Source organism: Eschrichtius robustus, chromosome 12, assembly GCF_028021215.1.
Source record: "Eschrichtius robustus isolate mEscRob2 chromosome 12, mEscRob2.pri, whole genome shotgun sequence".
In the NCBI taxonomy this organism is placed as follows: domain Eukaryota; kingdom Metazoa; phylum Chordata; class Mammalia; order Artiodactyla; family Eschrichtiidae; genus Eschrichtius; species Eschrichtius robustus.
In genome coordinates, this window is record NC_090835.1 from 6,788,918 (window position 1) to 6,908,179 (window position 119,262).

General features: G+C 53.1%; 1 protein-coding gene across 17 annotated transcripts; it reads left to right on the forward strand.

The window, feature by feature from the left end:
* Positions 1 to 3,103: 3,103 nt before the first annotated feature.
* On the forward strand, positions 3,104 to 113,583 carry ATP2B2 (ATPase plasma membrane Ca2+ transporting 2). Of its 17 annotated transcripts, XM_068558310.1 has the most exons (23): positions 3,104 to 3,351; positions 34,744 to 34,941; positions 41,847 to 42,104; positions 43,102 to 43,227; positions 54,802 to 54,927; positions 57,159 to 57,186; positions 57,655 to 57,722; positions 62,854 to 62,895; positions 63,712 to 63,870; positions 66,912 to 67,126; positions 70,980 to 71,222; positions 82,104 to 82,345; positions 83,282 to 83,516; positions 92,689 to 92,868; positions 93,066 to 93,153; positions 96,836 to 96,942; positions 97,438 to 97,629; positions 99,727 to 99,940; positions 101,578 to 101,789; positions 101,939 to 102,046; positions 103,781 to 103,963; positions 105,810 to 105,981; positions 112,895 to 112,920. In XM_068558310.1, the coding sequence occupies exons 1-23, from the start codon at positions 3,153 to 3,155 to the stop codon at positions 112,918 to 112,920; spliced, it is 3,621 nt and encodes a 1,206-aa protein (XP_068414411.1). In that variant the 5' UTR covers positions 3,104 to 3,152. The 17 variants fall into 17 exon arrangements, with proteins under 17 accessions (XP_068414411.1, XP_068414403.1, XP_068414402.1 ...); XM_068558302.1 differs by lacking the exons at positions 57,159 to 57,186; positions 105,810 to 105,981 and adding an exon at positions 56,519 to 56,551 and having other exon boundaries at positions 57,663 to 57,722; positions 112,895 to 113,583; XM_068558301.1 differs by lacking the exons at positions 57,159 to 57,186; positions 57,655 to 57,722 and having other exon boundaries at positions 54,802 to 54,960; positions 105,810 to 105,896; positions 112,895 to 113,583.
* Positions 113,584 to 119,262: the final 5,679 nt, after the last annotated feature.

Here is a 119,262-nt window from a genome sequence, read left to right on the forward strand (position 1 = left end):
CTCTCTTCCCCCTTGGCAGCACAAAGTAGGTGCACACAGCACAATTAATGAATGGTTGGTTGGAAGAATGGATGGATGAACATATGGGTAGATGGATGGATAGTTGGTTGAAGATCATTGTTCATCTTAACACAATAGTCATTAAAATCACCAGTAGCCCATTAACTCATCCCTACTGTTGTCATCACAGATATAATTACTGCTAACGGTTCTCATAGCTCGTGCTGTCAGAGGTGTAATTATCAGTGCCTGTAAGACACGCCGCAGGTAGCAGGAAGAGAGACAGAAAACAGCACCTCGGGGTTAGAGAGTCCCTTGTGGTTTTTGCAAAGCACTTTCATTCACATACGGCACTTCATTTAAGCATTGTAAGAACCCCATGAGGGAGATGCACCAGGGAAGGCAGCAAAGCATCCTGATGAAGAGTATGTCTCTAGGTCCAGACTGCCTGAGTTCAAATCCCAGCTCTGCCACTCGCTAACTCTGTGACCTTGGGCAAGTGACTTCACCTCTCTTGGCCTCAGTTTCCTCATATGTTCTAGGGAATAACAAGACTACCTGTCTCATAATGTGGTTGTATGGATTGGTAATAATCACAATACTTAGTGCTTACCACGCGCTTGGCTCAATTCTTAGTATTTTGCATGAAATAATTCACTTAAGCCTCATAATACCTATGAGGTAGATACTATTACTCCCCCTCCCTTTTTTTAAGATAATGAAACTAAAGTTAATTGGCCTCCCAGTCTGTTGAGAGGTGGCAGAACTTGAACCCAGAGGCTGTGTCTTCTAGAGCCCCTCCGGTTAACCTCCACCAGCATCTCTACACACAGGCCTGCTTGGTCCCTGCCTCACCTGCTCCTCTCGGGGATATACCGTTGGGGTCAAAACTCACGGGTTATGGTGGTGGTGCATGCCCGGATGGCCAAGGACCCCCGAGTGTTCCTGCAGGACTGCGGGTGGGAATCCCAAGCACACGCTTTCTTTGGTGTCTCGTGTCTCTACTTAAGGCATCAGGCCCATTTCAAGTTCTACTCCGTAAGATACCAGTTGGTCCCAGTGTGAAAATAAGGCTTCCTATTGCATCCTTGAGTGAAAGCGCCCTCCTGTGAGGTATGACAGGCTTCTCCTGTGGCTCCAGCACCCCCTGATCCAGGCTGGGAAGCCCTGTACCCCGGCTGGAAACTCACTGGATTTGAACATGGTTCACAATTAGTTCCCAGTAAACTGGGAAGTAGCAGGGGGACGGGGGAGAATGACTTATTTTGCAGATGAAGAAACTGAGCCTCGGAAAAGTGAAGGGACTTGCCCAGGATCCCACAGCCAGGATTCAGGAGAGCTCGGATTTGAACCCAGATTGCTGTGATTTAGGATCCTGTGTTGGTCTTCCGAGAAAGAGGAGGGAGCGCCCCCTAGTGGGAGGGGAAAGAGCAATGGGCTGGCGGTCAGGAGATCCCAGCCCATCTCTGGGCTCCGTCCACTCTTGCTCTGTGTGTCTCTGGACAAGTTCCTTTCCCTCTCTGAGCTTCAGGTTCCTCACTGGGAAAATGAGATTAACCCTAAATTACCTCCAGCTCTAAAACTCTGTGCAAGGGGAAAGGATTGTGAAGGAAAGAGATGGGGCAGGGGAGGGAGGCACGAGGGAGGAGCTGAGGCTGGGGTGGGGCTCAGTCCCACCTTCCTGCCCCCACCTCTTCCCCCTCACTGTTCTGGGCCTAGGACAGCCAGCTTTCCGCGGCTGCTGGGCGGGGCCAGTCCCTGTGCCAGACCCAGCCGAGCTCAGCAGAGGCCCTTTGTCACCCAACGCTTGCCGGGGCCTTGGCCACCGGTGTTGGGTATCTGGGTGGATTGGGTTCTCTCCTGGCAGCTCCACAGATGCCACACTCCGGCAAGGGTGGCCAGGCGGGCAGGGAGTAGCCGGTGCTCCCTCCTCCTCCTGGGCTCCCCAAGGGACGTGGCAGCCGCTGTCCGTGGTTCCGGACTCTGGGCCCCCAAGGTGAGGGTTCTGTGGACCCCGGCTCATTCTGGGGGCCACAGGGACATCCTGGTGAATATGCATGAGACGGACCCTCTGGCGAGGCTGAGGCACTTGATCAGTGTAGCTGTGGGTTGTGGGTGCAAGCGGGTTGCTTTCTCCCATCCCCACGCCCGTGAGACTCAAGTGGGGAGAGCAGTGCGTTTCGGCAGATATAGGAGGCGTGGACAGGGGAAGCATCCACGCTGGGGGGTCTGGGAGCTGTTACTTGGGGGCAGGGGGTTAGGCCCCTGATTGTGTGGGCATGGCATGTGCATACACAGGGTTGTGAACACTGGTATTTTTGAGGGGAGGAGGTGGGGATGTTAAGATGACGCCTGTAAATGTGACTACGTGTGACAGTGTGCATGGTGGGGAGGGGTGTCCGCCAGCATGTGTGTGAAGGGGGGCCCTGTGTTGGTGTGTGTGTATGGCAGTGGGTGGGCCCTAAAAGTAGGCAGGTGGGGTGTTGCACCCCGAGCGGCATGTCACAGGGTGTGTGTACACCGGGGTTCGTATCGCAAAGTCATTGTGTCCATAGTGGACAATTAGGGGGTTAGCATGTGTTATGAGGGTGCATCAGGCTATGCCGGGGTGGGTGGTATAGCATGGAGGGCCTAGTGGGTGTCGGTACGTTTGGATTTGCAGTGTGTGCCGGTGCGCGATGGGGTATTGTACGAACATCCATGTCCAGGTATGTGTATGTGCGGTGGGTGTTATTTGGGGTGGGGGGACGTGTGTGTAGCACCTGCAAGCCGGGCCTTCCTGGGTACCTGTCCCATGCGGCCTCCAGTGCCTGACCCCTGTCACCACCCTCTGCTTGCCCCTGCAGGAGCCACCGCCCCTGACCATGTAGATGCCAGCTCCAGGGAGCAGCATGGGCCCCGCTGAATGGAGACTCCTGGGTCTACAGCCCTGAGCCCCTCCGGCCCCTGGACCTTGCCCCACGCCCGGGGACGCCCCTCAGAGCCCACCGCCGCTGTCGCCAGCCCACCTCGGCTGCCCCCTGGGGTCAGCTGCCAGGAGCCACAGCCGTCCAGTGAGGTTGTGCTGCGGACAGCCACGCGGAGCCATCGCCTGGCCGCCTCCTGTCCAGCACTGACCCTCGGGCCCACCCCGAGCGGGGACTGCGGCAGACATGGGTGACATGACCAACAGTGACTTTTACTCCAAAAACCAAAGAAATGAGTCGAGCCATGGGGGCGAGTTTGGGTGCACGATGGAGGAGCTGCGCTCCCTCATGGAGCTGCGGGGCACCGAGGCCGTGGTCAAGATCAAGGAGACCTACGGGGACACTGACACCATCTGCCGGCGCCTCAAAACCTCACCTGTCGAAGGTAGGTGCACAAGGCTCAAACACGGGGTTTGAATTCGGGGCTCAGTCAGACCCTGGGCTCCCTTATCCAGGCCCCAGGAACCCCCTCGTCTGGGCTTGAGCATGGAACCAATGATTCAATTCCAGCTCCCCAGCCCCTGCTGCTGGGCTGGGTCATGTCCAACTCATCCAAATCCAGACTCTGACTGGGGATCCCTAGGTCTCTGGGGCAGCCGTGGAGCTGCTGGGAAGACAGGGCAGGCAGGAAGATGGGCTGTCACGGGAAAGGTGACAGATGCCCTTGTGTGTCTTGCCCTGGAGATGGGCATGGGGCTTTCTTACAACTGCCAAAATGAGCAGGCCTGCGATCTCCAGACAGGGAAGGTTTCAGCTTTCTGGAGGGGACCAAAGCCATGTCATCTGCCACAAGGCGGAGAGGAAAGGCACCAGCCCAGCTTGGGCACCAGAGCTCAGAGTTTGGGTTCCATCCCCACAGTTAGTTACCTTCCCCTCACCAGGAAGTAGAAAAGTTCCCTAAATAAACCCCAAAAGCACAGGTGTGAGGTACTCTGCCCTGGCACTCCCAGTCCTGCAACTTTGTGCAAAGAAGCTGCACTGAGCCTCAGTTTCTTCCTCTGGAAAATGGGGCCAGTACCTACCTCACAGTGCCTAGTGGAAGGCTGAGCATACAGTAGGTGCTCAATATGTGGCAGCCATTATTATTCTAAAGAGAGTGGATGACAATCCCTCCACCAGGTATAGACCACAACCTGGGAGGCAGGCAGCCTTTTGAAGTCTCATCCCCACTGACAGACAAGAAATCTTTGGCTAGAGGTCCCTCCTACTCCATCTCCTAACTCCAGCCCCCATGCCCTGGGCACTGCTGGGCACTAACCCTGAAATGCATTTCCTGCAGAGGCTGCCTGTGGACCTAGCTGCTCAGCCAGGGCCAGACAGTCCATTGCTGTGCCGGCACCCACTGTGCCCTGCGGCGCCAGGGGTCAGCGTCCCTCTTCGTCTGGGGCCCTCCTCTCTTGGGTCAGGAGGAAAAGCTAAGACTGGTCCTTCTTCCCACATTCGCTGCTGTCTCTGATGTTTTGCCCACCTTGCTGAGTCTGGGCAGAAGTTTAGAAACACCTTTTTCTTTTTTGATATTGTTTGGTTTTGTTTTGGCGGGGAGGGTGGAAATAGGGGAAGCGTCGTTTCTTCCCTGCGTGATTCTAGCTCAGGGCTTGAGAACAGCCACGTGTGGCCCTGAGATGGGAGTGGGCTCAGCCTGGGGGGCTCCTGGGCCCCGGCCTCATGTGAACACCAATCTGTGGCAGAATGGCCCATGCTCACCTCCACCACCAGTTTGGCACACCTGACCTGCTAGGAGGCAGGGTTGTCCCAATGGTCTTTGCCTTTTGAATGGGACCAGGAGATTCTCTTGAGTCAGGAATTCTTAAGTGTCTCTGGACCCCAGACTCTGTGGAGAACCTGATGGAAGCTATGGCCCCTCCCCGCAGAAGAATAGTCAACTGTGTGCAACAGTGTGGTCCACGCTACCAGCGTGTTTGCAGAGCCCCTCCAAGCCAGGCCCTGGACCCCAGGTTAAGAAATCCGCCCTCCCCTCCCACCTGACAGGCTCGGGGACCTGGGAAATCGAGTGGCTCACGGCCACGCTCCAGCGCTGGGGACAACAGGTGTGCACCTGAGGGCAGGAATCCTGTCCTGCTCCTCTCTGAACATCCAGCACCCAGCCTGGCGCCTGGCACAGAGGAGGGTGGATAACTGACCCATAAAACCCTGAGATGTGGCCACTGAGTCCCCAGCCCACAGAGAGCAGCTCTCAGACGGCTGAGCAGCCAGAACAGCAGATAATCCAGACCAAGTGCAGCAAGGACCCCAGGGATCGAGGAGAAATGAGATGGGTGGGCAGTGGAGGTTAGGGAAGGCTACCTGGAGGAGGAGGTGTTTGAACTTGGCTATGGAGGGAAGAGAAAGGAAAGCATGTGATGTGGCACAGAGCGACATTTCTTAGATAGAATTCCCCAGACTGCTGATGTGCTGCAAGAAGTTACATGAAAAGAAAAATAAAGGAGACTTTGTTTTCTCATCTGTAAATTGGAAACGATAATGACAGCTCTGACTGTTGCTCTGTTGCCTGTCAGCTGTGTGCCTTTGAGGCTTTTGTCTGACCTCTCTGGGCCTTGGTTTTCTAATATTTCATGAGCATCAAGTGAGATCTCTCATGGGAAAGGTCCCTGAGAAGGAAGAAAGCCCATAGTAGGATTAACCAGAGCCCCTGCTGCATTGATCCCCTGAAGGATTTCCCAGGGTGCAGATGGAGCTGAAAGAGGTTTGGGGAAGGACAGAGGAGCGTAATGCTACTCTTGGACTTGGACTTGGACAACTTGGGTTCAAATCCCAGCTGTGTCATTTAACAGCTGTGTGATTCTGGGCAAGTTACTCAGCCTCTCTGTGCCTTAGTTTCCTCATCCGAAAAATGGGATAATAATAGTGACTACCTCATAGGGTTGTGGTGAGGCTAAAGTGAAGTAGCTTAGTACCCCGCCTACCAGGCACACGAACAGCACTGTGTGTTAGGATTCGGCCCCAGAGACTAAACGCCTCCATTTCCCCATCAGTAACATGGGTTTTGAACATTGAGTGAGATCAGGCCAAGTTCCCGGCATAGAAGTCCTCAATCAACATCAGCTTTTGTTGTTTCCAATATGATTATCACTACTCTGGAAGAAGCAGTCACGTTCTCCGGAAACGGTGGAATCTGACTCTTCTGGGACACTGGCCAGTGTCCGAGCTGGTGCTACACGTTTTACTAGGCTGTTCTGCATCCTTATCACCCACATTCCTGGAAGCAGGTGGTGTTAACCCGTTTCACAGATGGGAAGCATGAGGGCTCAAGGTCACCACCATGGCTCACATCAGTGCAGACTTCAAACACAGCTGTGTCAGACACCACAGCCACGTGTGCCCTCAGCACCCAGCCACGCGCATGTACCTAGGAACAGTCCTGCGAAGGTGCCCTCTGTCTGCCAAGGGTCTGAGGAGGGTGGAACCACCAGGGCACTTTTCGTTTTCCCTCTCATGCTCAGCATTTGTCCTGCCCTGTTTAGCCCTCTTCTGACTCAGAGAAATGCTTGGCCTCCAGCCCCAGCCCCCAACTTCAAAGCCCTGTGGTCTGGAGGTGTCCCAGCTCCAACCTGTCCCAGGGTCCCAGGTTGGCCATTCCCGACACCCCCTGCCCTAGTCTGCTGACGTCAGCAGGGAGCAGCCTCTGAGTCACACTCCCGGAAACTGCTCCAGGCCACGCATAACTTAGCCTTCCTGTTCACATCCAGCTAATTTTAGGCAAAAAGATCTCTGCAAGTGATAGAGGGGATCTGAAGCCATAGAAATCAACTCCCACCCGGGGCACCATCTGCTGCCCGCACAGGCCATGAGCTCAGCGCCCATGGTCTGGCAGTGTTGGATATTTCACTGGGCCATTGAGTGCCATTGCTTTCCTCTCCCACTGCTGGTTCTCTTCCATCCTGGTAATGCCCCTCCCTTCGTGCCCTCCACTGCTCCCTTCTTTTCACACCTGTCCAGCCTAGGACAGTAGAGCCCCTGAGACCCAGGTTTGAATCCTGACTGGCTTACTCCTCAAGGGACACTGGGAGAGTTCAGTGAATCCTCTCTGAGCCTCAGTTGTCTTATCTGTAAAATGGGCATAATAACACTACCTACCTCACAGGATGATGTGAGAAATAAATCAGGTCATCCACATGAAGGGCTTAGCACTGTGTGGCAGTCCCTAGACACTTACAAAATGATGTTTGTTATCATTGTTATTATTATACCCAAGTATCTCTTTTTTAAAAAAAAATCATGCTCTGGCCCCATCCCTGTACAAAAATTAGGCAATTAAATAAGATGGTGCCCGACAAAGGGTCAATGTGCTATCAGAGGAGGCTTCCCAGAGGAGGTGGCTTCGCATTGTCTGGAAAGATGGGTAGTGGGTGTTGGGGTGGCCTGTGAGCCCTGAGGCAGGAGCTGATTGTCATTCTCCACTGTGTCCCAGCACCTGCTGCAGCGCCTGGGACTCAAAAAGCATCAGCAGAATGAAGGAAGGGAGGGAGAAAGAAGAGGTGCGGGTGCTCAGTGCCCCTCTCTGTGTAGTATGGAAGGCTGCAGCGTGGGGACAGGACACAGGATACCCTGCGTCACCCAGGGAACACTTAGCTTCGGTTCCCAGGAGCCCAGAGTGGCAGTGCCCCTGAGCCACTCACTCGGCATGCATGGCTCTCGTCCTTCACTCCTGACCCTGCACCACCGGCCGTCAACAGGGGCAGCTCAAGAGGCCCTGCTGGGCGCTCCCTGCATTGCATATTTCATGGTGGGGGAGAAAGGGGACAAAGAAGACAGGGCAGCCGCAGGGTGAGGTGGGAACCGGATACATCGGAGTGTTGTGAAATGGAACCTCCAGTTAATTTTGTATGAATCCTATGGCCTGCCCAAGTCGGGGAGAGAGAGGGGCTGAGGGAGGACAGGAGAGCAGATCGTGGGAGATGGTACCCCATGTGGCATGAACACGATGATGAACGAGACACCCCTCAGACCTGGCAGGGCCCACATTGCGCAGAGCCACCATTGCGCAGGCACGGGGCAGGGGGGAGGGGCACGAAGGCAGCGAAGGGGGTCTCCTGTTTGCCACTGTGACTCTCTATTTCCCCGTGTGCTCCGTCTCCCCAGGTATCTCTGGAGCCCTGAGAGGTCAACAGGGAAAGTGAGGCAGACACAGCTGTAGCAGTGTCCCGGGCAGGGTGGAGCCGGAGGGCCACTCAGACACAGGGTCCACGCAGGGAATTCATACCTGGCCAGAGATGAGGGAGGACGCCTCCCCCCACCAGCCCCTCCCCACCCCCGTCTTCATGTGAAGCAGCCCAGGACGATGTCAGGTGCGAGGCCTGGAGGAGCAAAGCTCCTCCAAGTATTTAAGAGGCTGAGGTAACCAACCACCTTCTCAAATACATGCAGGGGTGGAGGAGGGCCAGGCGTGAAGCCTGGGGAGGCTTTCCAGCCTTGCCTCTGTCACTAAGTAGGTTCATGACCTCAGGCAAGATATTTAGACTGATAACTTCAGCTTTCTCATCTGTAGAATGGGAATTGTGCTACTTCACTCTCTGCCGTTTGGAGATAGTGAGTTGAAAGTGCTTTCAAGGTTTTCTACCAAACAATCATCATCTTCCAGTATTTACTGAGTATTTCTATCTATTAGGATTCTACTTGATAGAAACCCATCTCAAACTGACTTATGCAAAAAGGGGAGTTTCTGGCTTGTGCAACTGAGAAGTCCAGGGATTGTTCTGGCCTCAGGCATGGCTGGATCCAGGGCCGCCAGTGCTGAGGAGAGCTTTGTCCATCCCTCTGCTGCTCTCTTCCACCTCCACCGTCCTCTGTATTGGCTTCATTCTCAGGCGGGCCTTCACCCCGTGAGGCCCCCAGCAGCCAAAGGCACCTCTTTCTCAGGGTTTCCCCCCTACTGGGTCACCTGGAGCCACTCTTGAACTAATCCCTGTGGCCAGAGGATGGAATAGGCTGATAGGCCAGACCAGGTCATGTGCTCACCCCAGAGGGGTGTGGTCCTACTATGTGCAGGGGAGGTATGGAGGAAGAGCAGGCATGCTGCATGCCCTTGAGGATGGGGAGAAAGGAGAGAATTGAGGAGGCAGGATTCAGGAGCACCAAATCTGGAGTGATTGTAATGACACTGTTAATAATTACACCAGGGAAGCAGGCAGAAGCTGGGTCCGTCCGGGTGGACGGGGGTCTACGACTAGTGTCCCACCAGTGAAGGGGCCAACTCTGTGTCATGGTCAAGTCCTGGCTCCATTCTTATCCAGCTGTGGAACATTGGGCCAGTTATCTAACCTCTCTGTGCCTCAGTTTCCTCATCTGTGCCATGAGATTACAACAGTACCTCTTTCACAGGGTCGCTGTGAGGATCAGAGTAACACGTGTCAAGTGCTGAGTGCATGGCACATGGCAGGTGCTGTCTCAGTGTCAGCTGGGGACTCTGGGTGACTTGAAGGGACAGGTTGGGTTTAAATTAGTGGAGAGGAAAGAGGCAGCTTATCAGGGCTGATAATGGGCTTAAGCAACACGTGTGAGTCTATGGGTTTCAAAAAATGAGCGCCGTATTTGATTTGCAATGCTTATATTCCCTCCCCAACCCCCAGCGCCACTGGGAAAAATAAATCCCTTAGAAGCACAGCTTTCTGTGAAAGTCCGATGAATCACGTGTAGATGCTTTCCAGAATGCCACCCGCACATCTTTCTGAATCATCAATAAAATAAACCCACGTGTTGATTGATACGTGCTCTCCATCTTCCCAGGCTGGGGCAGCGGCGTCTATGCTGGGCAAACGGTTCTGCAGGCCTGGGGAGAATGCAGAACAGTTAGAGAAAGGGCCTGACCTGCCACTGACAGGAGGCTCCTGGGGGGTTCCAGCAGGACCAGAGGGACTGCACCTTCCTTGACCGATGCTGCTTGGCTTGGCCAGTGCTTCATCATGAGGCACCCAGAGGGGGCGTGGAGGATATGGGGTGGGGGGAGCATTTCAGGTAGGCCTCTCACTAGGCGGACCCACCATCCAAAAAGCCTGCATCCCAAAGCCACCTAGTGGCTGTAATTGACTGTGAGCAAACTTATCAGGGCCAGGTCCTTCCTTACATGGGCCTCACAGCAGCCCTGTGTGCAGGAAACCAAGGCTTAGGGAGGAAGATGGCCCTGATTTTCACTCTGAAGGCACCTTTGCTTTACAGAATGAATATGCCCTAAATGCTAAGGGCCTACTGTGTGCTCAGAAAAGAGAAGGAGTGGGAAGAGCACTGACTTGAGTTCCAGCTTACCCTCAGGGCCCTTGAGCAAGCCACTCCATCCCTCTGAGCCTCAGTTTCCCCATCTGTAAATGGTATGATAAGAATGCCCACCTTCCAGAACCAATGGATACAGGTGTTCAAGATTGTCCCATTTTTCCCCTGTTTCTGTCGTACTGAGCGGAGATGTAAGCTGACGCACATTCACGCGTTGAACAAATGTGTGTTGTGCACCTGCTATGCACAGGCTTGGGCCACATTGTTCCTCTGGATTCCGTATGCTCCTCAGGCAGTATCTGTGTGACGTGGCTGAACATGGGACAGGTGGGAGGCCGGGACGGGGCAGCCTTCCAGGACATTCCCTCTTGGTCCAGGACGGAGGAGCCCCTTCCTGACCCCCTTCTGCTCCAGAGCTCCCTAAAGATTCCCTGGAAAGGGGGGTGCAGAGCTGGGTTGTAAATCCCCCTGCCCTGAAGACTCTTTCCAGTCTAGCTGTGCTAGGGCTGCCAGCTGTGACCCCAGTTCCAGCTGTGATTCCAGGTACAGCTGTGATACACGGTCCAGCTGTGACCCCAGTTCCAGCTGTGATACCAGGTACAGCTGTGATACACGGTTCAGCTGTGACCCCAGATCCAGCTGTGATTCCAGGTACAGCTGTGATACACGGTTCAGCTGTGACCCCAGTTCCAGCTGTGATTCCAGGTACAGCTGTGATACACGGTTCAGCTGTGACCCCAGCTGTGATTCCAGGTACAGCTGTGATACACGGTTCAGCTGTGACCCCAGTTCCAGCTGTGATACCAGGTACAGCTGTGATACACGGCTCAGCTGTGACCCCAGTTCCAGCTGTGATACCAGGTACAGCTGTGATACACGGTTCAGCTGTGACCCCAGTTCCAGCTGTGATTCCAGGTACAGCTGTGATACACGGTTCAGCTGTGACCCCAGCTTTGATACCAGGTACAGCTGTGATACACGGTTCAGCTGTGACCCCAGAGACTCATTAACACGTATTGAGTGCTCACAGAAGGCCAGCTCTTCTGCTGAGGCTTCACGGCATCACCTCATTTAATCCACACAAGCCCCTGTGAAACAGAAACTGTTTGTATCCCGGCTTTCCGATGAGGCAATCAGGGCTCAGGGCACCACCGCTAACAAGGGGCCCAGCCAGGACTGGTACCCAGACAGGACAGGCTGGCTGCCGAACGTGCCCTGAATCTACTGCCTCCTGTTGACAAGAGTAACTCTACAGCAAGGGGGAGTGAGCTTCCGGGCAAAGGAGGGAGCAGTCTCTGCCTGACTGGAGACAGAGTCAGGAGAGGCTTCCTCTGAGCCAGGTGTCAAAGGGCGGGGAGCAGTTGAGCACACAGCGATGGGGAAGAGAGCACGTTCTTAATGAGAGGAGCACCTGAGCAAAGGCCCTGGGGTTAGAGCCGGGACATGCATGGGGAGAAGTAAGGGATTCATCGTGCCTGGAGCCTAGGATGTATCTCAAAGGACAGAGGACTCCAGCCCACGGACTATGGATTGATTTTTGTAGGCTGGGTTTTAGCTGGTGTGTTCATGCAGTGTGTGCAGACTGTCAGCCTGGTGATTGTGTTTCTGTTTGTCTATGCTGTGCTGTCCGCGTGAGTGTGAAATGGGCCGTGAGCTCCATGAGGGCGAGGCGTGAGTACAGCTCTGCTTCAGGGGCTGAGGAGCCAAAGACCTCGCTGAAGGCAGAGAGACTGAGGTTTGGGTGAGGTGGTTCTGATACTAGGTTCCCTGGGGTTCCATGGAGGTGCCCCAGGGGACAGGGAGATGCTGAGTGGGGGGCTCTGGCCTTTCTGCCCCACCATGTAACAGAGCAGCTCCTTTTTTTTTGTTTTGTTTTGCATGGTAAAGCATCTGGTGAGATTTTTTTTTTTAAACAAAGAATTTTTTAAAAAGAAAAGAAAAAAATTTGAAAACCTCTGGTACTAGAGAAAGCTACTGAACTGTATAGTGTCTAAAAGCCTGGGTTGGAGCTCAGGTTCTATAAATTCTCAGTGCCTCGGTTTTTGCATCTGTAAAATGGAGTGGGTAATATCCAGCCCCCAGGGTCCATACTGGTCTCTGGATTAAATGAGAAAACACACTCAGAGAGCCTGGCCCACAGTGGGGCCACGGGAGGTTCATCTTGCAGCCACTCCACCCTAACCACGTTCTGGCCTCGTGCGTGGCCCACCCACCTGTGTTAGAGGACACACGGGGCTGGAAAGCCTCGAGTGGGGACCAACCTGACTCTGCCCCCTGTTGACTGAGACATCTCCAAGCCCCACCGCCAATGAAGAGGGCAGGTCTGGGAGTCTCGGGGGCTCCTCCAGGTCCTCAGGAACCACCGCCCCCCCAAGAGCAGTACAGACATCAGACTGGCCAAAGGGTGACTAACTCAGAGCCAGCCCCCAGATCCCTCTTCCCTTGAAAGACTATAACTTCATATCCTTGGGGTGTAGCTGAGGCCCCACCCCAGCCCTGGCCGGGGCAGTGCCCTCAGCCCCTTGCCCCAAGCCCCCGCCCAGCTTCCCTACCAGGCGGCTTCAGAGTCCTGCCCACACTGGCTTCCAAAGACCCATGGGGGGGTTCCCATGCAATAGGTCTGCCCTGGACACCAGTCTCTGGTTACTTCACCTCCCTGAGTCTCAGTTTCCTCATCTGTCAAATGGGCTGAGGGGGGAGAGAGGCTGCTCGGTAACCACAGGCTACACCGTGTCTGGCGTTAGGGCGACCTCAGTTGTCCACCCAGCCCGGGTCCCACAAAGCGCAAGAGAGGTGAGGCCGCCTGTCCCTGCAGGCCTGCCTGTCACACGAGAGGCCCCCACAGGGCAGGTGAGTTACTTATACAGGCCCCCCCGCCTCCCCACAGCGATTATCTTACTCCTCCTGGCACAATCCTGGCCCTGCTGTGGTTTCAGACGCACAGTTATTTATAGTCAGTGGAAATTAGGGCCTCTGCAGATGGTTCCCTCGTACCCACCTGCCAGTGTCAGCCTCCACCCCAAAGGGAGGCCCCCTAGAAATTTCTATGGCCCCAGCAAATGACCCCAGGGACCGTTTCTGAGCAGAGAAGACTCAGAGGCTCTTTCTACAGGATAACTTTGGAGAAGATGCCAGAGAGTTGAGAAGCAGAAGTGAGCCCTTCCCATGGGAGGATCTGGGAGGGCTGCATGGAGGAGGCCGTATTTGAGCAAGATGCTGAGAGATAGGCAGGGTTTGCAGTGGAGAAGGACACTCCACGTGGAGGGAAAAGTGTAGACAAAGGCACAGAGGCAAAGAAGGTTATGTAAAAGGAAGAGCCGATCATTCTGTTTGGTTATGGCTTGAAGGAGGGAACCACAGCAGTAGTGGTAATAATTAAGAGTAACTGAGCATTGTAGATGCTCCAGACACTGTTCTAAGAGTTTTACGCACATCATCACCTCATTTGATCCTCCTGACAACCCTATGGAGTAGGCACTAGTAGTATCCCCATTTTTACAAATAAAGAACCTGAGGCACAGAGAAATTAAATCACTTGCCCGTGGTCACACAGCTAATGAGTGGAATTCCAGAGTCCATACTAGGACTCCAAATGTTAAGGCACAAAGTTTGGGCTTAAATTAAGAGGCAGAAGGGAGGCCTTGAAGGTTCTCGAGCAGAGGAGCAGTGCGGCTAAGACGATTGGTCTGGCAACCGTGAGTATGGGTTGGATGGGGAGATACCCCAGGAAATAAAGCCAGTGAGGAGGGAAGGGCAGGCATCCAAAAGAGAGGGCTGGACCCAGCCGGGGATGGTGATGAAGAGGAGGGCACACCATACAGCAGGACATAGCCTGTGATAGACGGTCAAGGGCGAGAGTGTCATGCAGACTCGGTTTTCAAGACAGCAGCTGGCCGCTTGTGGTGGAGACGGGCCAGCAAGGAGAGGAGCAAGGCTGGGGTGAAATGAGAGGTCTCTGCTGGGCACTGTGCATCCTCAGGGCCCGGGGGATAGGAAGGCAGGCCCGGAGGCAGAACATCTAGATGACAAAGACACCTACAGAGAAGTCCTGTCTCTGCTAACAAGTCCCAAACCTGCATGGGGGGAGGGCAGAGATCTGGGCCTGTGCTGTTCACTGCTGTATACTAGTGCCTGGAACAGTGCCCGGCAGAGAGTACAGTAAATAAACGTGCAGGAATGAATTCACCTGGGGTGCTCATCAAGCACAGGTCCTTAGGGAACACCAGCTGCTAAGGGAGCAGGCAACCAGCAAAGCAGGAGAAGTCAGAGAGGTAGAAGGAGAGTCTCACCTGCAGGTAGGGTGTGATCAGGGTGTCTGACACTGGATAGGCAATCAGTTAGTAAGGGTTGCCAAGAGGGGTCCAAGGAGGATAATGAAGGAGTAATAGCCCCAGGGACAGGCTGCTGCATGAGATCTTGGGAAACCTCTGCTGGACAAAATACAGTAAGTCCCCTACATACGAACCTTCAAGTTGCGAACTTTCAAAGATGTGAACATGCCCCTGTATGCCAGCGGTTGTACTGTACTACTGTAATTTTCAAGGTACTGTACTGTAAGATTAAAAACTTTTTATTTTTTGTTTTTTATGTATTATTTGTGTGAAAAGTGTTATAAACCTATTACAGTACAGTACTATATAGCTAAGTGTGTTAGTTGGGTACCTAGGCTAACTTTGTCGGACTTACAAACAAATTGGGCTTACGAATGCACTCTCAGAATGGAACTTGTTCATATGTAGGGGACTTACTGTAGCAGAATAGAACATTCCCTGGGGCTGCCCCGACACTCAGCAGCTCAGTCGGGTCAAGGCAGATGGGACAATAGCGTGAGGGACTCGCAAACCCGTGGGACCACAGGTCTGGAGTGGCTCTCAGGGAACATCTCAGCCAGCAATCCCAGGGTGCACTGAGGCCCAGGAGGGAAGGGACCTGCCCAGGTGTACCGTGGGTGAGGTCCTGACCCAGGGCCGGGGCCCCCGAGTCGTCCCTGCACATGGTGAAGGGGGCAGACGTCCCTCTTCCCTGCCCCCATTGCAGCCTCCTCACCTCCCTGCAAAACCTCAGCTCTCATTCATCCCTGCCCTGCTGCTGTATACATTTCCAGGGGCCGCCATGACGAAGGACCACAAACTGAGTGGCTTAAACAACAGAAACGTATTGTCTCACCATTCTGAAGCCTGGAAGTCTGAGATCGAGGTGTCGGCAGGGTTGGTTCCTTCTGAGGGCTGTGAGGGAAGGGTCTGTCCCAGGCTTCTCTTCTTACCTTGTAGGTGATCGTCCTCTCCCTGTGTCTTCACATCGTCTTCCCTCTGTGTGTGTCTGTCTCTGACTGCAAATTTCCTCTACGTAAGGACACCAGTCATACTGGAGTAGGGCTCACCCTCAAGACCTCATCTTAACTTAGCAACTACTCACCTCTGCAGTGACTCTGTATGGTCACATTCCGAGGTTCTGCGGCTTAGGACTTCAGCATATGGACTGGGGCGGGGGGCATAATCCACCCAGAACATTCTCCCTTGAGACAATCACTTCTATGCTTGGAGCCACGGTTTCTCTCCTGTAAAGTGGGGATGTACAGGGGGACAGATGAGGACTGTGGTGAGGGCAGACGAGCTCCCTTCCATGTGAACACGTATGTCTCCGAGAGCCCATCACACGGTGGGCATTAGGAAGCAGCGATACAGCCTAAGCGTTCAGCAGCAGGCGTCCTGGGTCTGATCCCAGCTGTGCCGCCTACTTACCAGCTGTGTTGTGCGAAGCAAATGACTTGACCTCTCAGAACCTGTCTACTCATCTGTGAAACAGTACTTGCTTGTGATCCGTTGTAGGGAACAAATGAGCTGCTGTGAGTAAGAACACACAGTTCAGTGCAGGAAGCCTGCAGGGAACGGAAACTGCCATTATTGTTATTACTGTTATCACTATCATCGTCATTATTTACGTATTATAGGTTCAAGACGCTGAGGCCCAGAGAGGGAAAGATCTTGCCCAAGCTCAACAGCCGTCTGGCACAAAACCAAATGAGAACTCGGGTCTCCTGACCCGCAGTCCCAGCTTTTTTTAACCACATCCCTGTGTGATATTTTTTTAAAGTAATTCCTGAATGCCTAACATTAGGAAAGCAATTAAGCCGCCTTCAGCTTCTCCATGTGCCTGATGGAACAATGTGGGAAATTGTTGTCACAGAGAACAAGAAGCAGTGTGGATGAGGCTCGTGATATAGTGCAGTGTGAAAAAAGCAGGGTGTAGCATGGTACATGGCAACAACTCCATAGAAACAGATGCAGGGAAAAAAGGCTGAAAAGAAACATCCAGAAAGTGCCGGTGTTGTGGTTACGGGTGAGATTAGGGGTGATGGTTTTTCTCTCAGCTTCTCCTTCTGCACTGCTGGGGATGTTCTAAGGTGGGTCAGCTAAGGCATGCGGGTTGTAAGCAACAGAAGACATCTGGGCAGCATACTGCAGATCTGAGGGCAGAACAGGTCCCCCTGTGTCAGAGCAGAGGCTGGAAAACCGAGGGAAATTGGGACGTGCAGGGATGGGTGGCAGGACTGACAGAACAAATGCGTCCTTGGGGAATGTGGGCGGGGGTGGGGGGGGTTGGAATCTGCTCCAGCTGTCTTGGGTCCTTGTATCGCTCAAGATTCCAGGCAGCGCTGTGCTGGCAGACGTTTAACATGCAGCCCTCTGGGTTGGGAGGGTGTCCTCGTGTGTAGTGTGTGCTAATTTCCATGGTGGCTGCCCTGGGAGACAAGCATTTTCAGCCTCCCATCTCATAATAAAGAAACTGAGACTCAGAGAGGGCTCGCGTGGGGTCACACAGTGAGTGGGTGACAGTTGGGACTTGTCCTTGGGTCTCCTCACTTTCCCAGTCCTGTGCCCCTTGCCCCACCTCCTTCCTTGCTGGGATGTGTTTGGAGGAATCACAGTGTCAGAAAAAAAGCTCCCTAGTCTGTTAGAAGCTGGAGCTGGGAGCTGGGAGAGAGCCAAGTCCCAAGAAACCACTGAGTATTCATTGAGAAAAAGTGGTCACCAAACTGTTCCCATCCCAGAGAAGGAGGCATGTGGGGAAATCCTGGGCAAGCCCCACTGAAGGAAAAAAAAAAAAAAAATATATATATATATATATATATATATATATATATATATATATCCCTGCAGAGGCAAACTGTAGAGTGCAGAGGGTAGCTTTGTAAATTACCACATTTTGGCTCAACTCCTAAAGGGCCCAAGTGTTTTCCTTCCACTTGATAGAGGCAGCTATAGGATATCTGGTGAGTGGGCAGGCACCATCCTAGACTTTTGTATCTTAAGCTTCCTGAGGACAAGGGCAGTCTCATTTGCCTCTGAAACCTCAGCACCTAGCAGGGATTCTGCATAAATGAAAATATGAGTGATGGTGACATGTGTAAGCATGCTAAGGGCTCCCTAGTCCACCTGCCCCCAACCAGAACCCTCAGCCCAGCTCAGCTTGAGCATCACGGAGATACCAGAAAATCTAACCCTGGCCAAAGCTGCCAGCAATGTCTCCACCACCTCCCGGTACATGCACCAGGCCAGCTTCCCTGCATTCCCACTGTTTCCTTACCTGAAAAGGTATGTCCTTTTCATCCCCACCTAGAGGTCAGGTCCCGGGGGGAGGGTGCCAGCCGGGAGAGGCTGTGATCTAACAGAGATGCATGTCCTGCTGCCCCCTTGCCAGCCTCAAGGATGCATGAGCTGGCATGAAGCTGCCAGCATCCTCTTGAAGTCCTGGGAGATCTAATTACCCAGACAAGGGGAAAGTGTTGAGTGAGTGAACGCTGGGGTTTGGAATAATCCGTTTTCTGACTGCTGCAGTTAATGTGAGGCCAGGCTGCAAAAGTGTCCCTGTGATGTTCTGACAGTGGGCTTCCGGGACAGCTGGCTGTTTGATCTGGAACTGCCAGCTTTTCTGTCTCCCCCAAAGGTTTCCTAAATTGTCCTAACAATTACCATCTCGGGGAGCCAGCCGTGTTTCTGGCTTCGGCACAGTAACAAAGAAAGTGCAGCCACGATGTGGGAGGCTGATGGAGACCAGCCTTGGGGCTGCAGTGAGTTCCAGCCCCGAGGTTTCATTCCGAGCACTGGAGGATGGTGGGGATTGGGGAACGTGCCTTTTATGTATGGCATCTCTTTTCAATATTGTTACCATTTTAGAGATGAGGAAACTGAGGTACCGTGTGCCAAGGTCATTTGCCAACAGGTTGCAGAGGTGACATCCGAACCCAGGCCCACCTGGCCCAAGTCCCCACTCTTCAGTGTGTTCTAGACGCCCTCAGATCTTAGATGTTTTTTTCCTATCTGCGGGTATTGCAATTTCAGAGCCTCTTGGGACACGTCCTGCCAGCTCTGTCCTGAAGTTTTGTCCCTGAAAAGTGCCAGGGATGATGATTTCATGCTAGCGTGTTTCTCAGTTAATGGATATTTTTACCTTCTGCTGTAAATATCTAAGAAAGAATTGCCTCCAGTCGATGCTGGACCAAGTAGTACGGAGTTGGAAGGTGTCAGCAGAAAAACCTAGAGTGGAACAAAAGGCTAGAAGTTCCCAAGCACCTATTAAGCTCCAGGCATCAGAAAGCTCTTTCATTTGTTCATTCATTCATTCATTCATTCAGTAGATGTTTCTTGAACACTTACTATGTGCTGGACATAGTTCTAGTCCCTGGGGGTAGATACAGCAGCGAATGAACCCAAAAATGTTACTGGCCTTGTGGGGCTTGTGTTTGAGTGTGGGTGGCAAGAAAAAAAGCCAAGTAAATGGAAAAATAATTGAGATCATCCATTGTAATAAGGGCTCTGGAGGAAATAAGCAAGGGCCTGGGGAGTAATAACAGAGAGATGTCTGAGATCCTGGGATCGGGAGGCAGAGAGGACCTGGAGAACGAAAGGAAGGCTGCCCTGTGGAATGAGGGGAAGTGTGGACAGAGGCTTGGAGTGGGGGCCTGAGGGCAAGCCAGCGAGGGCTGGACAACCACAGGAGCTGCAGGAAGGCTGCGGGGTTTCCTCTCAAGTGGGGCAGCTGCCGGAGAGCTGAGAACAGGAGAGGGACATGATAACGTTATCTCGTTCATTCTCGCCGGGCCCTACAGAGCAGGTACCAAATCCGCACTCCAGAAGGTGAGGAGAGACCAAGGCACTGAGTGGATACGGCTCAGCCAGGGAGGAGGTGGTGACAGGGCCACTTTTTAAACCAGACCTGGGTGAGGGTCTCTGTATCGCCCAGCCAGCCAGGGGTCAGCATGGCCAGAAACCCAGCTCTGGTCTCCTAGCACAATGCCCCGTCCCCAAAGGTCTTGCTGCTTTGTTCTGTTCCTTTTGGTTTTGTTGCTGGGCCACGGGCTGAACAGAACTCAATGGAGTGTGATTTGAGGGTTCATCGGAAACATTTTGTTTCCCTGTATAATTACAAGCCGAGGCAGAGATGTGTGTTGCTGGTTGCTAGGCAACCAGGTGTGACCCAGTGAGTGGTGGGGGCGATGATTCTTCCCAGACGGCAGTGGCAGGTCCACCCACCCTCCCCTCTCCGTAACCCCTCAAGATCCAGACCCTCCCAGCCAGGCAGGGGAACCCCAGGGACTCATGATGAGGGGGACAAAATGCAAAGTAAGTGCTAAAAGGAGAGGGTGACAACTCCAAACAAACATGAAATGAGTTCAGGCCCACAGGAAAAATAAAGAGAAGGACCTATGTGTGGAAAGCCCTTTATGACCATAATAGTGGCCCACACTTACCTTGTGCCAAATACTGTTCTAAGCACATTAACAAACATTAACTCGTTGTATCTTCACAGCAAGCCTATGAGGCAGTTACTATCAAAATCCCCATTTTAAAGATGGGAAAACTGAAGCACCTGGGGGTTAACATTACCCATCCTGTAAGTGGCAGAGGCAGGCAGTCCGGCCCCAAGCCCAGTACCAAAGCAAATGGGTGGATGGCCTGTCTGAGAGATCAGATTGGGGGTCAACGAGGAGAAATAGAACACATGAGAGATTTACTCAAAAACTGAAGTTGAATCAGTTCAGCTCATATTGGGACCCTACTGTGTGCTGGATAGTTTGCCTTATACAGAAATGAGGTAAAGATCTGGAGCTGGTGGAAAGGGAGTGGTGGCAAATAGACCCAAGCAGGCCATCGGAATATTTATCAGGGTGTGGTGGGTACTATGAGAGAAGAGAAAGATGCTGGGAGAGGGTGGCGTTGAGGCAGACCCCAGAGGAAAGGAGACAGACCCAGGCCTGGAAAAGGAACCAAAGGTAGAAGGAGAGGCATTTCAGGTGGCACTTTATCACCTGGAATTAGAATGAATTTTTTAGGTGTCTGTCCCCACCCCAGACTGCGAGCTCCTCAAAGCAGGAATAACATGGGCATTAAGGGAACTAATAACCTGGGCGGGGTTGTGAATTTCACATACCTTGGACTGGACTTATCTACCACAGGAAAACAGGACTGCATCAGCACCTGCAGGATTTGAAGCTGCAGGGCAAGTATTTGTTTTTGTGTCCTTAGGAGACAATACATATATGACATTTTGGATGCAGCGATCATGGAATGTTTATTTAATAAATATGTGAACAAAGAAGAAAGGGGAATAAAAGAATGAATAATCCCACTACTGGGCATATACCCTGAGAAAACCATAATTCAGAAAGAGTCATGTACCACAATGTTCATTGCAGCTCAGTTTACAATAGCCAGGACATGGGAGCAACCTACGTGTCCATCGACAGATGAATGGATAAAGAAGATGTGGCACATATATACAATGGAATATTACTCAGCCATAAAAAAAACGAAATTGAGTTATTTGTAGTGAGGTGGATGGACCTAAAGACTGTCATACAGAGTGAAGTAAGTCGGAAAGAGAAAAACAAATACTGTATGCTAGTACATATATATGGAAACTAAAAAAAAAAAAAAAAAGGTTCTGAAGAACGTAGGGGCAGGACAGGAATAAAGACACAGATGTAGAGAATGGACTTGAGGACACGGGGAGGGGGAAGGGTAAGCTGAGACAAACTGAGAGAGTGGCATGGACATATATACACTACCAAATGTAAAATAGATAGCTAGTGGGAAGCAGCTGCATAGCACAGTGAAATCAGCTCGGTGCTCTGTGACCACCTAGAGGGGTGGGTTAGGGAGGGTGGGAGGGAGACGCAAGAGGGAGGGGATATGGGGATATATGTATACGTATAGCTGATTCACTTTGTTGTACAGCAGAAACTAACACACCATTGTAAAGCAATTATACTCCAATAAAGATGTTAAAAAAGAAGTGAATGAATGAATGAGAGAGAGAGATTAGGCTTAACTGTTCAACAGGGGATGTTAGACACTACTTGTTGAACATTTAGAGCCATTGCGACTTCCAGAGTGGGGAAATAAATGTCTAATGGACACTTAAGGGGGATCAGAGCAGCATTCTCTGTGGGTCAGAGGGTGGTGGTTCTGGGAGGGAGATCCACCAAGGAGCCATTGCAGAAAGGGCCAAATGAGGGACGCTAGGGTCCCGAACTCAGGTGATGACCTCAAGAGTGAACAAGAAAGGTCAAACCCAAGAAATCCCAGGGAGGCTGGTCCGTATGGTCTGAAGGAGGGATAGATTTGAAGGAAACGAAGAGCTTGGTCTTAGACCTCCTGAATTGGAGATGTAAATAAAACAACCAGGTGGGGCTACCTTGTGGGCCCCTTAACATCTTGGCCCAGGGATTGAAAGAGAAAGAGGACAGGATGAGAGACACCGTGAATACCTGAAACACAAGCCCCCACATCCTGAACCCACATCTGTGGCAGACATCACTAATCAATCCCCATGCTCAGACTCCTCAAATTCAACTCCAGGTAACCCCTGCTAATCAATCACAGTTGACTTGCAAGATGAAACTTATTTGTGGCCCCTGTCCTAGGGGTGGCAAGGGGAGCCTTCAGATTGGACCACTCTCTGAAAGCCAGAATAGAAGAAGAAAGGGGCTGATGAAGGAGCAGAGGTGGGAACAGGGAGGCCTCGAAGTTAAGGTCGGGTATAAACCACCTGAGGTCCAGATCAGAACCATGAATTTTCCGTCTGTAAGAAAGACTTTAAAGGCTTACAGAGTTTAAACACTTAAACTCCTTTTTTTTTTTAACATCTTTATTGGAGTATAATTGCTTTACAATGGTGTGTTAGTTTCTGCTGTATAACAAAGTGAATCAGCTATGTATATATACATATATCCCCATATCTCCTCCCTCTTGCATCTCCCTCCCACCCTCCCTATCCCACCCCTCTAGGTGGACACAAAGCACCGAGCTGATCTCCCTGTGCTATGCGGCTGCTTCCCACTAGCTATCTGTTTTACATTTGGTATTGTATATATGTCCATGCCACTCTCTCACTTTGTCCCAGCTTACCCTTCCCCCTCCCCATGTCCTCAAGTCCATTCTCTACATCTGTGTCTTTATTCCTGTCCTGCCCCTACGTTCTTCAGAACCTTTTTTTTTTTTTTTTTAGTTTCCATATATATGTGTTAGCCTACAGTATTTGTTTTTCTCTTTCCAACTTACTCCACTGTGTATGACAATCTTTAGGTCCATCCACCTCACTACAAATAACTCAATTTTGTTTTTTTTTATGGCTGAGTAATATTCCATTGTATATATGTGCCACATCTTCTTTATCCATTCACCTGTCGATGGACACGTAGGTTGCTTCCATGTCCTGGCTATTGTAAATTGAGCTGCATTGAACATTGTGGTACATGACTCTTTTTGAATTATGGTTTTCTCAGGGTATATGCCCAGTAGTGGGATTGCTGGGTCATATGGTAGTTCTATTTTTAGTTTTTTAAAGAACCTCCATACTGTTCTCCATAGTGGCTGTATCAATTTACATTCCCACCAACAGTGCAAGAGGGTTCCCTTTTCTCCACACCCTCTCCAGCATTTATTGTTGGTGGATTTTTTGATGATGACCATTCTGACTGGTGTGAGGTGATACCTCATTGTAGTTTTGATTTGCATTTCTCTAATAATTAGTGATGTTGAGCATCTTTTCATGTACTTCTTGGCCATCTGTATGTCTTCTTTGGAGAAATGTCTATTTAGGTCTTCCGCCCATTTTTAGATTGGGTTGTTTGTTTCTTTAATATTGAGCTGAATGAGCTGTTTATATATTTTGGAGATTAATCCTTTGTCCGTTGATTCGTTTGCAAATATTTTCTCCCATTCTGAGGGTTGTGTTTTCGTCTTGTTTATGGTTTAAGGAACCCTTTTTTAAGCAAAATCACTCAGCTATAATTATTCATTCATTCCAGTTAGTGAAAAAGCATCCATTCTTGTGAAGAATAATATTCTGAGAGTACAGTTTGATAACTTTCCTGAGAAGCCTAACTATTCTCAACTGACTTCAGTTTTATTGTTCGGTGAAGACTCTAGGGAGAGTGCTTTTCTCCTACTGTGGGCTCTGTGTCCTGCCCGCCATTCATGCCACGCCTGTTTCATGAGCACTTACTATGTGCTGGGCTCTATTCGAAGTAACAGGACAGTCTCCACCATGGAGCTTACAGCCTGGCAAACTAGGGCAAGAGCTGGCCTCAGAGCCATCTATGGCTTCACCGGTGACTGGCCCCGGCGACCCTTCCTCCTTCACAGCCAGCTTAACAGCTAGAAAAAAGAGAGAGTGTTCTGTCACCTTCCAGTTATCAAGAAAGCATGATAGTCGACCTGCCAGCATCCCTGCCCCCAACCTGGCAGGAGCAGGGGCATGGCTGGTCAGCAGAGTAACCGTCCCTCCACCCCCAGAGGAGGGTGGACTCACCTCCCAGCAGGACCAGCACCGCGGGGCGGGCCGGGGACCTGTGGGCCCTCAAGCCTCACAAGAACCAGGTTCCTAAAAGCAGGCACACAGAACTTCTCTAGCGCTCAGAGTTAGCAAAACTACAGAAACAGCTTGCTAAAGGAGGCGCACTGTCCCAAAGCAACGCACTTCTAAATAAAACACTTCAGAGAGAATGTGGCAGGTTTCTAGAGAGAGACATCACTGGGTTTTGCCGCTAATCAGGAGATGGATGTGGTGACGACCATGTCTGCTCCAGCTGGAGTCCCTGAGTGTGTTTTCCCGGCGGTCACCGTGCTCTTGGTATTAGCGTGAGCCTGGGTCAATGAAGCATCTTTATCAAGCCCACTGCTGCACCCGCCGCCATGCCAGGCCCCTGAGTGAGGGGACGGGAAGTGCCCTGCCCCTGAAATGAAAGCGGTGCTGACCCTTCTCTGTTGCACGGGCAGCGACAGAGGTGGCCTTTGTCAAGTTACTGGAGAGACACACGAAACATTTAACTACAAAAGAACGCCCAGCAGTGTGCAGCGAAGCATCAACATCAGTGATAGATTCCTGGCGCAAACGCTTAGCTGGTCCCGAAAGAGCCTGTGTCACAGAGCACAGCCTACATCGTAGAACAGCAAGGGAATGGGGTCTTGCCGTCTCGAGACCTGGTTTCTAGTCCTGGTTATGCTGCTAATGGCTTCATGCGCTCGAACAAGTCACTTCACCTCCCCAAGCCTCAGTTTCCTCCTCCATGGAGTGTGCAAAGGCTATTGGCTTCTGTAGTTGAAGTCCTTTAACCTGTACATGTAGGGAATAATTCTCAATGCACACACTATACTAAGCACTCTATGCCAGGCATTGCCTCACATAACCCTCTCATCAGCCCTCTGGGGTCTGCAGGATCTCCCCTTTTTATAGCCCAAGAGGCCCAGAGAAGGTGAGTGACTTGTCGCAGGTCACACAGCTGTGGAAAGTGGTACAGCCAGAGCCATGGTTAGTTGTTGGAGGCTGTGACCACACAGTTCTAAGCCCAGAGGATCCAAATTAAGTGCATATCTCACCTGCCCCTGGAAGATTATGAGGCCATGTATGGCAACAGCACTACACAGTTAGGCCCCCAGGTGGGTGTAGAAAAGCCAGGGAGGGTGGGAAGTGACATTTCTGCTCACCAGTGTGTGACTGGTGCTTGGTGGGATGCTGGTGCAGGGAGGTGCACAGTCACAGTTTACTGAATGAATAAATGAATGAACGAACGAACGAATGAGGCCACACACGTACTAGTTCAGAACAGGACTCAAGCCAGCTTCCCTGGGTTCAGTTCTAGCTCTGTCACTTCCTAGTTGTGTGTAAAATGGGGTGATAATAGTATTTCCTGCAAGGAGCCACTTTGAGGATTAAATGAGTTTGTACATGTGAACGCAGTTAGCACAGAACCTGGCACGGAGTAAACACTAAGTGTTGCCTGTGATGATGGTGAGGACGAGTGATTTAACCAGAGGGTTGCATATCTATGTTGTGATTGAGCATTAGAGCTATTGCCCCAAGTGTTTTCACAGCCAGTGATCCCCCCTCCCTTCTTCTCCCCCTTTCTTGCTCCCTCCCACTCTCTCTCCCCTCCCTCTGTTTTTCCTCCACAAGCACACAGTGAGCATTTCCTGTGTGCCAGCCATAACCGAGGACACAAAATGAAATGACACAGGTCTTGCCTTTCAGGAGCTCAAAATTAAGTAATCGCAGGAGTCAGTTAAAATACCACTTAATACCGCCATTAAAAAAAAATGAAATTGAGTTATTTGTAGTGAGGTCGATGGACACAGAGTCTGTCATACAGAGCGAAGTAAGTCAGAAAGAGAAAAACAAATACCATATGCTAACACATATATATGGACTCTAAAAAAAAAAAAAAAAAACTTCTGAAAAACCTACGGGCAGGACAGGAATAAAGATGCAGACGTAGAGAATGGACTTGAGGACACAGGGAGGGGGAAGGGTAAGCTGGGACGAAGTGAGAGAGTGGCATTTACATTTATACACTACCAAATGTAAAATAAATAACTAGTGGGAAGCAGCCGCATAGCACAGGGAGATCATCTCCATGCTTTGTGACCACCTAGAGGGGTGGGATAGGGAGGGTGGGAGGGAGACGCAAGAGGGAGGAGATATGGGGATATATGTATACATATAGCTGATTCACATTGTTATACAGCAGAGGCTGGCACACCATGGTAAAGCAATGATACTCCAATAAAGATGTTAAAAAAACAAACAAAAAATAAATAATAAAATACAAAGTACAAAATGTTCAGCCTTAAGGGTACAAATAGCATGATTTCAGAGAAGGGATAAATTACAATAAAAATATAGAACTGTCAAAAATAAAATACCACTTAATAACTTCCGTGGGGGATGAGCAGTGTAGAGGGGCCACTAGATCAGAGCGGGGCCAGTCAGGGGTGGCTTCCTGAGGAAGGCACAGTGACCCATCCCAGGAGGAGGAGGGCCAGAAGGGCGGCCAGGCAGGCAAACGGCCAGGCAGAGAGAGCGCAGGCGCACTGGAGGTAGAGCAAGAGGAGATAAGAGGTTTTCCACCGAAGTGACATCATCGGTGGGGCACCCTGTGCCCGGTGTGCCTCTGCACAGGGCAGGCTCGCCCCCTCCCCCGGTTGGCAGCACCTCCGCTGAGTGCGGGGACACAGGCTGACGGAGCAGCCTTAGAAGGCCCCTCGTAAAAGCTCAATGGTTTTATGAATGGATGATACGGTTACAAGACAAGTGTGCAGGAGGATCTCGGAATCTTTGAGCAAGCAGGGCCCTCAGAGGGCTAATCCCAGCCCCTCAGTTGAGAGGAAGCAGAGGCCCAGCGAGGTCACACGGCCAGAGATTGGAGGAAAATCAAGATGGGATGCCAGACCCCCAGCTTTCTCACGTGCTCACTCCCCAACGACCTGTCTTTGTTTGGGTTCCCCAAAAGCAGTGTGAGTCGAGGATGGGGTGCAGGTAGTGTGTCTGGGATACATCTCAGGAGTGAGAGAGCAAGGAGAGGAAAGCAGGGAAGAGAGAAATGCCGATGGGAGGTGTGCTGGTGAGCTGGTTACTGCTGCGGGCAATGGGGGCTCAGCCCCGCTGGACCTTTGCAGGGAGTGTGTGGGATGCACCTCAGAATTGTCCCTCTAAGGGTACAAGCCTGGGGCATCTGACTCCCAGCTCCCGCTGGGTGTGGTCTGGGTAACTGCCGGCACTTCTGGGCCCTCTGCTTGGGGACACCCAGTGAACACCCAGCTACAGGAAGAGCCCTGAAGCAGAAGACAAATTCGGGGGGGGGGCACATGGGGGTACGGCCAGTGTGCTCCAGAGCTGCCCACCACGGCTGCAGCTTGGAGTCACAGAGGACCAAGGGGCTGTGGCCCTGGACACAAAAACAAATGTCACAGCTCCTTAGCAGATAATAATAGTACCAATAATGATTTCCATTCATCAAGGTATTTCCCTGCACCAAGTGCAATGCTGCATGCATTATGTACACCACCCGAGGAAATAGGTACCAGTTATCCCCCTCGCACAGATGAGGAAACCAAGGTCCAGGACTGTTTATGTAAATAACTTGGTTAAGGCCATATAGCTAGAAAGTGACAAAGCCAGAATTCAAACTCAGGTCTACCTGATTCCACAGACCTCCTTAAGCTTCCAGCCATACAGCCTTTCAGGTGCTCAGAACCTGCCAGGTGACCCAAGTGCAAGGCGCATGTCAGGGTTCAAGGCTCTGAAACATTCCTCTTCAGAGGAGGGAGAGTGCGGCTGTGGATGGCCCAGAGTGCGGATCCCTGAGCTCTCAAGGATTCACCTTGGGGAGAGTCACTTTCTCCCCTCTCTGTGCCTCAGTTTCCTCATCTGTAAAATGGGGCTATTCATGATGCCTTTCCAGCCTCCCTCTCATGAGGATCAGCCTGGCTGGAAGAGCTTGCACTGGTTACATATGGTGAAGAGACCCAGGTTCATGTTCTGGGGGTCATGATACAGTGGTTCAGACGTAGACTCTAGATTCAGACAGATTTGGAGTTGCCCTCCAGAGGATAGGTTTCTTGACATCCCCATGCCTCAGTTTCCCCATCTGTAAAATGGGGATAACAAAATGCCATCAGAGGGAAAACATGAGTATTATCACTGTTTTGAGGTTTAGGTATGCGAACTCAGGTCGGTCCCTGAACCTCTGTGAACCACGGTTTCCTCATCTGCAACATGGACCTCTTAACACACGCTCTGCAGAGTCGAGAGGCCCAAACAAGATCAGGGATGAGGACCCATTTCCTAAAACTTTTACAAGGGAGTTACTCTCTGCTTTCTGGGGTCTTCATGGGTGAAAACTGTCACACCACCGTCCTCCTCCCCTGCTCCCGTCTCTCCCATCCCCCCCAGAATTCTTTCATCCTGAGAGAGACTCTATTTCTAAGAGATGCCTCCTGGTCCTCAATAAAGCTGCCTTTTTGAAGAGTAGGAGAAGCTACTATCACAGAAATGAAGGCCTCTCCTTTCCTGGTGTTTATGTCAGATACTGGATCTCACCAACAGTTTCCCCCAGTAACTTCAGGCACCTCCCTAAGTGTGAGGGATGCCGCAGGGTGAGGCTGAGGCTGGACATGGGTGTTTCCCCAACAAGCCCTTTTGTGGAGATCTGGTTCGAGGCTTCTCCATCCCTCTCATCAGCAAGAAAGACAGACGAGACCACCGCCTTGGACACAGGAGGAGACCCTGAGTATCTCCCCTGCCCCCCAACCCCGGCCTCAGCCCGAAAATACCTCAGAGCAGACATTGCTTTGGAGTTAAGTATTGCGCCCTCCTCACCTCCTTTCTTCCTATGCACCTGTTTATTGAACAGCTAGTGTGTATCAGACCAAGACAGATGCGGGCCCTGCCCTCATGGTGCTTAGAGTCAGCGGGAGAGTCCAACATTAAGAAAAACCAATTACATTATTAATTATTAAAATAAAAATTAAAATGAAAGGGATTTTCAGTGAGGTACGGGAGCATTCAAAAAGGGGTCCAACCTGGGCAGGGAGAGAGACAGGTTCAGCTGAGTTAGATGCAAGTGAGGGGAAGAGGATTCCAGGCAGAGGGAACAGCACATGCAAAGGCTCTGAGGCAGGAGGGCACTGTGTTGAAGCCATACTACAGAGGCTGGTGGCACTGGAGTATAGTGGTGGGGAGGGGGTGATAAGACTTCAGAAGAAAGCAGGGACCACACTGTACAGGGCCTTCCAGATCTGGGCAGGGAGAGTGGATTTTCTCTGTGCAATGAAGCCCCTGGAGCTTCTTCAGCAAGGACCTGACATTCACACAGTGCACTTTATGCTTTCAAACCATCCCTCTGACCACTAGGTGGAGAATGAATTGAGGGTAGCAGCAGGGAGATGGCTACGACTAATATGCAGGTAGTGAAGGGGAGTGGTTGGATCTGAGTTAAGTATTTCTTTGGGCGGAGGTACACACAGGTACTAAGTGTTGAAGCCAAGATTTTAACCCAGGAATATTTGTCTCCAAGTTCATGTCTAAAGGTTACATGGAAATAAACATGTATTTTCTTACAGTACATCTTGATTTCCCCCTTCAAATTAAACTTTGAATCATTCAAATAAAACATGAATACATCCTCCTGGTTAAAATCAAAATATTTCAGTCAAAGCTAGAGTCCCAACCACTGCAACCAATCAGAGTGCCCTTTTCCTCCCCAGAGGTTCCACTGTCATGGGTTTGGAGCAGATCCTTACAGACATTTTGCTACATATTTACATATATATGTACCCATAGAAAATATAAACTATGGTTTTATCGAGTTTTCTGTTTTACATAAATGGAATCAAACTACGCACATTGCTCTGCAACTTGCTTTTTTCACTCAGTTTGTACTATGTTAGTACATGTAAATGGATTGCATTTTTAAAAATTGTTGCATAGTATTTTATGGACTGGATGCACCACGGTTGATTTAGCCCACTCACTTTCCAAAGACAGAAATGCATTTTTCTATAAATGTTGTAGCTTTTGAAGGGCTTATGAGGGTTTTTTTCTTTCAAAATATAAGACTTTTATTTATGCTAATGGAGGAACCTACACCGCAGCGACAACAGAAATATTTAGCAACACCCAGCCTGGTGACTAAATTTTCCCATTTTCTTCAGGTGCTTGGCATCCCTGGGAGCTAACTCTTGTCTATTGCCAAGTCTCTGTTTATAGCCAAAGGCTGTCTCGAGAACAAGGAGAATGGTGGTGTTGTTAGCTTTTAGGTCCTGGGCCCTAAAATAGGCATCCTGGCACGATGTAGAAATAGTACACCTGTGGAGCCTCAGAGACCTGGGTTCAACGCCCAGCTTTAGCTGTGTGACCCTGAGCAAGTCACCTTACCTCTCTGAGCCTCAGTTTTTCCATCCATGGAATGGAGTTTATAATTGCCATCTTTTAGAATGGCCAGGAGAAGTGAATGTATGCCACATGTAAAGCGATGATCACCTAAGAGCACGTATGTGTGCATTTAGTGCCCCACTGTCTGCAGCCCCAACATAGTGGAGGGAATGGGGCCGTGGGGGGGAGGGGGTGGGTGTAGATCCTGCATCTCTAAAGGGGTCACTCAAGGTCACAGAACAGTAAAAAGACGAATACTCTGCCACTGCTGGCAGTGCCGTATGGGAGTGGCATATGAGTTCAAAGGGATTTTCTGCCCAGATTCTGGGCACCTACTGTGTGCCAGGCATTTCCTACATTGCACGGCCTTTCACCTTCACCCCAGCAGGCAGAGCAGAGGGTTGTCCCTCTGCCCCAATTTGCAGATGAGGCAACTGAGGTTCCAAGAGAAGGGGTGCCACTTGCCCAAAGTCTCAGTTAGTGGCAGGTTGAGACTGGAATTTGGTCCCTCTGTTTCTGAAAGCTGCCCTGAGGCTGCAGGCAGCTGCTCTGCAGAGCGCCCCCTCCTGGAAAGAAAGGGAAGCTCCTCTCATGATGACATCTCAGATGTCTGCATTCAACCATCAAGAACCCTTTGCAGGAGGAGAGAAAAATGGCTTTTCTGGCCTCCCTTTTTCCAAGGAGATGAGATAAAGGCTACTCAGAGGTCACCTCAGGAGAGTCTGAATCAAATCCCTTAAATGAGGTTGACAGAGAGAGAGAGTATGAAATGTCCATACTTTTGTGTGTGCAATAAGGCTTAGTTTTTTAAAGCTCACTCACTTCTCATTTGAGTAAGATGAGAAACCCCTCCCTTGGTGAAAAGGGCCTGGGCCAGGAGTCAGGAGTCCAGCCCCGGCTCTGCAGCTGAATCACCATATCTGGGCCAAGTCATTTCCCCATCTCTGGGCCTCAATTTTCCTGCCTGTCAAATGGGAGAGTGAGACTGGCTGACCACAGGACATGTCCTGCTCCAACAATGGGGGAACCAGGGGGGAGGGGATAGAGGGTGCTTTAGGGGTAGGGTTGCTAGATTTAACAACGTAAAATACAGGATATCCAGTGAAATTTGAATTCCAGGTAAAAAATAATTTTTATTAGTATGTCCCCAGTATTATAGGGGACATAACTTATACTAAAAAATCATTTGCTGTTTATCTGAAATTCAGATTTAACTGGTCATCCTGTATTTCATCGGGCAGCCCTGTTCGGGGCCTTCACCTCCACTGGACTGCCCCCCCCCCCGTTTCTTTGATACAGATAATTTATATCTTCACAGCTTCTAGATGAAATCCTGGCCACCCAGCTTCCAACCAGATCCTCACCACCCACTCCCAGCCTCCTGCCAGCACCCACTTTCCTGCCTACATAGAAATTCTGGAGCCATGGGCTGACAGGATTCATGGGTCTAGGAATTCCTACAGCGGAGATAGGGGTGGAAACTCAGCCAGACTTGGGGACTTAAATCAGTGGAGAAATTTATGTCCATGTGTGTCACGATGGCTAGAGGGACACAGTGTCTGTGGCTGCTCACAGCGGCTGGTCCCATTCTGTGCCACACCCACATGTGTGCACATGAACTAGTGGTATTGCGTCAATGTGTTATCGAGAAAACTATCTTTGGATATAAGGTATCAGAGCTACCAGTCCCCAGCCTTCAGCCAAGCCCATCCTTCATGTCACGTGTGGGGAAACTGAGGTCCAGAGGGAAGTGGCTTGTCTGCAGTCACATGGCCTTCCACTGTGCCTGTCCTCACCTTGACCGCCCTCCTCCCCATCTTATTGGGAGGAAGTCTTCCTGCAGTCTTCCTCCTCCAGGAGGTCGTGATTAATTACTCCACCTCCTAAGACCGGACAATAATAACCCGATATCCTCACCTGGTGCCTGGCATAGCACTAGGCACCTTACACGGACAGCCTGCCAAAGCCTCGTCCTGCCCCTGTGAGGTAGGCCCCGCCGTGGCCCACATTTTACAGCAGGGGAAACTGAGGCACTGGTGGTGAGGTCACTTACCCAAAGTCACTCCAAGTTGGGATTTGAGCCCATGACATCTAACTCCAAGCCCCACCTGAGTTCTTGGTACTTGGTCGCAAACTAGCCACCTACGGGCTAAATCCAGTTTTGGATATGTTGTGTTTGGCCCTGGAATTTTTTTTTGTTTTTTGTTTTTTAATTTATTTATGGTTGTGTTGGGTCTTCGTTTCTGTGCGAGGGCTTTCGCTAGTTGTGGCAAGCGGGGGCCACTCTTCATCGCGGTGCGCGGGCCTCTCACTATCGCGGCCTCTTTTGTTGCGGAGCACAGGCTCCAGACGCGCAGGCTCAGTAATTGTGGCTCATGGGCCCAGTTGCTCCGCGGCATGTGGGATCTTCCCAGACCAGGGCTCGAACCCGTGTCCCCCGCATTGGCAGGCAGATTCTCAACCATTGTGCCACCAGGGAAACCCTGGAATGTTTTTAACGGGGAAATTTTACATCAAATTCCAGGTGTCCAGCTTGTCTTAGAAGACCAGAGAATCTACCACACTGGGCCCACAGTCCCCCACAGGAGATGAGAAATATCTGTCCCCTTTAGAAGGGCTGAGATTCTTCACTTTGCCCCAGTCCCCATCACTCCCTGTTGCCTCCCACCCACCTACATCACTCATTCACAAAACCTGCCTGACCCCACAGCTATTCTCATTTGCAGCTCCTGCCCTGTGCTCTGTCCCAAGACCCAGGATCTCAATGTTAGGCCTATGAACAACCAGATGACAGAACCTCTAAGCCATGGCTAGACCCCCTGACCTGGAGGACACCCATATTTTCTACTGGTCACACTGTAGACTCCAGAACATTTGAAGCACAGACCCTCAGGAGATTCAAAGACTCATCTCTCTTTGAATCAATCAGGAGGAGCCCAGGAGGTGGGCTGGCCCCACTGTCACTAAACTTCTTCTTAGTGAAACCTTCATTTACTCCAAACCTTATGAGGAGCCCCAAAATGTGAGCAGACCCCAGCAAGACCACTTCAGGACCTGTAGACCTTGAAACCCCTGGGCTCCTCAGGGTCCGTACATTCTATTGAACTCTCCTATTTTCAAGATGGGGAAACTGAGGCTCAGAGAAAGGAACTGGCTGACCAAAGGCATAGCTAACTGCTGCAACAGGCCACTGATGACTGTGCCTAGCCCCTTCCTCAGAGGTCCACCACCCTCTCAGATTCTCCCTTCTTCCCCTCATCAAAACCCACTCCCAGGAAAAAGCCTGAAACTCATTCACACTATGGTGTCCAGAACCAATGATGGCTTCCCCTCCCAGGGAGTCTAAAGGAATTGGAGCTTTTAGTTCAAGGGAAGAATTTCAGACATTGTCTGTGGGTAGAACTGGGCAAAGGAAGGAAGACAAGGAACCTCCCTGCAGTCCCTGAATCATACTACGTCGTGCCTGCTTGCTCTGGATATGGAGCTCCCAGATGCCACCACGGCACAAGAGGCTGGGGGCAACATTTCCATGTGCTTAGAACAGGGCTGGCCTGGGTTCTCAGGTCCCAGGAGCGGCGTCAAGGCCACCTCTGGGTCTCGTGAAGGCCTTGGTCTCTTCCTCTGTGAAATGGGCATAACTCAGCTCGGGCTCCTCCCTCCCGTGCACAGGCAGGACAGCAGATCTCCAGTGCTTACCTGCTCTGATAGGCAAGGCAGGTGTGGGGTTTCCTTGGGAACGAGCCACCCCCCAGCTCTCCCACGAGGTCTCGCCAGTCCGGCTCTCGGCGGCGGTAGGTGGGTGTCTCACTGTCGGCATCAGCACCTAGAAACCCAGACAGGAGGCATGCCCATGTCCTGTACCCCTGAACCGTAGACTGGGGGACTCCCAGGACCGCTGAGCTCCTGCATCCCTGAGTGTGGGGCTTTTCCCTTCGCGGGGCACTCCCCAGCACCCACACTGGCCGGGCCTCCAGCAGCGAGAGAAACACGGGTTGAATGAATAACTGGATGAATGAGCGAATGAACGACAGACTATTGGAGTTCTAGAACCTGCGATGTGGTAGCTTATCTATGATAGTAGTTATTAGATCACGAGGCCCCACAGCTGTAACAGCAGAATGTTCCAGTCCTCCAACCCCAGCACGCTAGTGTCGCTGTTCACGAGACCCTCTGGGCCAGAGCAAACACTGGGCGCCGGGCTCCTGGTGGGTGCCTGCCAGCCCCCTGCCTTGTTTTTGCCTCTCTCCCCTTCTCTCCTCCCTCCGCCATGTGGATGATTCCCGGAACATGTGTGTCTCTCCTGGGCCCCCAGGCCAACCTCTCTGCACTCTGTCCGCAGGTTTACCAGGCACCGCTCCAGACCTGGAAAAGAGAAAGCAGATTTTTGGGCAAAACTTTATACCTCCAAAGAAGCCAAAAACCTTCCTGCAGCTCGTTTGGGAGGCACTGCAAGACGTGACGCTGATCATCCTGGAAATCGCGGCCATCATCTCCCTGGGGCTATCCTTCTACCACCCGCCTGGTGAAAACAACGAAGGTAAGACAGGGCCTGGGACCCCTGCTGCCCACCCGGCAACGTGCGTGCCTGGCCGCACAGGAGGGCACTAGGCGCTTGCGGCCACCGCTCCCTCCAGGTGAGGAAACCGAGGCCCAAGGGGCAGGGCCTCACCCACAGCTAGTGGGTGGCTGAGCCCGACCCCAGGCTGAGTGCCCGGCCCCCATTCTCCCATGTGTGAAATGCAGGGGTTGGACCAACAATGGTTATATTAGAGTGAGTGTTTATTGAGCGCTTACAGGGTGCCGAGCTCTGGGCTGAGATGCTGTCCTAACAACCCCATGAGGTAGGGTCCATGATTATGCCCATCTTAAAGATGAGGAAACCAGGGCACAGAGAAGTGAGTTAACTGGCTCGAGGTCACACAGCTAAGAAATAGTCCCCAGGTTTTGCACTGGGGCTTGTTAAAAACACCACTGCCCAGACCACTCCCTGAGAGACTCTGGTTGTGTTGGATGGAGCCCAAGGGTGGGTGACCCCGAACTTCTGTCCAGGCTGCTCTCTGAGAGCTCCCCACTCTCACAGCTGGGGACAGAGCCCCCGAATCGCTCACCCGTGGCCTATATCCACACTCTGATCTGACAGGGCATCAGCCCTGTTCTCAGGTGCCCTGCTCTCTGGGTGCTCCAGCTTCTGAGCGACCCTGTTTCAGCTCCAACGCTGGGCTTCTCCTCAGAACCCCGAAATTGCTGGCTCCTCAAGGCCTGCAAGTACGAAAAAATCCATGATGACGTCAGAGCTCTGTGCACCTGATATTCTACAACAGGGATCACAAACTTCAGCCCACGGCCAACTCTGGCTCACCTCCTGTTTTTATATGGCCCGTGAGCTAAGATTGGTTTTTACATTTTTAAGCAGTTGAAAGAAAATCAAAATAATACTATTTTGTGGCACGTGACTATTGTATGACAATTCATATGTCATCGTCTAAAAGTGCAGCTTCGTTGGGACACCCGCATTTCTTTTCCATGCTGTCTGTGGCTGACTTCCCACCACGACGGCAGGGTTGAGTGACTGTGACAAAGACAGCAAGGCCCACAAAGACTGAAATATTCACTTTCAGGCCTTTTATAGAGAAAGTTCGCCAACCTCTGTCCTAGAAGATCAGGAAGGGAAACTTTTCTTCAAGAAAGCCATTCTCCCTCTCCCCGGCCAGCCACCGCTCTCTGAGTGTGGAAGGAGAGTGCAGTGGATGAAGACTCAGTTTCTGAAGGGAGCCCATTTCCCCGGGTTAGAATCCTGTCTCATCACTTCCTGGCTGTGTGCCCTTAAGCAAGTCACTTTCCTTCTCTGAGTCTCAGTTTCCTCATCTGCAAAACAGGGTGACAGACCTCACCTTGAAGGGTTATTACAGGGAGGTGGTGAAGGGACGTGTAGACAGTGTGGCACGCACAGAGGGCACCTGGAGGTGCTGGACCTGCAGCCGCTGTGGGTAGACCGCCCCGGGCTTCCTTCCCTGCATCCCCGTCGGGGATCCCACTCTGTGTGCCTTGCGGGAGAAGGACTCTCAGTCCCGGTCCTAGCTTGGTTCAGTGTCAGGCACACCCTTGTGGGCCCGATGCTGAACATGCTTTCCCACGTGACGAGTCTCGGACTTGAGAGGGCATCCCGAAACCTGTCCTAGGTTCTGAATGGGGACGTTGCTTTGTGGGTGGAGGAAACACTGTGCCACTCACCCAGGGAGGGTTCTGGGGCAAACCCTCTTTCTCAAAGTCAGGACTTAGAAGTCCTAATGGAAAACCTCATAAATAAATGAGGTGCTTGGGATTAACATATACACACTACTATATATAAAATAGATAACCAGCAAGGACCTACTGTATAGCACAGGGAACTCTACTGAATATTTTGTAATAACCTATAAGGGAAAAGAATCTGAAAAAGAATATATATGTGTGTGTGTGTGTGTATATATATATATATATATATATATATATATATATACACACACACACATGCATGTATAACTGAATCACTGTGCTGTATACCTGAAACTAACACGACATTGTAAATCAATTATACTTCAATTTAAAAAAAAGAAAGGAAAAGAAAACCTCAACCTCCATTCATCCTTCATTCCAGAAACTGAGCACCTCCCAAGGGCTAGGGCTTCACCAGCTCCATGACAGCTTTCCTTTCTGATGACAAAGTCTTTTAAACCTGTATCACTCTACGCATGTATACATAGATAGATAGGCAGACAGATATATATGCACACACATACCATGAGATACGTGGGATCACATATTTTTTTGTTGTTAGCTTTTTATAATCTGATTTGGCGTTAGTAGAAGAGTGTAAACACTTTTCTTTGTTATTAATTATAATTAGACATTTCCTAATCAATGTGCTGTGTAAGTAGATAATCCTACTAGGGTCACTGCTTCAGGCAAGCAAATAAAAAGTGAAAAGCATGTAAGAAATAACCCTTATGGGCCTCCTTTCCCCAAACGAGAAAGTGGTCTCTGAGGTTCCTTGAACAGCTGTCACCCCACCCCCTCCCAGGCCAGAGTTTTCTGAGAAACTGGATAGCCAAGTCTATCTGGCCAACTACCTCAATTTTATACCTAATATTACTAGCTGATTTCTTTTTTCTGCATGACCTCTTTCCAAAGAGAGTTTAAAGCAAATAAATTTGCTACCACGATTGAGATAGAAATTTGACTTTGAACTTCCTGGCAGCCAAAGCAGAAAGTGAATTGGGAGGATTTGCATAGCTCAAGTAATCAACAAGGAGGAAAGGTAGTTCTTTAGGAAGATAGCAAGTCCCCTGACAATGAATTCTGGGATGAACTTTCACGTAGGATATTATGAGAGATGCATAATGGGCAACATTCTTTGCAGAAGTTTTCCAGAAAATGTAGAAGAAGATGGTACATGGCTACTTGCATGAGCCTTGAACAAAGCTAAGGGTGCAACACAAAGCATAATAAGAAGGGTAATTCCTACTCTTTTTAGAGCCACAGCTAGTTGGAAGCTTTTAGGGTAAAAGTTCATTGATCCTCACTTGACCCTCACAACAACCCCGTGGGCAGGTGCTATTATTACCCAGGAAACCAAGGCCCTGAGATGGTAAATGACTTGGGAGGTCAGACTTTGGGAAGCGGCAGAACCGTGACTCAGACCAAGGCGTTCCAGCTCCCGAGCCCACGCTCCTATCCCTCGGCTACGTTTCCTCAGAAAGTGACCAGGTTGAGTCAGTGCCACCCGGAGAAGTGACCTCATGTGACCCAATTTAGTGCAAGATTAGAACTCAGCAGGCAGATGATAGAGGGGATGCAGTGGGAACATGGATCAGGCTCCCAGGCTGTACCAGGAGGAGCCTTCCCACAGCTCTGCACACAGATGGCTGGGATCGCCTCCATCTTAGAGAGGTGGGAGCCAAGGCCCAGAGAGGGGAAGGACTTGCCTAAGGTCACACAGCTTTTAGACAGTAGGGCTGGATTTTAAACCCAAGGCTTCTGGTTCTTTCTACTGCCCCTCCCTTCCTCCAGCTGAGACACTAGCTCAGGCCACACTCAGTTGATGAGGGCAGATGCACACACTCTAGTCCCACAGAATGAAGTTCCTGCACTTCGTGACTGTGCTTCCTCCTCCCCAACACCCAGGCCCTGGCCTGAGCCCTGAGATCTGGACCTTCCATGTTGCCTGGACCACCCCCTGCCATGTCAGACTCAGGCTGCGTCAGTTATGTATAAAACGACGCTGGTGATGAACTAACAGGCTCTAGACTGCCTTGCAGCACGCATAGCCCTTCCTTGTTTGCTTTCTTGGCTCAGAGACCTCCAGACACTTGTCAGAGGTCACACAGCACTTTTGTGGCAGGGCTGGGATAGGCATACCCCATGCTTCCAACTCCCTGCCTGTGACAGCTCCCCTAGTGCCAGAGTGCCAGCAGAGTGACCGGCACATAGTAGGCGCTTAGAAAATGTTTGTGGCTTGACCAGTTTTGAGAGTCCTTATTCGATGCTAGGCCCTGCTAACCACCTAGAAAGTAGTTTCCCCATTTTACTGAAGAACAACTAGAGGGAAGCCCAGAGAGGCCAAGTGGATTCCCCAAGGTCACACAGACAGTATGCGGCCACACCCTAGAAAACCCTGGGTCCAGGGAGGGCAGCTGCAGGCTTCCCAGACCCTGTGGTCACAATCTCCAGATCCTGTCCCTGCCCCAGTCCAAGGGAGCCCCAGAGGAGACCTCAGCAGGGCCTACCCACGCCCCTCTTTCTTCCCCTTTCTCATCTCTTTCCCTTAATTGCACCAGAGCAGCAGGAGTTGTTTTCAGGGTTTGGTGGCTCCCAATAGCTTAAGCAATCTGCATCCCTACTTTCTTGCCATCCCAGGGCACCATGTAATCATCAGACAGTTCTCAAAAAGCTGATGGGCTCTTGCTGGCCAAGTGAGTGCCCTGAAGGGCCCAGAGGGCTCCTTGGTATTGAATCAGCAAGGGCAGCAGACAGGACTTGGAGTCAAGGTAACAGGTGGACCCACTCAGCTACCATGCCCTTGGCTCTCAGAAGTCAGTCCAAAGAGAGAAGCTCATGAAAAGGAGAGGACCAATGTCTGCCATGTACTCACCACATGCCAGGCCCTTACTAAGCCCTGGGTTCACAAAGTCCCTGGGGTCATCCCACTTTATAGCTGTCCAAACTGAGACTCAGAGAGGCCAAGTCACTTACCCAAGATCACACAGCAGAGCCTGGATTTGAAGGCACGTTTTTCCAGCTCCAGAGCCCAAAGGCTTTTCATTGTCCTGGACTGTCTCTAAGTGTCCTAAACGTTTCAGTAACTAAAGCGGGGGGCTGTTGATGAAACACAGGACAGGGAAAAAACAGCCTTCCCACTTACAGAGCATGTGGCAGGGGCAGGGGATAACAAAAGTCCCAGAAGGAGAAGCACTGGGCTCTGTATCTTGAGTCACTCCCCTGAAGTCCAAGAGAATGCATCTCCATATACTGGGTTTCTATTTAGCAAGGTTCACCTGTGTTTCCCAGTTTGGGGGATTTCACTGGGGTCGTTCACTAGTAGAGGGGCACCCTAGTTCCCCTCCTCCCATCTTCACGCGGTTCTGAAGTCCAGCTGGATCCCCTCTGACGCGTGGGGCTCGAGGCCCCATTCAGGCTGCCTGTGTGATGGCATCACGTGCTGGACAAGAAGCCACCCTGACACTGAGCGTTTACTGTGTGCTCGCTGCATCAGGTGCTTTACGTACAGCCTCTCCCCAGGCCTCACCACCACCTCGGAGGGAGCACCTGTCATTACCCCAGTTTTGCAGATGAGAAAACCGGGGCACAGTGGTTAAGCAGCTAGCTCCGGACACACAACTGGGATCTGAACTCCAAGCTAGCCCGATGTCAGTTATCGTCACATGATAATGATTATCATCACCACCAAAGGCTGGTTCAGTTAAACAATTTAAAATTATTGGAAAAGTCTGAAATTCCCCAAGAAAAGAAAAGCGGCTTTGAGGACCCCACACAGTGGTATAGTTGTTTATTAGCCGATGAAGAGTGGCTGGTTCAGTGAAAGATGTGGCATTTTCTAGTGACACCGCCGGCCTGCGGTGACTCTGTATCATCCCAAGCATGGGCCCACCAGCTGAGCCTTGACCCTTCCAGGAGCTGAGAGCCAGAAAACATTCCCTGGTACCACCTGGCCTTCTGGTCATGTTGCTTTTGAACCCTCATTTCCCAGAGAGTCATGCTGGGGACTCTTGAAACTGCTGTTCTGTCTTCCTTGGGACTGAATTAGACTTCCAGATAGTCGACCATGGGTCTTTGGCAACATTTTCTACTTTCCCAGTGAGGCCAGCATGTGGCAGAGAGGACCACCGGGCTCAGGGATGGTGGGCAGACCAGGTCCGGTGTCAGATTCCAGGCCTGGATTGAAACTCCAGATCTGCTGTGTGATCTTGGCTGAGTTGCTCTCCCTCTCTGAACCGCTTCTCTCCTCGCAGCCAGCTGGAGGATTAAGGTGAATGCCTGGCACACAGCAGGCCTTGCGAATGGCCCAGTCAGGGCCCAGCCTCGGTGGAAGGGGCCCACTCTGAGTGTTCTAGGAGTGGGTGGTCAGGTGCTGCTCCCAGTCACCGCCCATGGAGAGACCCGTTCTCCGCCCCCCAACCCCTGCCCATTGGAAGGAAGGGCCTAGGCCAGTCCTGGTGTGGCACTCACCTCTCTGGGCCTCAGTTTCCACATCTGTTCATGGGGGTAATACCTCTCACTTTCCGGATCCTTGTGGGGATGCAGGAGACGGGATGTGCAGAGGGGCTTGGAAAGGCCCTAGGGCTCAGCACTGCGTGGGCAGGACCTGCCTTCACGTCCTTCAAGTCCGAGGCCCTGGCATCAAATGTGTCTGGTGTCTTCTTTTTCTTTTTCACATGGTGGGTCTGGCAGGCCTTAAGCAATGTGGGGCCCAGACCTGGAGGTTCAGTGGTGCAAGGGTGTGGGGTGGAGGGTCACTGTGGATCAGACAAGTGGCTCGGGGTGTTGGTGTCCTCACTGTGTAGTCGGGGCTCAAATCCAACAAGGGCTGAGTAAGAACCTCCTGTGTGCTAAGCACGGGCTGGAGCTTTTGCCTTCCTCCCCTTGAGTCTGGAAGGTGGTCTCAGTGACTCCCATTTTGCAGATAAGGACACCAAAGCTTAGGGAAGGCTTACCCAGGACCATAGAGGGGCAGCAGCAGGATCCAGACCAGCTTGTTGGAGGGCAGGTCCAGCACTATGGCTCCCGCCCCAGCCTAGAAACCTGCCTCACAGTTGCTGGAAGTAGGGAAGGAAAGGACATCAGCAAAACTGCATTTTAGACCCTAAAGCACTTGCACTGTTGATTGCTGTGAGGCCCCTTCTGCCTGGCTGACCCACCCCACCTGCTTCCTTCTGCTCTCTGCAGGATGTGCAACGGCCCAGGCGGGGGCAGAAGATGAAGGGGAGGCGGAGGCAGGCTGGATCGAGGGGGCCGCCATCCTCCTCTCGGTCATCTGCGTGGTCCTGGTCACGGCCTTCAATGACTGGAGCAAAGAGAAACAGTTCCGGGGCCTGCAGAGCCGCATTGAACAGGAGCAGAAGTTCACAGTGGTCCGGGCTGGCCAGGTGGTCCAGATCCCTGTGGCTGAGATCGTGGTTGGGGATATCGCCCAGGTCAAATATGGTAAGTGACCCAACCACAGAGCCACATGCTGGAGCTGGCATTTGGGCACAGGTGGGACCCAGAGAGGCTGGCCAAGGGCAGGGGGTGGATCCCTGAAGGCTGAGCCCAAGCCAGGTTGTCTTCTGAGTTCCTTGGAGAGGTGGAAGGCTCCTTTCTGGCGGTAAGATTCCAGAATCCATTTAAGTCAGAAATGGCAAATACATGGCACACGTACCACAACTCTCCAGACTTCTACCCTTAGCAGACATTACTAATCAATCTCAGCTCAAAGCCTAGATACATCCTCAGACGCCTTCTCAATATAACACTCCAAGGACCACTAAGACTCAGAATGGGTTGATGAGGTGAAATCCACTTCCCACCTCTGATTTGGCTGTTAATGGATGGTTGTTGGGCTAGAGAAGGTGTTATAGGGAGTGGACATGGATGAGCGAACATTCTAGGCCTGTGATGCTGTCATGGAGAAAGTGAGCAGGCTGGTGCCAAAGGGGATTTAGATGAGATATGTCCTAGGTAAGTAGAGGCCAAAGATGGGGGAAAGATTGGCAGGTCTCTCCTCACTCAGCCCTAGGGGGCTTGGTTTCCTCTGATAACATGCCTGTCTTGGGGGCTCTTCAGCCTAGTCAAGAGAGATTAATCCCTTCCAAAAGAATTTCCCCAAAACATAGTTGAGACCAGAGAAGATTGAATCATTGAGAAACCTGGCCCCAAATCCATGCCACGCCAAGAGAAGCACTTTATAAACTGAAGGACATGCCCACCCAAGCTAGGATTATTGCGGGACCTAACCCCAGCCCTCCAGGCCTCATGCCCTTCACCCTGGCCCCAGGCTGCAGCTGCCTATTGTCCTGTGATGGGCGCCATCTTGGTTCCTGTGTCCTGGGAACTCTAGGCAGCCGGTTCCCAAGGCATGTAATCATGCCTTGAAGAGAATATTGCAGCCTCTCCAGCCACCTGAGACCCTGCTGACTGACCCCCTCACCCTTCTTCCTGCCAGGCGACCTCCTCCCTGCAGATGGCCTCTTCATCCAGGGCAATGACCTCAAGATCGATGAAAGCTCCCTGACGGGGGAGTCTGACCAGGTGCGCAAGTCTGTGGACAAGGACCCCATGCTGCTGTCAGGTGAGCTGTGGCCCACGGTGGGCTCACTCCCATTGCCGGTTCCTGCCCCCATGCCCAGGGGGCATCCATGTCCCCTTTATGAGGCTGGAGGGTCTCCGAGACTTTGGTCCTTGTCTCCGGATCTCTGGCCAACTCGGCCCCAAACGAGAACTCCCTCCCTTTTCCCCTGTAGTCGTACACTGAGCCTACTGTGCACTCAGCAGTACTCCAGGCCCTGGGGCGAGCACAGTGAATAAAACTGACAACGACTTCCTGCCCCCCATGAAACTTACCGTCTAGTAAGTTGATTCTCTGAAAAGTCGAACATGGAAGCCTGTTCTCGTTAGGGATGAGAAAGAATCAGTCTGGTGATGCCTACTTTAGATGCCTGCTGTGTGCCAGGCATTGGGCTGGAGGCTGGGGACACAGCAGTGTACAAGGCAGATGAGACCCCAGCCTTGAGGAGCTTGTAGTGTAGTGTGGAGAGACAGACAATGTAAAAATTCCAGAGGGTAATAGGTATAGGATGAAAAAACAAGGCAATGGAGTGCAGGTGGTTGGGGAGGTCGGGGAGGCCACGTGTGAGCTGAGGTGTGAATGATGAAAAGGAGCTGGTCTTGCAACTTTCCAGGGAAAGAGTATAGCAGGGAGCAGGAGTAGCAAGTGCAAAGGCCCTGAGGCAGGACCATGAGCAAGAGGGAGACCTTGTGCACCATGGTCAGGAGTTTATAAATTTTCTGAGTATGATGAGGATTCTCTGGAATCAGCAGTAAGCTGATCATGTTTACATTTTTAAGATCTCAGTCTGGCTGCTGCAGGGGGCAAGAGAGGAGGGGAGACCCTGCAGAGGTGAGGCACCAGACAGGTGAAATACCCCCCCTCCAAGCAGGGACACCAAAAAGGCTTTATTGTCCAGCAATGCTCAGCAAACATCCTCTGAGCAGTTGCTCTGGGCCAGGCCCTGGGCCCTCCCTTCCATGATGATACAGACTCATCCCCTGGCCTTGGAAGCCCCCAGCTTGAGTAAGCTGGGGGAAGCAGACCAGCAGACAGCTAATTCCACAGTAGAGGAGTGAGGAAGGTGTGAGAAAACCAACAGAACAGAACTATCCAGAGAGGTGGAATTGAGCTGGGTTTTAAAGCGTGAGTAGGAGCCCACCAAGCAGAATTGTGGAGAAAGGGCCCTCCTAGCAGAGGCACAGCGGGATTTCCTAGAAATACAGAGGAGGAGCAGCATGTCTGCAGGGTACGATGGTAAAAAGGAGTGAGAATTAGGTCTGGGGCATTTATTGTCAAGAACTATCAAACCAACATTTATTAAGCACCTACTGTGTGCCAGTGGTTAATGAGACAAACAAGGTCCCTGCCCTCCTGGAGCTTAGCATCTAGTCAAAGAGACAGACAAGGAAGGAACAAACAAGCAGATATGTAACATAATTTCAGATAGTGGTAAGTCAGGTGAAGACATTACACCATTATAGTGAGATAGAGACCCTGAGGAAGGGGACGGGAATCTTAGTTGATCAGGGAAAAGCCTGTCTGAAGAGGTTGCATTTGAGCTAAAACCAGAACAATGAGAAGAAAGAACATTCTAGGCAGAAGGATAGCGAGTGCAAAGGCCGGAGGGGGTCTGACCAAGTGAGCATGGAAAGCCTCAAATGCCCTCTTGGAACTTAGAGCCACATGAGAGCTCAGTGAATGGTCATCGCCCCGTGGCCCTGGTTCTGACCTCTGGGCTGAAGTGGTTGTCAGAGAGGCGAGCATCCTTGGGAGAAGTGGCCGGGTGGGTCATGAGGATCAGTGGAAGTCGAGGGGAGGCGCTAGGCCTGAGTGGATGAGTGATGAAGGTTCCAGACAGTTTGGAGGAAGGAGAGGAGGGATGGTTCCCTGGCAGGAGGCTGGGGAGAGAAAATTGTTCAGGATCACTGACCTGAAGCATGAGCAACCAGCCACAGAGGTGGGCACAGGTGCAAAGACGCTGGAAAAGAGCAACAGGGCAGAGATGGATGGGAAGTCGGCTGGCCAGCTGAAGTGGAATCAGCCACTCTAGTCTCGATCTATCCATCTGGCTGGAAGCCCAGGCAAATGGAGTAGACCCTGGGCCTCTGGATGTCAGGAAACAGGAGCCAAGGTCTCCCGTGGTGTCTTTGTGGGCAAGATGGAGAAGAGTGTGCTGAGGCCAGGGGATTTCGGTCAGTTTGTGCTGACTCTTGAACTGCTGGCAATCTGGTGAAAGGTTTCTAGCAGCCTTCCCTGGAGCTCTGTCCTGTTGCAGTATGAACGTATGCCCATCAAGTTCACAGAGACCACAAGTCCAGGAAGACTGACCAAGAGAAAGCAAGAGTCAGTACCCACAAAGATGGCCAGAGTGCAGGGTGAACTAGACTCAAGAAAATGAAACTTGACCGTGAGCTGCAGTACTGACATTCAGAAACCCAGCTGCGTGGCGGAGAGGGAGGGCAGTGGCTGAGCCCAGGCTCCTGGGGAAAAGACAGTGAGAAAGAGGCATGGTCAGCCCGATGGAAAGCAATCTAATTGGAAAGAGAAGAATTCTGTAACAGTCAGAACCATTCTAGGAACAAAAGAGGCTGCCTGTATGGTAGTGAGTTCCCCGTCACTGATTGTGTGTGAGCAGGGCCTGGACAGGCTATGGGTGAGTCTGTTGTAGAGGAGGCCCAAACACTAAATGGGCGCTGCATTCAGTGCTTCTCCCTGCAGTGAGAGTCACAGATTCAGTACACCTGTCCTCACCTGCACCTCTGCTATAGACCCGCCTTGTTTCCTTTCTTCTGCCCTGCCTCTGCTGAGGCCGTTCCCTCCTCCCACACGGCTCTCTCCCTTCCCCACTGCACATTTAACTCCTGCCCATCTGCTCAGTCCCACCTCCTCCACGAAGTCTTCCCTGACCACCCCTGCCCTGTGCCACCTGGGACCCATGCATTAGCCTGTGACGTCACACTGCACTCGGCCCATTCGGGCACAGCCTCATCATGCTGATTGAGTTTTGTGCTGCGCAAAGCATCTCAAATAAAATAAAGAGCAAAACCATCCACAGTCCCGCCACCCAAACAAATCTAACAGGTCTCACTTTTATGGGCCCCTTCCATCCTTGGCCGGTCCAAGAGGGTGGGAGCCTGAGCCTGAGGCTGTCAGGAGGTCAGCCCAGCTCCACCCCAGGCCCCGCACACCTTAGGGCTCAGGCACTGTCTGCCAGAGTGAGCAGGGAGGCTGCGCTCTGTTGTAGAAAGAGCAGAGTTGGGCAGGCTGAGCCAGATCTGGGCTCTGAAGTGAACTTGCTCTGTGGCCTTGGGCATGTCGCTTCACTTCTCTGAGCCTCAGTTTACCTGTGAGGACAACGGTGACGTCCTGGTGTGTGATGTAGGTGAGGCCCCTACCTAGCACAGTGCTGCCGGAGGGATGCTCACGGTAGGCTGGTTCCCTTCCCTGTTCCTCGGACGGAGCCTGGACTTGGGAGTGAAATAGCCTGGGTTCACATCCCGACTCTGCCCTTCATTGGCTGGGAGACCCTGGACAATCTTCTTACCCTTTCTGAGCCTCCATTTTCTCTCTTGTAAAATGGGAGAGTAACCCCAGCTTACATGTCCATTTCCCCTCCCTTCCTTCTTCTTGAATGTGTCCCCTTTCCCCGTCTCTGGGCTGGCCCCGTCTCTCCACCATCCAGCTCCTCCCCACCTTCAGCCTGCCCGAGCCTGCCTCCTCCAGGGGGTTCCCCTGGATTGCTGTCTTCCCCAGTGCTCTGAACCCTGCATAACTGCCATTTGGACTCTCACATGACCAGACATCTCGGACCCTTCCCCTGTGCTGGTGGCTTTGCTGGGCCTTCTGGTCAGATGACCCTCAGAAAACACAGAGGGACCATGCTGGGGGCACCTGCAGGGTCCTCATGGTAGTTCAGAAACCCCCACGTGACATCTGGCACACTGGCTCAGCCTAGAGGAAGGCAAAGAACGCTCAGTTCTGGATCAGGTGGCCTGCCATGCCTGACCTTTGACCCTGGAAAGGTCCCTTCCTCTCTAAGCCTCCACGTCTGTGTCTGTGCAGTGAGCCAGTGAGGAGCCCTTCCCCCCTGCCTACCCCACAGGGCTGTTGTGGGGACCACATGCCTGGACAGATGTGACTGTCCTCTGTGAATGCTGCACGTGTGAGATGCTGTGTGGTGTGGAATGAACACAGCCTTTGGAGGCAGAACCTCCAGGTTCCAGCCCTGCATTGGCTCCTGCTGTGACCTCTGCCCGTCAGGACCTCAGTCTCCCCATCTGACAAATGGGGGCAGACCAGCCTTCAGAAAGATTCAGATGTCTCCAAAGCTGAGGGCACAAAGGAAATCCTAAAGGCCTTGAGCTCGTCCCCCAGGACAGACAGGCAGACACAGACCCATGTCTGCAGTGGCTTCAGCCCAGGCAGAGTAGAAACGTGCAGGAATCGCAGGTCCCCACGTCCACGGGGTGAGACGGGGGAGCGTGGACGCCAAACCAAGCACTCACGTGCTTCCCCTGCTGCCTGTGGACGTGCCACCTGTGTGGCTGCGAAGTCCACTCTCTGCAAGGGGAGCAAGAGATTCAGATTTTTCAGGTCAATCTCCCGATGTTTAAGACGTTGGGAAGAAATTCCAATTTTTCAAAAGCCTGTGTGGGTCAGGCAACCTATGGGTGGGCCCTGGAATACAGACTCTGACCTCGGCCTATTTTTTTTCTTAGTTTTGTATTTTAATGTAATTTCAAACTTTCAGAAAAGTTGCAGGACTAGTACAATGAACGCCTGAATGGCCTCCCCTCTGGTTCAACTGCTGTTGCCATCGTGCCGCCCTTGCTCTCAGGAGCCTCACTCTCTCCTTCGTCAGGGCCTCTTCCTACTTCAGGTGTGTCTCCCAAGAAAAGGGATCCTTGTGCGTAACCACAGCACAGCAGTCAATTCAGGAAACATTGATGCAGTACTGATACCCGACATACCATCCATATTCACGTGTGCCAACTGTTCCCACAGTGTCCCCCAGGCTGGGAGCCAGCACAGGATGCCATGTGGCATTTAGATGTCCTGCCTCTTCAGCCTCCTTTAACACAGAGCAGGTCCTCAGCCTTCTTTTGCCTTTCCTGGAAGGCCAGTGGTTTTTAACCCGCCTGGGTCATGAACCCCCATGAGAGTCCTGTGAAAGCAATAATCCCTCTTATGAGAAGTAAATGTCCAGACTTGTCACCTTACAGCCTGTCAGGGGACTCACAGATCCCTAGAGAACCGTGGTCTGGTCTCGATTTGCAGCTGGGGAAACTGAGGCCCCAAGCAGGCGTGTAAAGCCCCACCGAGGCCAGGGCCAGAGCGAGACTCCAGCCCTGCAGCCTCCTAGCGCCCACACGCGAGCTCGCCTCCGAGGACCCTGTGACTTCATTACCCAGCGGCGTGGCCTGTTTGAAGCACCTTATAGCGAATTCCACGGGGAAACCAACAACCAGGCACCATCGATGTGGCCGTGGAAGGGACGGGGGCCAGCGGGCCAGGGTGGGGACTGTCCTCAAAAGCAGCAGGGCCATTGGCTCGGCCCCCTGCAGGAGCCCACCCTCCTCCATCACCCCTGGAACCAGAGCATGAACAGCATGAGGTTACCCAGGACATCGACAAACTCTCTCGGGCCTGCCGTCCACCCTGCCTGCCGAGCGGAAGGCCAGGCACGGGGAGCCGGACCTGCCACCACTGCCGCTGCCACCAGGGAGCCTAGGACAACACCGTGACCGCAGGAAGGCCCAGTGTGCCGCTCGGCCCGCGCTCTCTCCATTACACTACCCTGCCTCTTCTCCATGAGAGGCAGCGGGGTGTAGTGGATAGAGCACGGGTTCAAGTCCCGGCTCCACCGCTCACAGTTGTGTGACCCTGGGCCATCGCTTAACCTCTCTGAGCCAGAGAGGCCACAGGTGGGCGGAGGGGCTTGGGGTTGTGCCTGCACTAAAACCTACCTCACAGGGCTGTTGTGAGGGGGACGGGCTTGTGGGCCCTGAAACGCTTTGCCGACTGTCTGATGCTCTGTGAGCATGCGTTATTACTGTTGTTAACTGCGTTGATAACAATAATGATGACAGAACCGCGTCTGGCATGGGAATCGCATTGGCTTTGCTTGGTGCTTGTGCTAGAGGCAGGTAATAATCCCCAGAGAAGGCCTCCGTCCCTTCTTCCCTTCTCTACCCCCAGGAAAAGACGTTTTAGAAGGTCCGACCTCTCCCCTCTCCCTGTCCAAAGAGAGGCTTAGGAAGTCAAAACCAGGAGAGTGAGTAGCTCTGGGTTTAAGCACCTACCTGTGCCTCATGTGCTGTGCAACCTCAGTGAGCCATTTGCCCTCTCTGGGCTAAGAAGCTTCATTTTGTAAAGTTAGGCTCCTCTAGCTCTGCCAACTGGGGCTCCGTGCACCCCACTTGCCATCGCATGAGGCTTTGGCCCCGAGATGCCATCTGGACCAGGCCTGCAGCAAGTCTGAGGCAGAGATGGGCTTTGAGCCTGCAGTTGGGAAAGTTCTGGCCCACACTCAGCTGCCAGGTCAGAGGCCGCAGAAGTCATCTCCAGGGAATGGAGATGAAGGTTCAGGTGGGGCAGGACAGGCCGTCCCGTTGGTGGGAGCCCGCAGTGTTCCCTGGGCCCAAGCTCCTTTCTGGCTCACAGATGGACGGATGGGCGGGAGCTAGATGCTGACAGAGCTCCCTCACCGCTCGCCTGCCTCCCTCTCGCTCCTGGGGGCTGTGTCCCCAAACAGCTCTGCCTCTGGCTTTGTGCACAAGCATTCCCAGCAAGGGAGAGAGAACAGGAGCCGGGAGCCACCCGGCTGCCCCAGCAATGCTCTGTGAAATGCAGGTGATGATAATGACCTCACCCGGGGACTGTGGCCACCGAGTGGGAAAAGGGGCTCAGATAGTACAGGGTACATGGGGAACCTCCATAAATATTAGCTCTCGTCTTCCCTTCCCCCAGAATACTTCCGGCAGCTCCCTACTGAACCCCAAGGAGACACCCAACCCTGCAGCTCTCCACTCAGGCCACCCTCCCTTCACAAGCCCTCAGCTTCAGCCCAGCTGATCCGCAGCTGTCACACTGTCCCATCTCCCCCCTTTGCCTGGGCTGTGTCCCCCGCTGGCCAAGGGACCCTTGGGTCTCTGTTGTCCTGTGTTGTTGCTGATGTGTGTGCCTGTCTGCTCCCCTCAACCCCAACTAGACTGTGAGCCCCTGGAGGGCAGGGACCACCAGAGGCCCCTTGGGCCCCAGAGCCCGGCACAGAGCTGGACTCCACCACACTTGTCCATCCCATGAACAAGCATGGCCCTGGCAGGGAGTGACACACGGTCAGTTTGTCTGCTCAGGCCTCTGCTGGCCCATCAGAACTCCCCGAGATGCTGCCTTTTAATGGAGGCTGCCCTACCCCATGCAGGAGTGGCCCTCATCTCCTTGGGACCTAGGGTGCCCAGACTTCACCCCTGAGAGGTGGTGACCTAAGCCAGACCTCCCCATTTTACAGAGGACAAAATTGAGGTCCACAGAGGAGAGGGCTGGCCTCAGGTCACACAGCACATCAGAAGCAGACACGAGACTTGTTCCCAGGTCCCCTCCTCCTCAGCCTAGGGTCCTCTCTATCAACCACCCCCCATGCTGTGTATTCTGAGGGGCTCCATGGGAGCATAAGGAGGTGAAGGCTACAGGATGGTACCCAAGGGACCATGGACTTGGGAGCCTGGTGCAAGGCCCAGCCAGGGCCCCCGTCCCCAAAAGTTTCTCATCTCTGTCCGCACCCAAAGACCCATGGCTTGCATGCCTCTGGTTCCACTGCTGGAGCTGCAGCCCTTGGGGTTAAACACTGTCCCCTGCAGGGGATCCCGGAGCTGGGGAGTGGCAGCCTGGGGTGACCTGGTCCACTCTGTTCTTCCTCCTGCAGGAGCGGCAGCCAGGCTGTGAGGTCCCGGTAGGGGAGAGGGGCAGCCCAGGGAGGTGTGGGGAGGACGGCTGGGCTGGATGAATTTGACCCTTTGTGAAACCATAAAGATGGCTTATTGAGGGTGTGTGCATTCTCCATTATCAATGTAATACATGTCCACCATGGGAAATACAAAAAAGGAGGTAGCAGGGAGGACGGTGCTGGATTCCAGCTACAAGCCTCCGCTGTGGCAGGAGGAGAGGACTCGCCCTTAAACCTGCCCTCCAGGGGCTCACAGGCTAGTGGGGACACCGGGCTGGGAGGCACCCCCAGGGGAAACCCCGGGGGGCAGTCCAGAGGAGAGAGGTGATGTCCTTTTGTTGGGGTCAGGGAAGTCACCTAAGAGGAGAGGCATTTGTCCTGAGCCTTGAGGAGGAGGGTCTGGAGAAGAGGTGGGGGAAGGGCATTCAGGCGGCGATAACTATGTGAGCAGAGGTGGGAATGGGGCTGGGGAGCAGGGCTGGACAGAAAGGCCCAGTAAGCTGTGCTGCTCCCAGGGCAGAGGGCGCGGTGTGGGAATCAGTGGCCAAGGGCCGGAAGAAGGTTGAGGTCTGATCCAGGGGGTGCTGACCAAGGTGTTTGGACTTTGGGGAGCTATGAGGGGTGCCTGAGCTGTGGGGCAGTGGTCAGAGCCAAGGCTGGGCGTGCTGCTGGGGCACAGAGGGAGGGAGGACCAGAGGGGGAGTTTGATGCCCCCAACTTCTCTGGCCCATCTGATGCTGGGGCCTGGAGGACTCCCCAGGGCTCACCGAGGCTAGGTGGGGGGCATGCTGTGCCTTCACCCCATGTCCCCGCGTCCCCATGTTGCAGCCAGAGGCCACCTCCCTGGCTTCCTCCTCCTTCCTCCCTCCTCCCTGGCCTCCCAGTGCAGGGCCCCCAGCTCCCTGCTGAGATGGGAGTGATTAGATTAGAGGGTGATGTGGGGTCTGATTATCTTGGGTGGAAATTGGCCCCCTGTGTCTTTTTCCATCCCGCCCAGGACTGGGGAGGTGGGGAACAGCTTCTCCATCGCCACCCAGGCAGAGCCAACTTTTTCACAGACATGTTTGAGACCAGAGTGTGAAGCCTTCTTTCCTGGGGAAGAGCAATATGTGACCAACCGGACAAGGGCTCGGTCCCTCACCAGCTGGTGACCCTGGGCAAGCCACTTCTCCCGCAGTCTCCTCTTCTGTCGACCAAGGGCCAGTATGAGGACTAATGAGATGATTGCGAGTGAAGGATTAGGGTTAGGGTTAGGGCACAGTGCCCGGAGCAGAGTAGGGGTCCTACAGAAGGTAGCACCGGTTACTATCCCTGCCATCTACGCCCTGTGAATGCACTGAAGTGTGTTCGACCCTCACCTTTAAAGATCTACAGTGACCCCACCCTCACCCATGTGGGACCTCTCTGGGCCTCAGTTTCCTCCTCTGTCTAATACTGCTGGTATTTAACAGTCCATCCTGACAGCTCCCACACAAGCTGAGCCCGTGCATGAGAAAGCATTTTGTCAGCAAGTTATTGTAGTTCCCAAAGTCCCATAGTTGGGCCCAGGTTCTCCCTGTTTGTGCCCCTTGTGGGGTAAGTGTGCTTCAGGGTCTGTCTGTGATGGGAAGATACCAGGCCTGGGCTGATCGGCCTGGAGTCAGTGTCCGAGCTCATTCCGTGGTCCCCACTGTTCCCTGCTTGGGGACAGAAGAGCCTGGGAATGGGCAGAGAACCAGCTAAGGAGCTCACCACCTGAGAACCCAGGTTCTGGTACAGCTTGCTGGGCTCCATGCTGCCTCTGGGAGCCTTCATGACTTGGTTTACCCATCATGGATGGACAGACCAACCTTTACCACCTCAGAGGAACTTACTGGAGGGTATCTGTCTGTCTGTAAAGCATTTTAAGATCCTGAGATCCTGGAGGCCAAGAGGCTGGAACACCACACATGCACACGCACACAGGCCCGTGTGCAAACACACACACGCACACACACAATCTCAAGACATCTCTCAGATCCCAGAAGGAAAGGGAAGGGGTGGGTGAAACCTCTTGAAAAGTGAAAATAAATTCCTTGCTTTAAGGAAAGTGCTTCTTGCCCTGACTCAGAACCTCTTGACTCTTATTTTAGATACAATTCTAATGAGTTTGTCCACCTAGACTTCAAGTCTGAAGCAAATTGGGAGACCAGAAGGCCATTAGTGACCATTGAGCCTGAAAACAGGAGGAAATGACCATCGATCTTGAGGGGAAAGAAGGAAAATCTCTCAACAGCAGAAGGAGTTCAAGAAGCAAGTCATCAGGGCCGTGTAGTGTCTGGGGTCAGTGGCCGTGGCCGTCTGTCTGGTAGACCCGGTATAGCTCTTCCTGTGTGGCCTGGGGATGGCTGGAGACCCTGCACCAGGCAGGATTGGATTGTTCTCTGCTGAAGGAGAAACTGTATGCTGCATTGTAGAGAGCTTTCTAGCCAGAGTGGTAAAAATGAAAATCGGAAAAAATGAGCACCTGACAGGCCAAACTTCATTTATTTAGATTCTTTACTAGGCAGAGTGCCCTCTTGTCAAATAAAAGCTGACACAGAAACCCCAAAGATGAATAAAATTGGGGCCACTCTGACCAAAGGCCTCCCTTGCCCGCATGGCTCCCCTCCTGCCCCCTGAAGGAATTCCAGGACCCTTTGGAACCCAGTTTGAAAAATCTAAAATTCTAGGAAAGGAGTTCTTAACTTTTCTTGCACCGCAGACCCCTGGGGAGGTCTGAGGTCATCATGGGCCACCCCTATTCGGAATAAAGCTTTGAAATACATAAAATAAAATACACTGGATCACAAAGGAAGCCAATTATATTGAAATAGTTAAACTAATTTAAAAAGAATTAATGTGTGGTGTAGTAACATATGTGCTTCTTTATTAACACACTGAATAACAAGATCCAGCAGTCAGTGTAATAATTGCCTTAGTTGTAAAATAAGGATAAGCCTAAAAAGTGTCTGCAACAGCTATAAACTGATATTTAAAAAAACCCCATGATTTCTGTAACATATGTAATGGTGTTGTGGCCACCACTGACACTCCTGGGGTTTATTGCCTATGTTCTTAATAGAGGGAAATGCTAAATTTCAGTTTGATGTTTGTGAAAATAAAGAGGTCATTGTTTTCTCATCCAACTTCATAGAGCCCTGAATCCTTTCCCCAGATCTTTGGGAAGTTGGTGGACCCCATTTTAAGCAGTCCTGTCCAGGGCTTAGTTGGCTTTTTTTTTTTTTTTTGCTGGTTGCAGAACGAGGTCTGGTTCTAGATATATCATTAAGGAAAAGAGAGAGTGGTCCCTGCTTGGCCCGTAAGACTGGGAGAGGGGGAAGGGGAGAGAGAGGAGAGAGGAAGGGATTCTCTAGGAGCGGGTAGGAGGTGGTAGGCCTGAGCTGTCTGGGGGCCTAAAAATTGAGGTATAGCAGTGTTTGAGCTCCAGGCCCATCACAGCACTATCCCAAGGTGAAATCATCTTTAAAGGACCCACCTTGAGTACACACTTTGAACCTTAACTGTAGGCGGTGCCCTAGGACCTCAGCAGGCAAATTGCCTGGAGTCAACTGAGACCGAGTTCCTTCCGCTCCTTGGGGGAGGGGGCTTGGGCCGTGCAATGGTAACTTGGCTTTTGTCCCCTTCCCCAGGGACTCATGTGATGGAGGGCTCTGGACGGATGGTGGTGACCGCCGTGGGTGTGAACTCTCAGACCGGCATTATCTTTACCCTGCTGGGGGCCGGCGGTGAGGAGGAAGAGAAGAAAGACAAGAAAGGTAAGCCCAACCCCCTTGTGGACCAGAAAAGGAGCTCTTAAGGCCACATTTTTTTTTGTTGACTCATTCACTCGACAAAATAGTTATTGAGTGCCTTTTATGTCCATACCCTGTGCCAACAGCTGCCTCCTGTAACCTCAAGGCCCTTCTTGGGCTAGGAGGCTCTGTCTGTTCCATCTCCAGGGTCTCGTTCCAGTCTCTGTCTTGTCCAGTCATGTCATGGGGGGCCCCCCTTCCCCCTGGGCCAGGCCAAGGGTGCTGAGCCTTTTCTTGAGTCTCCAGCCTCAAGTGTGACCTGGTCCCATCATCGCCCCTGATATTGAGTAGAAATCCCCACCTGGGCGAATTCCTCCACTATTCTTAACTCCACTGAGCAGAGCTGCACACTCACCCAGTATAGACTCTCCCCAGAAGTGGGTCTTCTGGGGAAGGTGACCAAATGTGTGCCTCCAAATCAACTGCTGTGAGCCCCTCCCCGTTGTCCCCAGAGCTGCCATCTCAGCTGGGCTCTGTCTCCTCCTCCCCCTGCAAACAAGATTCCTCACTCCATGGGCTCCCCTTGGTGCAGCAGGTTGTCGGCCTCGGCTACAGCTGCCTCTCAGAGCAGAGTAGGGATGGTTGGAAAACATGAGCCCCAATCCCATCAGACCAGGCCCAAATCCAAGGCCCAGCCTCTGGCCCAGCACAGCTGACTACTTACCCGACACTCACACTCGGTCTCGGGGACACCCCCCGCTCTCACATTTGCAGTCTTTTGTCTCCTTCCCCAAGCTCCAGAGGAGGGGCCCAATACCCAGACCCTCTGGAGTCCAGGGGAAGGAGATGAGATAATAGATGACCCCTCCTTCCGTTTTAGGGGCAGCCAGCCTCCCTCCGGCTCTCAGAGGTCAGCCAGTCACCAAGTCTGGGTCACGATCAAAGGTTACTTGTTCCCAGGGGCAAAACCCATTTCCTGGTGGGGTACCCCTAAGATTATGATGGCCCAACCAGCAGGAGCAATGGAAATAAGCTGTGGTCTGGGAGAGCTGAGGTTGAAACTGAGGACCAAGTCTTGGCCAAGAGGCCCAGAGCATGTCAGGACAGCATCCACGTAATGACGTGGCAGCTATGGCCAGCTGTGGCCCCAGGTGCGGGCAGTTGGGCAGGTTGCAGCAGCTTTGCCCACTTCCTTGGCCTCACTGGGGCCTGGGTGAGGGGCAGAAGCACCCAGAAGCTCCCATGGGCCAGACCGGTGTTTCTCAAAATGCCAGTAAAGAAACAGGCCTCTTCTGCCCCAAAGCACAGGTCAGAGTCCCTTGCTGAACATTTACCTGCACTCTGACGAAATGGGGACATCAGTGTAGAAGGAAGAGGTGGGATGTGGAGGGGACGTGACGGAGGAATCTGGGAGGGCAGCCCAGCCCCTCAGGCCCCCACGAGCAGCACAGCCAGGCTGGACCCCCTCGGCCCTTCCATTCCATCACCTCCACCAGGGTCATTGCTTAGAGCCTCCCGTTTCAGGATGACCCCAGGCGTACCGGTGTGTGTGTGTGTGCGTGTGCGTGTGTATGTGCTTCTCATTCATTAACATGTCTCAAAAATCATCACACAGGTGTGAAGAAGGGGGATGGCCTTCAGCTACCAGGTACAGTAAGACACCCCTCAGGGTAGATGGGGTTTTAGAAATAGCAGCAGCCATTGACCCCTGAGCCCTGGCCTTAGACCCCCAGCACACAGCTAAAGGGGGCACCTGACTGCTGGGGCTCTGCCCCACCAGACCTCCACTGTGCCCCCGTGCACTGCCAGCCCCACGGGACTGGCCAGCACCCCGGTCTGCCTACTTGCCCTTCCAGGGCTTTCAGTGCAGATGGCACCACCACTACCTCCACACGCCCTCAGCCCCAAGAGCGGCAGGCAGTGCCCGCTCAGCGCCCCGTGACCCCACAGAGCCCGTCCCACCTTCCCCTCGCCTCACAGCACAGCCACCTTGCCCGGCATCTCTTCCCTCTCCTTCCCACAGAACCCGTTTCCCCACCACAACAAAAAACAGCACGAGTGAATTGGAGCATATCGTATCATTTTTGATTCCTAAATTAAGGAAAACTCGCTAGTACCTTCTCCGTCTCATGCACAAAATACAACATGCTTGATGTCACCTTTTAAATGGTGGGGCATCTCCTATGGGCGTCACCAAGGCAGTCTTTTGAGTGCCAGTTAGGGAAGGAGGAGTTGGCCATGGGCAGTAGCCTGAGTCAAGGGCACGAATCCTAAGTCACTGCCATGGACGGATGTTCTTCCGGGACACAGCAATGGTCATAGCAAACACCCCTTCAGAATGGCCAGTGCCCACACTGCACTGCTTGCTGAATATTTTGAATCGACTCCTGGCCATGAGCACCTCTGGCCCTGATGGTCAGCCAGATCCTCTCATAGAACCCTCTCTGAAAGGCACCCGCCTGATTGGTCGGGCCAAGGGGGTGCCTCGGTCCAGACCTCTCCACCAACAGTGCCACCCCACATAACCACATTGATCATCCTCCGTATTTCATTTCCCCCGACTTCTGTGGCATCTCTATGGGAACATTTCACCTCCACCCCCAAATTTGAGTTTCTTGATCTCCAGCGGAGATGTTTTTTTAAGAATGTAGTCATCTTATTTCCCTCAAGTTGGTTCATGTCGACTGTTGTTGCTGTCCTGCGTTGTTGCTTTTCTCCATCGTGACACACTGCATTTTCCATCCCTCCCACCCCCGCAGCGGCTGATGGTGCGGCAGGTTCAAATGCTACAGATAGTGCAAATACCAGCCTAGTCAATGGTACGTCTCCCACTCCCAGGGCGAGCTCTCGGTCTCGGTTGGATGGGCGTCTCCCCCACCCTCAACTCTGGGCTTGCCTCTCCCTATTCTGGACGGCACAGACTTGGATGTGCATGGGCAGCTCGGGGACGGTCGTCCTCTCACACGGGGCAGGCGCTTAAGAGAGAAGCCACCACCGGGGACCCAGCTCTGCCCCCACTCATGGCTGCCACGATGGCACTGGCTCCTGTTGGGCCCTTGACCCCCGGTGAAGCCCGGAAGAGGGACGTGACCTCGGCTTCAGATCTGGCCCCCAAGAAGCAGCGTCCCACCCGGCGTGGCCCTCTCCTAAGCCCGTTCCTGGCCCCGGCTTTGGGAAGAAGGCCAGGGGTCAGGACCTAGGCTGAAGCTGGCGTCTGGGTCCCCACTGAAGGCTCCGGTCCTCGACTCGACAGTTCCCTCGAGGCAGGGGGACCCAGGCCAGAGCTCAGCTCCTGGGCCCCACCCCGTAGCATGGCTGAGCCACTGGTAGACATTCTTTCTCTTCTCTCTCACGGAGCGAACGGGCCGGGGGTTCGCTTGGGCTCGGGCCTAGTTCTGTCCCTGGGATGTGGACTGGTGTTTCTTGCTGTTGCCTGTGCTGGAGCGTTTGTCCTGAGTCTCTGCATTCTCACTGGCCTCCTCGGGGATGAGTGGTGGGGGCAGAGGGCTGCCACTCTACCTGGGAGCTGCATCTTAACCTCCTGACACACAGGCAGGAAGGAATTCCATTCATTTGCCTCCAAGATTTCTTATCTCTATACCCTCCCATCTTCTCAGATACATCCCCATACCCAAATTAGTTGACATAAAGTCACCCAGACTGCTCCTGGGAGCTGTTAGGGCTTGGTCGTGAAACCATTGCCCCGGAGAACTGAAGGAGAGGGAAAGTTTTCTTTTTTCCAGCGTCACGCATCCCAGGCATCTGGCTGCGGGTTTCTCATCCATTATATCATTTACTCTTCACCACTCCTGGAAAACATGGAGTTCTGGTCCGGCCTCATCCTCCCATCCCCTGCCCTAGACGTCTGGGTGAGCCACCCAGATTCAAAGTGACCAAAGATGGAAGCACCCCCCCGCAGATGTCAGGGGCTGGGCAAGACTCCTCTGTGAGCAGGGCCTCGCCAAGAAGGGCTAATTTGGGTATGGGTCTATTTCAGGCACAGGAGGAGAAAGGAGGACAGCCTGGGGTGTGGGAGGTGTCATGTGTGAGGGACGGATGGCGAGAGATAACAGGAAGAACCAATGTAGGCAAACCCACATGGGGGGCTGGGGGGTGGCAGGGAGGAAACAGGAAGTGGCATCCTGCTTCCCCCAGGATGACAAGCCTGCTTGGCTCGGGGAACATATAGACCGCATCCAGACTGGTGGGTCCCAAAAAAGGGGCAGCCTCACTTGCCACTGTAGCAGAAAACTCCAAATGTCCCAAGAAAAACTGCAGGAAAAGATGGGGAACTGTCATTCCTTAACCACCGCCTGTGCACCAGGCACTTTGCAAGCATCTCATTGAATCCTCACAATAACCCTATGATGCAGAGTTTTTTGTCCCCACTTTAAAGATGAGGAAACTGAGCCTCAGGGAGATCAAGACACTAGTCCAGCGTCACAGAGCTAGAAAGTAGCAAAGCTGGGATGTAAACCCAGGCCTACCTGGCTGTCAAGTGTGTGCCACTCTTGGCGGATGTCTTGTAAACTTCACAAGGATGTTAAGAAGTCTTCCCCACCACCAACACCCCTGCCCAAGGAAAGGATCCTGTGATCAAAGGTGTTTAAGAACCCACTGGGTAAAATTGGTTTCTTCCTTGTTGCAGAGGGATAGCCTTGATTGTGCTGTGTATGGTGGAGAGTTACAGAGCCACGGAGGGTTTCCCAGGCTGATTTGGCTGCGGGACCTTTCCTGGCTGAATGTCATGGGATTGGTAGGCCCCCAAAATATACTTTGGAACCAGTACTCTAAGCTGTTGCTACTCGAATTGTGGTCGGAGGACCAGAAGCCTGGGCATCTCCCAGGAGTTTGTTAGAAATGCAGAATCTCAGGCCCCACCCAGACCTACTGAATGAGAACCTGCGTTCTAACGTGCTTTCCAGGCTCCAGGCAGAGTGCACTAAAGGCTGAGGGGTGCTAAGCTGAGCCTTGGTGAGTGAGAGAATTAACTGTTCCTTTCCCCTCCTTCGTCTGAGCCAAATCAGGATGACCTGGATGTGGAAAACACACTCAAGTGGCAGGATGCCCCCCTCACTCCACTCTGCCAAGCCCCTCCCAACTGAAAGGTAGGGGTGTTCCATTCATTTTGGAGGCATTATAATTGCCATTTTTATTTTATTATTTCTTTTATATTTATTGATATATCACTATAGAATACATCCTGATTAATTATACATCACTCTTAACTCTGGACATTAACAAGGTACTTTGCAGTGCTTTTCATAAGCATCACCTTGGTTGAAATTGTTGTTTTTCACAGAGAGAGAAATGGAGGCACAGGGAAGGGAAGTGACACCTCCCAGGTCTCCTATTTAGGACGTGTCTCCCCTAAGCTTGTTTATCGGGTCTTCTCACCATGGACCTTCCACATCGAAGCTTTCTGCACCCATGGCCCTCACAGTGCGTGGAGAGGACAGACCCATTTGGCAAAGCTGCATCTAGCATCTGATGCAGAGGGGCCTCCAGGTCTCCACCCCGGTTCCCCATCGTGGGTTCTGTCCTTCATCTCAGCTCCCCTGAATCACAGCCCATCTTCCACGTCTCATGGGGGACCAGAGCAACATCCCACCACAGTTCCAGGGCCAGGCGAGTACCCATTTGGCTAAGGAGAACCCCAGATGAGTCCCTTGCTTCTGAGAAACCAGGCCATCTGCACCAAAGCACCCCCAGGATATGGCTCCCTCCCTCAAACATATGCATTGTTGATTATTTTTCTGGCCATGTGGTCACTATGGAAATAAAAGAGGAAATTGCTAGCTTGGTTGATGGGCACATGCGGGCTATTGCATCTGATAATATGCAATGCAAATAAAGGCCCCTTTGTGCCATCTAACACCAAACTATGGAAGAGGAGTCCTCTGGTGCCCTTTAGCCCAGTTAGTAAAATTATTTTTAAAAATAAAAATAATTATTGTACTTAATTCCTATTGGTTCCAAAAAGCCTTTTTCTGTTTTGTTTCTAATCCAGTAGAAAGAATTTTACAATAGAGCAACAGGGACCTTTCTCTTTAAACCCCGGGGCAGGTCACTGACCCTTCGCTGGGAGAGGCAGTGGGAAGAGCCCTGCACTGACCTTGGAGTGATGGTGCGGGGCTGGCATCCAGGAAGCCACTTCTCCCCTCTGAGTCACCTGTAACGGATATGGTGGTGGGGATGACAGTGTTTACGGAACTTCTCACGCAGACTCAGGACGGTCGTCAGGATGCTCTATAAATGACAGCTGCCTCTGAACCTCCCTCGGCCCCAGTTTCCTCATCTGTAAAATAAGAGTGATGAAAACCCCTCCCGCCCCACCTTGCAGGGTATCAGGAAAACTGCCAAGATCGGAGGCACTTGCAAACTGCCAAAGGCTGCTGGGCGAGTGGTTATCACTACGGCAACTTTTAGGAGCTCCGGGGAGGCGACGTGGCCACCCCTGGTTACAGAGATGGAAGCGAGGCTGGGCGAGGTGAAGCCACACGGCTAGTTGGTTTCGAAACATCAGCTTCAGGAGCCTGGTCCCACCAACGCCGCCTCGACGCCTGCCCTCCCCCGGGCTCAGGGGACTGGGGTTGGCTGCATTCTCCCCGATGGGGGCAGAAATGTGCATGTACTTTGGGGCCAGCTGTCCATTTACCAGCTGAGACCTGGCAGAGACCCTGCTTAGTGTCCCTCCCTGAGCCACAGTTTTTCATCTGTCAGTGGGTGTGATCTGGAGCGTCCCGGTAGGGATGTGGTGAGGCCCAGATGAAACTGTGGTGGTCATGTATGTGCCTGGAACATGAGCTGTGAAAATCTCCTTCTCAGCAAATGGCTGGGGCGGGGGGCAACCTTCTCAGAGTCCTTCTGAGGTGGCGAGCCATTGGGCAAAGCTCGAGGTGAGCCCATGGGACAGGAAGGGTGCCCCCCGACCCCTGCAGTGCCAGCAAGTGAAGGCAGGTGTCTGGCTGCCAGGCAGCAGTCACCAGTACCTCCCACCCTGTGAGTGCAGGCCACACGCCTTGGGCTGAGACTGGGGAGGCGGGCTCCCCGGCGGCCCTGATTAGGGGGTGGGGAGCCCCAGGCCCAGCACTAGGCAGCATCTGGCCCTGATAGGCAGGGCTGGGGTGGGGGGCTGGGGGCACCCAGGGGATCCCACCAGCCAGACTTCACCTGTCTGCTGTGGCCTGAGCTGGTCAACCCAGACTAAAGAGCACACAGCTCAGTGGAGGGGAGGGGTCGGCAGCTTCCCCTTGGGAGCCAGGGCACTGCCACCAGGCCCCCGGACACATGTGGGCACCTCAGAGCCCACCGCTGGGGAGCCCCTGCCCACCCTTTGCCTGAGTCACTCTCAGTGAGGCTGGGCGGGGGGGTTCTCCATGTCGTGGCTTCACACCCCTTCACCAGGAGAAGGAGAAAGTGGAATCATCCCTCCTGGAGCCAGAAACTAAGGAACACATTGACCAAACTCCTCCCCATTCTAGAATCAACCTCTCTCTCCCTCTCTCTCTCTCTCCCTCTCTCTCTCTCTCCCTCTCTCTCTCTCTCTCTCTCTCATATTTCCCTTTGCCTCCTCTCAGCCCACAAAAGGCACCAACCAAATTCCAAATTAATCACTGGGGACCTTAGATCTCCCACTCCTTCTGCTTCCTGCCAGCCAACTATGGTTCCTTTACCCTCAAAGGCTGCCGGTTAATCTGTAAAATGCTCAGGGCCAAAATAATCCCAGAAGCGCTCTCTCTGTGCCCCCAGAGAATCAAGAGAGAGCCTGCAGCCACCACGGGTTTGCTCTTGTCTCAGTGGCCTCCCCGGCGTCCCTGCACAGAAGGGCAGAGCCGGCTTGGCCCTCCCTCCATCTGACATGAATGTCTGTGGCCCTGTTGCGTCTTCATGGTGACCAACGTGTGTTGTCTGATTCTCTGTTGTCTGTTAAAATTCTTTGTCGTGTAGGTAAAATGCAGGATGGCAATGTGGACGCCAGCCAGAGCAAAGGTAACCCTTTTGTATTAACCTGTGGTCCCTGCGGCCCCTCCCCGCCGGTTCTGAGGGCCACAACAGAGGCAGACGTCCATGCCTATGGGCGCCTGACACCTTTGGGGGGGTGGGTAGCTGTGATCACATGGTGCCAGGTCAAATGGAGGCATTACCTGTTGAGGACAGGCCACCACAAGCCAGCTTCTCCCCAGCCTTTGAGCTATGCTGCCCGTTCAGCTGAAGACTTGAAGCTGGGTCTCTGAGATCTTTAGGGGCTAAGGGGTCAGGCCCCAGGCCCACCAGTCAGGCCTGTGCTGAAGGAGGAGGAGCTTGACACCTGTGGATGAGGACACTCTCTTCTACTTTTTAAGCCCCCTTTGTGTCCCTTCTGTCTAGTGACTACTTAATATCCAGCAACGTGGCCCAAGGACCAACTGGGCAAAGCCCAAGCCTGTGTCTTGTCTGAATGTGGAGAAGTTGAGGAGCCACTGGGGGAAGGGTCTGTGGGCTTGTTCAGGCCCAGGGGGGACCCTAGCCCACTCCTGCTGGAAATCCACGGTGGAGCCATGTCACTCCCTGCTGTGTCCTGAATTCCAGGTCCAAGGCAGCCAGTGGCCCTGGGACCAGGGTCTCCAGCAGGAAGAGACCAACCCCCCATCACGGGGATTGTGTGCCGGCCATGCGGGGACCGAGGCTGGGGAGTGAGGGCCTCACCGTGCTCCGCTGGGCAGTTGGGTGGGTGCCAACATCCCCACCCTGCAGGCTAACCTGGGTGTGTGTGTGTGTGTCTGTGTCTGTGTCTGTGTGTGTGCACGTGTGCTCTGCCCCCTGCAGCCAAACAGCAGGACGGGGCGGCCGCCATGGAGATGCAGCCCCTCAAGAGTGCCGAGGGCGGCGACACTGACGACAAGAAGAAGGCCAACATGCACAAGAAGGAGAAGTCGGTGCTGCAGGGCAAGCTCACCAAGCTGGCTGTGCAGATCGGCAAGGCGGGTGAGCACGCGGCCCCGGTAGATGGCACGGGGGGATACGGGGCATGCAGGGGGACCCCAGGCAGGGCCCTGCCCCTACCTGGGCCTCAGTTACCTCCTCTGCAAAGTGAGGGCTTGCGCGAGACCCACCCTTCTCTGCCACAGAACCAGTCTGAGTCCTTATACAGTAGGCACTCAATTCGCACTTAGGCAGAAGAGTGAAGGTAAAAGCATGGGCTCTGGGGGCAGCCTGCCTGTGTTCTTGTCCAGCTACAGCTCTGAGAACTTGGGCAGGTACCTTCACCGAGCTCTGAGCCTCCGCCTCCTGGTCTGTGGACTTGGGATCCCGTAGTCCCTACTTCACAGGTTGCTATGAGGAGTAAAGGAGATTATTTACCCGTACAGGCGCTCAGCACTTGGCAGGTGTGGTGGCTGGACAGGGGGCAGACCCTGTAGGGCCTGGAGTTTGCAATGCAGGCTTTATCCTGAGGACAGTGGGAGCCCTGGAAGAGGTGTGAGCAGGGGAGGGCAGGGATGGAGTTGAGCTGTATGGTGACCGCCCAGCTGCCATGCAGAGGAAAGATTGAAGTGGAGGGCAGTGTCAGGAGCCCGGTGAGAAGCCCCTTGTTTGAGCCCCAGCACATGCCGGGTTTCCCGAGTTAGTAGCTGCAGGTGATGGCTGATGACGGCCCCTCTTGCCCCGGGAAGCCGAGCCCAGAAACAAGGTGAGCCCTGCCGCCCTGACACAGCCTTGGCCTCCCCTCCCGGGTAAGGATGTGGCAGACGCCAAGGCCTCCCCACCTGGCTGCCTGCTCCTCCATGGCTGTCTCCCGGCTCTAATTATAGGCACCACAGTGTGGAGAAAAGAGGCAAATTACAGGCTTGACTGTCTATATTTAAACTTGGGGGCCTGATGACAGCTCCCGGCTGCTGGGAGCTTGGCTTCCCGCCTCTGCAACTGTCAGACAGGGATCGAGCCGGCTCTGTGTCTCCGCAGCTGGCGGTGCGGGCGGGGCAGTGATGGGTCCAGGGATTTCCTCCATCCCCGCCACGGAGAAAACTCCACGGAAACATGGCTCTGGAGGGCAGGGAACGAAGCGACGAGAGCCACCCCGTGGCCTTCACAGTCCTCACTCGTCTCCCTCCCCTACTCAGCTCTGCCAGGCATGGAGTTCAGAGTCTAGCACTTCTGGTTCAAATCCCACCTCTGTTTCTCTCCTGGGCTGAATTCCCTGAAAGTAGAACCTGACGTGGGTGGGCACAGGATCTGGCGGGGTGCTCTCAGGTGAGACCCGTGAAGGGTCAGGGATGCAACAGAGCCCAGGAAGAAGCAGAGGCAGCCGGGGTTTCTGGAGAAATCCCAGTCTCCGCCTGATCTTACGGGGAGCTCTGGAGCATGGTACCTCTGCAGGGTCTGCCCTGCCCTGCAGCAAGGTGTCTGGGCTTCTGGACCTCCACCTCAGCCATTGGATATTGGCCACCAAACTGGGGTGGGTGGACTCCCAGGCACTTTGTGACAAGGAGACGCCAGTTGCCCAAGCAATCATCCTCCTCTGGCAGAGGCTTCAGGTGTGGGCAGCCTCAGCGGCAGCTGTACAGCACATGCAGCAGACGGGGGTAGTTGGGCGCACGGGGCTGGCAAGAGAGATCCCGCCAGCAGCCAGTAGCCCCCTGCAGGTGCTAATTCTACAGTGCCTCCCTGGCCTGTGGCCTCGGGCAAGTCACTTCCCCTCCCCGAGCCCCTGCTGTTTCCTCAGCCTGGAACACTATTCCCCCAGGTCACTACCTGGCTGCTCATCGTTCCTCTGTCTGCTCAAATATCACCTCCTCCAGGAAGTCTTCCCTGGCCACCCTAGCTAAAGTAGCCACTGGATCTACCAGCCCATGTCGCATTTTTTTTCTTTTTCTTTTTAGTTTTATTAAGATATAATTTATATATTAAAAAATTGTACACGTTTAATGCGTGATGAGTTTCCACATATGCATATGCCCATGATACCAGTCACCACAACCAAGGTACTAAACTTATCCACCACCTCCAAAAATTCCCTTGTGTTCTTTCATGGGTTTTTTCGGGTTTTGTTTTTTGGGTAAGAACACTTAAGATCCTCTTAAGCAATTATGAAGTGCACAATACTGCATTGTTAAACTATCGGCGCTATGCTATACGGCAGAGCTCTAGAACTTTCTCATCTTGCATAACTGAAACTTTTCCCCACTAAAAACAACTCTCCTTTTCCCGTCCCTGCAGCCCCTGGCAACCTCCCTTCTATTCTCTGCTTCTATGGGTTTGACTATTTTAGATTGTTCAGATAAGTCCTTCTGTGTCTGGCCTATTTTACTGAGCATAAAGCCCTTCAGGTCCAGCCATGTTGTTGCAAATGGCAGGATTTCCTTCTTTTTAAAGCTGAATAATATTCCATTGTACATATAGCCCACATTTTCTTTATCCATTCATCTGTCAATGGACATTTGGGTTGTTTTCGTATCTTCAGCCCATGTCACTTCCTACCACGTCATCCTGGAGTTTTTCTTGACAGCGTTATCTGTATCTGAATTATCTTGTTCGTGTGTTTGTTTCTTGTCTGCCTCCCCCTCTAGAATCTCAGCTTCCCAAGGGCCGAAAGGGACTCTGTCCTCTTTACTGCTGTGTCCCTAGTTCCTGGAATAGGAAATAGTATGTACCTGAAGGCAGGAGGAAATAAGTGGTACCCTCTGCACATCCTATGTGTGAGGGCACCGTGCAAGTAGTTACTTATTCACATGATCACTCAGCACCTACTATGCGTCGGGCACTGTACTAGGCAATTTACATGCATTCATCACATTTGATCCTTACAAAACCATGTGAAATAAATATGCATCCCCATTGTACAGAGGAAGAAACTGAGGCTCTTTAAGGATTAAGGACTTGCCCCAGGCCACCAAGCTGAGCTGGGGTGTGAGCTAGGGCCTGCCTGACCCCAGAGCCCTTTGAGCCAAGGCTTTGGTCCACATCTCCCTTCCCGGGGCCCCGCACCCCCAGGAAATCCCCTGACAGGTCTCCTCCCACCCGTGTCACAGGCCTGGTGATGTCAGCCATCACGGTGATCATCCTGGTGCTCTACTTCACCGTGGACACCTTCGTGGTCAACAAGAAGCCATGGTTGCCCGAGTGCACGCCCGTCTACGTGCAGTACTTCGTCAAGTTCTTCATCATTGGTGTGACGGTGCTGGTGGTCGCCGTGCCCGAGGGGCTTCCTCTGGCTGTCACCATCTCACTGGCCTACTCGGTGAAGGTGAGGAGGGGAGAGCAGGGCGGGCCAGCTGATGCCACTGAGATCGGCTGCCCCCAGCTGGGGGTCCGTTGGGTGGCCGGCGGGGCCAGTGCCGGGGCTGAGAGAAGAGCTAAGTAGAGGGAGTGGGGATGGTGGAAGCTCGGAGAGAGGATGCATGCAGGAGGCTGAAACTCACGTGCCTCCAGGAGAGCCACACCCTGGCTAAGGGGACAGCTGTTATTCAGCACAGCCAAGTGTCGCCTTGTAGGGATGGAGTCCAGTGTTGCCAGATATTCACATTTTTTCCAAGAGAAGCCAGAAATCTGGACTTAACATAAACCCTCCTGATTTTTAAACATTGGCGATCAACTCAACTTTAAAAGAATAAATTAGATGCAGGTATCACCCTACAGGCCCACACCCCACCCCCGTCCCACCAAACATAGGCAGAAGCCTGGCCATCGCAGCCTTAGGCCCCACTGTAGCCATAGTACTTGTATGACTAATCTCGGAGTTTGCTCCCTGAAGTTTGAAAGGGATAAGCCTAAAATAAAAAGGATGTCTGGTTTTATGAAAGCCCCTCCTCGGACTTCCCTGGTGCCGCAGTGGTTGAGAATCCGCCTGCCAATGCAGGGGACACGGGTTCAAGCCCTGGTCTGGGAAGATCCCACATGCCACGGAGCAACCAAGCCCCTGCGCCACAACTACTGAGCCTGCGCTCTAGAGCCCGCGAGCCACAGCTTCTGAGCCCACACGCCACGACTATGGAGCAACCAAGCCCCTGCGCCACAACTACTGAGCCTGCGCTCTAAAGCCCGCGAGCCACAGCTTCTGAGCCCACACGCCACGACTACTGAAGCCCACGCACCTGGAGCCCGTGCTCCGCAACAAGAGAAGCCACCGCAATGAGAAGCCCGTGCACTGCAACGAAGAGTAGCCCCCGCTCACCACAACTAGACAAAGCCTGCACGCAGCAACGAAGACCCAACACAGACAAAAATAAATACATAAATATTTTTAAAAAAGAAAAAAAAATTTTTAATTAAAAAATATAAATAAAAACAATAGCTTCTATTATTAAAAAAAAAAAGCCCCCTCCTCTCAGGAGATGGGCTAAAAATATGAAGTTTTAAAAGCAGTTCAATAAAGGGCAAGTAGGCCCATGAATGCCTTGGGTCTGGGGGGTGCTCCTAAACGCCACCCTGATGGCAGAGCCCCACCTCCTTCTGCTTCCAGGCCCATGGCCGTCGGTGGAGCCCAAACACTAGGGTAAGGGGCTGGCATCTCATGAGCACCGGGCGCCTGACCCTCTTGGGGACACTTCAAGCCTGGCTCACCCCCAGGTCCTCACACCCTGGGCTCATCATTTTCCCTTGGTCCCGTGGTTTCCCCACCTCGGAGAGCAAGGCCCTGCGCTCCTGTTTCCCAGGGCCCTGAGTCCAGGATGTCCCTGCCAGGGCAGAGGCCAGGTCATGTTTAAAAACAAGGCATTCGCTCCGAGAATGCAGAGCCACCAGAGGGCACGATGAGCGTCAGTTTCCAAGCTGGAATTTGGGCTGGACTCACCGATGTAATTTCATACAGAAAAGAGATCTCAGGGCAGGTGCCAGAAAGTGGCAGCTATGTGTAAAGGATACCGCCCTTATCATCTCCTTGTTTTGGGGTTCTCGAAGAAACTCCATCCCACAAACCAAAGCCCAAACAGGTCACAGCACAATGCTGATCGGGGGCCTGGGGCCCAGAGATGGAGACCTCACGCTGCCGTGAGCCGGGACCCCACAAGCCACCCAGTTGAGCTCGAGGTCTCCTTAAAAGTCTCACAGCTTCGATTTCGGGGCTTCCCATGCAGACACTGTTAGGCCTCTACACCTGTAGTTTGTATCTCTGGCACCTGTGCCTTCAGCTGCCTTAGGTAGTGTTACTTGTACAGTCACGTGATAAACTTAGTACTTAGTACAGCTCCCCCAACCCAGGAGGGGCAAACACTCCCCTTTCTGAGCCTGGACCTAGCCCCTGGGAGCCGTCATCAAAAGAATAGTGGTGACCACTTAGATCCGTGCTGTCCAATAGAGACATAATGTCAGCTGCATGTGTGATTTTAAGTCTCCTGGTAGCCACATTAAAAAGAAAAATCAGAAAGAAACAGGTGAAATTAATTTTAATAATGTACTTAATCTAATATGTCCAAGTTATTATCAAGCCAACATGTAATATTTGATAATATACCAGTTATTAATGAGGTATTTCACATTTCTCTTTTCATAATAAGTCTTCAAAACTGGATGTGTAATTTACACTTATAGCACATTTCACATCAGACCAGCCCTGTTTCCAGTACTTAAGAGCTTCACGTAGCAACCATATTGGGAGGCTCAGGCCTATACATTCTTAAGCCCCAGAGACGAACCCTCTTCACAGAGGACAGATGGGCAGAGTCCTGATGGAATGATCCAGGCTGTGAGGTTAAACAGAGCTGGGTTCAAATGCCAGCTTTAACCCTCACTAGGTGTGTCTTCCTGGTCAAGCTGCTTCGCCTTGGCTTCTTTGGTTGCCAGAATGGAGTACAAGAGTCCTTGAAGGTTTCATAGGATCCTTGTAACATCAGACGAGAAAATAAGTGCGGAAGAACTTTACAAACTGTGAAGTATGTTGCAAACTCAAATTGCTGCTGAATGCATCCATTCAACATACATCCATTCAACATACATCTATTGTTACTATTATCACAGGTTATGATAAGAGAAACTGCAAGAGCACATAATTCTACCAATGCTCATTTTTTAGTAACATGACCTACTATAAAATTATTCTAATTGCACTCCTTTTTTACCCTTGGTATAAAGAGTTATAATGAGGAACAAGAATAAAGGAAACCAGATTCCTAGGCACAGACTAGAACTACATCTGACTCAGCCTTTAGCTAAATGCACCTTTTCACATCCGTCCTTGCCAGATAGGGTCACTATGTCGTAAGGGCCTGCAGTAAGAGTGGTGGTTCCTTGAGAATCACTTTATGTGCATTATTTGCTTGAGAACCTGGAAGAAGCTAGGAGTGTGATGCTGGGAAGGAGAAAGGACAGTGAATATAAGAAAATTAATCATATGTAGAGTAGGATTTCATTTTTGTCATAAATTTAAAAAGAAAGGATATTCATATGTAAGATGTATCAGTGCTAGGTGGTAGAATTATGGTTGATTTGTTTTCTTTTTTGTGTATCTATATTTAAAAGAAATTTGTGATTTTTATTACACAAGTTATAGTATGTGTTCATTGTAGAAAAATAGAAGCTATAGATTTTTAAAAGAAGGCAATAACAATCTTCTATAAATCTACCACCCAGAAATAATGACACTAATATTTTGTTTATTTCCAGATAGTGTCCTATGTCTATTAACATATGTATAACTTAAATTTATTCACTTTTGGTGAAACCAAAGTGACAGTGAAAACCAAGCACCAGTGAAAGATGGTACCTTTGAAAAAACCCATAACCAGATAAGGAATTTATTTCTGTTAGGGTGTAAGAGGAAACTATTTGAAGTAATCAGAAAGGACCCAATCTTCATTTATCATCCTTTTCCCTATTTTTTCCATAAAGAATACAGATTACTTCTGTAATCCAAATTAATAAAGTCAACTAATCAACTCTTTTAAATGCCTCGAATAATTAAAAAGAAAAGAAAAAGAGAGAGAGAGAGAAAGGGCTGCACACAGAAAAGGAGTCCAGATGACAGGGGCTATAGCAACCAAGATCCTTCGCGCATGTGTGAAGCAAAGGGGCAGCTCTGCCTCATTTCCTGCGTGTTTACACCGTGACCCTGCCTCCCAGCTCCCTCTCCTCACTGTTGCCATCTCACCTGCCCCTTCCCCCAGAAAATGATGAAGGACAACAACCTGGTCCGCCACCTGGACGCCTGTGAGACCATGGGCAATGCCACGGCCATCTGCTCGGACAAGACGGGCACACTCACCACCAATCGCATGACGGTGGTGCAGGCCTACGTGGGCGACGTCCATTACAAGGAGATCCCCGACCCCAGCTCCATCAACGCCAAAACCATGGAGCTGCTGGTCAGCGCCATTGCCATCAACAGCGCCTACACCACCAAGATTCTGGTAAGTGGTGCAGCCTCCACCAGAGGGAGGAGCGTCCAGGGGGCGATACAGAAGTACTGGGTAGGCTAAGCAATGTGATGCATAATTTTAAATCCTACTGATGTATTTTGGGTGGTCAGATAGTAAGCAGCTTGTTTCTCTTTGACTTAGCTATGCTGTCTGCATGACAAAAAGAAAAGATTGCTGTTAATTGTGTTTTTTAGACCCTGTCATTGCCCTCCCTACCAAAAAAAAAAAATCTTTTTATTCGTTAGCTTTTGCTGTATAACTACTCCAAAATGTAGTGGCTGAAAACCAGACTGTGTATTTAGCTCACATGTCTGTGAGGCAGGAGTTCAGGCTGGGCTCAACGGGGCGACCATGTCCTCGTGTATCTGCGGTGGGTCACATGCACGACTCTGCTGATCTTGGCAGGACTCTAGGCTGATCTGGGATGACCTCGGCTGGGATGGTTCATCTCTGCGTGGTCCACCTCCTCCAGCAGGCTAATCTGGGCTCTTCATGTTGTCATTTTGCCACATCCTATTGGCCAGCACAAGTCGAGAGGCCTGTCCAGATTCAAGCAGCAGGGAAATAGACTCCATCTCTAATGGGAGGAACTTCAGAGTCACATTGTAAAGGGCGTGGATTCAGAGAGGGTACTAATTGTGGCCATTTACACAATCTACCACTGGCGACGACATTGTTGTTAGTAATAGTAGTGGTAGTACTAGCTTTGTTAAGAAAAATTCTCATATTCCTGTCTCAGCTCAGCTGCCTAGACGCATCATGCTAGAACCCCTGATTGGTTTAGAAGCACAGGTTGCCTTTTTTTTTTTTGTTTTTTGTTTTTTTTTTTGTAATTAACCAGTATTTGAATGAAGAGAAATACAAACTTGTCCATCCAGAGCTCAGTCGGCTCCCAGATGTAGGACATTTCTACAGTGTGAGCATCTGGGTGAGCAGCCGAGCTTTTCTGCTTTCCCTGCCAACGTGTCCTAGCCCTGACCTCTCCCTTCGGCTCCTGAGCCAGCCTGAACCTTCAGGATCAGGCTGGGTGGCGGGAGTGCCAGAAGCTTTATCGAATCTGGGAGAAGAGCATGAGTCAGCGGAAAAGGGCCAAAGGTTGGTGGGGGGTACGGGAGGAGGTGACTCCTGCCTCTAGACACTGGGCCTGCAAGGACTGCACCCTCCCCGGCGGTTGAGCAGGTACTCCTGCCATCAGCCCAGAGCTGCAGGCTGGGGAGGCAGCACTGACAGAAGGAGAAAGTAGGTCGGGAGAAAGCGTGCAGATGGATGATAGAGGATGCTGGGGGCGGCAGGAGCGGGGGGCGGGGGAATGCCAGAAAAGATGGCGTTTTTGTCTTCTCCCCACCCCACCCCATCCCCTGCCTCCCAGCCCCGATTTGGGAATCAAGGGAGATTAACGATGCTTTATTCTGTTCCCCAGGCCTTCCTAAAATAACTGAGATGCTGTAATGATCTCGCCCCGCAGAGAGGGGAGTGGGGCAATTCCCAGAACAGGCTTCTGGTGATGGGGGTGGCCGTGTGGGCAGAGCCCTGCAAGATGGGCTTGAATTGAGATGTATATTATGCAATTAGAGTAAAAAGGAGTTCTTGGATCTGCCAGGAGGGCTGTGAAACATCTTTGCAGCGATAAGGCTCAATTAGGCAGTGCTTCACAGCACCAGTGGCAAAGCTAAAATTCATTTCCAGATGTGGTTGAATGAGGCTGTATCCAGGTGGCTTAAAGGACAGGGGTCCATCAGTCCACCTGGGGAAAAAGTGTATCTGCCAAGACTGGAAAGAGCTCAAGGACCTGGGAACCGGGATCCTTGGTTTGTAAACCGGCCAAGTCACTTACCTCTCGGGCACCGGTGTCCCCTTCTGTGCCTTGAACCCTGGCATCCTAGAACCCTTGTGCCTCTCTTTCTGGGGCTTCCCTGAAAGAACCCTGGCCGCACGGTTCTCTTCGCTGGGGGCCGATGGCCGTCAGTGTGGAAGGGACAGCAGAGGCCCCTGGTATGTCTGGATGGTGGTTAAAGCTCACACTCTGGAGCCAGACGGCCTGGGTTCAAATCCCTCACTAGCTGTGTGACTGTAAAAAAGTTACTTAACTTCTCCGTGCCTCAGTTTCCTGGGGGAGATGATAGGATTATTGTGAGGATGAAATGAGTTAGTAAGTGGAAAGTGCTTAGCACAAGGCCTGGCACATATTCAGCACTCAGGGTGATTAGCGTTGTTGTTCGTCAGCAGTAAAATCATCCCTTTGTAGCCAGGCAGAGGCTAATCAATAAACGAATAGACAGCAGAGGCATCAGGGCTACAGAGGGAAAGGGTCTTGCCCAAAGTTACACAACCAATTAGTGACAAAGCCAACTTATAGATACCCTAAAGCCAGCTATTGAGTAGGGTGTCCAGATTAGGTTCTTGGTCCTTGAAACCAATCCTGCAGCATCTTTAGTATTGGTTGGTCTCAGGAAGGAAGGCCTGGAGTCCAGAGGGTCAGATTCACAGCCAGGGCTGTCAGCCATATTGGGAGAAGGGGCTCCCAGGGACTGCCCTTCTAGGCCTAGAGGAATTTTGAGAAGAGTCACAGGCTGCTCAGTCGAGGGTAGAAGTCCAGCCACCCTCCAGACCAGTCTGGGAAATCTAGACTGCAAAACATCCTTACCATGCAAGAGGAGACGGGCAGGAAAGGCATGCAATGTCCCCACGCTGCCCATAAGCTTTGGTTGGGAAATGAGCTTGGCCTGGGAAACAGACCATGGGCAAGGCTGTATTTCCCCCTGTACGAGGGTACCGATTCTTCTGTGTCTTCTTGCAGTCTGATGCAGGCTGTGTGCTCTTTGAGAGGGAGAGACACAGCTGAGTTATCTCTACTCCCCCCAGCATAGGCTCTTGGGAAGTACTGGTTGGGCGGGTGAGGTCAGTGAATTGACTGGTGAATAAATTTATAGATAGGTATCAGTGAGATGAGGACTAGGTAGGGAGAGGGATGGATGGATAGATAGATGGATGGAGAGATGGGTGGGTGGATGGATGGATGGATGGATGAGTAAATGGAAGAGTAGACAGACGGATGAATATGTGGGTGGTGGATGGGTGAATATGAATTGATAAGAGGCTCAGGACAGGGCTGCCTCTATGTTCTACTTTCCTATTCTTGTGGCAAAAGAAGTAGGAGTTGGCCTTGGCCCCAGTCCCACGGCTAATACCAGTGCTCTCTTGGTACCTCCAGCATGCCGAGCGAATCTCTTCTGAAACTGCCCTCAACTCTCTAGTCTGCATCGATCCGGAGACTTCCAAATTAGCTAGTGCCTGTTATTCTAAAAGATTTTTTTAAAAACTAGCTGAGTATTTGCAGGGGTATGTTGTGTAGGTGTAATCTACATGGATTCGCCGGCCTTAAGGACCCCCTGGTCCAGCCCCCTCACTTTACTCTGAGGCCCAGAAATGGGAGAGGACTTGGGCCAAGTCACCCTGTGGGTTAGTGGAGTTAGAATCCAGATGTCCTGACACCCAATCCAGTAAGCAGAGGTTAGGAGCTTTGGCTCTGAAGTCCGACAGACCAAGATTCAAACTTCAGCTGCAGCACTTACCACCCATGTGACCCTGAGCAAGTTAACTAACCTCTTCAAGCCTCTGTTTTCCAATCTGTAAAATGAGTATACAATTAATCATAATCACTAATATTCACTTAGCCAGACTCATTGCTGAGTGCTTAACCCATGTTGCCTTGTATGAGGACCCCATGAAGTAGGTGACATCGCATCTCCAATTCATAGATAAGGACACTGATGCTGGGAGGAGTTAAAGAACATGCCCAGAGCCCCAGAGCAGAGGAGAGGCTGAGCCAGGGTTCACATCCAGGTCTGTCCGGTCCAGAGCCTGCACAGCTCACCGCCACTCCTTGTCCAAGCCCTCTGGCTGCACCTTTGCCTTGAGGCAGTTCCAGGGCTGCTGTAAGATCAGATGAGAAGATGTATATGTGGCTGTCAGCACAGTGCTTGACATGTAGCAAACGCTCAGTCCGCTCCAGTTGTTACCCTTATTACTTCTATTATTATTTCTGAGCCTTACCTCTGTAGTTTGCTTTGCCAGCCACTGTCTAGCTTGACCCTCCACATCCCTTCCAGGTAATCAAGGCAAATATGACAATTCCCGTCTTGCAGCCAAGAAAACAGAGCTGCATAAATATCGAGTAACCTGCCCAGGGCCGCTCCTGACACCAAGCGACAGAGTTGAGCCCAGAGAATTCTGGAGGAGTTTACCAAGCGGGTGAGGGAACAAGGTCATTCCAGGCAGGACCACAGCCTGCCAAAGCCCAGAGATCTCTCAGGAGATGTGGCAGCCTGTGGCCTGGACGTTTCCCAGGGCCACAGTGATGAGAGGCGAGGCTGGGAAGGCGGAGGGGGAGCTGGGTGACAGCAGATAAGCCCTTAGTAGGCTTTCTCATCACAATGCTGAGAACCACCCAGGCACAGGTGGAGGGTGGTGTGACAGCCAAGGCTGCCAGCGGGAAGGCCAGAAAAAGTGACCCAGGAGGCCCCTCTCAGAGGGCCAGCCTCAACCCCATGCCCCATCCCTTCTGCGGATGGCAGAACTTTCTTCTTTCCACTCCTATTTCTAACCATTAGGAACTAAACTTGCCCTCTGAGGGAAGCTACATGAATCATCTTTTAGTCAGAAATTGATTCCCCACCTCAGAAATCCTGGCACACCCTCAGATTTGCTTTGTCGCTTCCGACTCTTTGAACGTCAAGACTTCTGCTAGCTTCTTCTTGTAGCCCTGCTGCTTCTTGAGCTGCAGCTGAGCTTTCAAACGGAAATAGCTCCTTCCTCAGACTTTAGAGGCACTGCGCTTTCTTGGGAAAGCATTCTCCTTTTCCACCCACGTTTATTCTGTGTGCAGAAACCACCCAAGCGGACTTTAAGTTTATATTTTATGAGACCTCTTTTAACGTAGGTTGACACTACAGTTAACATTTGAATTATTAAAATGAAGATGGGCACTTGTGGAGCCGAATTGTTGGAAGTTTATGGCGTATGTTCTGGAAACATCAACTACTGAAAGAAAAACAAATCTCCTTGGAGTCCCTGAAGTGGTTCTGGAAGAAGGAGCAGGGAGGATCTGCCTGGAAGGATGGTTTTCCTGAATAAATAAGCCAAACTTCACCTAGTTAGAAACTCCAGGTCTTCAGTCTACCCCATTCCCAAACTGAGGTGCCTTCATCCACAGAGAGCCCCCATGACCCCCAAAGGCAGGAAGGATCTGCTTGATTGTGTTTCTCACAAATCTTAGACCTAGAGCTCCTGAGAGGAGGGGAGAGTGGGGAGGTGACTCTAGGAAGCAGTCGGCCCTTGAACCTAGATCTGGCTCCAAACCCAGGGTGCAACGAAATATTCCAATGAACCTCAAACCCCCTGAGTCAAGCCAGCTCTGCGAGGGCCTCTGACCAAGACAGGGGTTCCAGAAGGCGCAGAAGCCCCTGGAAGTGGCTTAGCAGGGCATTAAGATGGGGAGGTGGGGCGGCCCTTCATTCTGGTCTGTGAAGTGACAGGGGCCTTTGTGTTGGATTCAACAGCTTATTTGTTTTGGTTCTGTTTGGTTTTGTTTGTTTGTTTGTTTGTTTTTGCAAACACCATCCCTAGGAGAACAGTTTAAAGCACATAACCCTGAATGGGGAATTCTGATTTTTAACAGCACTGTTAATCCCTGTATCCCACCTTCTCACCCTGTGCACGTGACACAAAACACACACCACATGCGCATACCACACACACACTATACCACACACACACTATACCACACACACACACACACACACACACCACAAACACACAACACATACCCTCACCACACACATACCCCCCACACACAAGTCACACAGGTACATGCACACATATACACACACACGCCACATGCACATACCACACACTGCACTACACACAGCACACACACACCACATGCACACATATGCACAGTGCATTGGCAAGCTCGGAAAGGTCCCCAGGAAACCTGCTTTCCAGAGTGTGTCTCCCCAGGGCGTTTCAGCCTGTTCCAGCTGTTCAGGACACACACCCTGCCCTATGCCTTTGCAGTCTCTGGGGAAAGTCCGTGATTCTGCCCCCTGCTGCTCCTCAAGGCCCAGCAACCTGAGAGGCTCCTGGGGAGGCAGACCCTCAGATGACAATTCTGGAGGCCAAAATTCTGACAAAATCCCATCCCACCTGGCCTCCCATTGGCAGCTCTCCACACCCACAGACACCAAATTATTCATTTATTCATTCAACACATATTCATTGATTACCCCAAGTGGGAAGCAGAGCTAAGCAAGACAGCCCTTCCCCCCCACCGCCCCCCGACCATGGGCTCTAAACCAATCACCCACCAGTTACCTAGTTAACCAACCATCTCAAATGCTAGTGAAGAGAGGCAGGGCTGCTGGGAGAGCGTGTGCTGTGTGGGCTCAGAGCCGAGAACAGCTGGGGTCAAATCCTAGCTCGGCCACTTACTAGCTGTGTGACCCGGTCTCTCCGGGCCTCCCTGTGCACATGGGAATAATGACAGCCTGCCCCCTAGGGAGCCGTGAGGATACAACCGAGGCTGCGCATGAAGAGCTTAGCGAAGAGCTAGCAGGGTCACTGCTGCAGCTGCCGGGGCCGCCTGACGGTCCATCTGGGCGTCGGGGAGGCTCCTCTGCCAGTGCCTGTTCTCGAGGGGTGAGGGGCAGTGGGCTAGGCCGCCGCAGACAGCCAGCAAGCAAAAAGTCATTTTCTAACGCGCTCTCACAAATGTCATCCTACGGCAGTTGCTGCGATTTACGGTGCTGTGGTTGCTGGGTTTGGGGGGACAGGGAGGAGGGGGTGTTGAGGATTTTTTAACATTGTAGTAAAATACACATAACTTAAAATTTATCAGCTTAGCCATTTTAGTGTACACTTCAGTGTCATTAAGTACATTCACATTGTACAACCATCCCTACCACCCATCTCCAGAACTTTTCATCTTCCCCAACTGCAGCTCTGTTCCCATTAGACACTAACTCCCCCTCCCCCTCCCCCGGCCCCTGGCGCCCACCCTTCTCCTTTCTGTGTCTATAAATTTGACTACTCTAGGGACCTCGTGTAAGTGGAATCACACAGTATCTGTCCTTTTTTGTCTGGCTTATTTCACTTAGCATAATGTCCTCAAGGTTCATCCATGGTGTAACATGTGTCAGAATTTCCTTCCTTTTTAAGGCTGAATAATATTCCACTGTATGTGTAGATCACATTTTGCTTATCTATTCATCTGTCAATGGACACTTGGGTTGCTTCCACCTTTTTGCTACTGTGAATAATCCTGCTGGGAACACGGGTGTACAGATATCTTCTCAAGTCTCTTGCTTTCAATTCTTTTGGGTATATACCCAGAAGTAAAATTGCTGGATCATATGATAATTCTATGTGCAGTTTTTTGAGGAACCTCCACACTGGTTTCCACAGTAGCTGCACCATTTTACATTCCCACCAACAGTGCCCAAGGGTTCCAATTTCTCCACATCCTCGCCAGCACTTGTTTTCTGTTTTGTTTTGGATAATGGCCATCCTCATGAGTGTGAGGCAGTACCTGCTAGCTATGTTTTTTTTCATCTCATTTTTGCAGATGTTATTTATAACTTGTCACTCTTCAAGTCATCATTCCTTGGTCTTAGCTCTAGTGACCCCCAAGCATCCCAAAACAAGAGCATGAATTGTCCTCTCAAAGTTACACCCATAGCTGCACCCAGCACTCCCAAAGGGCTTAGTGCCCATACAGGGAAATGTGCTGGATACAGTGTGGCACTAGGAATCAGGGGAATTGGGGGTAGCCCCAGGCCTGCCCCCCTGCAGGTCTGTGATGAGGAGCAAATCACGTCCCCCCGGGCCTGCTTCCTGCCCCTCAAAACCAACGCCTTAACTCCCTTACAGAATTAGAGCCCTGGAGAGCAAGCCTCATGGAAAGTCTACAGCAATAGTAAAACCTCTGGGTCTGTCAAGATAAAAAAAGCCAAAAGAAAAAAGGGGCGAGTCCCTACTTCTTAATAATGCATGTAGGCGATTTTAGAGCCCAAGTTCATGGTAACAAATTGAATTACGGAGGAGGCAGCTCTGCCATTTGCAACCATAGATTGTTTGAAATCCTTTTGGGGGAAAATTAAAATATCTCACAGAGGGTAATAAAACACTGCCTGTTTCACAGGCATAACTGCTTAGCTCTCTTGGGCAAATAAGTAATTAGGCATTTTTATTTCAGTCCTCCGTGTCATCATCTTCTTTCATTAGTGGAGGGGGGAAAAAACTGTTGTGGAAGATACATAAAACCCTGGAAATCACCAGAAGGTTAATTATAAAATTGTAAAAAAAAAAAAAAAAAGATAAGTAAATAAATATATAAATTTTAAAAGCACAACATAACTGCATACTGCAGAGACTAAGGGGAGTGCTTAGAATTTCTTTTCCCAAACATCAGAAAGGGGAAACTGTCATATTTCCTCTGCTTCCAGATCAAATCCCACCGAAGAGCTTGGGTGTGGGGAGCCTTCCAAGGCCCATGATGCCTGGACATAGTTGAACGTGGCATGGAGCAGGGAGGGTGTTCTAAGGTTTGACCCACGGCCCCCAGACCCCCTCTGAGGGACCTGCAGCTCTGCCTTGTTCTACCATCCTTCACCACCATCCACCATCCACTTGAAGGAGTGGGTTGATTTTTCTCTCAGCTAGAAATCATCTGCTAGAGCCACTCCATTTTACAGACGGGGAAACTGAGGACAAGAGCTTAGGGTCTAAGGGTATGTACGCCTAGGTCAATGCCCATGACCCGACAGGGCTCGGGTCTGCTCCCGGGGCCCGAGTCCTAACTGTGGATGGGGCAGTTGGCCAGGGACATGTCCTATTGCCATCCTGCCCGCCGCACAGCCAGTCCGTGCAACATCTTCTAGACTCCGTCTTCTTCTTGCCTGCTGCTCTTTGGAACAACACGAAGGAAGCTGAGGGTGAGGATCCAGAGGGTTCCTGCGCAAGGCTGGTCTGAGACCCACAGAGAGCCACTCATGGCGGGGTCGGGGGACACAGAATGCTCATAGGTATTATTCCTCTTCAGTATCTCTCTGGGGTTTGGGTTTGTCCGTGGTAGCTTTTACCACTCCCAAAGCCAGCTCCACCTGAGTCGCTGCACATTAATTTTATACCAGTGGTCTGAGCGTGTATATGCACGTGTGGCAGCTGCCCATGGGAGGTGAGTTTACCTGCCTTATGAACTTCCCACAGCCGCCTGCCAATCCCACCATCAGCGCCCACATGGAGGCGTCTCGTTCTTACCTATTCGCCTGTGCCTCCCCCCACCCCAGACTGGTCTGCGTTGAGCCATCCAGCAAACAATGAGTAAATGCCTACTGTGTGCCGGGCTCTGTGCTGGCCCTGAGAATCCAGAGTGGAAAGAATACAACAACTCCTACTCGGGGTGACAAACCCACAAAGCAATTTTCAAAGACAAGGAAATATCTGTGCTGGTCCTTAAAGGGCAAGGAGGAGTTTGCCTGGCAGGGAAGGAGGAAGCAAGGGTGAAGGCACAGAGGCATGAAACAGCTCGTGTTCGGGCAGCCACACCAAGAAGTGAGAGGCGCTGGGGAGATGTGGTCGGTGGTTTGACTGAGGCTCAGGGCAGGGGCTGTGGTGTCCAGTTAAAAAGAAACGAACCAACGCTGTGAATGGGGATGACTCTCAAAAATTGAATGTTACATGAGTGAAGCAAGTTACGGAAGAATATGTACAGCCTCCTTACGTGACGTTTTCAACATGCAAAACAGTGCTGCACATATGTACGTTAGGTTAAACTACATGAAATTGCCAATGGTTGGCCATTGTGACATACAAAAATAGCAGTTGCATTTGGTTCAACTTCAACTGAAGTCACCAGGGACATTGCATCCAGAGCACAGAATACTACCCAGTCATGAAAAGGAACACGCTCCTGACACATGCACCAACTTGTCTGCATTGCCAGGGGATTGTGCTGAGTGAAAAGAAGCCAATCTCCGAAGGTTACATACTGTATGATTCCATTTATATAACATGCTCAAAATGACAGAATTATGGGGCTGGAGAACAGCTTAGTGGTTGTCAGGGGCAGGGACGGGGAAGGGAGGGAGGTGACTGCAGTCATATAAGGGTGGCATGGGGAGTGCTGTCATAAACTGTTGTGTGTCTTGATGATGGTTGTCACAGGAATCTACATGTGATGCCATTGCCCAGAACTAAACACACACACACACACACACACACACACACACACACACAGGAGTACACTAAAACTGGTGAAATCTGAATCCAGCGGGTTAGATTGTATCAGTGTCAACATCTTGGTTGTGACATTGTGCTACAGTCATACAGGAAGTGAGCACTGGGGGAAACGGGATGAAGGATATATGACATCTCTCTGTGTTATTTCTTATTGCCTGTGAAACTAGCGCTATCTCGAAATAAAAAGTTAAAACACACAGGGTAAGGATTAATGCCACATTTAAGTTAGAGTTTCTTTCTGGGACAAGGGGTGCGTTATGCAGATGTGGAGGGGTACATAGGGGGATTCAACTTTATCTGTTAGGCTTTACTTCTTAAAAAAGAAAAATCTGAAGCAAACATGGCCTAGAACTAAGGTTCTCCAGAACCGGAGGGTCTGTGCACAAATTTTTTTTATTATTCAGTCACAGGTTTATGTTTGACATAGTTCATAATTTTTAAACAGCTGATCTTGCTTAATTCCCTTCAAACAGAGCCCGGATTGGGTCTGGGACGCGGAAGCCTGAGGTGCGGGGGAGGGGTGGCCCCACCCACAGGCAAGCGGCAGCCCGGTGAGCACCCCGCCTCTCCCCACAGCCCCCGGAGAAGGAGGGCGCCCTGCCCCGGCAGGTGGGCAACAAAACAGAGTGCGGCCTGCTGGGCTTCGTGCTGGACCTGAAGCAGGACTACGAGCCTGTGCGCAGCCAGATGCCGGAGGAGAAGCTGTACAAGGTCTACACCTTCAACTCCGTGCGCAAGTCCATGAGCACCGTAATCAAGCTACCCGACGAGAGCTTCCGCATGTACAGCAAGGGCGCTTCGGAGATCGTGCTCAAGAAGTAAGCGGTGCGGGAGCGGGGGCGGGGGGCGGGGCGCAGGCACAGGCCGCGGGGAGGGGCCGGGGGCACCCAGGGTCACAGGAAGGGCCGTGCCCAACGTCCCGCAGCAAGACCACCTGCACGTGCCCTCCCCCAGGGCTTTTGCTACTGTTTCCTCTTAAACGTTTCTGCAGGGAGTCCTCCCTCTTCTCCTCCCTAAGTCACTGGCTCATCAGGAAGTTCTTCCCATTATCACTGTCAGAGCCCCCTCATGTCACTTCCCTGAGTGTGGAGTTGGTAGACGGCATGATTTTTCACTGTGAGCCGGTCTCCTCTGACTCCAGGTGCCAGAAGTAAGCCTGGAGAACTAAGCAAGTGAGCCCCCCTCTCTAGGCTCCAGTTTACCCATTTGTACCTTGAGGGGGATCAACCCTGGTCACACATTAGAATCGCCCCAGGGAGCTTTTAAAAAAATACACTGATTCCTGGACTCGCCCCCAACAAACTGAATTGGAACCTCTGGCGTGGGGCCCGAAGCAGGGGGTTTATTCAGTGCTTTCCCAAGCCATCCTGATGCGCAGGCAGGGTCAGGAACCACTAGCGGAGGTTTCATGCCCTCTGAAAACCATTTTTGCTGTGGAACTATTTTTTTCAGATGAAATCTTGTGAAGATGAAACAGAGCAAAGTAGATCTGCTCTTGCTGAAATGGCCTGGGGCAGATATTACAACAAGGCCGCCTGATTTCTTTTTGGCTGGTCCTGATTTCATCCCTGCCTGGGGCCCAGGGGCCAGGACCACCCCTGAAGCATTATGGGAGATGGTCTGGACGAGCCCGGGATGACCAACCACGGCCAGTGGGACATCACTGGGGAGGTGGGGGCGAGCTCCGAGCCCGTCGGAGGGAGGGTCTTTGGGCCCTTGGCTGGACCTTACCCGACCCCTCCCACCTCCCCCAGGTGCTGCAAAATCCTCAACGGGGCGGGTGAGCCCCGGGTCTTCCGGCCCCGCGACAGGGATGAGATGGTGAAGAAGGTGATTGAGCCCATGGCCTGCGACGGGCTCCGCACCATCTGCGTGGCTTACCGCGACTTACCCAGCAGCCCCGAGCCCGACTGGGACAACGAGAATGACATCCTCAACGACCTCACCTGCATCTGCGTGGTGGGCATCGAGGACCCCGTGCGGCCCGAGGCAGGTGCCCCGCCGTGGAGCTCGGGGAAGGGGGTGAAGCCGGGTGTCCAGCCTGCTGGGTGACCTGGCGTACGTCGCCTCACCCCTCTAAGCCTCGGTTTCCCTGCAAGGCCCACGGGGTCTTCTCTGTACCTACTCCTAAACATTCAGACCCTTAAGGCCAGCGTAGCCACACTTATCTGCTTGGGACGTGGGGTGCAACCCACAGCCTGCCAGCCGGCGTTGCTCTATCGTGAAGGCTGCCCTGCCCTAGAAGCCTCAGAGGAGCCAGGATCTCCTGTCACAAATCCATAGGCCCAGATTCCAGGGTCCCTGCAAAGGAGACGCCTAATAACAAAGGTTACCACACTCAAGAAGACCCCGAATGTGGGCCTCCCCATCAGCATTTAGAGTTCTCCCCATCCAGACCAAGTTTACCAGTTAGTTTTCCCTAGTGACGCAGCGGGCAGTCTGCCTCTATCAGGTTTCCAGGGGAACAGAGCTGGAAAGTTAACCAAAGCTCAAATTCTCAAGCAGAAGGGAAAGGGGGGCTGACAGCACCCCCTCCCCGTAAAGATCGAGAAAAGTGATGTAATATGTGCACCTGCTGGGGTGCTCAGATGACAGTGGGTCTTCAGTCTCCTTTAGCTGAATCTGCATCTGGGGGGAAGGCCAAGAATTCAGTGCCCGGGAGTTTGCAGGGTTGGGGAAGGATGGGACATGCGTGGTCGGTCGAGCTGCCCAGGCTGGGAAGAGGGTGTGGGAAGAGGAGAGAGCTGCCTCGAATCTCCGAAACGCTGCTGTGGGCAGGCAGAGCGAGCTCGCTCACCCTGGGAGCCCGAGAGGCACGGCGTGGGAGGGGCTGGCCTCCTCTTCCTCCAGGACTAATGCTGCTGGGCCCAGATTGGCCTTGGCAGTGGGATTTGGTGATGCTGCCCCTTGGGACTGTCTCTGACCAGGATTCTTGGCCCCCTTAATCAATGGACGTTGATAGGAGGCCATACAAGAAGTTCAGGCAAGGCTTTATTGGGGCTCCTGCTGCAGCAGCGGGGGGAGCGAGAACAAGTCACAGGTTCCTTTGCTCTTGGTTCCTTCTATGGGGTGACGGTAGGGGTGTGTCCAGGGGTCAGGCCGAAGGGGTGGCTGAGGTCGTCCGCCCACCCCTTTGGTGGTGGTGTGTGCAGGGGGCAGGTGCAGTTACCCTGCTTTTGCTCCCTACTCTTCGGAAGTGGCAGTTGGGTTCTTTTGGTCTTTTTTGTATCTTATTGTCTATGATTTGCCCCAGCTGGGCGTGCACGCGGTTATTTTTGGTCGCTTATAGTTTCTTCGTATGTCGTTGCTCGAGGAGACGTCTGTCCAGGTGGTGCAAGCGCTGCAGCGAACGGTCCCAGGTCCCAGCCTGTCTCAGGGCCGCCTTCCTCCACCAGGGGCAACTTCAGTGTCCCCCGCTTACCCTGACACCATCCTCTGGGGCCTCTGGCTGTTCCCTGCTCCTCCTGGAGCTTCCGTGTCCCCTTCTTTCAAGTGAAAGGGAGCAGGCAAGATGCCCTCCAAGCTCCTGGCCCCGCTGTTGTAAGACTCTGCATTCCAAAGACTGAGTGAAACTTGAAGGTCACAGACGTGGACTTTCACATTTAGGCAGCAGGGAGAGGGGTCAAAAGTGTGAGTTCGGGCATCAGATAGACCTGGGATTTTGAGTACCTTGGCATTATGAGCTGCGTGACCTTGGGCCAGTTACATAACCTCTCTGAGCCTCCATTTCCTCATCTGAAGACTAGGGACAATAATATTATTCTACACACACGCACACCTCCTCACTCCCACCCCGAGCCTAAAACAACAAAGGCAATTAATGCCCCCGGTGCTTGGCACCGGAGCCCATATGCGTTTGCCTGCAGCCTGCACCTCTCCCTGGACACACAGCCGCTTACCAGTCTCCCTGTGGGATGCCCGCTCATTGCCAGCTGCTAATGGGCTCGGGCTTTGCTGTGATGTGTTATCTCTTTACAGGCGACCGAGATGCGCAGTGTACAAGGCCGGCCTGTGGCTCCCCCATCCTTCCCGCCCCCAGGCCCCCCTCCAGTTCCACGCCCAAGCCCCTGCCTCATCACCTGGGGCGAGGGACGTATGGAAAGTGGCATCAGACACACACTTTTTTGGCCGTGACCCCAATGATAAGAAATGTATTTTATGTCAGGACTCAGCAAACACACACACTTAACCAAAATACAACTCTCACAAAGTAAAGTGATGCACAGAAGTATTTTCTATTCTGTTCTATTTCTTCTTTTCAGTTTTTAAACTCTGGTCACCACCCACGAAACTGATTTCAAAATCCACTGGAGGGGCATGACTCAAGGTGTGAACTGCTGATCTATTCCAAACTCCTTCCCACACTCCCAATTTGCAGAAGAAAACACAGAGGCCCAAACAGGGACAGTGAGGTGCCCACAGTCTCGCTGTAAGTGGCTCACCAAATCCAGGTTAGAACAGGTTTTTACCTTCCTGCCTGGGGCCTTCTCCTGGGGGCCACAAAAACGAGAGGGCAAGTGGCTGTGAGTCAGGAGGGTGAGGAGAGGAGAGAGAGGGCCTGAGAGGGCTGAGCTGGTTCCCTGGCATTTTCTGTTGACACCAAGATCATCCAGAGAAGCTGGCTTCAGGCACAGACTCTGGGAGGGGGTGCTGTCCACCCAGCAGGGCTGGGAACACGTTCAGCCTATGTCGGAGAAAGGGGGCCTGGATCCAACCCCAACTCTGCCACTAACAAGCCACTTCTCCTCTCTGCGCCTCAGTCCCCTCATCTGTAAAATGGGTGGTCGGCCGGGGGGCCCCTCAGGTCCCATCCAGCTCTAAGGTTCTGAGCCAGCTGCCTGGGAGGCTTACTCTCATGCCTTTCTTTGCTTCCCTCCGTCAACACATCCCTGTGGGTGACCTTCTCTCTCCCCTGGGCTCACCCCGGGATGTGGGTTTGGAAGCTGTAACTGTGTTGGAGGGCAGGGACGTACTGGAGGGACACAGCAGTCTAGGGACATGGGTTCTCATCCCGCCCCTGCCGCTCCTTCACAGAAGACCTCCGGTGTATCGCTGCCCCGGGCCTCAGTTTTTCCATCTGAACAATAAGAAAGTTGGACGTCAACAAGTGAGGGGCACAGTGGAGTTACTGGTGATGCTACCTGAAAGTATGAAAGCTCAGGGACTTCCCTGGCAGTCCAGCGGTTGGGACTCCGGGCTTCCACTGCACGGGGCATGGGTTCTATCCCTGGTCAGGGAGCTAAGATCCCCGCATGCTGCGTGGCACAGGGAAAAAAAAAAAAATGAAAGTATTGAAGCTCTGACCTGTTGACTCAGCATCTCCCGTGGGGCGGGGGTGGACGCAGGGCCTGAGGAGACAGGCAGGTATGGTTTTTGATTTGTTTGTTTTTTTTAGGCTAGGTGATGTATGGAGCCAAATTCAAAAGGTTCGACAGCACAAACAGGGTGAAGTAGCCCCCCATGCCACCCCCAGACCCCAGTGCCCACCTCCGAGGCAGCCACAGTCACCAGTTTCTCGGGTGACCTTTGGAGAGGGTCCCTGCCTCTGGTGAGCGTGTTTGTGTATGTTGCCAGGACAACTGTGAGGCCGGCCAGAGAAAAAATCCCCACCCAGACCGCCTCTAGGGTCCCACAAGCCTGGTCAGATTCATTTGCTGCAGGAAAAGAAACTTGGCCTCCCTCCCTCAGTTTCCCCGTCTGTCAAGGGGGAGAAGCTCATATTGCCTTCCTCCCTTGAGAAGACAGGACAGAACAGATAAAAACAGGGTTGCAAATCCCCCCTCCCCCAAGATGCTACAGTGATGCATTTTCCAAGCCTGATGGAAGCCAGTGAGGATGAAGCCATCAGGAGAGCAGCGGCCTGGGATTTGCCGGGTTATCCGGGGGTGTTTGGAACCCTCGGAGTCACAGACAACTGCTGTCACCACAAACAACAGATGTTTAGAAGCCTTTATTTAATGAAAACAGGAAGCACCCATTTCCTGGCTGGTTTTCCTCAGTGAGAAATATCTAGGATAATTTTAGCAAAAGAAGGAATCTTTTTTCACAGCTATTTTATCTATGGGGAAAGCACATTTCAACCAGATCAATGCCTCTGGGGCTTGGGTCTTCATCCTCTCTGTATCCTCCCTGCCCAGAACAATTAGATGTTCCATAGCTGTTTGTTGCATAAATGAGTGAGTGAAGCAATAAAAGGAAGGGCTCAGCAGCTGCAGGAGGTGTCCCATTGGGTTGGAGGGACCAAGGATAGCTTCCTGAACAGAGAGCGTCTCATGTGCAAGATGGGAAAGATTTGTGACACACAGAGATTCAGGGAGAGAGGGCATCCCAGGCAGAGGGGACAGCGCAGGCAAAAGCGCAGAGGTGGGAAGGGATGCCACGTGTCTGGGGACTAGTGAAAACCCTAGCTGGGTTTATGAGAGAAAAGGCTGGGAAGGGAGCTTGGAGCTAAACTGTAGAGGGTTTGCATGTGCCCGTCCAAATCCATTCACCCGGGTCAGGCGTCGAGGGACTTACGCACAAAGGTGTTTCACGGTGACCCACATTGACCAAGCACCTACCCTGCACGAGACCCCTGAGAGGGTTCTGAGCGGCTGGCAGCCCCTGCCCTCCAGACCCACAGCCTAGTGAAATGAAGGGTGAGGGGAAGTATAGATTCATGGCACGCGAGAGTGTAAAACCGGACAGGACTGAAGCACGACAAGGACGTCCATTGACGGGCCCATTGCCTATAAAGGAAGTGGAGTAACTCGTGGTGGCCAGGGGAGGCTCCTCCGGTGTTTCCAGATCTGTCCTGAATCCCACCCCCCACCTTCAAGGCAGGTCACAGGCCCCTAATATACCTGATCCAAGGGTCGTGGTGGGGAGCCCACCCCATCCCACCGCCCCAGACACCTGCGCCTCCAAGAGCTCTAGATGCCCGCTGCACCCCCATCCCACGCATCCGCATCTGTATCCTTCCTCTGTGTCCCTGTACCCACCCTGAAGCAGAAAGAGCAAACAAGGGAGCCCGGGGTCAAGCGTCTTGCCAGCCTCCTCCACCCACACGTCACCAACATGTGCTGGCCCTGGGCTTGGTGACCTTTGCTGCTGTCACAGAATTCTCCAGCCTCAGTGAAGGGCGGAGGCTATCACTCCATTTTACAGATGAGGAAACCAAGGCTTAGGTGGGAGCCCGGGGCAAAGCCCAGCCCAGCCTTTTGGCCCCTGAGCCCTCTCTCCACAGGGCAGAGACACTTCCACTGCACAGAGTAAAGTGTGGAGACCATAAAAATTAGCCTCCTCCTTTTTTCCCAGTCTGGCTTGTTCAGGGGAAGCCCAGAGGGTGGGGATTCCAAGCAGGCAGATTTCAGCTTCTTGAGACAGTCTTGAAAACAGAAGTCTTCCTAAAACATGGCACCCATCACCTCATTCCCAGTTCAGAACTTGCCATGCCTCCCAGGCCTGAAGGAACAAGGCCCTGACTCCCACATCTTTGGACCTGAAGCCCCTCTCCAGCTCCATGGCCACCGGCTCCTACCCCACATCTTCCCTTGGCCTCAGCCACCCAGATCACCCGCAACACTGTCTGCAGTGCCCTCCCCTTCTCTGTGTACCTCATGGGACAGTTGTCTGCAGCCAGGACCACAATGAAGTGGTCATCTCTGCAGCCCCAGCATGGGCACAGTGCCAGGCATCAGAGCCTCAGTTAGTGTTGGCTGAAAAGAAGCAGATCAAGTATCCCCTCCTCCAGGAAGCTCCCACAGATTTCTCCTCCCCATACACTTCCTTCTAAAGTAAGAGTGCGCTCTGCTGTGCTCCCAGAACTCTTTGTACACATCTTTACCAAAGACCCTGTCTCTGTACAAGAGAATGGGTCTGACCCAGAGTAACTGCTCTCTTATCTGAAAAAAGAACGATTATGTGAAAGGGGGACTTCCCTGGTGGTGCAGTGGTTAAGAATCCGCCTGCCAATGCAGGGGACATGGGTTCGAGCCCTGGTCCGGGAAGATCCCAATGCCGTGGAGCAACTAAGCCCGTGAGCCACAACTACTGAGCCTGTGCTCTAGAGCCCACGTGCCACAACTGCTGAGCCCGCATGCCACAACTACTGAAGCCCACGCACCTAGAGCCTGTGCTCTGCAACGAGAAGCCACCACAATGAGAAGCCCATGCACTGCAACGAAGAGTAGCCCCCGCTCGCCACAACTAGAGAAAGCCTCCTCGCAGCAATGAAGGCCCAACGCAGCCAAAAATAAATTAATGTTTTTAAAAACAGAAAGATTATGTGAAAAGATACAATAGACTTGTTCTACCGTAGAGCAGTCAACCTTAGAGGGGATGAGCACCTTGTCAACAGAGGCAAGTAAGTAGAGGCTCTCTGACCATCTGTCAGGGATGCCTGGAAGGAGATCTAGGCAATGAGCAGAGGGTCAGAGCCACGACCCAGAGTCCCTTCCAACTCCAAGCATCTTTTAAACAAGCATAACCTAAATTATTCCTTTCAGGGCAGGAGCCAGATGAGGTGTGTGCTCCCAAAAGAACAACGGCTCTTTCCTGTCCCCTGGGGCAGGAGACAGCAGGGGGCTGCAGCCAGGTTCCAGCCGTTGTGAGGACATCGATAAATTATGTAAACGGGATCTTGGACCTTCCACATCCCCACTCCCTCCGGCTCTATAAAAAGAGGTCACGTTTGGTTATGTGAGCAGTCGCCATGGCACGAGGCAGAAGCCTTGCTCACGTGGCCCCAAGCCCTGAGTGGGCACCAGAAGGCTCCTCCCCAGACTCTGGAAATACACTGAGAGGAGACCCATGATCAGCTCGCCCCGCTGCAGCCCTTCAACAACAGGGAGATCACTATCTGCCACCGCAGAGCCGGTCTGTTAGAGAACTCGGGGAGCTGGAAGGGCCTCCCCCAACCTTGACCTAGGCCCTGCCTGTCCCCGGCATTTGTTTCTCACTCCACCGCAGGATGGCCGTGCTCAGGAGCTGGGATTTTCTCTACCAGCGGCGGGGTGGAGGCCCAGAAAGGGAGCGGCACACGGGCTAAACTTGGGGCAGGTAGCTGGTGGTCAGGGTAGGGGCAAGATGGAAGAGGTGAGGCCAGAGGCAGGGAGACTGGGAAGGGGCTGGGCAGTGACCTCTGCTTGAGATGGTGGTGTGGATGGGATGTGGATGGAGGCAAGATACTTTCAGTGTCAGTTCTTGTTCTTAAAATTCCTGAGCGCAGAAAGGGACCGGTGGGCATAAGTTGTCCGCAGTCAGGTTTTGGACCAGCGTTCTAACTCTATGTACTCTTTGCCAGGGCTGCCATTACAGAGTACCACAAACAGCAGAATTGCATTGTCTCCCGGTTCTGGAGGCTGGAAGTCTGAGATCAAGGTGTCGGCAGGGTTGGTTCCTTCTGAGGGCTTTGAGGGAGGCTCGGCCGCAGGCCTCTCCCCTAGCTTCCGGTGACGTGCTGGCAGTCTCCAGCACTCCTAGCGTGTAGCCACATCGCCCAGATCTCTGCCTTCCTCTTCCCATGATGATGTCTTCCCTGTGTGTGTGTTTCTGTCCAGATTTCCCCTCTTTATGAGGACACCAGTCACATGGGATGCAGGCCCACCCTAATGGCCTCATCTTAACTTGATTACCTCTATAAAGAGCCTGTCTCCAAGGAAGGTCACATTCTGAGGTACTGGGTGTGGAGAGCTTTCTGGGGTGGGGGAGGGGAGGGGGCGGGGAAACGACACAATTCAGCCCATGACATCTTTAAACTCTCTCAGCAGTGACTTGTCAGGGTCGGGGTGGAAGTGAGTTCTCAGACACCAGGATGTGGAAGAGGAGAGTTGGATTCAGGCCCCCCTTCCCACCAGGTCTGAGATTCTAAAGTACTTTTAGTACAACTGGATTTTCTGCCCTTGACATGTCCTCTCCCACTGAAGGACGTTTTACAGCAAATATTGCCTTATTATTTTGTCACATTTGTCACTGGGTCAGAATCACTTGTTCAGTTGGTCTGTGCTGTGTGTGAAGGGCCATGGCAGCTCCAGGCTGGTGTTTTGTTTTGTTTTGTTTTGTTTTGTTTTAACATCTTTATTGGAGTATAATTACTTTACAATGGTGTGTTAATTTCTGCTGTATAACAAAGTGAATCAGCTATATGTATACATATATCCCCATATTCCCTCCCTCTTGCGTCTCCCTCCCACCCTCCCTATCCCACCCCTCTAGGTGGTCACAAAGCACCGAGCTGATCTCCGTGTGCTATGCAGCTGCTTCCCACTAGCTATCTATTTTACATTTGGTAGTGTATATATATCCATGCCACTCTCTCACTTCGTCCCAGCTTACCCTTCCCCCTCGCCGTGTCCTCAAGTCCATTCTCTACATCTGTGTCTTTATTCCTGTCCTGCCCCTAGGTTCTTCAGAACCTTTTTTTTTTTAGATTCCAGGCTGGTTTTTGCATCCTAATTGCTGGGCAGATCCAGCGCCCTGCAAAGGTGGGGGTGGGGACAGCTTCTGATTGGCTGGGTCTGCTCTGGCCTAAATGGCCCAGATGTCAGTCTATTATTACAAAGAAGGCAGTAGGCAGCCCTTACTCTCACAGGGAGATGTCATGTTTTACACAAAGCCTAATCATTCGCATTTATTCTAAGCCAATGTCACATTATATAAATAAATTATCCTAAAATGCAATGTCCTTCTCCTGCCCGCCCCCCTGGCAAAAAACTGAAAACACACAAACATATTTATCATTGAGTTTGCAGGAAATGTGCATGTAGGTGAAGCAGGGACAAGATCCTGTGCAGCAGTGGCGTGTTCTTTACTCTTGCCTGGGACCATATCCAAGAGGATGTTTATTGTGGTCTTTCTCAAAGTCCTTGTCCAGGTCAGGATAGCCAATGGTTTCATCTTAGGATGCAGTATCATGGGTGATAGGTGGTGGCTGTCTGGGACACTGCAGAAAAGAATTGTGAGACCACGTCAGGGTTTCATCAGAGGGTGCTGTGATCGATTAACAATGCCTACCATGGGCACAGGAAAGGAGGAGCTGGTCTGTGTGCCATCAGTACCTCCTGGTCATCTAGGCCCCTTACAGTGGCGTTGCCTGTGAGCAGGGCTCACTCTGGAGTCCATGAGGGCAGGGAGGGCCTGCACGAGACGATGTCCACTCCATGGCACATGCCCTCCCACCCAGGTCCCGGAAGCCATCCGCAAGTGCCAGCGAGCAGGCATCACTGTCCGCATGGTCACCGGTGACAATATCAACACAGCCCGGGCCATCGCCATCAAGTGTGGCATCATCCATCCTGGGGAGGACTTCCTGTGCCTTGAGGGCAAGGAGTTCAACCGCAGAATCCGCAACGAGAAAGGGGAGGTATGTGGCCCAGTGCAGAGGGTCCTCAGAGGGCAGGGCTTGGATGGGGAGCTGGGAGGCACGGGAATGCATGAAGCTCCAGCAGCCAGCCAGTGTGCCACTCGGAGCCCAGTGATCTAGGCAAGTCCCCTCCCTTCTCTGGGCCTCAGTTTCTCTCCCCGACCCCACCGACCCGCCCCTCCCCCATCCCTCTCCAGATTGAGCAGGAGCGAATCGACAAGATCTGGCCAAAGCTGCGGGTGCTGGCTCGCTCCTCCCCCACGGACAAGCATACCCTGGTCAAAGGTAAGACTTGGGCGGGCACGGGCAGCTCTGAGGCCCAGGCGCCAGGCCTCCCCGGGCCTTCCTGTCCTGGCGCCTTCAGCTTCTTTCCAGGATGGAAGGGGCTCCTGCCTGGGGCTCCCCGCACCTGGGGACGCCCTGGGAGGCCTGCTAAGGGCCACAGTGAAATAAGGAGGTGGCGAATCTGCTCCCTGGACCCCACCTCCCATGGGCAGCAATGGGATTGCCAATCCAGGGGCCAAAACTCATGGCCTGAGGGCTGAATGGGGCCCACAGATGAGTTTATTTGGGTGGTGTGTCTTTTTTAATGTTCAATTTGAATGACTTTATACAGACCCTGCTTGCTCCCATTTGATGCCGTCTTAACCACTGTTGTCTGACACTCCGCCCACTTCATTTACTTATGTTCTCAGTCTGGCCCCAGAGCTTGTGAGTTTGAGACCCTTGGTCTGCCTGTTCTCTAAGGATGCTATCTGACATGTGTAACCAGGACGCCGGGAATGGGCTGTCCGGGGAATACCAATCTGAGAAATGAGCCAAAACCCAGCGCCCTTCTTCCCTGACTCCCTCCAGGGAGAGGGCACACCCCTCGCTGAGCCCATCTAGCTGGTCAGATGCTGGGCACTTTCAGAGTCACATAGGCCTGGGTTTAAATCCAGACTCTGCCCCTGCCCTGCTCCGTGGCCTTGGGCAAGTGCCCAGCCCCAGGGCTCAATTTTTCCATCTGTAAAATGGCCGTAGGGGGAAGGTTTCTGGCTGAGGTCATCCCTAGGGCATCTTGGATTCCTCTCCTAAAGGTGCTGCCCAAAGACATTAATGAAGGCAGATCTGGCCTTGGAACAGAAACACAAAGCCCCAGAACCACAGATACCCAAGCAGGAGACCACCCCCAACCCATCCCCATTTCTTATTCAATCATGCACTCATTCATTCGCACATTCTCTTGATAAATGTTTACTGAGGATCTAGTATGTGCCAGGCCCAGGTCTTGGCCGGCGTGGTCCTCCCGTCTTGGAATTTGTGGCCCAGGTTTTATCCAGCAGACATTAAATAGGTGGTTTCCCTACGTAGAGCTAAAGGCTGCACTGGTGGAAGAGAAGGGTGATCTGGGCCCTCTGCTGGCCTCTAACTCGAGCTGGGGAGGGTGTCATATTGCAGGCCGTGGAAGGTGGGATGGGGGGCCAGGGGGAAGGGCCTGTGTTTCAGGCAGGACAGGGAACTACACTATGAAAGCCCAGAGGCAGAGATTTCCAGGCACTTTCAAGGACTTGAAAGAAGTTCAGTTGGCTGGGCTGGGGCCTCAAGCGAGAGAGAGAGACAAGAGGAGGAGGCCAGAGAAGGAGGTGCCAGCGTCAGATCACGTAGGGCCTTGAACGCCAAGCGGTGACCTGCACAGTTAGCCCAGGTGGGGAGCCGAGGGAGGGCCTTGAAGGGGAAATGTTGTTTTAGAAAGCTTCCTCCCTGCTGCTGTGTGGAGAGTGGCCTGGAAGCAGAGGGGCCACCAGGACTGTCCAGCTGTGAGCGGTGACACCTGGGCAGGGGTGGTGACAGTGCAGGTGCACTGCAAGGGGACGGGTCTGAGAACTCTTTGTGGGCAGGAAGGGCCTGGGCCCGTTGATTGTTCAGATGGGGTGGAGGGATGGGGGAGAGGGGAGTCCAGGATTGCTCAGTCTATAACTGTTTGAGAGCCTGCTGCATAGTTTACAAGGGGGCAGCTAGGTGTCAGGAGTCGCACAAGAAGGGACCGATTTGAGGGGAAACTGATGCACTTGCTTCAGGAGGCCGAGCTGGCGGCCCTCTGACATCCAAGTGGAGATGTCCATGGAGTCAGGGCTCAGGAGAGAGAGCTGGCCCCGGATAAAGATGTAGGTGGGGTGTGCCGAGTGGGGGTAAGCAGAGGAGCCGCTGAACCCAGGAACCTCCCACCTGAGCGGTGAGCAGAGGCTGAGACCTGTCAGCGGGTCTGTCACCAAGAAGAGGCAGCCAGAGGGGTCGGGGGGCAAGCAGGAGCAGGGTGTCCAAGAAGATGAGGAAGGAGGCCTGCTGAGGGGCAGGTGTGGCCCACAGTGTGAATGGCTGCTGAGAGGTCCAGAGACAGGACAGGAGCCATAGGAGTCGGCCACAGGGAGGTCCCTGGGGACCATGCGCTGCGGGGCGTGTCAGCACTGGTGGTGCAGGAAAGAGGTCGGGGGGAAGGGGCTCTTGCAGCTCCCCCCTCTATCAGGAGCCGTAGGAGAGCTGGGCCAGCCTGGGGAGCCACAGGGGAAAACTGGCCCCCTCCTTGCCTCGGAGAAGCACCCAGGCGGGCCCAGGGAACCGGCAGGGTGAAGGCCTCAAATGCCAAGTGCACAGAGATTGGATAATCCGGGGCAGCAGAACAGCTTGGGGGAGCGGCCAGGAGGACTTCCGGTGCACACGTCCTGAAGCCAGACCTTGAAGAGGGTGGAGCTTTGAGCCTTGCAGGGAGCTGGGGGGAAGACAGGGTCTGGGGGTACAGTGCCCCAGGTCAGGGAACTCATTCCCTCCTTCCAGAGGCTGCTGTGGTTTGCCAATCGCAGGACACACGTGTGGGAGCTACAGTGACCTGATTAGGGTGGGCGGGGGTCCTCAGGGTGTCACAAAGGCTTCCCGGGGAAAGCAGTATCCGGGCTGAGACCAGGTGACTGGGTGACGGGGACGGCTGGCCCAGGGAACGGCCGGTGCAAAGACGGGCAGGTGGCCAGCTGCATGGGACGGAGAGCCGTTCCCGTGGCGGAAGCACAGACTGGGGGTGGCTGGGGGAGGGAAGAGATCAGAGAATGGGCGGGGTGTGACCACGGAGGACCAAGTGGGTGGAGCCGGAACTCGGCGTCATCCTGAGGCCGAGGGCAGTGAGAGTATGACTCTCAGCTGGTGCTGGGGGCCGGGTTCAGACTCAGGTGTCAGAGAGAAAGGCCCTGGGGCTGCTGTGAAGATTGGAGGGGAGCCTGGTGTTAGGGAGAGGGGGAGTGGAGGCGCTGCGTGTGGGGTGGGCAGAGAGGAGGGTAAGGATCCCAGTGGGGCTTCGGGGCTGTAGGACCTGCAGACGCAGTGATGCATCTGGTGTGTGGAATGGGACAGGGATGTACCAAGGTTGACACCCGAGCTTCTGTCCTGCCACGGATGTCTCTGCTTGGGGCCCCGCCAACTCCACACACACCCAGTGACGACTTCTTTCACGCATCCTTTTCTACTGGCCCCAGAGCAGTGACAGGGGCCATGTGTCATCTGTTCACTCTGTTACGTGCTGAAGATTTTACTGAGGATGAACGTCTGGAGAGCAGTCATTGGCAAATGGCAGAGCCCAGGCCTCCTCGGGTGTGACTGACACCGCCCGCCCCACCCCAGGCAGAAGGTGCTGGGGGAGCAGATAGTAGGCCCCCCCGGCCAAACCCTGGTGCCCCAGGAGGACAGAGGGGAGGTGCGTCCAGCCAGGGTGGCTGCCACTGTGGCCACGGGCTGAGGAAAGCAAAGAGGATGCCGGAGAGGCGACAGGCCCAGACCACAGAGGGCCGCAGCCGGCCCCGGTCTCAGGGGCCCCACGTCCCCTGCAGGTGCTGGGAAGAAGCTCGACAGGAGGGGGGGGCAGGGCAGGGGCCAGAGAGGAGGCTGTCCCCGCCCCACTGGGGGTCCCAGGGCCCCCAGTACATGCTCACCCCACCCGCAGGCATCATCGACAGCACACACACGGAGCAGCGGCAGGTGGTGGCCGTGACGGGGGACGGCACCAACGATGGGCCCGCGCTCAAGAAAGCCGATGTGGGCTTCGCCATGGTAGGAGCTCGCGGGGGCCTGGGGCAGCACCCGGCAGGAGCCCGCAGGCAGGGGGTTCGGGGGGCGTGGACCACACAGCCTCCGGCAGGGAGTGCAGCACGCCCAGTGCACACTCCACCCGCCCTCCGTCCACCTGACGCTCCCAGCACTCTTGAAGCTCGGCCTGGCCTCCGGGTCTCCCTGGAAGGGTAGAGGGCGCTTCCTGTAGCGATGGGTCTGGGGGAGGGAGGGGGAGGGAGGGGGAGGGAGGGGGAGGGAGGGGGAGGGAGGGGAGGGCCCCCCTTCCTGAAGGCAGACCGTTGGCCTCAGGGCTGGGTCTGTGAGGAGCAGGGCTGTGGTGTGCATGTGTGTGCACACACGTGCATGCCTCGTGTGGCCTGGCGGTGCGGGGGTGGGTGGGTGTGTGCGGGGGCTGGTGTAGGGGTGAGGACAGTGCCGCTGGTGCTGCTCGCCTCTCCGGTCGCCCCACCCAGGCTCCTGACCCCATCCCCACAGGGCATCGCAGGCACAGATGTGGCCAAGGAGGCCTCGGACATCATCCTGACGGACGACAACTTCAGCAGCATCGTCAAGGCGGTGATGTGGGGCCGCAATGTCTACGACAGCATCTCCAAATTCCTGCAGTTCCAGCTGACGGTCAACGTGGTGGCCGTGATCGTGGCCTTCACGGGCGCCTGCATCACGCAGGTGGGTCCTCCAGGGGCGGGCAGGATCGCGCAGGCCGAAGCCTGGGGAGGGCGGACACCCACACGGGGTGTCCCAGATCGTCACACCTGCACGCTGAGGGCCAGGAACTGCATCACAGACCCACCCACGTAGGCGCCAGCCCCACAGAGTGCAGGAAATGAGGCTCAGAGGGGTGGCGGGATTTGCCCAAGGTCACCCAGCAAGTGGAGATGCCAGGCCCACCTCCACATCTGCCTGACCCAGGCACAGGCCTGGCCCTTGCTCCAAGAGGCAGGAGAGGTGATCCTCAAGGGAAGGCAGGACCCCTGGCCGCATAAAGGGCCAGAGAGAGGCCGGGGCAGGACAGGCAGCCAGCTGGGGTCGCGGAGCTGGCAGGGCCCTGGGAGCCTCAACTGCGGCGTGGAGTGCGTGGGGAAAGGCCTCTGTGCCTGGGTTCCTGGGCCTTCTGGAGCCGACAGGCAGGCCCCAACACCTGCAGCCTCACTGCTTCCTCACCCACCTCACGAGGCGGGAACTGTGGTGATCCCCATTTCACAGAGGCAGAAACCGAGCCTCAGAGGATGGGCCTGCCAGGCACCTGCCATTGCTCCCGCAGCCTCCTGCCTCACCCCAACAGGGGCTGACCAGGAGAGGGCAGGTGTTCCGAGGCCTGGCCCCTCCCAGAACCAGGTGGGCAGACAAGCTCCTGCCCATAAGAGCACCCAGAGGCCCAGAGGCCAGCACTGCCCTGAAGAGCTGTGTGGCCCTGGGAATGCTGTGCCCTCTGTTGTACTCTGAGCCCTTGAGGGTGCACGTGGCAGCACCCAACACCCCAGCCCTGAGAGTGAGAACCCTGGGGGGTGCCTAGGGCGGGGTGGAGGCGGGGGTCCCTTCTGCTCATAAGGGCCTTGTCTCCTGCTCTGTGGACAAGAGGCTCCCTCTAGTGGTGGCTTGCGGGACACTTCCATGGTACAGCCGCTCACACCAGGCTTCTTGGAGACCAGCTGGTGCCAGATGAGGAAACTGAGGTGCCAAGGGGACCGTCAGTTTGCCTGAGGTCTTGGATTGAGTTGGTGGCAGGGTTGTGAAGGCCTTGGTGGGGAGATGGGGGCCCTGACCCCAAGGTGGGTAGAGGAGGCTGATGGGCAGGAGGAAGCTGAGGGGAGTGGGGAGCGTGACTGAGCCAGGGCAGAGGTGGGAGAGGTGGCCTGGAGGAGGGGCGGTGACAAATATCTAGGAGGTGAGTGAGTGTGTAAGGCGTAGGCGGAGGGGCCTCAGGAGCCAGCTCAGTCCAGGCTGCTGGGTGTATACGATCTGCAGGCTTCCTGGAGGAGGTGCTCGGGCAGTGTAGACCACATGGTACGGCTGTGCACAGACAGTATGAATATGTGATCCCTGTCTCAGCCAGAGAGAAGTGTGGGGGTCCACACCAGAATGTGGACGGTGGGAACCCGTAAATGGTGAATGTTGATGAGTTTTAGCTTCTTCTGTTCCTTACTTGCCCACATTTTCTACCAGGAAAATACATTATTTTTGGCGTCATAGACACACATAATAATTGCTTAAAGTAAACATAAGAGGTAAAGAGAAATTGGGTGGTAGTAAAAAAGGGACAGGGTTCCAGGCATTGTTTGTGGAATAGGAGAGGCCTGAGCCATTGATGGTTGAGGGGAAAGAGGCAGCGGGAAGCAGAGGAGGTGGGGTCTGTGCAGGAGGTGGTTGTGGGAGGGTGGTGACCTTAGCCTGGAGGAGAGGCTCGTCCAAACGGGGGCTGGAGAGGAGGAGGAGGGAAGGTGGCGGGGATGTGGCTGTATTTACGGGGGCTGGGCTGTGGAACTGGTGGCCATCTGGCCTGGGGCTCAATTTTCTCCTTGTGGGAGAAGACAGGTCTGAAGTGGGCGGGTCTGGGCTGTTCTCCAGGGAAGGCCTAGCAGACCTGCTCCGCGCCTGCTCTGGAACCCAGGGGGTGGGCCAGCCGAGGAAGACCCACGGGGAGAGCCGGCCTCAGGGCTCCGGTGGGAAGCTGCTGACACCTCAGGAATGAGCCCCACCCCAGGCACTTCGGGGCAGCAGGTGGGCCGGCCTCCCCGTGACAGCCCCTCCACTCGCTGTCCCCAGGACTCCCCTCTGAAGGCCGTGCAGATGCTCTGGGTGAACCTCATCATGGACACGTTCGCCTCGCTGGCGCTGGCCACCGAGCCACCCACGGAGACCCTGCTTCTGCGGAAGCCGTACGGCCGCAACAAGCCCCTCATCTCGCGGACCATGATGAAGAACATCCTGGGCCACGCCGTCTACCAGCTCACCCTCATCTTCACCCTGCTCTTTGTTGGTGAGTGCCCCACCCTGCCCGCCGGGGACACCATGGCCCAGACCCAGTGCTCTGGATTCACAGCTGCCTGCCTGTTTGCTGGTGAGGTAATGGAGGCCTAGGGAGGTGAAGTTAGCTGCTCAGGGTCACACAGCAAATCTTGGGTAGAGACTGGCCCTGCCCCAGGTCTGGCTGACCCCAAAGCCAGGGAGTTTTCCACTGATGACAGCTCCAGGCACTGTGTACACAGTGCAAGGCGGTGCCTCACGCCAGCTCCACAGGAGCCTGAAGCTCTAGGGGGCGTAACCAGCCCCTTCTCTCATTGCTCCCACACTTGGAAGGATCCTCACCACGCCGTCCTCAGAAAAGAGCCACATGCCTGCCTACCCGCCAGCTGTTTCCACAACACTTTTATTTAGGACCCTCTACCACCAGCCCCCGTGACAATGAGGGCACGGAGCACAGAGCGGGGAGGTGACTTGCCCGAGGGCATGCAGCCAGTCTGAGGTGGCACCTGGGCCGAGAGCGAGGCCTCGCTGGTTCTAAGACTGGCCTGGCTTCCAGGGTGCTTCAGAGATGATCTGGGCAAAGCCCACCCCTGACACCTAGAGAGGCCCAGAGGCGGGCAGGAGCTGGCCCACAGTCGCACGGCAAGTTGGGGCCACCTCGGAGTCCCCAGAGCCTCTCTGAGCTGGGTTTTCAATGCCAACGAGCCCTTGCCCTCAAAGTCCAGAGTACAGATGAGGATGGGGCACGATTCCATTCCTCAAAGTGCAGTTCCCTTCCGTTGTGTTGGCAGGACGGTTGCAAAGATGATCATGAAAAGCCTTGGAGGATGTTCGGGGAATGCAGAACTAGGAGAGACTCAGAGAAAGCTGTCAGGCTGGGGAGAGAGGGGGGCGTGGTGGGCTCCTGCTTTACTCACTGGCTTCCCCACTTGAGCACCTGCTCTGGGCGGTCCTGGATTCAGCTAGATCCTCTCACTCAGAAAACCCCACAAGCCCTCCCAGCACCAGCTCATGCAGCTTTGCAAAAGGACGCAGGACGGCATCAAGCATGCCGTGGGTGGGTGTCCACACAGCAGCCTGGGGCTGTGTCCCCCACACACCACCACACGGCAGCTCCTGTGACAGAGAATTAGGCCACCTGGGTGAGTCCAGAGCCAGCCTGGCCTGGAAGCTCCAGCCTCCATGCAGGAACTGGTCTCTCCTGTAACAGCCCCTTGCGCTTCCAGAGGTCTCAGCGAGGACGTGCTCAGTTACAAGCAGCAAGACTTTCAGGGGAACCCAAAGCCATGGTCTCCCGCCAAGTATTCCGAGGTCACTCTACGTCCTCCCAGTCCGGATGAGTTTGCCAACCAGGGGTCGCTTTTTATAAGCCCTGTCGCCTTGTAGCACAGCTGGCCTCACACCTTTATCAGATTTCTGCAGAAAAAGTGGAAGAAAGTCCACCCAAGGCCTTTCTCCCCTAGAGAAGAAAGGGTTTTGTTACCCCTTCACTTACACCCTGCAGCTCAGGCCCACCTGCCCCCCAGTGTCCAGAGAGCACCTCTCGCATCTGGGTGACCCACCCGGCTGCTCAGAAGAGGCCCCCACGCAGGGCCAGGCGTCCCCCTAGCCCCGTCGCTCAGCCCGGCTCCCGCCCTCTCGGCTTGGCAGGCGAGAAGATGTTCCAGATCGACAGCGGGAGGAACGCACCCCTGCACTCGCCGCCCTCTGAGCACTACACCATCATCTTCAACACCTTCGTCATGATGCAGCTCTTCAACGAGATCAACGCCCGCAAGATCCATGGCGAGCGCAACGTCTTCGACGGCATCTTCCGGAACCCCATCTTCTGCACCATTGTGCTGGGCACCTTCGCCATCCAGGTACCAGGCCCCCACCCTGACCTGGCCTGGGTGGGCAGAGGGCAGCGGGCAGCCGGAGCCCCTCAGCAGTGCCCTGAGAGCCCTGACCTCCGAGCTGGCCCCTGATGGCCTGTCCCTCTGTCTCTCTCTCTGCTCCCTTTGACCTCCAGATAGTGATCGTGCAGTTCGGGGGGAAACCGTTCAGCTGCTCTCCGCTGCAGCTGGACCAGTGGATGTGGTGCATATTCATCGGGTTAGGAGAGCTTGTCTGGGGCCAGGTGAGTGCTGGGGGAGCTGCAGGAGGGGCCTCTCAGCAGGGGAAGGGAAAGAGCACTGGACGGGGAATCCAGGAGCCCCAGGAATGGGTCATGGCTCCTCCATGGATTAGCTGTCTGGCCCCGGGCAAGGGCCTCCCTGTCTCTGGGGACCAGAGCAATGGGGGGTTGGCCCAGGTCTCGAATGCTGGCCATTTGGGTATCGCCACTATGATTTTTGCTTCTGTCTATACACCCCACTGATCCTGTTATTTACTTGATACTTTCTTTTAGTCACATCTGTTTTTCTAACTGAAATTTATTTCAAAAGGTAACATATTACAGATATGATTGGAAAATCAGTATCACTTGTCATAAACAGAAGCTAACAAAAAAAATGTGACATGAACGATGTTATTAAACTCCAACTAGATGCCATGGCCAGCCAAGGCTCAGAGCTCGAAGCCGGCTTGTTGTAGAGAGCATTAGTAGGTGCTGTGACACGAAGCAGAGGCTCCTTCAGAGAGCTCGGAGGGAACGTAAGAGGGGCAAACCCTGCTGCATCACAGTGCTGTGTCTGCAGCCATCTGTGGCCCTCCCCAGCTTCGGGGAGCCCTGGGCTGGATCCTCTCTAGGGCCCCTTCTAGCCATGATCCCAGAACATTCTCCCACCAGGCGTGTGCACACGCACATGCACCATCATGGAACTCACAGCTTGCAGCTCAAAGACGCCTGACCAGGACATGGTACCCAGAGCTGGATCCAGGCAGTGGGGGCCCCAACAGGCCTAAGACGTTGGTCTTGCCTTCAAGCTGTTCCCAGGCTAGAGTGGGAAATTCCAGTGATAGAAATTAACTAGAGGGTAAAGAATAAAATTTAGTTTCACTCAGAACAATCTTCTTTAAACTTTGGAGCTTCTTTGGAGAGTTGATAAACTAGATTTGACTTAACAACGCCATTCCCTGGGCACCCTCAGGGCCTGGGCATCTTTGTCCCAGTGGACAGTCCCTCAGGGAGCCCTCGGCGTCCGGATGAGCAGCTTCCTAACACCTAAGGATGATGCCAGTGGGCAAGGCCCACCTTAAGCCCCCAGGGAACCCCTGAGAGTGTGCAGGTCAGCCCCCGTCAGTCCCTAGAGGAGATGTCAGGGGCCTCTGACCTCTGCCACCTCAGCTTCCCCACAGGGCCTGCCGCTCAGGCCTCAGCCCCACGGACAAGCCCTTTGGAGGAAGATTAAGAACAAAGGCATATCCCCCTCCCATATTGCCTTCCCTTTCCGGGAGGGCAGCCATTCCAAGAGTCCCAGGATTGACTGCCCCCAAGGCACGCAAGCTCTCAGCCCCTGTTGCCCAGGGTTGGGCACCCCAGGACCCAGTGACCCAGGAAGAATAAGCCAGAGACCCGAGGGCCAGTGACTTAGACACACCATCTCCAACTCTGAGAACTGTTCCCAGCTTTCCAGATGGGAAAGCCAGAGCTCAGAGAAGTTAAATGACTTTCCCAAAGTCACAGGACTTGTGAGGTCTGGGGTATCCAAATTCAAATGTGTCCAACTCCCCAGATTTCCCACAATGTCCCCCTGACTCTGGATGAGTGAGTGAATTAAGAAGCAAATTAAAAAGAAATCTAAAGATTGAGTCGAGGAAGGGGTGAGATGAGTTAAGGAGTGAGGCGACCGTAGCTAGGTCAGTGGGTAAGAAAATAAGGAGGGAGGGAGGGAGGCCGACCCCCCTCCGCTGATGGCTGGGCCCCTTGCAGGTCATCGCCACCATCCCGACCAGCAGGCTCAAGTTCCTCAAGGAGGCGGGCAGGCTCACGCAGAAGGAGGAGATCCCGGAGGAGGAGCTGAATGAGGACGTGGAGGAGATAGACCACGCCGAGCGCGAGCTGCGGCGGGGCCAGATCTTGTGGTTCCGAGGCCTGAACCGGATCCAGACCCAGGTACAGGCGGCTCCTGGGGCTGGGCCCATGCCTGGCGGGATGGGTGGTGATGGGGGTGAGGGGGTGAGGGTGGGTCCGGACCCGCTCTCACCATCTCACCAGCCTCCTGTGCACCCATGTTGCCCACACACACTCTGCGTGGCTGCTGAAGAGCGGCCTCCTCGGCAAGGTCCTACCTCCCTGTCCACCTGGCCGGGCTCGGACCGGGGTCACACCCACTGTGGGCTTTGGGGCGGGGGGCAGGGGGTGCCCCTAAGGTGGGGGAGGGGTGACCCTGAGGGCCAAGGTGAGTGAGGGGCTCCTGTCAGGCTTGCTGGGGGGCCACCAGGAGGGTCAGGCGAAGCTGGAGGCTGATCCATGTGAGGCCAGGATGGCAGCTTCAGGCCGGGGTGGGCCCCAGATTCTGCTGGCCACGTGGTCAGCCCTGCGGTGTGGGCTTGTGCACATGCACATACATCTTCCTCCACGGGGGGCTTCAGACACTCTCCTAGGCCCCACTGGGGCATTGGGTCAGTTCTGGGGACCAAAGCTTGGTTTTCCACACACACACGCACACCAAGGACACGCATGTAGAGCACACGTGCGGGATGTGTGTCCGGCCAGAAGCAGGTCTCTGCCTCAGAATGGGACTGCGTGGCCACCACGTGACACACGCCACGAACATGCAGCCCCCGTGTTACCACACGGCCCGTCTCCCTGGGTCAGGGTTGCAGTTCTCGGGGTGCTTTCACAGCCCTGTAGGATGAGGAACAGAGGGACCAGGAAGCCGAGAGAGGCTCAGTCTCCCGCCCAGCCGGCCTGGGACAGCTGTGCTGGGCCGTTCACGGCCACCCTGCCCCCATCACGCTCTGGGAAGTGCGTCAGGGCCCCCCAGCTTGGGCCTGTGGTCCTGCAGTCCTACGTGGCCTACCACTGCATTTCCACCTAGCGCAACGAAAACAGGTCGCCCGGGCTGCCTCACACCCTACAGGGACTGTCCCAAACATCATCTCATTGGCCTTCCCAGCTCCCTGGGAGGTCGGTATGCCCCGCACCTAGTTTTAGGGGTAACCGAGGTTCAGGAGACAGCCCTTTCTGGGCGCTGGGTCGGGGGAGCAGGTTGCAGACCCAGAGCCTCCTGACAGACAGTGGTCTGGGCTCCGGGACTAGCCCTCCGGGTGGCCCCCATCCCCCACTTCCCAGGAGGGCCTGGCAGCTCTCAGCACACACACAGCCCTGGTGCTGTCACCAGCCTGGCCACAAAGCCTTTGAGGGGGACCCCGGGACTGTAGTTTCTTGAGTGAGCACGAGTCCCATCTAGCCTGACTCTTACGGACCACTCAGTGGGCCAGTGCTTTGCCCCTCACGGCTAACCCTGCCAAGTAGGTGGCACTGCCCCTTCTGAAGGACAAGAAACTGCCGCCGGCCAGTGACTTGCCCAAGGCCGTCTAGCTCGCAAGTGATAGAGCTGGGGTCTGGGCCAGGATCTGTCCACCCCAGAGCTCCCAGCACACCACTCTGGCTCCACGCCTGGTCCCAAGGGCTGAGCACCCCCTCTGCCTCCAGACACCATGTTTAACGCCCCACCTGCGGCCCCCAGCCCAGCCCATTGGCCCCTGAGTCACTAGAGCAGGACCAAGGCCGGGCCCCTGTGGCTCCCCCCTCAACCGGGCCCTGGGGACCCCAGGTGCCCGAGCTGAGCAGACGTCTCTCAGAGCCTTGGAGCGTGCCTGGTATTGTCGTTTTGGTTTAAGTGGCGTGCTGTCTTGCCGTGGCTGCGGCTGTCCTCGTGGCCTGGCACCTGTCAGTCGTGTAGCTGTCGTGTCCATTCTTTTCGCAACTTGTCTCGTTCTCTCCTCCGTTGCAGATTGAAGTAGTCAATACTTTCAAGAGCGGGGCCTCCTTTCAGGGAGCCCTGCGGAGACAATCCTCCGTCACCAGCCAGAGCCAGGACGTAGCCAGTCTCTCTAGCCCTAGTCGCGTGTCGTTGTCCAATGCTCTTTCCTCTCCGACCAGCCTTCCTCCTGCTGCAGCTGGGCGTGAGTGTGAATCCTTACCGCCTCGGGTGCCACCGCCACCAGCGCCGGGCGGGCAGGAGGGCAGGGGCCGGGGCGCCAGGGACTCGGGGGGCAGGAGGTCGTGATTAGGCCCAGGGGGCTGAGGGGCCCCAGCCATTGAGGAGGGTCCCAGGCGGTCAGCAGACCACAGCCAGGCATGGGGTGGCAGTCCCTTAGCGGGGCAGGGTCGGCTGGGGTCGGGGTCAGGGGTTACGACCAGGCAGTCATGGGGTCGTGAGGGTCACAAGTAATCAAAAAGTCTGGGTCAGTCCAAGGATCACCGTCGGTCAGGGAGGTTTCAGTGATCGAATGTCACAGTCCCCCACAGGGTCACGGTGGCCAAGGGGGAGCAGGCAGCTGGGGGGCGCGGTCATCCCAATCAGTCTAGGGCCACACCCGGTCAGGAAAAGCCTGGCTCGTGAGGGCCAGGGTCAGAGTTGGCCAGGAGATCACAGTCTTGTGGTCGAAGTCAGGCCAAGGGTTACTGTGGGTCAAAGGGGGAAAGGCTCTCAGGGGTCACAGTCAGCCACAGTGAGGTCCAACCCAGAGGGGTCACTGTAGATCAGAGGTCACAGGTGGTCAGGGAACCCAGGCCCCCAAGGAGATCACAGCCCGGAGGCCCTGTACCCGGTAGTTCAGCGCCTTCTGCCCTCTCTCCTTGTACATCTGATAGCACCAGCTGCCTTACACACACTTCTCCCTGCAGCGGGGCTTGGAGCACAGTGAAGGCCTGAGCCCTTCCTGGAAGGGACAAGGCCCCTGGCCCATTCCACTTGACCTCAGGTAGAGAACAGTGGGGGTGTCATCTTGGCTGGCTGCCAGCAGGCCCGAGGGACCCAGTCTAACCTGTGGCTTCCTCCTTCCTCATTGGAGGGACACCTGGGACTCCGACCCCCTCCATCACCTCCCTCCCTCGAGCTCATCTCCTCACACCAAGGCTTCTGACCCAAGTTTCTCAACTCTGGCCTTGTCTAGATCTTTATGAACCCCCCATGGCTCCAGGCCCCAGAGGGCACAAAGAGTTTCTATTTACCACCTGCCTCCCTTCCCTGTCTCTAGTCAGCCCCTCCTAAACCACAAGGGAGCTGCAGTCTGGTCCTCTCACGTTGTCTGTTTACTCAGCCAGCCCTCGGGCTTCTTTGATGAGACTCCAGGCCTCATCTCTTGATACTTTATAAGGTGCCTCTACACCCCTCCCAAGCACAGAACACCCAAAACACACATCTCTGCCACCGGGCAGGAGAGGACCATGTGCTGGGTGACAATGATGCCATCTGAGCCCTTGGACAAGAGGCGCAAGCCACACGGTGCTGTCGGTGGCGTGTGCTCACGTCCCACGACCTTTCCGTGGGTGCAGTCCCGCCAAGTACACAAAATGACAGGGAGGATGCAGAAACGGGGCAAAGCCCCTGTGCTCGTTCATCAGCACGAAAACACAGCGATGGGGAGGCCAGACAAGCCGAGGTGAAGTGAGGCCACGTTTGAGCAGATGGTGTCTGAGTCACGTTCCCATGAGGCATTGTCACCGGCAAGTCACTGCCAGGCTTTCTCAGAGCAGGAGACACTTTGTTCCCACTCTCTCCCGCCCCATACAGAGAGCCCTCGCCTCGGTGGGAGGCCAGCGCCCAGCTGCCCTACTCCTGCGTCAGCCGAGCTCCAGCCTTGCTCAGCGCTGCCTCCTGTCGTGAAGTGCAGAGACCAAAAGTGCTCAGGGCTGGAGAGCCACTTGGGGAAAGGATCTCTTCCTCTCGGGGTTCCCACTGCCCTCCCATTGCCTCCTGCCTCCCTCCGGCCGGTCTGACTGCCAGAAGGTGGCCTCCGGGTCCAGGCCCAGTTCTTTGTCCTCCCGGTTCAGCCTCTTTCTTGAAGCGTGGTGCCTCACCCTGGCCAACACGGAGCTCACGGCACTCCTGGGCACCTGCAGCCTCTCCCTTGGTTAGGCCCCGCATATTAGCTCTTCCAGTCTCAAAGGAAGAGCGCAGTCATCTTGAACCTTTTCTTCTGTCCTTTATAAAACCATTCAATAAGGCCAGTCCTGTGACAATTGGTTCTCAGCGCTTTTCCTTCAGAGAAATGCCCATTTCTGCCTGCCCTTTGCTTCCTATCTCTAAGCCAATCTCCTTCTAGCCCAGATTAATCCCTTTATCCCGTGGTGACCCAACTTTGGAACAGCCTTTGAGAAGGATGCTATAGGCCTTGCCCATGACCCATCATTTTCTCAGAGGACCCAAAGGGGCTGATCAAGCATGACTCCCTCACCCAAGTGCCGTCTTGCCTCTCCCTCAGGCATCATGCCTCCTTAGGAATCTTGCGTTCCTACCTGCAATTGTAGAATCCAGCCTGTAATTCTGGGTCCCTTCTGGGACCCTTTCTTGGGCATGGGGTCTCAAAAAAAGCCTGACCATCCCCTTGCTCAAGGGTACTGGTTCCAAAATTGATCACAACCTCTGTGGTTTCAACAGACACATTTTGGTCAACACAGTCACGATGTGAAATATCCCCTAGTTCCTCCTTTGCTTGAGTAGTTTCTATAGCAATGTCACCTCCTCTGGTCTCCAAGGACTCTGAGAGCCCTCTAGATACCAGGCAGGGTCCCTACAGAAGCCAAAAGGCTTTCTTCCCACAGGGTGTGAAGCAGGGGGTCAGGAAGTAAGAGAAGGGGTCCCCGATTGGGTGGGTGGAGAGGTGGGCTCCCCCCCACCCCCTGCCTCCTCTGAGCAGGATCTTCTTCCCAGGATTCTCCAGTAGAGTAGGGTGCCTGTTGAGTTGAAAACACCTGGGCTGTCTGTGCCCTGGAAAGAGTCAAACCACTGTCCTTTGGGCTATCAGAAGTGACCACCAAGTCCTGGGGCAGGGTGGCGTGTGCATGGCTGGCTTCTGACTCATGACTTGGGGTGAGGAACCCCCCAGCACATCACACATCCCTCCCTCAGCACCACTGTGAGGCGGAGGGCCCCAGGCAGACAGATGCCACGCGGTGACAGGACAGTCTGTCTGGTCAGACTGGCACTGGAATGATCGGGAGGAAACTCTGGTCCACTGCCTTGCTTTCCTCTTCTGACTTACTCAAAGGCGAGTTTCTTTTTTTCTCCCAGAAACGTAATGGCACACCCCTAATGCCTTATACTTGAGCCTCACCCAAAATTTTCCAAAGCAGTTCCGCACATCCTTCACTCCACATACACCTCACAACTGAAATGTGAAGAGGGAGGAGCTGCCAGTACCTCCATGTAACTGAGCGAGACACTGAGACTCAGAGAAGTGAACTGACTTGGCCAAGATCACACAGTATGTAAGTGACAAGAGATCTGACTCCAAAGTCCCTCATTTTTCTCACCACCCACACCACTTCCCAGAGAAGCCCACACACCTAGAGCCCACAGAGGTTGAATTTCCACTGTGGAACCAGTACCCACTCCCACAGCCTCATCCAGTGAAAAGGAGCCAATCCTCTGGGGTCTAGAAGGCCAGGGAAGCTCTTTCTCTGCTTGAGTCTCCACCAGCCTGGCAGGGACTGGGAAGAGGGGCATTTTCCCATCAGTGATCAGGAACAGAATTAACATTTAGCTCTTAGATCCAAGGCCAAGCTACAGAGCTCCTCTCTCTTATTCCCACAAATTCCTAACCCATCTCAAGCTACCTTTGTATTTAGCAAGTTCATAGCACGCTCCATGTTCATGAGTGAAGGTCCTGTTCCTTCAAACCAACCAGGCGCAGACCATCAGACTCCTAATCCCAGACCAGCCACTTTCTGGACGCCGTACCCTGCTAGATAGGGCATCCCCCATCCCACTCCCACTTCAGATTCCCAGTTCTGAGGACTGCTAGGGCAAGGAGTTTGCATCTCTTAGGGGGAGAAGTGAAGAAGATGGGAAGGAAAGGAAGCTGGACCTCTCATTAGCATTCTGGTAACTAACTTAGTGCAACCTTGGGTTGGCGAGAAGATGGCTTGCTTCTGGGGGGGAGCCCAGACCTCTCCGCTGTCTGAATATTCCATGTGTTTGTTTCCCTAGAGGGCTAGAGAACCCTGGACACAGAGTTCAGCAAGAGAGAGTGAAATTAAAAGAGGTTGTGAGTCTTTAACCTTGAGCCTGAAATGAATGTGAATCAATCCCAGACTCTTGGCTTCCTTGAAGCCGGGTAAACATTCGAGTATGTCGAACCCGCCCCAGACCGGGGCCCATGCATTTCCTCAGAGCCACCGACAATGGGCGTGGGGCTCCCCACCCCCCTTTGTGCTGATGAAACCAAAACGTCTGAAAGCCCACAGACCGAGGCCCTTCCTCTCTTCCCCCTCACCCCACGCCCCAGTGCAGCTCATGCCAGCAAGGCCCATCACCAGGGCAGGCAGGGAGGGGAGATGGAAGAGCTTTTTTTTCTTCCCATACTTTTTTCCATTTCAGCCGCGAGAGATCCGAAGTGGAGACTTGAGATGGCCGTGGCGGGGTGTCCCGAAAAGTCTTGTCCCCACAGTCTTGTCCAGAGCAGTTCATTCTTTCTGTTGTCTCCATTCCAGGGGGAGGGCGAGGGGCCTACATCTCATTGTGTGTCATCCCCTCTGCGTTGTCAGTCACACGACAGGGTCCTGCCACCATCCCTCCTCCTCCACCAGGCACTTCCGGCTGGCATCTTATTGCAATTCAGCCAGGCTCTGGGCTGAGCAGCTACAATGATCATTATTATTCCCATTTTACAGTTAAGAAAACTGAGGCCTGCAACATCTTTTTTGTTGTTTTCACTTAATCAGGGGAGTAATGGCCCAGTTATCAGGAGATCAGAATATTGAATAATCTCTACAGAGCCACAAATAGGGAATCCAGGGAGAAAGGAATCTCAGAGCAGCCAAATGGCCATCACGGAGGACCAGCACTAATGCATCGCGTCTGGCTGGCTCTCGCTTGGCACCTGATGCCTCTTACTGAAAGCAGGATTCCACCAGGCAGGTTTCCCTGGAGTCCCCAGCCCATAGCCCATAAGAAGGAGAAGGGACAGAGATGCTTTTGAGAAGACAAGGGAAAGTCAGAACTAGTAAGTGATGGCTGACAGCAAAGGAGAAAAACTAAAAAAAAAAAAAAAATCAAAACTGTGGGGTCTTACACAAGACCAAGAAGGCTTATTGACAAACAAATCCTTCTCTGTGTTCTCTAAATTAAAAGGCAGAGGAGATTATGACGTGCTTTAGAAAGACTCCTCTCTGAAATAGTCAAGTAAACCCTGAGCTGTGACACTTAAAACCATCAGCCACAGTCATTGGGAAAATTCACTCCCATGGACAGGGCTTTCCCCCCTGAGCCCCACCAACGAGCTACCTCTGGGTTTAGCTCCACAAATCCTGGGACCACAAGGGCCTCCCCACAACTGCCCTGTCCGGTCCTCTGTCCCCCTACAGGCCTGTGATATGGGGGGAGGGAAGGCCAAGATGGGCGGCCGCAGCACCCCGGCCGCCTCGGCTGAGGCTCTGCTCCTTGGAAGCACGGATATTGCCTTGCTTTCCCCGCCACTGGCTCCGCTCTGAGTTGGGGCTGGGAAGAGAGGAGGAGGCGCCTTTGTCCCGAGTCCCATCGGCCCCTTGAGATGGCAGGCATGGCTCCCCCTCCCAGGAGTCCGGAGAAAGGATGCCTCTCTTCAAAGTGAGGGTCCGGCTCCTGTGCACCCTGTGAGGCGGGACAGGGGACGGCCAGGCCGCTGGTGTGGCTCGCCCGCAGTCAAGGCACCCGAGTGGCAGAGCCTGGATGCAGACTCGGGTCTTCCTGACTCTGGATCCAGTGCTCTGTCCACTGGCCTGGACAACTCAGCGTCCAGCCTCCTTCCATTCTTCAGGGAACCCAGCTTCCAACTGAGACACAGAAAATGAAAGAACTTGCTGTTTTGTGGCTCAGTTCCACACCCTCTTAGAATCCTACCCAGGGCCTGGGTTTGGCCCTCTGATTCTGGCCTCGTTTTTTGGTATTGTGTTTTCAAAGCACAAATAAAGAAAGAAGGAAAAAACCCCAGGAAATAAGGGACCCCAAAGCCAACTCCAATGAGTGGCCAGGGCTTTGAGTCTATACTCGAGTGTTTACCTCCCAAATGCATGAAGGGAAGAAACGTTGGGTACAAACGACCTCCATTCACATTGTCCAGGCTTCCAAGTGTAGCCGTGTGTCCGTCTGTGTGTGCCGTGTGGTTCCCGACCCCCCCACTGGAGCATGCTCCTGCCCCTGAATGTCATCAGTCGCCGCCTCCTTCGTGCTTTCTGGCTGCCTCTGCTCTGCACCCCAGAAAGCCCCGAGTTGGCTTCGGTTTGCTTTGCTGCTTCGGTTTGATGTTGCCCTTCTCTGTTTGGCCCTCATGTGTCCCTTCTCATCCCGGCTCATCCAACTGTCTCTCCTTTCTGTTCCTTTTCTGTCTGTGACACGTTATCTGTTCCATGTCGTGTGGTTTCTTAACCGCGTGTGGTTTTTCTAAGATTAATTTTTTATAAATAAATAGCCTCTCCTCCTTCCTCCTTTATTCCCACCTGGTCCCGCTCCCCTTCTGCATGGTCGAACCTCTGCTTTAAAGTTAACAAGGCTCAGTCTCTCACTAGGTCTGGGTGCCCGCTGGAGTGGACTAAGCTTCCTCTAACCACTGTTTCCCATCATCGCTATGATGGGCCTTCCTTCCTCCTGTCCTAATACTGTAGTCTTTACCCAAACCCAAGCAATTTTAAAAACCTCACGGATGAACACAACCTACATCCCCGCTTCCGTTCTTCCCTCTCCTCTCCGTGCTCATGACACCCAGCGACTGTGGATTCCAGCCACCTGCTGTGCTCGAACCCCTCTCTCCCACCCACCCCTCCTCCGAGCCCCCCAGAGCTTGGCCGCCGGCCCCCCTGGGGGCAGTGCTCCTCACCCCCGTGCTTCCCTTGCAGATCCGCGTCGTGAAGGCGTTCCGTAGCTCTCTCTATGAAGGTCTAGAAAAGCCTGAGTCTCGAACCTCCATCCATAATTTCATGGCTCATCCTGAATTCCGGGTCGAAGATTCACAGCCCCACATTCCCCTCATCGACGACACCGACCTGGAAGAAGATGCCGCGCTCAAGCAGAACTCGAGCCCGCCGTCCTCGCTCAACAAGAACAACAGCGCCATCGACAGCGGGATCAACCTGACGACCGACACAAGCAAATCAGCTACCTCTTCAAGTCCAGGGAGCCCCATCCACAGCCTGGAGACGTCGCTTTAGCTGAGGACCCCGCCACCACCCACCTCCCGGGCACCCACCCGTCCAGGCACCCGACTCACCCAAGCAGCAACGAGCAACAGCAGGAAACCAAATACCGGCGAGAAAACCGTTTCCACCCAACAGACCCTTTTTCTGGCTGCGATGCTGTTTGAACTCTTTTTCACTTTGAGGCGAGGGCGGGATCTCCTCCGGGGGCTTAAGGGAGTGAGCGGTTTTTCCCAGAACTAGCCCTTCCTGGCTCCCACCCGACATGGGCCAGCCACGCACCCGCCCGGCGCCATGTCCCCTGCATGAATGTACTCTACACTTCCGGTCCTCCCCTTGTTTGGTTTTTGGGGGGTTGGGGAGGGGTGTTTTTCGTTTGTTTGTTTGTTTTCTTAGGCGGGAACTGCAGACAGACTCTGTTTTGAGACTATTTATCCAATCCACTGGTCTGTGAGTTTTTGAAATGCTTGCGCAGCATGGGCTCAGTTGTATAGGTTAATTTAACAACTTTTTGAAATTGCAGAGCTTAACTCGCCTAGTAAATTTGCACCAATGGAACCGAAGAACTTCAGACACTCACAAGGTTATATCCATTTCTTTGTATCTATATCAACGTATACTTCTCCAAGACTGTATACGTCCATATAGATAGGTAGATATATATGTGTCTATATATATCTATATATATAGATATATATAAATATATATACATGGATATGTAAAGTTTCTTTGCCGGCATGTTGCCTTGTTTCTGCTTAAATTGCTCTATTTTAACTTATTTATGTCCTAAAAGAAGAATGTAATTTGTTTACAAACCTGTAGATAACGTCTTGGGCTATTTGTACGGTTTAAGAACACTGGTGGCTGAGATGCTATAAAAACACCTCAGCCTGACACACACCTCCCTGGATTGCATCCTTGATGTTTTACGATAGCCATGCTCTGATTTTTGCCTGCTACTTCCGTTCAATAATGTCACTACCGAGGGAGGCTCAGGCAGAAGCCAAATGTTAGCGAGTGTCCATCCTGAGGGGTCCAACAGCGTGCTCCGTAGACAAAGGGGGAGGAGGAGAGAAGTCTTCCTGGGCTCAAAGCACTGACGGCCAGCCCGGCCCCAGGGTGACGGGGTTGGCAAAGCACTGGGTGAAGACTTTTCTCTCAGTGAAACTCACTTGAGTTTACTAAGAGCATTTCAAACAGAGATTCTCTGTGGCGCTGTCTGTACAGAGACTGAGGTAGTTTTGCAATATTATAAATGCTATTGTGTTGATTTTTTTTTTTTCAGTTAGTAATTTAGAGGCTTATTTCCTTATAAGTGGCAGCAAATGAGCTGTTGGCATATTGGATGAGGATCATTATGGCTTGCTGCTTTTATTTTTATTTTTGAAGAAGAATAGCCTTTTTCTCTGCACTATTTAGATCCGAACGAACCTTATGACGTGTATATTGAGATGTATTCAGTGTGATTTTTTTAAACCAAATTGTCTTCCTGTAGTCGCAATATATACTGTAGCCTTTGAACAGCAAGTCTTGCTTTCCCAGACAGAAAGCCATTCTGAAACCCTACAGTATCACAGGTGAGAAAAGGTGGTTATTTTTTCCCTGAGACAATAACAGCACTAGTAATCCCACTTAATAAGAGCTTATTTAATTGTATGTCAGCCTCTTAACTGCTAAGCACTTTGTGGGTATCAGCTTTTTTCATAAAAGAACTTTTGTATTTAATACAAAGTTTGCTTTGAGACTTTTCAGCATACGATCTTTTTCCATAAACTTGTACAGTGCAAAAGACATTTTGAATACCATGATCAATGATGTCCCATGCTTCAAGGAAAACCAAATGCTTCTGCCTCGCTTGCGAAATGCATTCTTCACACTGACCCTTCCCACAGTTGCTCTGTGTCCAGCCGGGCCCTTCCCTTCTCCAGGCCCAGAGAATTCTTCCACAAACAAGATGAGAGCCACTCGGGAAAAGAGCCATAGTCAGCTGGGAGGGCCTGCATCTGGATGGCTGTGGAGAAACCCGAGGGTTTAGGATCCCAAGTCAGCCCATCCCACCTGGCAAAACCTTCCTGGAAGGAGGACCTTCTTTGCGCAAGAGCATCTCCTGAATGTCGTGAAGAAATATCTCTGAATGTACCCAGCAGAGGAAACTGCATCCCCCGAGGGGTGACCACCCTCAGATATGTTTATTGGATTCCAAGACCAATACCACCAATACCGCCCACTGTTCTCCTCCGAGAAAGGAAAGACCCGCTCCTGTAAAACCTGGGGCAGCTTTGGAACGTGGTGTTTTTTGTAGTTTCCGTTTTCAAGGTTCTCCATCTCCCGCTTTGTTCCAACCTTGTGTCCGTGACCTCATTCCATGACACCACCAGGAAAGCCCCGCTTGCACACCACGCTCCCTGCTCATTTGGAGCCAGGACGCAAGGGAAGCAGGAGGGGTCTCCCCTAGTGGGACCCAGCCCAGGGGAGAGGGAGCCATGGAAGCTACCGAGAATGCCCCACGTCAGTGTTGGTCTTTTCTTGTCAGGAATGATGGATGCTCACACACACACACACACACACACACACACACCCCCTCGCCCTCACACACACCCTCGCCCTCACACTTGCACACACACATCCACACACACAAGAAATGATTGGTTTGTCAGAACTCCCTGTAGTACATAAAGCTTGCACTCGGCGTCCTATATCTAGCAGCATGGGGTACGTTTGGCAGTTCACCCCATTAGGGGGTAAATAATTTATGACCATTCATCTGTTTTTATGAATTTTTTTATCTAGACAATAATTGTAAATAAAGAACTCACCATCTCTGTTCATTTAATACTATGCAATGGTGATGCTTTCAATTGCTAACTCTTCTTACTCCGCAGTATGGTTCTGAAATGTCTGTGGTCTTAAAAAAAAAAAAAAAAAAAGGCAAAAACCAACATCAAACGGAACATAGTAAATATATACTCTGTAATGTATACTTTTTGCTGGTTTTGGACTGCACCATCCCCTCAGCTTCTTGTCTGCCCTCTGGACAGGGGCTCCAGGAGAAGGTAGCAGATTCAGTTCCAAGGTCTAAACTCACCAATCTGTCTCCCCCTAACAGATGATGGAAGAGCAGGGGGCCCATTCAACGAGTCACCCACCTTTGGAGGTGGACAGGGAGGAAACTGAAGAGTTTCCTTCCCTAACTCAGCAGCAGCCTGGGTTGCTCCCACCAGCCCCCCACTGTAGCCCCTTGCCCCCTTGTCCCGACCAGAGCAGAGAGTGGACAAGAAGGAGGGCCCCCGCTTCTGAGACCAGACCAATGATAGTGACTGCACTGGGACAAGGACCCTGGAGCTGTCTCAGCCCGGACATCCCAGTTATTGAACAGCCGCTCTTCCCCAACTGTGCTGAAATTCCTCCTTTACCACATCCTGACAGCTCAGAGAGACTTGGGTCTATTTCTGGAATATCTCCCCTGTTCCCTTATCTGGGTGTCTCATCTGGCACCAACCACACAGTTTTAATTATTGTCACTTTATATAATGTTTCATTATGTGGTGGGATAAATACCCTTCGCTTTTTTTTTTTTTTTAACAAAATTTCCTGGTTATTCTCTCACATCTATTCTTCCAAGTAAATTTAAACTGTTGCCGAGTCCTGTATCCTCCTGCCCTCCTCTCACTCCAAATATTGGGCCCTTTCATTGTAGGTGCAAACATCTTCCCACCATTGTAAGCACTGTCCACCACAGCTCACTAAATAGAGAGCCCTCTAAGGAGAAGTAAAAAGGGCATCGTGAATCTTGAGGGAAGCCAGATAGTCCTCCCATCATCTCACCTGTCCCCTAAGCCAGGGTGTTGTGAGGAGAGGCCACCAAGCCCCCACCCAATCTCAGTGTGGGACCCAAAGTCACCCACCTTGGCTGTGCTGAGGTGGACCCTCCATCTGCCCTGGTCCAGGCGAGAAAGAGGGGTCTCTCCCAGACCTGGAGTTACCAGAATGTGTAGCCCAGTTACCAGTTCTCCTCATGGAGAAATGTTTATTCCTATCTCCCTTTCCTGAACTATTCTGGGGGGGAGAGGGTCACCTCTTGCTCTTTATTCACAGTTTTCAGCAGTTGTGATACGTCCTTTGGGATGCAGCAATCTCTTGCCTGGACCTTCTCACCAGCCTGATGACTCCCCCTAGTGGTTCTTGCTGTACTTACAGGAGGCTGTCAAACGCGCAGTGTGACATGCCTCCCACCCAAAACTCTCTCCGTAGGGTCCGAGATCCCACCATTAGAAGATGGGGGGTGGGGGTGGAGATGGGTTGCGTTTCTCTGAAGGCTTCTGGGTCCTCCAGAGCCAAGGCTGAAATCAAACAACAGCAGAAAATCCCCAGGTCTTCCCCAAGTTCCAAAGCAAGCTCTCCTGATTTTGATGTAAAAGATCCTGTTCACCCAAGTGCGGGGAGGGGGATCCCAGGCCCTGGGCATCAGCCATCACCCCCTCCACCGAAAACAAGATATTTAAGGCTGCTTTGGGACTGCCCTTCTTGGCCCCCTAAGTCTGTTTTGTAACGCCTGTGGTGCTCTCCCTCCTCACCTTTCCTCTCGGGGCTGGGGGGTTAGTCGCCACACTTTGCTAACTCTTGTGTGCACATATTTTATACCAGAGTAGCGAGGAAATGGTGCCGCCTCCAGCTTCCACGAGCTACCCGGGCTCTGGGGGGCTCTGGGAAAATCGGGGCTGGGAAGTGACTGTGCTCTTATTGTACACTCTTGATTTCTCTGTATCTCTGGCTTGTGCTCTTTGTAATTACTGGGATTTGTCTGCCTTTTCAACACTATACTGAGCAATAACAATAAATGCACACGTGGAAATGCAGACACAGTACACATCACAAGGCCTTTTTCCGTGGGACAGCTGGGTCCCTGCCCTCCGTGGATTTGAACTCAGAGGGAAACCGAGTGCCTGGGAGGGAAAGGCACTTTGCCCAAGGGTGCATGGCTCAGGGGTGGTCTCTCTCCTTCCACCGAGTCACACCTTTTGAACAGTCACCATTTGAGGGAGGCAAGTTCAGCTTGCCCTGAGTCATTAACCCTCCATGAGGAACAGCTGACAATCCCAGAGGGCAAGACTTTGGGGGAAGAGGCCTCAGGAGGATGAAGAAGAGGTGGAGATTCAGGGTCTGGGAGGTCAGGGCACAAATTAGGGAAAGCTTTTTTAGCTTTGGGGTCTGGGATTAACCGGAGGGAGCTGATGGGAGATGTGGACAAAGGATGTAGGTGGCATCCCCCACTGGGGACGGGGGGATGCAGAAGGGACCCTGGCACACTAAGAGTCTGAACTTTGCACACCTCTGGTGGATATCAGCAAAGAACAAGAATGTGCCCAGACCAAGAGACAGTCCCAATGTTGGTTCAAAGGTTGATGGTCGCACATGTGTGTGCATGCGCGCGCACACACACACACACACACACACACACTAAAACCCAGCTCTTCTCAGGGAAAACTGATCCCCAGATCAAGCGCTGTAGGCCCAACCGCTTCTAAACCCAAACCCACTTTTACATCCAAAGGTCCATTTACTCCCAACATCAACCTTCCAGAGGAGGTATTATTACAATTCCCACTTAACAGAAGAGAAGACGGCAGCTCAGAGAGGTGAAGGGTATGCCCACCTAGTAAGCAGGGGATACAGTATTGATACCTCGCAGTCTTGATGCCAGAATCAGCACTCAAAACTTTTCAGTTCCACCAGCAAATATTTTAATGAATAGGATAACAGTTGCACTGTTTGTCCCAAATCCTCAATCTCTCCAACTTCAATGCCTACACCAGGGAATTCCTTAAATAACAACTATGCCCCATGCATTGTGTTTGTATTATATCTAACGTGTCATTGTCCCCACTTTCTACTGGAGGAAAGTGAGGCTCAGAAAGAAGTCATATGATTTTATCACCCAGAGAATCAGCAGTACATCTACAGATCTGAGATCAGGGGATGTCCCTTGAAGAACAGGAGACCCAAGGGCCCCTCCCACTTTGTTCTCTGCAGTATTTCCACCATAAGCACCACCCCTCACACCCCTGCAATCT

Excerpts from the sequence above, each read along its gene's own strand:
- ATP2B2 (XM_068558301.1), top strand. The coding sequence starts at position 3,153 with ATGGGTGACATGACCAACAGTGACTTTTACTCCAAAAACCAAAGAAAT. Across the intron at positions 42,105-43,101 it reads TATCGCCCAGGTCAAATATG|GCGACCTCCTCCCTGCAGAT; the intron begins GTAAGTGACCCA and ends TCTTCCTGCCAG. Across the intron at positions 96,943-97,437 it reads CCGATGTGGGCTTCGCCATG|GGCATCGCAGGCACAGATGT; the intron begins GTAGGAGCTCGC and ends CCATCCCCACAG.